Source organism: Triticum aestivum, chromosome 5A (genome assembly GCF_018294505.1).
Source record: "Triticum aestivum cultivar Chinese Spring chromosome 5A, IWGSC CS RefSeq v2.1, whole genome shotgun sequence".
NCBI classification, from domain to species: domain Eukaryota; kingdom Viridiplantae; phylum Streptophyta; class Magnoliopsida; order Poales; family Poaceae; genus Triticum; species Triticum aestivum.
Window position 1 is genome coordinate 632,022,383 of NC_057806.1, and position 144,179 is coordinate 632,166,561.

Below are 144,179 nucleotides of genomic sequence, written 5' to 3' on the forward strand. Positions count from 1 at the left end.
CTCCCATTCGTCAACAAACATGCATTGTTCCCTTTCGGAACCACGAGCCTTCTAGTGAGTTGCTCCAGTTTGTGAGGGGTGTGTGTCCAAACTTTCGTCAAACATGCCAATTGTTTTACCACATCATCTTGGTGGCATGACATTACATCAAGCAAGGTTTCATATTTTTCTGATCATTTTTAAATTTTTGGGAATTAAAATGCCATTGCACTCCATGCATGTGCCCATGCAGTGAGACCAATATGTTTGAAAATTCCTTCTATTTTACTGCACATGGAATTAACACACACACAAGTACACAAATATGATTTTTCAAACTGTTATTGTTAGCCGTTGCATGTAGATGTAGTTCAAATTTTAATTACGGTCACTAAATGGCTAGAAAATCACTTAAATGTCTTCAAAAGGTCAAATGACCGCTAGAATTTTCCAGTTTTTCACAGTACAGTTGTAGTAGTGCACGTTAAACCTAGAAAAAATTTGAAGGCTGTAAGAGGAAGCTGTCTCCTGTTCGTCATCAAACATGCATTGTTCCCTCTCGGAACGACGAGCCTTCTAGTGAGTTGCTCCGGTTCGTGAGGGGTGTGTGTCCAAACTTTCGTCAAACATGCCAATTTTTTACCACATCATCGTGGTGGCATGACATTACATCAACCAAGGTTTCATGTGTTTCTGACATTTTTTTAATTTTTTTGAATTAAAATGCCATGGCACTCCATGCATACATATGCATGTGTCTATGTCGTGAGACAAATATGTTTGAAAATTCCTTTTAATTTACTACACATGGAATTAACTCGCACACAAGTACACAAATATGATTTTTCAAACCGTTATGGTTAGATGTTGCATGTAGCTAGATGTAGCTCAAATTTGAATTACGGTCATTAAATAGCTAGAAAATCACTTAAATGTCTTTAAAAGGTCAAATGACCCCTAAATTTCCCAAATTTTCAGATTACAGTTTTAGTAGTGCACGTTAAACATAAGAAATATTGAAGGCCGTAAGAGGAAGCTAACTCCCGTTCGTCATCAACCATGCATTATTCCCTCTCGGAACCACGAGCCTTATAGTGAGTTGCTCCGGTTTGTGAGGGGTGTGTGTCCAAACTTTCGTCACACAATGCCAAATTTTTTACCACATCATCTTGGTGGCATGACATTACATCAACCAAGATTTCATGTGTTTCTGATATTTTTTATTTTTTGGAATTTAAATGCCATGGCACTCCATGCTTAATTGTGTCATAGCCATTAGACCAATATATTTGAAAATTCCTTCCAATTTACTGCACATGGAATTAAATCGCACACAAGTACGCAAAATATGACTTTGCAAACCATTAGGGTTAGCTGTTACATGTACATGTAGTTCAAATTTCAATTATGGTCATTAAATGGCTAGAAAATCACTTAAATGTCTTGAAAGGTCATGTGACCCCTGATTTTTTTTAAAATTTGACATAACAGTTGTATTAGTACTACAAAATTTCTCGAACATTTAAAACACCATCCGTTGCCACTTTACTCCGAATTTGTCTTTCACAGCTAATAAAAAATATCTACAACATCACACACAGTTATTTTCTAGGAACCGTTTGCGATGAAAATATCTGGGTCTATTTAAGTCTCCCTCCTTAAGCTTCGCCGGCTCGTCTACTCCAGTGTCGGCAACCCCTGAATCCACGAATTCCGATCCCCATACCTGCACCCCCTTCTTGCAAAGATGACACCGTGGAAACGCTTGGTGAAGGCCCATATGATGGCCGCGTCCCCCCGAGCACCGCCACCTGCACTGAGAGTGCGGCCACCTACACCGAGAGTGTCGCCGCATCCGCATTGAGCGCGGCCGCTTCCGCCGATAGGGCATCTGCGACGGCCGATAGGGCAGCTGCAGCAGCCGAGACGGCTGCAGCAGCTGCTGCGACGGCGGTTGCAAATGCTGAGAGTGCTCAAGCTGCCGTCCCTGCCGCTGATGTCTCCCTAGCCCGGGTCGAGGCCATCCACGCCAAGATCCAGGATGCACACGCCAAGATATTCCAGGCCACCTCGGACTCTAGCATGCAACCCACGTCTGAAAAGGTGGCGGTGGCCATGGAGCACCTGCTTCCTCATGAGATCACCGAGTGGGAGCTGGAGATGCAGGAGGCGGCAGAGATCGAGGAGCGCCGGGAGGAGGAGTTGCCTATTTCGTAGGTCGAGGTAGAGAAGAGTCTTTCCATCAAGGAATCGGTGGTGGAGTACCAACGTGAGCTTTGGCGCAGCCACTACTACGAGTACTACAACCTCAAGGGCGGCGTCGAGGACGAGGATGCGGTCGACTTCAGTAGGGGGATGCGGAGTCCAGCAAAGGCAGCATGTGGCCAGGACAAGTCATCGACGTCTCATCTCACATCGGTGATGCATAGGCCGGTGCGGTGGCGGCTTTGTTAAAATTATTCATACTTAGGCTTTGTTTTTCATGTTGGTCTTTTGTTAGAGCAATGTTTAGGTGAACTGGCTCTGTTTAATTACAAAAATTGCTTGATTCAGTAAGTGTGGTCTATCTGCTGTATGCTATTTTGTGTGCCCAAATTAGCAAGCAATGTGAAATTATGCAATGACTTACCCGGGGAAATTTCCACCAAATTTTGAATTATAAAACTCATCCCATGCGCGTAAAGCAGAAGAACCATTTGCGATGCACACAATCGTTCAAAATGAATGGTTCGGCGGCACCGCACACAAAGTTTCCCTCCACATTTCCAAAATTTTGGCCGACCACCAAAATATCTACCGCCGCCCCTCCCCTTCCCCACCCCCTCTTCTCCCAGACCACAAGTCATAGTTCCCCTGTTTCTTTCTTCCTTCCTTCCTAAGCTATAGCCGCTTCCTCGCTCTAGCCGTCTCGCATCCTACCGCCGGGGTCGCCATGGTCTGCTTCAAAGACCTCTTCAGCGGTTCCTCGTCCGGCGATGACTCCTTCACTACCCAGGTATGCCTCTCTTCTCTCTCTCGGGCTATGACTTGGAACGAAAGATTTTTACCTTGTAGTCGATTTGAGTTATTTCTTCCTCTTGTAGCTCCCTAGGGCCATCAGTGGCAACAAATGGAGCGGGGTGGTTGATAACCCACAAGTATAGGGGATCGCAACAGTTTTTGAGGATAGAGTATTCAACACAAATTTATTGATTTGACACAAGGGGAGCCAAAGAATATTCTCAAGTATTAGCAGTTAAGTTGCCAATTCAACCACACCTGGATAACTTAGTATCTGCAGCAAAATATTTAGTAGCAAAGTAGTATGGAAGTAACGGTAACGATAGCAAAAGTAATATTTTTGGGTTTTGTAGTGATTGTAACAGTAGCAACGGAAAAGTAAACAAGCGAAGAACAATATGTGAAAAGCTCGTAGGCATTGGATCGGTGATGGAAAATTATGCCGGATGCGGTTCATCATGCAACAGTCATAACATAGGGTGACATAGAACTAGCTCCAGTTCATCAATGTAATGTAGGCATGTATTCCGAATATAGTAATATGTTCTTATGGAAAAGAACTTGCATGCCATCTTTTGTCCTACCCTCCCCTGGCAGCGGGGTCCTAGCAAAAACTAAGGGATATCAAGGCCTCCTTTTATTAGAGTACCGGACCAAAGCATTAACACATAGTGAATACATGAACTCCTCAAACTACGGTCATCACCGGGAGTGGTCCCGATTATTGTCACTTCGGGGTTGCCAGATCATAACACATAGTAGGTGACTATACACTTGCAGGATAGGATCAAGAACTCACATATATTCATGAAAACATGATAGGTTCAGATCTGAAATCATGGCACTCGGGCCCTAGTAACAAGCATTAAGCATAGCAAAGTCATAGCAACATCAATCTCAGAACATAGTGGATACTAGCTAGGGATCAAACCCTAACAAATCTAACTCGACTACATGAAAATCTCATCCAACCCATCACCGTCCAGCAAGCCTACGATGGAATTACTCACGCATGGCGGTGAGCATCATGAAATTGGTGATGGAGGATGGTTGATGATGACGATGGCGACGGATTCCCCTCTCCGGAGCCCCAAACGGACTCCAGATCAGCCCTCCTGAGAGAGATTAGGGGTTGGCGGCGGCCCCGTATCGTAAGACACGATGAATCCTTCTCTCATATTTTTTTCTCACCGAACATGAATATATAGAGTTGGAGTTGAGGTTGGTGGAGCACCAGGGGGCCTACGAGGCAGGGGGCGCGCCCTGGGGGGGCAGGCGCGCCTCCCACCCTCGTGGATAGGGTGTGGGCCACCTGGCCTTCATTCTTTCGCCAATATTTTTTATTATTTCCAAAAATAATCTCCGTGAAGTTTCAGGTCATTCCGAGAACTTTTGTTTCTGCACAAAGATAACACCATGGCAATTCTGCTGAAAACAACGTCAGTCCGGGTTAGCTCCATTCAAATCATTCAAGTTAGAGTCCAAAACAAGAGCAAAAGTGGTTGGAAAAGTAGGTACGTTGGAGACGTATCAACTCCCCCAAGGTTAAACCTTTGCTTGTCCTCAAGCAATTCAGTTGATAAACTAAAAGTGATAAAGAAAAACTTTTACAAACTTTGTTTGCTCTTGTTGTTGTAAATATGTAGAGCCAGCATTCAAGTTTTCAGCAAAGATTATGAACTAACCATATTCACAATAACACTTAGGTCTCATGTTTACTCATGTCAATGGCATAATCAACTAGTGAGCAATAATAATAAATCTCGGATGACAACACTTTCTCAAAACAATCATGATATGATATAACAAGATGGTATCTCGCTAGCCCTTTCTGAGACCACAAAACAAAAATGCAGAGCACCTTTAAAGATCAAGGATCGACTAAGCATTGTAATTCATGGTAAAAGAGATCTAGTCATAGTCATACCCAATATAAATTAATAGTAATGGATGCAAATGACAGCAGTGCTCTCCAGCTGGTGCTTTTTAATAAGAGGGTGATGACTCAATATAAAAGTAAATAGATAGGGCCTTTGTAGAGGGAAGCAAGGATTTGTAGAGGTTTCAGAGCTCGGTTTTTGAAATAGAGATGAATAATATTTTGAGTGGCATACTTTCATTGTCAACATAATAACCGAGAGATCTCGATATCTTCCATGCTACTCACATTATAGGAGGTTCCCAAACAGAATGGTTATGTTTATACTCCCCCTCCACCAACAAGCATAAATCCATGGCTTGCTCGAAACAACGAGTGCCTCCAACTAACAAGAGTCCCGAGGGAGTTTTGTTTGCAATTCTTTTGATTTGATTTGCATAAAGCATGGTGAGGGAGTCCTGGATTAGGGGGTCCTCGGACAGCCGGACTATATACTTTGGTCGGACTGTTGGGCTATGAAGATACAAGATTGAAGACTTCATCCCGTGTCCGGGTAGGACTCTCCTTTGCGTGGAAGGCAAGCTTGGCAATTCGGATATGTAGATCTCCTTCTCTGTAACTGACTCTGTGTAATCCTAGCGCCCTCCGGTGTCTATATAAACTGGTGGGTTTAGTCAGTAGGACAACAACAATCCTAATCATAGGCTAGCTTCTAGGGTTTAGCCTCTGCGATCTCGTAATACTCATATCATCAAGATCAATCAAGGAGGAAGTAGGGTATTAACTCCATCGAGAGGGCCCAAACCTGGGTAAACATCGTGTCACCCGCCTCCCGTTACCATTAGCCTTAGACCCATAGTTCGGGACCCCGTACCCGAGATCCGCCGGTTTTGACACCGACATTGGTGCTTTCATTGAGAGTTCCACTGTGTCGTCACTATAAGGCTTGATGGCTCCTTCAATCATCTTCAACGACGCGGTTCAGGGTGAGGTTTTACTCCCCGGACAGATCTTTGTATTCGGCGGCTTCGTATTGCGGGCCGACTCGTTTGGCCATCTGGAGCAGATCGATAGCTACGCCTCTGGCCATCAGGTCAGGTTTGGAAGCTTGAACTATACTACCGACATCCGCAGAAACTTGATCTTCGACGGATTCGAGCCCACATCAGGTGCGCCGAACTGTCACGACGAGCATGACTTAGATCTGCCATCGGACAGTGTTCGGGCGATCACACCTGCGGCTGCCCCGGCCCTCAATCCAGAGCAGATCGCGCCATCCGCGGTCGGGTGGATGGACCCCGCCACTGAGGCCGCACACTCAGCGGCGATAGAGCCAAACACAGACTCCCCCTCCTATGAGGCTGGTGTCATCGGACCCTCGGACTCGTCTCCGGCCATAGGCTCCGAACCACGTACGTCCGTGCCCATCGAATTAGATTGGGCACCGATCATGGAGTTTACCTCTATGGATATCTTTCAACACTCCCCCTTGGGCGACATGCTAAATTCATTGAGGTCTCTCTCTTTGTCAGGAGACTCCTGGCCGAACTATGTCCGGTTGGAGTGGGAAGCGGACGGCAAAGAAATTCGTTCCCCACCCACCACCCACTTAATAGCCACTGTCGATGACTTAACCGACGTGCTCGACTTCAACTCCGAAGACATCGACAGTATAGACGATGATGCAAGAGAAGAACAGGAACCACCGCCCACAGGGCGCTGGACAGCCACCTCATCATATATATATATATATATATATATATATATATATATATATATATATATATATATATATATATATATATGGTAGACACTCCCAAAGAAAGCGATGGCGATGAGGCAACGGAGGATAATCCCCTCGAGAAGCAATCTAAGCACCAACGTCATCGGCGCCGCTCTAAGCCCCGCCAGAGAAAAAATAGCAATCCGGATGGTGCCGAAGACGAAAACAATCCCGCCCAGCCAGGCTTCGAGCAGGCCGAACGGGAGGATGGGCAAGCTATCCCTAAGGAACAGGCAACGAATGGAGAATCAGAGGATGACAATTACATGCCCCTCTCCGGAGACGAGGTGAGCCTCGGCGACGAAGAATTCACCGTGCCTGAGGATCCCGTCGAGCAGGAGCGCTTCAAGCGCCGGCTTATAGCCACTGCAAAAAGCCTGAAGAAAAAGCAGCAACAGCTTGAAGCTGATCAAGATCTGCTAACTGATAGATGGACTGAGGTCCTGGAAGCCTAGGAACACAGACTCAAGTGCCCTACCAAAAGTTACCCAAAGCGCAGGTTGCTACCTCAACTCGAGGAGGAGGCATTAGAGCGCACACTACCAGCGCATGATGCGGCTGACCGACCACCTCGTGGCCGAGACAAATCGGCGTATCAGCTCGAACCCCAGCCCGCACCCCGTTGCCAAGCAAACAAAAACACGAAGTCCCGGGGCTACACGCATGACCTGCAGGATGTATTGGAAAACAAAGTAGGACAGTCAAGATCGATCTATGGATCACGGGGCCACGCCCCAATGCGCGATGATGACCGTCACGCCGGTTATACTAAAAACAAACCCGACCGGGCTGAATAAAGCAGACCAGACTCATTTGAACTGCGTCGTGATGTAGCCCGGCATAGAGGCGCCGCACACCCTCTATGCTTCACTGATGAAGTAATGGATCATCAATTCCCAGAAGGGTTTAAACCCGTGAACATTGAATTATGTGATGGTACTGCAGACCCCACGGTATGGATTGAAGATTTCCTTCTCCACATTCACATGGCATGCGGTGATGATGTACATGCCATCAAGTACCACCCACTTAATCTCGAAGGACCGGCTCGACATTGGCTGAACAGCTTGCTGGCAAACTCCATTGGCAGTTGGGCGAACCTAGAAGATGCATTCCTGGACAACTTCCAGGGCACTTATGTGCGACCACCGGACGCTGATGACTTAAGTCACATAACCCAACAGCCCGGAGAGTGAGCCAGGAAATTCTGGACTCGGTTCCTAACTAAAAAGAACCAAATTGTCGACTGTCCGGATGTAGAAGCCCTAGCGGCCTTTAAGCATAACATCCGCGACGAGTGGCTCGCCCGACACCTCGGCCAAGAAAAGCCGAAGTCCATGACATTCCTCACGACACTCATGACCCGCTTTTGTGCGGGCGAGGACAGCTGGCTGGCTCGTAGCAATAACACATCAAGAAATCCTGGCACTTCAGATGCCAGAGATAGCAACGGCAAGCCACGACGAAACAGGCACAAGCATCGCAATAATGGCGACAACATCAAAGACACGGCAGTGAACGCCAAATTCAGTGGCTCTAAATCCGGTCAGCGGAAAAAGCCATTCAAAAGAAACAATCTGGGCCCGTCCAGTCTAGACCGCATACTCGATCGCTTGTGTCAAATTCACGGCACCCCCGATAAACCAGCCAACCACACCAACAAAGAATGCTGGGTGTTAACAGGCCAGCACGTTGAATGCTGAAAACAATGAAAAGGGGCTGCATAGCGATGACGACGAGGAGCCCCGGCCGCCGAATACAGGAGGACAGAAGAAATTTACTCCCCAGGTGAAAACGGTGAATATGATATACACAACCCATATTCCCAAACAGGAACGGGAGCGTGCACTAAGGGACGTCTATGCGATGGAGCCAGTCGCCCCAAAGTTCAACCCATGGTCTTCTTGTCCGATCACTTTTGATTGCAGGGACCATCCTACCAGTATACGTCATGGCAGTTCGGCCGCATTGGTCCTCGACCCCATCATTGACGGATTCCATCTCACACGAGTCCTTATGGACGGTGGTAGCAGCCTGAACCTACTCTATCAGGATAGAATGCGCAAAATGGGCATCGACCCCTCAAGAATCAAACCCACAAAAACCACCTTTAAAGGTGTCATACCAGGTGTAGAGGCCTATTGCATGGGCTCAATCACACTGGAAGTGGTCTTCGGATCTCTGGACAACTTCTGAAGCGAGGAGTGAATTTTCGATATCGTCCCCTTCCGAAGTGGCTATCACGCACTACTCGGACGAACCGCATTTGCCAGATTCAATGTGGTACTGCATTATGCATACCTCAAGCTCAAAATGCCAGGACCTCGCGGGGTTATAGCCGTTAATGGAAACACAGAGAGCTCGCTCCGTACGGAGGAGCACACTGTGGCCCTTGCAGCAGAAGTACAAAGCAGCCTTCTTAGGAAGACCGCCAATTCGGCGATAAAGAACCCGGACACCGTCAAGCGAGTCCGAAGTACCCTGCAACAGGATCGTCCGGCACGTCCAGAGCTCGCCTAGAAATTCGGCCTCCGTCCTAGTCCCAGTCAAGCGGTGAAATTTGTGCCGCGCGTACATAATTACACACTCACAGTACCATGGGCATGGGCGGAGGCACGGCTACGACACTGTTCAAAATGCGGCTCAACCGCCCCAGGATCCGTATATCTTCACACCTTTTCTTTTCAGGTCCCTATTCTCGGGAGGCCCTCCCGATAGTACGACTATCGGACATATAACGGGATGGAAACACCAAGGAGACAAGAAGCTTTGGCGTACAAGGGAATCCCCAGGTGGTCTCTGATAATGATCGTTATACCTGTTCTACATACCCACATGCAGGTTACCCTTGGCCAGGACATGTCAAATAGTCCTATTTTGCTTATCGCACTACTTGTATACATACGCTTTTACATATTATTTAAATAACAATGGAAAATAATGTATAGCGTCAGCTTACTATTACATTTCTTTATCCTTTTCCTTTACTGCTTATTTATTACAAATTGCACCCGTACATTTTGGTACGTCCGGCTCGCCAGGGGCTTTAGTGTACCCCATAACACGGCAAGAAAAGTCCGAACACTTTCGACAGTGCGGCACCCCGAACTTATAGCATTATATGCACCAGCTCTAAATTATGTCTTGGGTCAATAGTTGGGTTTGCCCGGCTCCCATGTTTGGGTACCTTACATTCCGCTATATCGGCTAAGGTAGCACATGGAGAACTACCGGGATTGTGTCCCAGTTCTTCCTAACGAGCACCTCGGTAAAGAAAGCCGAAAACTGACTGTCATGATGAGGCGAGAGCTGGTCGCTGTTCGAGAGGTCTCAAATCCTTAAAGATTTTTCCGCTTCGGGCGAGGAATCGGCCTTGTCTGATTTAGGCGTGCATAGCGCCCCAAGTTCGGTCTTCCAAATACTAGGGGCTTCGCCAAAATTTAAAATTGTAGATTTCTATGGCTAAGTGAGAGTGATAAAGCTGTAGTCCGATTGCCTTGTTCGCTGCGCTAAACACCTCCTTAAAGGACCAAAAATTTTGAATAAAGAGTGTTTAGATTTATCCAGAACACCCCAGTACTAGTTACATGGGGGCAGAAGCCGACGACTGGCCAACTCTCAGACTTTATAAACGGCCGCACAGAAGGTAATATTTTAAATCAACAAGCGTTATATAGCACACATGAACTCGTTTTCATATTACAGGATGACATGAGTATATTCATTCAAATATTACATCCTTAGCACATTCCTCCGCCACAAGGTGGGCACCCTTCAGGGCATTGTCATAATACCGTTCGGGGTGGCGATGCTCCTTTCCCTTCGGTGGTCCCTTCGTCACCAGCTTATCGGCATCCATCTTTGCCCAGTGCATTTTTGCACGGGCCAAGGCCCTGTGCGCACCTTCAATACAGATTGACCGCTTTATGACTTCAAGCCACAGGCAGGCATTCACAATCCGCTTTACTAGGCCAAAGTAGCTGCTGGCCAGGGGCTCGCCAGGCCACATCCGGACTATGAGATCCTTCATGGCCAGTTCGGCCGCCTTGTAAAGTTTGACCAGTTGCTTCAACTGGTCGCTCAAGGGCATCGGGTGTTCGGCCCCAATATACTGGGACCAGAACAACTTCTCCATCGAGCTTCCTTCCTTAGCTCGGTAGAACTCTACAGCATCAGAGATGCTGCGCGGCAGATCTGCGAATGCTCCGGGAGAGCTCCAAATTCGGGTAAGTAAAAAGAAATTCTCCTTGACCTGCCTGCTTTGCATATTAAATGTCTTACCCGCCGCAATCTTCTTGGCCGCTTGAACCTCTTGGAGGGCCTTTTGGGCTTCAGCGTTGGCATCTTCTGCAGTCTCGAGGGCCTTCGCAAGCTCGGACTCTTGTGTCCTAGAGTCACGCTCCCAAGGACTCGTATTTTTTGACGAAGTCCTGGATCTCTTGCTGAACCTCGCCAACACAAGCTTCTTGTTCCTCGCGCTTGGTGCGCTCCTTGGCCTCTTTTCCTCGGTCTAGGACAGTGCCTACCTAAGGGCCGCCACTTCAGTCGTGGCCCCTATTGACATTCATGACGCTTTTATTAGCACCAACAACTTTTCCTTTATATGGCATACAGACAGGGCATTGTGTACCTTTGTTTTCTTCGAGCTGCCTCTTCACGAGGCCGAGCTCGTCCTCGCTCCGCTCCAGGTCCCGCTTCAGTCCGGATACTTTCGCAGTGCGAGCGGCAGCGGCCAGCAGCGACGCCTGCTTATTCACATAGACATATTCTGATTAGACTCCCGTGGATGTTATTTGATCCTCTGTTCGGCCTTTCTTTGTGAACACCAAACAGAGCATCAGGGGCTACTGTCTATGTTGTGATATTCTCTCAAAATTTGATTGCTTACCTCAAAGCCTGTTAGGAGGTTGGCGCAGGCTTCGGTCAATCCGTTTTGGTGGACCGAATCTTCTCAATCACCATACTCATAAGAGTATGGTGTTTGAGGGAGTCCTGGATTAGGGGGTGTCCGGGTAGCCGGACTATATCTTCAGCCGGACTCCTGGACTATGAAGATACAAGATTGAAGACTTCGTTCCGTGTCCGGAAGGGACTTTCCTTGGCGTGGAAGGCAAGCTTGGCGATGCGGATATTTAGATCTCCTACCATCGTAACTGACTTTGTGTAACCCTAACCCTCTCCGGTGTCTATATAAACCGGGGGGTTTTAGTCCGTAGAACAACATACAACAATCATACCATAGGCTAGCTTCTAGGGTTTAGCCTCCTTGATCTCGTGGTAGATCTACTCTTGTAATACCCATATCATCAATATTAATCAAGAAGGACGTAGGGTTTACCTCCATCAAGAGGGCCCGAACCTGGGTAGAACATTGTGTCCCTTGTCTCCTGTTACCATCTGCCTAGACGCACAGTTTGGGACCCCCTACACGAGATCCGCCGGTTTGGACACCGACATTGGTGCTTTCATTGAGAGTTCCTCTGTGCTGTCGCAATCAGGAAGGATGCCTCTTCCCGTCTTTAAAGACGGCACCGTTGCTAAGGGAGCTTTGGCTGTCGGCCAAACTCTCCGGCTAGGTGGTTTTCTTATGACTGCATGTTCGGCTGTTGCGCCGACGATGACCTCTCGGGTCATCAAAAGCAATCTTCACGTCAGCTAGGAACTCGTCGAGCAGCTAGATCCAATGGAGCTCTCTTCCGTAAACGAGCTCTTGGATCGCATCGCCGCCCTGGGGTCGCTACGGATTACGACCAGGTTGGGCTTAAACCCGATCTAAGAGAGATTAACTCTCCCCAAGTCACCCATCACGTTGCCCTTCATATATCTTAAGGACTAGCTACGTCCGGATTCCCAATCCCTCCAAGCTGGATACCCGTGGAGGGGAGGATGCAACTCAAGACCTAAACTTAGAATCAGGCAACAGGCTAGATTCATTGGACAACATCCAAGAATCCAAACTTCAGAGTTCGGAAAGTCCTTGGCCTCTGAGTCTCAGATTGGGTGAGGTTTCGGATTTAATTCCACCCACCCACCCGAACATAAGTGATCTATCCCAAATCAGGCAAAAGCCCGAAGAAACAGTACATCATTACTGGGCCATATTCCTCCTGGTTATGAACAGGATAAAGGACTGTCGCGAGGAAGACGCAATCTCAATCTTCTGCAATAATTGCACAGACAAGGGAATCCTTAACGCCATAAGTCGTCGTGATATTACACGCTTCGCTGACTTGGCGTCCATAGTACAAAAGTACTGTGCGATGGAAAGCACCTGGAAAACCGAAATAAAATTTTGGGACAATCCGGCCCTGAATAGAAACCTCGTCCGAAATAAAAGAGTGCATCATCGTCAGAAACCCAGGTAAAACACCAAAAAACCAAAACCCTCTACAGGGCATGGAACCATACTGGAAGGATGGCTTAATGGACCCTGTAAAATTCATAGTACAGAAGACGCCACACCAACTCACAACCTTAGAGCATGTTGGATACTCCGGCAGGTGGCCAAAATTGGCGAAGACCTCCTAATTCCGGAGGCCGCAGAAAGCCACCCCAGGGACACCAGTACAGTCTTCACAGTCTTCGAGACTTTCGCATCAAATAATACACGAAAAAGAACACTTCGCAGCCTTGCTGAAGTTTATCAAGTAGCAACAATAAACCCATGGAGTGACACGGCTATTACTTTTAATGCCAGGGATGAACCTAAATTCCGAACAGCCCGAGCACCAGCCGCATTGGTCCTCAGTCCAATAGTGGACGGCTTTCGCCCCACCAAGGTACTCATGGATGGATGCAACGGATTGAACCTCATTTATGAGGAAACCCTTCAAAAAATGGAAATAGACTGGAACCGCATCGAGTGAAGCAGCACAACCTTTAGAGGAATAATCCCCAGTCAGGAAGCGCGCTGTATAGGAAAAATCACACTAGATGTGGTGTTCGGCACGCCGGATAATTACAGGTCCGAAGAGGTCACGTTCTAGGTGGCCCCGTTCAGTAGCGGATACCACGCTCTGCTAGGACGGGAAGCGTTTACAATCTTCCAAGCAATACCCCATTACGGGTACATGAAGCTCAAGATGCCCGGGCCGAACGGAATTATCACTCTCGCTAGTGATCCGGACATAGCGCTGCGCGCCGAAAACAAGATAGCCGCATTGGCCCTTGAGGCACTATCCGAAGCCCTAGCGGCTGAGGAACTGACTGCACTGCGCTCCAGGTAAACAGGGACGATGTGATACTCGACAAAAGATCCAAGTCCACATCCTTTAAACCAGTGGACGAAATAGTCAAATTCCAGGTCCATCCAATGGACCCCAATAAAACAGATTCCACCAGGGCATAATTAAACCCTGATGTAGATGCCGCACTGCGAGAATTCCTACGTGAAAATTGGGACATCTTTGCCTGGCACCCTTCAGACATGCCAGGAATCCCACACAGGCTGGCCGAACACAGCTTAAATATCCTAAAAGGATTCAAACCTGCCAAACAAGCTCTTTGGCGTTTCTCCGAACCCAAGAGACAGGCCATGGGAGAAGAGCTAGCCAAGCTATTGGAGGCCGGATTCATCAGGATATAAAACATCCGTACTGGCTAGCAAACTTGGTGATGGTACCAAAGAAGGACAAATCCTGGCGCCTGTGCGTTGATTTTAAAGACCTTAACAAGGCTTGCCCAAAGGATCCCTTCCCCCTCCCCCGCATCGATCAAATTATCGACGCCACCGCAGGACACGATTCGTTGTGTTTCCTCGACGCATACTCCGGCTACCATCAAATCAAGATGGCAGAGTCAGACCAAGCCGCAACGGCATTCATCACACCATACGGCCCTTTCTGCTTCAACACAATGCCCTTCGGGCTGAAAAACACCGGCGCAACATATCAGCGCATGATCCAGACATGTCTGGCAAACCAGATCGGCAAAACAGTGGAGGCATACGTAGATGATGTGGTCGTAAAAACAAGACATGTCGAAACTCTAGTAGACGAATTGAGGCTTACATTTGGTAACCTCTGAACATATGACATCAATCTCAACCCGGAAAAATGCGTTTTCGGCATTCCAGCCGGAAAGCTCTTGGGCTTCATTGTATCCGGTAGAGGAATCGAAGCAAATCCAGCCAAGATCCGAGCTTTGTCACAATTGGATATCCCAAAGGACCTCAAACAAATACAAAAATTAACCGGATGCGTGGCGGCTCTAAGCCGCTTCGTCTCCTGCTTGGGAGAAAAGGCACTACCCCTCTATCGCCTCCTTCGGCACACCGAACACTTTGAGTGGACGGATGCCGCCACGGCCGGACTCGACGAAATAAAAGCCATATTGGCAACAAACCCAGTCCTGGCCGCGCCAAACATCGGCGAACCAATGCTATTGTACATTGCAGCAACCCATCAGGTTGTCAGCGCAGTGCTCGTCGTCGAGCGGGAAACGGACGGACACAAATTCCCCCTTCAAAAGCCGGTCTACTACGTGTCCACTGTCCTCACTCCATGCAAATCACGATACCCTCATTATCAAAAGATTGCATACGCGGTATTCATGGCATCCCGGAAGATACAACACTACTTTCAAGAGTGTTCGATAATAGTAGCCTCGGAAGTACCACTCAACGATATTATAAACAACCGTGACGCAACGGGCCGGATTGCAAAATGGGCCATTGAGCTCCTCCCGTTCGACATAACTTATAAGCCACGGCGAGCTATTAAGTTGCAAGTTTTGGCCGACTTCGTCGCAGAATGGACGGAGGCCGAACTCCCCAAATAGTACGGCACATATTCAAACTGGATCATGCATTTCGACGGCTCCAAAATGTTAGCCGGCCTAGGGGCTGGCATCGTCTTGACGTCCCCCATAGGAGACACAGTTCAATATGTACTCCAGATTGTGTACACAGACTCCAACAATGCAGCCGAATACGAGGCCCTTTTACATGGTCTCCGGATGGCAGTATCCATGGGCATTCAACGCCTAGAGGTGCGCGGGGATTCAAATCTTGCAATATCCCAAATAAATGGAGATTTCGACGCCAAGGATCCAAAAATGGCAGCTTACCGCAACACCGTCTTAAAAATGTCAGCTCGGTTCGAAGGGCTTGAGTTTCACCATATAGCCCGAGAAAACAATCAGGTGGCAGATGTCCTGGCACGCATCGGCGCAAAACGCGATGCAGTCCCCCCCAACATCTTCTTGGAAAGGCTGTTCAAGCCATCCGTAGTATGGGAAGGGGAACCTGGTAATAACAGCCCGGACCCAACCGCACTGTCGGACACCGAACAATCTTACATAATCGGAGGCTCTGCCAATGAAATTACAACTTCAGCCCACGTAATAATGGTCGTCATCGCCCCGTGGACAGAACCATTCCTAGCCTACCTTTCTAGGCAGGAACTCCCAGAGGACCAAAACGAGGCACGCTGCATAGTGCGGCGATCTAAAGCCTATAAAGTCCATGAGGGAGAGCTTTATAAGAAAAGCACTACCGGAGTCCTTCAAAGGTGCATCTCCAAAGAGGAAGGGCAGAACTTACTGGCTGAAATTCATGCCGGACTCGATGGTCATCACGCTGCAGCTCGGTCCCTTGTAAGCAAGGCTTTCCGTACATGCTTTTATTGGCCGACGGCCCGGGCAGACGCTCATGACTTGGTCCAACGATGCGTCGGTTGCCAGCTTTTTGCAAACCAAAGCCATATGCCACCCACCGCCCTCCAAACTATCCCCATCACTTGGCCTTTCGCGGTCTGGGGGCTTGACATGGTTGGACCCCTTAAAGGCGGAACCCACAAGAAAAATTACTTACTGGTCATGGTGGATAAGTTCACCAAATGGATAGAAGCCAAGCCTGTTAAGACGGCCGAATCCGGACCAGTGATAGACTTTATATCCGGGGTCGTACACCGTTACGGCATCCCCCACAACATCATCACTGATAACGGCACGAACTTTACGGCCGACGAGGTAAAACTCTGGTGCAAAAACATGGGCATCAAGCTCGATTATGCTTCCGTCTATCACCCACAAACTAACGGCCAGGTCGAACGTGCAAATGGTATTATCATGAGCGGCGTCAAACCCAGATTAGTGCGGTCCCTCAAGGAATCTAACACGCACTAGGTAGAGGAGCTCGACTCCGTACTCTGGGGGCTGCGGACCATGCTGAATCGCACCACCGGATACACACCATTCTTTATGGTGTACGGGGCAGAGGCAGTTTTGCCTTGCGACATAATTCATGACTCACCTCGAGTGCGCATGTACGAAGAAAGAGAATCCGAGCTCGATCGGCAGGACAGTTTGGACGCTTTGGAGGAAGAGCGTGACATGGCAAAAGGCCGTTCCACATTCTATCAACAGCAGGCTCGAAGATATCAAGGAAGAGAAGTACGAGCCAAAAATTACAATGTTGGCGAACTAGTTCTACGCCCGCCGGACAAGAAAAAGGACAAACTCAAGCCCAAGTGGGAAGGTCCCTTCCTAATTGACCAAGTCTGACTAGTGGAGCATACCGCGTGCGAGATGCATCGGATAACCGACTCGAGCCAAACCCATGGAACGCAGCCCGTCTCCGAAGATTCTATGCCTAGCGCCGGACTCTGTGTTCGTCTCCTTCCTCTGTCCATTTTTTACATTTTATGTCTTACATTTCTCTCCTTCCCCCCTTTTCTCTCTTATAGCCCTTAAAGGCTCATCAAGTTACGCGCTACCCGTGCTCACTAAACCTGGGGGCTTCTTTAAACAGAAGCTTATTTATACGGGCTTCATGCCCAACACATGTGTCAAACTTCCGCATGTGCCTTTTATTCACCATTATATGCATCGATATGACTTAAGTTTTGGCCAAGCTGAGTTGCCTGGCTCCTGTGCTTACCCCTACGTTCCTGATTGTTTGGCTAGGTGGTAAAGGGAGCACCTCTGCGATTGTTACTGCCGGGTCAGCCGGATGTGTACCTCAGACTAGGTGAAGCCAAAAACTAGCATTCTTCAGGGAATATTCGGTCGGTGAACTAAAGATGATCTTTTTACTTATTTATTTATATGCCCCCAGATGTTTTTCCTGCGTCCCTTTTTGCAGTCCGGACATGCACTTTAGGGCATGCCTCCCAGGGAAAGGAACCCCTAATGGAACTATTCTCCCCGGAAGATGTTTCTTACTAACCATGTAATATAACATAACTAGTTGGGCACTTGTCTGTTCAAGCACTAATGACCCCCATGCCTGGTCTCCATGCATACCCCGGTTCTTATATAACCGTAAGGGTATTCGGACACACTCCGGACCGTCAGGTCCCGAGGTCGAAGCGAAAAGGTCGGCCATGACAAACGATCTACAATCCGGCTAGAAGGCATTACACATGTCAATTCAAATTACATAGTCATTACAACTGATTGTATTCCTCTTCAATACCATCTAACAGGCTGTCTAGCTTACAGTCCTGCTGGGAATACTTTGCGGCCAATTCTACTTGGCCGTATACTAAGCTTACAGGGATCTCCTTCCCGTCAGGCCCCACCGGTCCGACCTCGGCCATGTGGTTTGGGTCAGCCCTCGTGTACTGCGTCTTCACCATGGCCCAGGCCTCCCTGGCGCCTTGACGGCAGGCTAATATCTTCCACAATCGGAAGCGCCGCCGCGCTCCCTTCAGCTGCTCTGCAAGCTCTCCGAGTCCTTCGGGCATGGAAATGGATGGCCACTAGGCCTGGGCGACGCCCCGCATCACCTGCCGAACTCGCTCGTGCAGTTGTGAGAGCTCGGGAAGGAGGTCACCCGTAGAACTGGGCATCTCCTCTGTAGGACGACCTGTTAGCATACCTACAGACATTACTCTATTATTAGACTTCCTTGTCGAACTCTTTTTTTTCAAAAGGTTCGTTCAAGCACTTACTAAATATGCCGCGTCGAAGCCGCTGATTCTCCTTAACAGAGTCCGACAGCTGGGCACGAACATCTTTCCGCTCAACGCCCAGCTTGGTGTTGGCATCTTGGAGGTCATTTTTCTCCCGCCTCACCTTTGTTAGCACGCTCTCACCAGCCTCTAGCTGGCGTAGAAGTTGCTTTTCCGGATTTAGTCCGGCGCCATCTGCAATTTCATTTGTTAGATTCGCACATACGCCGCATAATACTTATATTTTTTGAAGCATATATTACCAGAGGGGGTCTCCCTGGGCTCCCCTATCGCGGATAGTGCGGCCTCAAGTTGGGCTTTACACTCTTTTAGCTCCTGGGACAGTTGGGTATTCTTCTCTGAAAGAACCTACGTTTCACATGATCCTTAAATTAGTTATGCTAACTGTTTCAAGTCTCGGGGGCTACTGATATATATAACCATCAAATTTTCTTACCCGTATGTCTTTTACATATTGCTCCATGGCTCTGGCTAGACCATTTTGAGCGGCACGGAGATACGCATCTCCCGAATTGAAGGCATCCAACGCCTCTTGGGAGAAACAAGCATCGCGAAGAACTGTCCAGCGGCGCCGGTGGTTCATGGCACTCTCCACCTCGGAATGGGTGGCAGACAGCCTGTCCGCATCCTCTGTCGGAGGAGCGTCCGGTGCGCGCCTCGTGTTCGCCTCTGCCTCCGGACCGGGCTGTGGAGCCTGGCTGGTGGAGGCGCGATTGGCAGCCTCCCCGGATATAGTCCGGGGAGGTCTCTTTGTCCTCAATAGAGCACCAGTGTTAATATGCCTTGAAGGAATAACACTTGGGAATAAAAAGGCGCGCTATACCTTTGTGCCGGCGCCTCAGTCCGGACTACACTTATTTTTACCCCACGGGGCCCCGCAGCCCCTCATTGGCTAGTCACGGCAGGATCGGCCTCCCGCCTCAGGAACCTCCCCTACAAAACACGGTTGTTGTCAGGAAACTGAAAACACACAAGGGCGGATCCCCTTTCAAGGTGCTGGGACTCCGGTCTCAGTTACCTGGGAGGCCGGGAGTAGCCCTGGGTAATCGGCCGTAATGGCCACCAAGGTATTGTCCTTGCCCAGCTGATAAAACACCCCGTCAGTCAGCTCCACAGATAAGTCCGGATCCTCTTCGGAGGCCGGATCAAGGGACCGTTCTGGATCCTCGGGCTGCGGAGGAGGGCTGTTTATTTCCTTTACCTCCTGGCGCAATTCCTGCGTTGAAGTCGTTAGACTATATAAGTAATAATGAACGGATGGACAAGTAAAATTGCCCATTTACCCAACTCGGAGGATTGTACATAGCAAATCCACCCCTAGGGTTGACGCAGAGGAATTCCTCCTCTTCTCCCTTGTACAAAGCGGACAAGATCTTTATTAGAGCGGCAGCCGAGTCCGGCCCCTTACGGCCATGACGGGTGGTGTCATCCTCCCCGTTGAAGTCCCACATGGGGTGGTCTCTATACTGAAGCGGCTGCACGCCCCGCATGATGCATACGGCCATGACTCCGATCATGGTTAGTATGGAATGAGCCAATAGTCCTATCCGGCCCATCAGGTAAAGAACGTCCCTGTCACTTTCTCTCTGAGAGCTCCGTGGACGCCAGCTTAGGCGTTTCTTCAGGGGAGCACTGTTGAACTAAGGGAGGCCGATCCGAACAGGATCCGGCAGCAGGAAATCCTCTATATAGAACCATTCCGAAGGCTAGTCCTTGGACGCCTTCTTTGGGGTTCCGGATAGATCTCCGGTCCCGACGATGCACCACACTTCAGCTCCACCCACTTGATATATTGACCCCTCCTGAGAACGGGGCACCAGGCAGAATAGCCTCTTCCATAGCGCGAAATGAGCCTCAACACCCAAGAACAGCTCGCAAAGGGCAACAAAGCCCGCGATATGCAATATAGAGGCGGGCGTGAGGTTGTGCAGCTGGAGGCCATAGAGCTCCAGAAGCCCTGGAGAAACGGATGAATTGGAAATCCAAGTCCTCTTATTAGATAAGGGATGAGGCATACCCGCTCTCCTTTGGAGGGATTGGGGGTGCTCTCCGCTTGCTTTCCACCATTATAGGTGGCGAGTTTGGCTCGGACCGGGACCATATAGGCCGGAGGGAGGAATCCCTTGGTCTGAAGCGATACTAGCTCACTATGCGGGATGGAGCACCTCTCCCAGTTTCCAGGCTTAGGACTGGAAGGGCGAGAGGAGGAGTTGCGACGGCTGGCCATGGTGGAATGGACCTTTGCTGGATGCGCTCTGATGACTACTCATGGAGGGGAGAAGGTGTGGTTTGGATCTAAATCCCCATCTCTTTAAATAGGCGGCTCATTTACGCGGCTAGGGGTGTGAATGTAAAAACACCCAGACTTTTTGTATTCGTTTGACAAGTGGAAGGCGGCCTTTATTGGGCGTAGAAGCCAAGGAGCGCTGCATTCACAAAAAAACAGGACATTATTCAACAGGTACACGGAATCTGGAAGGGAACCCGCCTTGCAATGCCGAAGACAATCTGCGCGCCGGACTCGTCGTCATTGAAGCCTGGTTCGGGGGCTACTGAGGGAGTCCTGGATTAGGGGGTGTCCGGGTAGCCGGACTCCTGGAGTATGAAGATACAAGATTGAAGACTTCGTCCCGTGTCCGGAAGGGACTTTCCTTGGCGTGGAAGGCAAGCTTGGCGATGCGGATATTTAGATCTCCTACCATTGTAACCGACTTTGTGTAACCCTAACCCTCTCCGGTGTCTATATAAACCGGGGGGTTTTAGTCCGTAGAACAACATACAACAATCATACCATAGGCTAGCTTCTAGGGTTTAGCCTCCTTGATCTCGTGGTAGATCTACTCTTGTACTACCCATATCATCAATATTAATCAAGCAGGACGTAGGGTTTTACCTCCATCAAGAGGGCCCGAACCTGGGTAAAACATTGTGTCCCTTGTCTCCTGTTACCATCCTCCTAGACGCACAGTTCGGGACCCCCTACCCGAGATACGCCGGTTTGGACACCGACAGTGTTCTTTGTCAATGGAAGCATCCTGAAGCGCTTCCAGCAAGTTATCCAATGCCTCTGGATGGACAAAGGTCATCGGCACAGGCGGTTCGCCTCCCTTAGCGAGGGGCTGCCTGCCTGAATCCGGAGCCATTGGAGGTTCTGGCGCAGTGTCCGGCTGGGGGCCGAACTTGCTGTGGCCCCCAGAATCCATGGGGGTCTTCCCCCCATTTGCCCGTCATCGGGGATTTCGCCTTAGGGCGCCCTCGGAACTGTCTCCCCCTGGTCCGGTATCCTCTGAGACAACAACTTGGTGTCATCTGCGGGCCAGGGGGTGGTGGCCGTCGGGAGCGAATCGTTGTTCATCGCCGACGCGCTCAAAGACCCATCCGAGGAGGATAAGTCGATGTGGGCTTTGCACGGACTGCATGATCATATTTAACATGATAAGAAGCAATAAAGCAAAACATGCCGGAAAGAATTATAGTGTCCGGATAATTATGACTTCGCCAGGGGCTTGTCCGTGGGCAGCCACTCCTTGTCGCTGTAGGCGGCTGTTATGGAGTGGTCTGGAGGGAGGGTCTTCCCCTTATTGGACCCTTCGGCCTCCCCAGACAGGGCGCCCTTCCTTTTCTTTTCCCCCCGGTTGGGGGGGGGGGAGGACTTTCCTCTTCCTCCTCCTAGTTTTCATTGGAGGAGCGCACCTCGGTGTCTTCGGACAATGAGTCCGATACAACGTTGCGCTGGAGACCATTCCTGGTCCCCGTGGCATTCTTCTTGTCCTTCTTTTTCGGCACCTCATAGGGCGCCGGAAACAGCATCTCCGTTAAGAGAGTCATTGCTGGATCTTCAGGAAGTGGAGCAGGACAATCGATCCGCTCCGCTGTCGCTACCCAGTCCTGTTAAATTGGCGTGGTGGCTTAGATTCCTCCCACAAAAATATTGGGGAAAGGAACATCTTGTGATATATAGAGAACTTACCAGACTGGCGGGGTGCTTTGCGCTGAGTCCGTGATCCTCGATAAGGGGAGGAGGTACCTTGGCGCCCTTAAACAGCACCTTCCAGACGTCTTTGTGCGTCATGTCGAAGAGCTCTTGGAGCGTCTGGTGTTCGGCCGGGTCGAACTCCCACATATTGAATGCCCGTCTTTGACACGGGAGGATCCGGCGGAAGAGCTTGACCTGGACCACGTTGACAAGCTCGATTTTCTTGCTTATCATAGTTTTGACACAGTTCTGGAGTCCGGTCAGCTCCGCCAGTGCACCCCAGGCTAATCCCTTCTCTTTCCAGAAGGTGAGCCGCATAGGGATGCCAGATCGAAACTCGGGGGCCGCCGCCCAGTTGGGGTCACGCGGCCCGGTGATGTAGAACCACCCCGATTGCCACCCCTTCACAGTCTCCACATAGGAGCCATCGAGCCAAATGATGTTGGGCATCTTGCCCACCATGGTGCCTCCGCACTCCGCTTGCTGGCCGACCACTATCTTCGGCTTCAGGTTGAAGGTCTTCAGCCATAGGCCAAAGTTGGGCTTGATGCGGAGGAAGGCCTCGCACACGACGATAAACGCCGAAATGTTGAGGATAAAATTGGGGGCCAGATCGTGGAAATCCAGCCTGTAGTAGAACATGAGCCCGTAGACAAACGGGTGGAGGGGGCATCCCAGTCCGCGGACGAAGTGGGCAAGGAATACGATCCTCTCATGGGGTTCTGGAGTAGGGACGATCTGCCCTGCGTCTGGTAGTGAGGGGCTGCCTGCCTGAATTCGGAACTATTGGAGGTTCTGGCGCAGTGTCCGGCTGGGGGCCAAACTTGCTGTGGCCCCTAGAATCCATGCGGGTCTTCCCCCCATGTGCCCGGCATCGGAGATTTCGCCTTGGGGCTCCCTCGGAACTATCTCCCCCTGGTCCGGTATCCTCTGGGACAACACCTCGGTGTCATCTCCGGGCCGGGGGGTGGTGGCCGTCGGGAGCGAATTGCTGTTCATCGCCGACGTGCTCAAAGACCCATCCGAGGATGATAAGTCAATGTGGGCTTTGGACGGACTGCATGATCATATTTAACATGATAAGAAGCAATAAAGCAAAACATGCCGGAAAGAATTATAGTATCCGGATAATTACGACTTCGCCAGGGGCTTGTCCATGGGCAGCCACTCCTTGTCGCTGTAGGCAGCTGTTATGGAGTGGTATGGAGGGAGGGTCTTCCCCTTCTTGGACCCTTCAGCCTCCCCGGATGGGGCGCCCTTCCTTTTCTTCTCCCCCCGGTTGGGGGGGGAGGAGTTTTCTCTTCCTCCTCCTCGTTTTCATTGGAGGAGCGCACCTCGGTGTCTTCGGACGATGAGTCCGATACAACCTTGCGCTGGAGACCATTCCTGGTCCCCGTGGCCTTATTCTTGTCCTTCTTCTCCGGCACCTCATAGGGCGCCGGAAACAGCATCTCTGTTAAGAGAGCCGTTGCTGGATCTTCAGGCAGTGGAGCAGGACAATCGATCCGCTCCGCTGTCGCTACCCAGTCCTGTTAAATTAGCTTGGTGGCTTAGATTCCTCCCACAAATATACTGGGGAAAGGAACATCTTGTGATATATAGAGAACTTACCGGACTGGCGGGGCGCTTTGCGCTGAGTCCGTGATCCTCGATAAGGGGAGGAGGTACCTTGGCGCCCTTAAACAACACCTTCCAGACGTCTTTGTGCGTCATGTCGAAGAGCTCTTGGAGCGTCTGGTGTTCGGCCGGGTTGAACTCCCACATATTGAATGCCCGTCTTTGACACGGGAGGATCCGGCGGAAGAGCATGACCTGGACCACGTTGACAAGCTTGATTTTCTTGCTTATCGTAGTTTTGACACAGTTCTGGAGTCCGGTCAGCTCCGCCAGTGCACCCCAGGCTAATCCCTTCTCTTTCCAGGAGGTGAGCCGCATAGGGATGCGAGATTGAAACTCGGGGGCCGCCGCCCAGTTGGGGTCACGCGGCCCAGTGATGTAGAACCACCCCGATTGCCACCCCTTCATGGTCTCCACATAGGATCCTTCGAGCGAAATGACATTGGGCATCTTGCCCACCATGGCGCCTCCACACTCCGCTTGCTGGCCGACCACTATCTTCGGCTTCACATTGAAGGTCTTCAACCATAGGCCAAAGTGGGGCTTGATGCGGAGGAAGGCCTCGCACACGACGATAAACGCCGAAATGTTGAGGATAAAATTAGGGGCCAGATCGTGGAAATCCAGCCCGTAGTAGAACATGAGTCCGCAGACAAACGGGTGGAGGGGGAATCCCAGTCCACGGACAAAGTGGGCAAGGAATACGATCCTCTCATGGCGTTCTGGAGTAGGGACGATCTGCCCTGCGTCTGGTAGCAAGGGGCTGCCTGCCTGAATGCGGAACCATTGGAGGTTCCGGCTAGTGTCCGGCTGGGGGCCGAACTTGCTGTGGCCCCCAGAATCCATGGGGGTCTTCCCCCCATGTGCCCAGCATCGGTGATTTCGCCTTGGGGTGCAACTGTCTCCCCTGGTCCGGTATCCTCTAAGACAACACCTCGATGTCATCTGCGGGCCGGGGGTTGGTGTCCGTCGGGAGCGAATCGCTGTTCATCGCCGACGTGCTCAAAGACCCATCCGAGGAGGATAAGTCGATGTGGGCTTTGGACGGACTGCATGATCATATTTAACATGATAAGAAGCAATAAAGAAAAACATGCCGGAAAGAATTATAGTATCTGGATACTTACGACTTCGCCGGGGGCTTGACCCTGGGTAGCCACTCCTTGTCGCTGTAGGCGGCTGTTATGGAGTGGTCTGGAGGGAGGGTCTTCCCCTTCTTGGAACCTTCGGCCTCCCCAGATGGGGCGCCCTTCCTTTTCTTGTCCCCCCGGTTGGGGGGGGGGGAAGGACTTTCCTCTTCCTCCTCCTCGTTTTCATTGGAGGAGCGCACCTCGGTGTCTTCGGACGATGATTCCGATACAACGTTGCGCTAGAGACCATTCCTGGTCCCTGTGGCCTTCTTCTTGTCCTTCTTCTCCGGCACCTCACAGGGTGTCGGAAACAGCATCTCCGTTAAGAGAGTCGTTGCTGGATCTTCAGGAAGTGGAGCAGGACAATCGATCCACTCCGCTGTCGCTACCCAGTCCTGTTAAATTGGCGTGGTGGCTTAGATTCCTCCCACAAATATACTGGGGAAAGGAACATCTTGTGATATATAGAGAACTTACCAGACTGGCGGGGCGCTTTGCGCTAAGTCCGTGATCCTCGATAAGGGGAGGAGGTACCTTGGCGCCCTTAAACAGCACCTTCCAAACGTCTTTGTGCGTCATGTCGAAGAGCTCTTGGAGCGTCTGGTGTTCGGCTGGGTCGAACTCCCACATATTGAATGCCCGTCTTTGACACGGGAGGATCCGGCGGAAGAGATGGACCTGGACCACGTTGACAAGCTTGATTTTCTTGCTTATCATAGTTTTGGCAAAGTTCTGGAGTCCGGTCAGCTCCGCCAGCAAACCCCAGGCTAATCCCTTCTCTTTCCAGGAGGTGAGCCGCATAGGGATGCCAGATCGAAACTCGGGGGCCGCCGCCCAGTTGGGGTCACGCGGCCCGGTGATGTAGAACCACCCCGATTGCCACCCCTTCACAGTCTCCACATAGGAGCCTTTGAGACAAATGACGTTGGGCATCTTGCCCACCATTGCGCCTCTACACTCCACTTGCTTGCCGACCACTATCTCCGGCTTCAGGTTGAAGGTCTTCAGCCATAGGCCAAAGTGGGTGTCGGTGTCAAAACCGGCGGATCTTGGGTAGGGGGTCCCGAACTATGCGTCAAGGCCGAATGGTAACAAGAGACAAGGGACACGATGTTTTTACCCAGGTTCGGGCCCTCTCGATGGAGGTAATACCCTACTCCTTCTTGATTAATATTGATGATATGGGTAGTACAAGAGTAGATCTACCACGAGATCAAGGAGGCTAAACCCTAGAAGCTAGCCTATGGTATGATTGTGTATGAAGATGGATGTTCTACGGACTACAACCCTCTGGTTTATATAGACACCGGATAGGGTTAGGGTTACACAGAGTCGGTTACAATGGTAGGAGATCTTGAGCATCCGCATCGCCTAGCTTGCCTTCCACGCCAAGGAAAGTCCCATTCGGACACGAGACGAAGTCTTCAATCTTGTATCTTCATAGTCCAGGAGTCCGGCGAAGGTATAGTCTGGCTACCCAAACACCCCCTAATCCAGGACTCCCTCAGTAGCCCCTGAACCAGGCTTCAATGACGACGAGTCCGGCGCGCAGATTGTCTTCGACATTGCAAGGCGGGTTCCTCCTCCAAGTCCTTCATAGAAGATTGTAGACACCAAGAATAGTTTCCGGCTCTGCAAAATAAGTTTCCACATATTGCCATAGAGAGAATAATACCAATACAAATCAAATCCGCTGACGTATTCAGTAGTGTGTCATCACACTACGGCCAAGTCCTTTTACGAATCATCTTTACTTTTCCGCCTCAGCATGTTTAGAGAGGTGGTTTCCTTGGCACGTCTTGTTAAAGCAGAAATCGTGTCCCCTTTTTACGGGATTCCGATCAATATGGACGTGGGTAACCCAATCATGCCCATTAGCACGTTTCCTCAATTAAAGGCGAGTCCAAAACGGTTACGGGGAGGGCTCTTGGTGTTCGACCTCTTCTAAAGAGACCAAGGTCTCGCTCCCTTTCTCAATCTTAAACGAGTTCGCCTGTCGCCTCGAGTTCCAACACCCCAGGCTCTAGATTCTAGGCGCTTCAGACCCTCGACAATGTCCGGTTCTGACCTTCAAGGTCGATGGACGCCTTCCTCCGTCACGGAGGAGGACGTACTAAGGTTGAGGGAGGCTAAGTTCCTGACCGGCGAGATTTCGCATAGGTTGCCTGCTCAAGGACAGGTTATCCCCAGTCCCCAGCCCGGTGAGAGCGTGGTGTTCATGTCTCACTTCCTTCGGTGGTTAGGCTTCCCAATGGACACCTTTGTGAGGGGACTGCTATTTTATTACGCGCTGGAATTCCATGATTTAGCTCCGGAGTCTATCCTCCATATCTCCTCGTTTATTGTCGTGTGTGAAGCGTTCATCCGCATTACCCCTCACTTCGGCTTATGGCTCAAGACCTTCAAAGTGGAGCCGAAGATGATCAAGGGTCGGCACGCGGAGTGCAGAGGCGCTATCATAAGCAAAAATGCCCATGCTCCATGGCCCGAAGGCTCTTTCCAAGAGGAGCTAGATTTGTGGCAACGAGAGTGGTTTTATATCACTGCTCCCCGGGGCACCAAGTGGGTGGCGCCTCCTGCCTTTCGCCCGGGTCCCCCACCACGGCTAGCGTCATGGGTCAACAAAGGGTTAGATTGGGGTCCGCCCAAAGACGTGCCTTTGCTGCAGGGCCGCATTAAGGATCTCTTGAAAGGAGACCTCAGCCTGGTCAAGGTGACGCAGGTCATGCTGATTTGCCGAATACTTCCCGGCAAATGCCGCTCCCTTCTCCTGTGGGAATTTAATCCAGAGGGACCACGAGCTCTCCGGGATTTTATGGGCGCAATGCCCGCGGAGATGTATAAACTGTTCTTCGGATCACAAGAGATGTGTCCGGATTTGACCGAGGACGCAGGCCTAAGCTGCAATCGCCCGGATAATGAGGTAAGTAACCCTGTGCCCGGACCTCCTATCCGTATAATTGTCATAAACTTGTTGCTAAAAGAGTCGTCCTTTTAAACAAGAGTGGATAGCGAAGGCAAAGCTGATCAGGTGTCCGGCTCCCCTTCCTGAAACCAGGCCGGATCCCGTGCTGGTCAGGATGTTGGCGATAGTGCCTTTGGCGGGAAGCAAAGGGGAGGACAAGGAAACTATGGCCTCCTCGAAGGAGGCTACTCCGAAGGGAAGAACCGACAATTCCTCTCCTAAGGGGAAGAAGAGTGCCGCGTCTGACGACTCGGAGACCACGGCCTCGAAGCGGGGGAAGAGATCTTCGTTAGAGGGTCCGGCGCCGGGGAGTTCCTCGGCCGAACTGCGACCTCAAAGGGATAAGCCCTCCAGCGAGCCGTACGTAGAGAAAAGATTTTCTTTTGAGGGATGAGAGAAATCCTTGATTTTATATCTAAGAATATTAACCAAGTTTTTACCTTGTAGCTCGGACCTCAGCCCTTCTTAGCAGAGCTCGTCTTTGGGGGATCTTCTTCTAGAGATGATGGAGAGTGGGACGCCTCCCCCTGCCGTGCCGCCTAGCGAGGCGGGCGACCCTGAGGTGTCTTCGCGGAGGGCTTCTCCGAATCCGGTAGGGGCAGAAGATAGCTACATGGCCCCCCGAGGTTCTCCGCGTTCGGCCTTCGAAGGAGGTCATGGGACGAATCCGGCACCATCTGGCGCTCGGTCGGAGGAGCTAAAGATTCTGCTGGGGCGAGCTTCTATTTCGGGGGAGCACCGTGCATTGATGGGCACGGTGATTGAAAGGATCTCATCCGCAGAGAGCGGATTGCATGAGCCCGTCAAGAGTTTACTGACGGGTTTTGAGGTACATTAGATAATGTACACTTTTGTCAGTTACGCATAAATAAGATGCACCCTGTGTAGATAGTAGCCCCTGAGACTCTGCGTCTCGTCAAGAAATGACGGCACGCGGAGGATCATAGTCCCAGGTCTAAGATGTCGCCTTTGAATGTAGGCTGCAGGGTGTCCGGAATCAAGCCGGACTCATGATTTTGCCGAACTAAAGCGGCAACTGGACGTGGCAGATGCCGACATCGTGCTTGTCAACAAGCGGCCGGATGAGGCTCAAGGTATGTAATTCCTCGAGTAGCGTTATGTAAGAAGAGTTTTATGCCAATGTCTTACAATGTGTATGCTTGATACAGATGGTGCGGCCGCCCTGGAGACTCTTAGGGCAGAACTTACCTGAGCTAAAGAGCAAGCTAGAAAAAGCGATGCGGCCGCCAAGAATGCCCTTGAAGAGCTGAGAGCCGAATAGGTGGCTCATTGCCGAAGCAAAGAAGAGATGGCCAGGGTGGCCGAAGAGTTAAAGAGCACTGCAGACCGTTGCAAACTTCTAGAGAAAGAAGACCAGGCGAGACAGACGGACCTAAAGAAGCCCGTTGCTAATGCCAAGGACGCGCGCTCTGCGATGAGAGCTGCGAAGGAGGAGCTACGTCAGGCCGAACAAATTACGGCTGGAAAGCCCTTTATGCTGCGAAGAAAATTTTGTGATCCGAAACTTGCTCCGTTGGACCAGATGTGGAGTGTGGAGGATACCTATCTGGATTTGGCGGCGAGTGCTGCCGATGCATTCGAACACTTTCGGGATCAGAAAGATCGCAAAGTGGAAAAGCTTTTCTGGTCGCAGTTTCACAATCCAGAGCATCCACTTGCTGTGGACGATCGTTTGGCTCAATGGGCTGAACTGAATAGGTTGTCCGGGCTCGCCATGAAGTACATCATGGGTTATCTGTGGCCGGGGATATCGGAGTCGAAGAGTTATTTCGGCTTGGTGCAGCAATTCCTTGACGCGGTGCCGCGTATTGATGCAATGAAGAGGTCAGCATGCATAGAGGGCGCAAGGATGGCTCTTGCCCGTGTCAAGACATACTGGGCAGAGATGGAGGCCACCGTTGTTGCGTCCCAAGACTCGGATAAAAGCCGAGTACCCTCGGAGCACTACTTTCAGGAAGTCCTTGAAGGCGCTCGTATAATAGAGACACAGTGCTCGAAAGATGCTATGTTATGATAGCATACGTAATTATAAAGTAATATTTTGATAAATTATAGTGGCCTTTTTATACTTGTGCCATTAAGTATTAAGAATACCTCCTGGGCGGCCGTTTTAAGATATATATATACAAAATCTGAAAGATGGCAGTCGTTAGCTTCAGCCCCCACGCACATAGTGCGGGGGTGCTCGCAGAAGATGCATGTTCACACTTAACCCAACGTCTTGGTCCCACAAAGGAGGTGATAGCACAGCGGGCCAGGCAACCGGACTATAATGCTTGAACACTTTCACTTAGCCATAGGAGCTTGATAGTGGGACTATTTAGGTAGCCTCTTTGTGGCGACTGCGCTCGCCCAAGTTCAGGGCGCGTATGTGCCTGACCGGGAAGCGGCCCTTCGTTAAAGTGGAGGAATCCGATAGATTCCAATAGGTCATCGAGTGGCTGACCAGTCTCACGCTACATCATGACAGTCAGTTTTCGGCTTTCTCTACTGAGGTGCTCGCCCGGCCGAACCGGGGCACAATCGCAGTAGTTCTCCTGGTGCTACCTTAGCCGATATAGCGGAACGTAAGGTAGCCGAACTCAGGAGCTGGGCAACCCAACATTTGACCAAAGACATGATTCGGAGCTGATGCATATAGTGCCAAAACTCGCGACGCCGAACACTCCCTGAGGTGTTCGGTCTTTATAAGTGCGGGCAAAACAACACTTTTCATAAAAAAGAAAGCCCCTAGTGTCCAGGTACGTGCAAATAGTCTGACGTGGCCACATGCCAAGACGCCAGCCTCCTCCTTGGTTATATCAGAAAAAACCAGGGGATGTGTATCAACAAGAGACAGTAAAAAAGGTTTACGCAGGGTCTTGATCTAAAGAGAATCCTTTATGACGGGTCCCTACTGCACGTCTGCGCCTGTGTCTCCGTTGTGCCATATCCTGGACGGGTGCTACACGACGTTCATCTGTAAAAGAGAGGAACTGAGTTGAAAACAGGTCATGCCTAACCAAAGTTTAAAATGGACAAAATATAAAGTAAATTATATAAAATTGAGCTTTATTGTCTCTGCATGTAGCCCCTAGTACGGGGGTATATGGCCTCTAAGCCTGCATTAATGATGAACTTGGACCGAACTCGTCTATTCCGTTAATGGTCTTTAATGACCTATGTCGAAAGTTTTTTGCCCGGTGAGGCCATTTTATTGTGCGGCTGTCAAAGCGGCCGCATAGTCCTCCGCTTGGGGGAGGCGCACTTTAGTGCTTCCCTTTCAAAGAGATGATGCCTCGTGGACCGCGCATCTTAAGTGTGAGGGATGCATAGTGTGGAATTGCGTTGAAGCGAGCGAAAGCTTCGTGTCCCAGTAGTGCTTGATAGCGACTTGAGAACGGGACGATATGGAAGGTCAGCTTTTCGCTGCGAAAGTTATTGGCAGAGCCGAATATAACTTCGAGCCAGAGAAAGCCCATACAATGGGTGTCCGGACCCGTTGTTACCCCTTGAAAGGAGGTTTTGCTGCGGCAGATTCGTGCTGGGTTTATTCCCATGTGATGGATTGTATCCTGATATATCAGGTTTACACTACAGGAATCAGCTACTTTGCCGTCTGCCACGGCGGACGGCAAAGGCCCGAATGGCGGACGGCAAAGGCCTTTGTCGTCAGCCATGGATGGCAAAAGGCTCCGGCAAAGTAGGCTTCGGTAAACAGCTACTTTGCTGTCTGCTACTGACAGCAAAGTCTTTGCCGTCTGCGACGGACGGCAAAGAGAGCGCGGCGGACGGCAAAGAAAGCGGACGGCAATAATTGCGCTGTCAGTCTGTTAAGTGGCTAACGGAAGGCCTTTGCCGTCCGCTGCTGACGGCAAAATTTCTAGGGTCTTTGCCGTCCCCCGTATGATGTCATCTATACGTCACTACATGGCAGGTTCTTTGCCGTCCGCCACTGACGGCAAAGTCTTTGCCGTCTGCCACTGTAGGCAAACTGACCAAATGGGTCAGCTCCCAGGAAGCACAGCTGGATGCCACGTGGCTTCTTTGCCGTCAGCGGCAGACGGCAAAGAGCCCGTTGCCGTCAGTGGCAGACGGCAAAGAGCCTGCATTGCCTCTGTTTTTTCATATACCCAACCATTTTCACAGCAAATAGATGATACATATATATTTTTCACATGGCAAGTTCACAGCAAACATATGAGATATCCAACACATATAATTTCATCATACATGCATAGTTCCATCAACCATACATAGCAAGTTCGACATACATGCATCCAACCATACATATTACAATAGTGTCATCCTACCATACATGCATAGTTCATAGATACAAAGGAAACATAGTTCATCCAAACAAGCACTCCATCTATGCAAGCTTCCGTGAAGTGAATGAATTCTGCAAAATGGGAAATAAGAAAGTTAGAAGAAGAAGATTAGAAGAAGAAGAAGATTAGAAGAAGAAGAAGAAGAAGAAGAAAATGAAGAAGAAGAAGAATATATGACATTTATGAGCTAATTTAGGTGAAATTGATCATTTGTGAGCTAACTTAGGTGAAATGGATCGTTTATGAGCTAACCTAGGTGCAATGGATCGCTTATGAGCAAACTTAGGTAAAATGCATCATTTTAGAGGTAACCTAGGTAAGATGGATCATTTTGGAGCTAACCTAGGTAAAATGGGTCATTTTAGAGCTAACTTGGGTAGAATGGATCATTTATGAGCTAAGTAAGGTTAAATGGGTCATTTTAGAGCTAACGTAGGTAAAATGGATCGTTTATGAGCTAAGTAAGGTAAAATGGATCATTTTAGAACTAACTTAGGTAAAATGGATCGTTTATGAGCTAACTAAGCTAATTATGCCATTTTTGACATAAGTAAGCTAAGTACATGTCATTATTGAGCAAACCTAGTTAACTAAGCATATTAGAGCTAACTTTGGTCATTTTGGAGGAAACAAAGCTAAGTACAGATCGTTTTAGAGCTAACTTAGGTAAAATGGATGGTTTTGGAGGTCAGTAAGCTTATTAAGTCATTTTGGAGGTGAAGAAGCTAAGTCTAGGTCATTATGGTAAGCATTGGAGGAAATAAAGCTAAGTCTAGGTCTTTATGCATGTGTTAAGCAAAACACTAGATAAACTTACCAAGATGTAGGAGGTGTAGGAGCGGGGTGGCTCGTGTCGGTAGCTGGAGAAGGATCGTGCGATGCTTGTCTGGAGTTACGCTGCACCAAAGATCATTTCCAATGTCTTGTTAGCATGATGACACTCAAATGTTAAGACTAGCAAGTAATGTCCATTCAATAAAACTCACCGTGGTCCCAGGAGCAATCACTGGCATCGGCGGAGCGGTCTGACCTGTCTTCTCGCACACAGACTGCACATTTGGTTTTGACGACTCAGTCATACTAGTTAGTAATGAGACAAACACTACATGAATGTTTTGGCTAATCTGCAGAAGAAACTTACCACAAGGAGCTCGTACATGGCCCTTGCCTGCATGTCATTCCGTGCCCTCTCCTCCTCCATCATCTTTGTCGTCCTCTCCTCCAACTCCCGCTGCCTCTCCGCCGCCTCCGCCAGAAGTTTCTCCGTTCTATCTCTCTCACTCTGTATAGCAGCCTGCAACACCACTCACATGACCATTTGTAATCATTGATGGAAGCGCACAGAATGTAATGGAGAAAGATAACTGAGTACGTATCACTAACCTTGATGGCGAGTTGCACTGGCCGTTCACGAGGCCTTATCTCAGGAGCGGAGCTCGACTGGCGCGCCTTGATCTCTGGGAGAGTGCTAGGACAACGGATAAGTCCATCTCCAATGGCTATGGAGCCATGGGACCTCCCGCCACCAGATATCATCAACAGCTCTGGATCAATGGGACCCTGGCTCGGGTTAAAGTCCTCCCCTTTCCTCGCCTTCCCCTCATCTCTATATCTCACGAGCTTGTTGTGGGAGGAGATGTTGGTGAAGTTGTTTGCATCATCGAGGTCAGACTGAGAGAAAGCCTTGACTTTCTTGAAAGAGGCAGTGTGGGCCATGGCATACAGGTCGTACACCTCTGGCACCTTATCCGCCTTATTGTAGCGTGCCTGAAAGAAAGAAACAATGAAAATTAGTAATTAAAGGGCTCAAGCTAGCATGATGAATGAATTGCATGAATCATGAAGCAAACCACATACCCAGTTGCGCCCGAACTGATATAAGTTGGAGCTGCCTTGATGGTGTGGCACACCTTCCATTTGGGCACGTTTGTCCTTGGCCTCGTTGTGGAGGGCTAGCCATTGTGGAGAGCACCACTCATCGACCAACACCTCCCAACAATCCATCCGATCCGCACACCATCTCGGAGGCGCCTAAGTTAGCAAATAGAAACTTGAGCGCTATGGCTAAGAATTACTAAATGAAGGAACTTAAGTAGAGAAGGCCTTAAGAATTACCTTCATGTACTGCTCCTTACTCAGGAACTTACCGCGGCACGCCGGCTTGGTCTTCTTGATACCACGCAAGGCGTAGTAGTCTCGAACAGCCTGCACCCGAGCCTCGTGCCGTAAGTTCTGGAGTAGGCGCTTGCAGACGTTCTCGATAACATGTGCCGCGTCCTCCTCGTATCCCTCCTCACACCTGTAGAATGTCTGCAATCAAATGAGACAATATTGATTAGTACAATTAATAACTAGCTAGTTGAAGATTTTTAAATGTGTAAAGGAGAAATTACCCAAAACTTTCTGATCACCATGTCTGCCCTCGTGTCGCACACGACACCGTCGATAATCTCATCCGGCGGGGCCGGGGCAGCCACGTAGTGCTCCCAGCTCAATCCAAGCTCTGGAAGCCGACCCTCACCAGGCAACGTGACAAACCCCGGGAAGTTTTGCCGGCAAAGAACTCCAAGGACGGAGTTGGGCCGGCGGACACTATGATGGTGGTCCCAACCCCTGCAGCATGACAAGGCCAACGCATTAGTTATTTGAAAAAACGTGAATGCACAAGGTACAAAAATATTAAATGCACTTACGTACCTCTCCCCATCAGGGAAAATCAACCACCTCTGCTCGCGGGTCACCGGCACGGACGGGAGCCGTGTAGCACCACGCTGGTAGACGGTGCCCCCCTCCTCCTCAAGATCAGTCGGCTCCCCACCATCATCAGCATGGCCACTCGGCTCCTCGGGCTGATCCGGCCAGGTACCCCATCCGGACGTGTGCTCCTCCGGGGTCACGTGGGCCGAACTCTCGTGGGCCGAAGGCCAGTCGACCCGAGGCTCGTGGGCCCAAGACCCGTGGACCGGAGGCTCGTGGACCGGAGTCCGTGTAGCCTCCTCCTCGGACGAGTCCACCCTAGCAGTCACGTGCTCGGGTGAAACAGCCGGGGGTGGCGGCGAGGAAGGCGCCGTAGCCCTACCTCCTCTCCCACGACCACGTGCCCCACCTCCTCTCTTCCTACCTCGAGCTCGTCCCCTGCTGGGCACCGCGGTCGACGAAGAAGGGCCCGGCGGTGTGGCCATACTGTCCAGCAACGCTCGGCGGAGAGGTGCGTCTGGAATGGAAGACCTCAGACCACGCTCCCGACCAGCGCCCACCATCTTTCAACACCTGCCATGACAAACAGTAAACGAAATTAGTACAACATAAAAAAAGACCGACATGAATAATAATATGTGTATCACTTAAGTGTATCATCATCAAGTACAACATAAAAAAATGTAATACCTGACACTACTAATAATCTCGATCAGTATCATCAATAAATGCATAATCATCATCATCACTATAATCAATGACGGGCTCATAGGGTTCATTGGCATCAACATGTGCAAGGCCACCTTGACGTAATCGGTCAAGCATTGACAGGTCATCCGCAGCAGTAACCTCTTCTTGTTCCGGCTCTTCTTGTTCCTCCTCTGGGGTGATGTCGGATTCATTGTCGCTGTCTACTTCAATGTTTTGGGGTGAAGTATAGCGGTTCTTGAAACGCTTTTTGGAAAGACGTGTCTCTTGGAAGAATTCTCCTTCATATGTGTCTGGGTTAATGTGAGGTTCATAATCCTCTTCCTTTGGGGGAGAAAGTCTAGCACGTGGCGGCACTTCATAAACGACATCCCAACCTTTCAGATTTGGATTAGTTTGGCAGGCCCACGGTAGATAGAATACTTGGGTCGCCTGTTGAGCCATAATATAGACATCAGGAACATCTAAATGAGTGCTTTGGTTGATTTCAACTAGCCCTACATGTTCATGAGTCCTTCTAGTCTCCTTCGGCTGAAACCAATAACATTTGAAGACTACGACATTCGGTGGATTTTCACCATAGAACAGAAGTTCATAAATTGCTTCAACTCTCCCATAATACTCGGTACCTCCTTCGCCGATAGCAGATACACAACAATTTGTTGACTTTCGGTCGGCCATAGATAGCTCTTTGCCATAGGTACGAAAGCGATACCCGTTGATGTCGTACTTGTCAAATGAACGGACCTTATAGTCAAAACCATTAGCGACTTGTCTCAATTCGGCGTCCATAGACTCTGAATTAGCCTACAAGTTTAATATGAAAGGATTGTTGCATTATGCACAAATTAGCGAATGATATGAAATTGTCTAATAGAAATTACCGTTTGTTTGAACCAAGAGATGAAACCGGGATAGCCACCTCCTTGCTTTGCGAGAAGCTCATACTCTTCGACGGAATCCTTTTGGATCTCCGCTCCATACGAGAATATGGTGACGTATCGACTGTATGACATATCCAGGAATAAGAGTAGTTCAAAGGAAATAGAAGTTGCGAAACAATGTACCGAGAACTTACTCGATGTACGGCCGCACTTCTATCAGGTTGTTGAAGATATACAACGAAATTGTCCGCCATTCTTCGTTATCCAAAGATACTGGATGTGAAACACTAGCTGGTGCGAGATTCCCTTTGAATAGGCTGAGGTTGGATCCACCCTTTTTAGGCTCGTCAGCATTGTACCGAGGCTTCGGATTATGCAAATGACGATTTTTGGCTTCGTAGTGCGCTGTTACGAAGTTTGCCGCCTCCTCTGTGATGAATGCCTCAGCCATCGATGCTTCAATTCTACGTTTATTTTTACATTTTTCTCGAAGCGTCTTCTGCATCCTCTCAGTTGGGTAGCACCAACGATTTTGCACGGGCCCCCCCAATCTTGCCTCGGTCGGGAGATGCAAAATCAAATGCTGCATTGGATTAAAGAAGCCCGGTGGAAAGATCTTCTCTAACTTGCAGATCAACTCCGGCGCCAACTCTTCCATTTCTTCTAGCACGCCAGGCGATAGTTCTTTCGCACAAAGAACACGGAAGAAATAGCTGAGTTCTGCCAGTACTAGCCATTCATCCTCAGGGATGAAGCCACGCAACATCACCGGCATTACCCGCTCAATCCATATGTGCCAATCATGACTCTTGAGACCAAATATCTTCAGTTTATCAAGATTCGCTCCCCTCTTTAGATTCGCTGCATACCCATCGGGGAACATCAACTGCTGTTGCACCCACAAGAGAATTTCCCTCATAGCTGGCCTTCCAAGATTGAACCATGCCTTTGGCTTCGTCCAGTTCTGCTTTCCTTTCGGTTCTTTCATGTTTTGTAACGGCCTATCACATAGCGCCTCCAGATCGACTCTAGCCTTAGTATTATCCTTTGACTTCCCATCTATGCCGAACAATGTACCAAAAAGTGCCTCGGCGATATTCTTCTCAGTGTGCATCACGTCGATGTTGTGTGGGCAAAGGAGGTCTTTGAAGTAAGGCAGATCCCATAAGCATGTTTTGTGAGTCCACGCATGCTTAGTATTATACCCCTTGAAGTACCCTGGACGTTGTGGATCTGGCTCGAGAGCGTTTAACTGATCCAGGGTCTGTTGGCCTGTCAATGCAGGTGGTGCAGAGTTTTTGACAACTCTACCCCTGATGAAGTTCTTTTTGTCTTTCCTGAACTTATGGCGAGGATCCAGGAACTGTCTATGCATGTCGAAGCAAGAAAACTTGCGACCGGCCTGAAGCCAACAAAACTCAAGAGCTCCCTTGCATGTGGGGCACGGGAACCTTCCATGCACACACCAGCCAACGAATAGCGCATACGCCGGCAAGTCATGCGTCGAGTACATGTACCAGACACGCATTATGAAGTTCCGTTTGCTAAAGGCGTCGTATGTCTTGAACCCATTATCCCAGGCTTCTTGCAATTCGTCCTTAAGCGGCTGCATGTACACATTCATATTTTTGCCCGGATAGTTGGGTCCTGGAATTATCAACGTCAGGAAAATGTTCTTTCTTTGCATAATCTGTCCGGGGGGGAGATTGAGTGGAAAGACAAATACGGGCCAACAACTGTATTGGGCTGCCGTCATACCAAACACACTGAACCCATCCGTGCTGATGCCGACTCGAGGATGCCTCGGATCTGCCGCTTTGTCAGCATGTAATTCATCAAACTTTTTCCACGCAACACCATCCGATGTGTGTACCATCATCAGATTCCCATCTGCATCTAGTTCGGTTCTTTTGCCTGTTTTGTGCCATGTCATCTGTCTGGCCGTCTCTTCGACCATGAAAAGACGTTGAAGTCTTGGTACGATTGGCATATACCGAAGAACAGTAACGGGGATTTTGGTCTGTGTCTTCTCACCCATACCGTTGTCTACCACAATATACCTGGAAGACTTGCAAATGGGACAATAGTTCAAGTCCGCATAGTCAAGCCTAAATAAGGCACATCCTTTCTCACAGGCATGTATCTTCTCATAGGGCATCTTCAGTGCACGGAGGATTTTGTCCGACTGGTACAGGTTTGCAGGCATTACATGGCCTTTGGGTAGAAAGCGTCCAAATACTGTCATAATTGCGTCATAGCATTCTCTGCCCAAGTTGAACTGAGCCTTCAGAGCCATTACTTGTGAGATGGCATCCAACTGACAAAGCTCAGTGTGCTCGTGGAGCGGACGTTTCGAAGACTCCAACATTTCATTGAAGGCCTTTGCAGATTCCTCCATCTCCTCGTCCGAATCCCGAGCATCATCATAGCCTTGCACCATGTTTTCCATCCCGGTACCATGCTCGTCGGTGCGACGACGATCCACCTCAGCTCGGTCACGTTGGGCAGACTCACCATGAAATGTCCACACCGTATAATCGGGCGTAAAACCACTCTTCTGCAGGTGTTTGCCCATTTCAGCCTCTGTCTTCTTTTCCCAATTGCCGCACCGGAAACAGGGGCACCAGGTTTTCTTTTGGCCATTTGCAAATGCGGCTTGCACAAACCCCTTAGTTTTTGTGAACCATTCAGCGCTCCATTTGTTCTGACCAGTGTGACCGGTATACATCCAAGCACGGTCACTCATCTTGACTTTCAGAGCTACTGGACACACAACAATTATATATGTAATTCACCATGTATATATTCATCAGTTGATCTACTTTGTCAATTTTATTACGTCCATGCAACCTACACTCTAATAGGTAATGATAGGTCCTAATCCCACCCGTGTATGTGTAGATTGGGTTTATTTTCCCATGCTATGCTCCGGATCCGACGCAAAATTTCGGCAGCACCTCCCCGCTGTTCTCCTGATACACGTCTCTGCAATAAACAGAGAGGATGTGTACCCGGAGAACAACAGGGGAGGCACTGACGAAATATATGCGTCGGATCCGGAGCAAAGCATATGGGAAAACGAACCCAATCTACACATACTCGGGCTGTCCATGGATAGCGTTGGACAATTCGAAAGAATCAAGGTTATATATATGCAAATGCATGCATATTTATAACTATGATGCTTTCGAACGGGAGACACATATTGGTTACGCATACTGATGATTCAAGACACATACATAGCTAGCTATCAAGTTTCATCGGAATAGATCAAATAATTAATGGGGGAGGAGGACTTGTCATTTGTGCTCACCCACGAACGAAGGGGCAGAGCTCGTCAAACGCACGGCGAGGTCGTCGAACACCAAACCTCGCAGCGATGAAACAACTGCACATTTAAAACTACACGATCAACACAATTATATATGATGTTTTTCATAACAAAATCGAAAAATATATGACCTAACTAATAATTCACAAATATATGACCCCGTCGGCCTCTGGAAGGCCAAAGAACACCTTTTCGGGAGGTGTCGGGGGTCGGGGTGTCCTGTCGGTGTCGGGGTGCCGTGTCGGGGTCGGGGTGCTGTTTTGGGGTCGGGGTGTGCTGTCGGGGTCAGGGGGTCAGGGGGTCGGTTGTCGGGGTGTGGTGTCGGGGTCGGGGTGTGGTGTCGGGGTTGGGGGGTCAGGGGGTCGGGTGTCGGGGGGTCGGGTGTCGGGGTATCGGGGTGTCGTGTCGGGGTCGGGGTGTGATGTCAGGGTGTCGGGGGTCGGGGGTCGGGGTCGGGGTGTCGGGCCGGGGTGTCGTGGTGGCGTGTCGGGGTCGGGGTGTCGGAGGTCGGGGTCGGGGTGTCGGGGGTCGGGGGTCGGGGTGTCGAGCCGGGGTGTCGGGGTGGCGTGTCGGGATCGGGGTCGGGCTGTCGGGGGTCGGGGTCGGGGTCGGGGTCGGGTTGTCGGGCCGGGGTGTCGGGGGTCGGGGTCGGGGTGTCGGGGGTCGGGGTCGGGGTGTCGGGGGTCGGGGGTTGGGGTCGGGGTGTCGGGGTGGCGCGTCGGGGTCTTCTTCTTCTTATTCTTTCTTCTTCTTTCTTCTTCTTCTTTTCTTTCTTCTTCTCCCTCCTCCTCTTCCTCCTCCTCCTCCTCTTCTTTCTTCTTCTTCTTCTTCTTTCTTCTTCTCCTTTTTCCTCTTCTATATTGTTCTGTTTTTCAACTTTCTTCTTATTCTTCTTCCTTTTTTTCCTTTTTCCTCTTCTTCTACCTCTTCTTCTTTTTTTCAACTTTCTTCTTGTAATAATAATCTAAACCTAAATCTAGCACTAACCTAAACCACTAACCTAAATCTAGCACTAACCTAAACCTATCAATAACCTAATTAAACCTAAACAGCAAAGAAAAACAGTAGAAAAAAAAAGCTCACCTTGGCTCCTCTCGATGGAGGATGGAGGGGGCGGCACGGCCGCAGGGGCGGCGGCGAGCCTGGCTCCGGGGCGGCGGCGAGCCTGGCTCCTGGGGGCGGCGAGCTCCGGGGCGCGAGGCAGACAGGACGACGAGCTCCGGGGCGCAGGGGCGGCGAGCTCCGGGGCGCAGGGGCGGCGAGCTCCGGGGCGCAGGGACGGCGAGCTCCGAGGCGCAGGGGCGGCGAGCTCCGGGGCGCGAGCCTGGCTCCGGCGCGGGCGATGGGACGCCGGGGCGGTGGCGGGTGATGAGGGCGACGGGGCGACGGGGCGAGGGGAGGTGGGGCAAGGGGGCGGCGGGGCGAGGGGAGGTGGGGCAAGGGTGCGGCGGTGGGTGGCGGGGGAGGCGGCGCAAGGGGGCAGCGCGGTGGGTGGCGGGGGAGGCGGCGGGTGGCGGTGGTCGTCGGGGAGGAGAGGGAACAGAGAGAGATGGGCGGGGTGGGGCGCCGTTAGTAACCTAAACGTTTGCCGTCCGCCCCCCTTTGCCGTCCGTTTACTTGCTCTTTGCCGTCTGCTGGCAGACGGCAAAGAGGGGGGCATTATGTTTTTTTTAACCAGCTCGTCAGTGGGTCCCCCCCCTCCCTCTTTGCCGTCCGCTAGCCGATGACAAAGAATCTTTGCCGTCCGCTAGCGGACGGCAAAGAACTGGCTGATGGCAAAGAAGGTCTTTGCCATAAGCCAGTTCTTTGCCGTCAGCTTTTGGGTAGCTGATGGCAAAGAGCTTCTTTGCCGTCCGCTAGCAGACGGCAAAGAGCTGGCAGATGGCAAAGTAGCTAATTCCAGTAGTGTTAGTCCACTTCCGCCGTCCATAAGGACATTTGAAAACTGGAGTCCGCCAATTATTGGATATAGTATCAAGGCAGTCCAGCCTACATTCTTGACGTTTCTAGAATAATCTAGCTGATCGAAGATGATTGGTTTTAACAACCAGTGGCGGGGCCCTTTGGGGATAGGTCGTGTGGTGTGTGCCTTTATGGGCGCCACACGTTTTGTTATGTGAAGTAAGTTCACTATTTTTACTTCTTGTGGGAAGTTCTTTTGTTTCCTGGTGCTCTGCTTCTCGGGTTCGTCCTCATCTTCACTTGGTGTGTCGAGCCCCTTGTGTTCGGCGTTGAGTCTGCCGGATTGTTTGAAAACCCAACAATCTCTGTGGGTATGGTTAGCAGGCTTCCCAGGAGTGCTGTGTATCTGACATATCCTGTCCAGGATTTTATTTAAGTAGGACGGATCATCCCCGTTGTCCTGGAGGGGTGGTTTTGTCTGATTTTGTCGTGAGCCTTCGAATCCGGCATTAACTTCCATGCTCTTCGGACTTTTTTCTTTAGTCCGGCGACGATCCTTATTGCGTCGTGGTTTTCCGTTCCCATCCCTAGTTTCGGATGTACTTGGGTCGCTGGGGCTGCACCTTGCCAACCAGCTGTCCTCTCTTGCGCAAAAGCGGGTCATGAGGCTTGTTAGAGCGGCCATTGTTCTTGGCTTTTCCTGGCCGAGGTGTCTGGCGAGCCATTCATCTCGGACATTATGCCTGAAAGCTGCTAAGGCTTCGGCGTCCGGACAGTCGACTATCTGATTCTTTTTAGTGAGGAATCTATTCCAGAACTGCCGAGCTGATTCTCCGGGCTGTTGGGTTATGTGACTAAGATCGTCTGCATCCGGAGGGCGGACATAGGTCCCTTGAAAATTTGCTCGGAAAGCATCCTCGAGCTCTTCCCAACTTCCAATTGTGTTTTCGGGAAGGCTCTTAAGCCAATGCCGGGCTGGCCCTTTGAGCTTGAGGGGTAAATATTTAATGGCGTGGAGATCGTCTCCTCTGGCCATATGTATGTGGAGGATATAGTCCTCGATCCAGACTCCGGGGTCTGTTGTTCCATCATATGCCTCTATGTTGACGGGTTTGAATCCCTCCGGGAATTCATAGTCCAGAACCTCATCGGTGAAACATAGGGGATGTGCGGCGCCCCGATATTTGGGTGTGCTGGATTCTAATGATGGATTTTTTGCATTGTTGACGAGAGCTTGCTTTCTTGGCCCATAAATGGACCTATCTGGGGCATGATGCAAATCCTTAGGTGGGTCGCATGCCTGTTTAAGTGCGGCGCCACTTGCCGTTTTGTGGGGTCGTCTATCCGACCGTGTGGCTTTCTTATTTTTTGAATGCGGGGGCTCTAGGGCCTCTTCGTCGAATTCTGGCAGTAGTTATCTTTTCGGACAGCTTTTGGTGCGGCGACCGTCGCCGTACTTATCGGCGGTATTGATTACTTTGCTCCATCTAATCCAGAGTGCATCCTCCGCTGTTTTTAGCTTCCGCTTATGCTTTTTCAGGCTCCGGGCAGTCGCAGCGAGCCTCTTGTTGAGGCTGTTCTGCTTTATGGGTTTATCCGGCGTAAGGTCGTTCGGAATGCTGTTTTTGCCGATGGAGGGATGTTAGGTTGCTATATCCGTATTACCCTGTTCGGACGGCTGCTCTGAGGCCTGCTCATCGTCTGCCAGCTCGTCCTGCACTATGGCTGGGTTTTCATCGAGGCGGGGCTTGGGTCGGCGTTTATGTCGAAGCTTTGATTGCTTTCCGGGGGGTCGATCTCCCGTTCCGTCCCCTTTTTCCTCGTTCTCACTTCCTTTAGGGGTATCCACCATGTACACATTATGAGATGAGGTGGCTGTCCAATGCCCTATGGGTGTGGGCTCATCGGTATCTCCTGCATCGTCATCCATGCTGTCGATGTCTGTGGAGTCGAAGTTGAGCACATCATTTAAATTGTCGATAGTAGCTACAAAGTGGGTGGTGGGTGGGCTTTGAATTTCTTCGTCGTCCGTATCCCATCCTCGCTGACCGTAATCTGGCCAGGGCTCTCCTGATAAAGAGAGAGACTTGAGAGAGTTCAGGATGTCGCCGAAAGGCAAGTGCTGAAAGATGTCCGCGGCGGTGAACTCCATTATATCGACGCCCAATCAGATTCGATAGGCGGGGGCGTGGGGGCTTCGGAGTCCGTGGAGGAGTCCGGACCCTCCGGGTCACGGGTCACGCGGAGTGCGGGGCTGGCGTTCGGCTCGATCGCCTTTGAGATCACAGCCCCGGAGGCGACGTCCAACCGTTCATCCTCGCTTGGCGCAATAGGCTCCAAGTTAAGGGTCGGAACCGGTGCGTGTGCGGCCTCCAGGACACTGTTCGGAGGCAGAGCTAGATCATGCCCCTCGAGACAATGCGTCACGCTTGGCTGTGGCTCGAACCCGTCGAAGATCAAGTCTCCGCGGATATCATCCGTGTAGTTTAGGCTTCCAAACCTGACTTGATGGCCAGGGGCGTAGCTTTCGATCGGCTCCAGGTGACCAAGCGAATCGGCCCGCAGAGTGAAGCCGCCGAAGACGAAGATCTGTCCGGGGGGAAAAGTCTCACCCTGGACCTCATCATTGTTGATGATCAGGGGAGCCATCGGGCCTAAAGGCGACGACACAGAGGAACTCTCAATGAAAGCACCAATGTTGGTGTCAAAACCGGCGGATCTCGGGTAGGGGGTCCCGAACTGTGCGTCAAGGCTGGATGGTAACAGGAGACAAGGGACACGATGTTTTTACCCAGGTTCGGGCCCTCTCGATGGAGGTAATACCCTACTCCTTCTTGATTAATATTGATGATATGGGTAGTACAAGAGTAGATCTACCAAGAGATCAAGGAGGCTAAACCCTAGAAGCTAGCCTATGGTATGATTGTGTATGAAGATGGATGTTCTACGGACTACAACCCTCTGGTTTATATAGACACCGGATAGGGTTAGGGTTACACAGAGTCGGTTACAATGGTAGGAGATCTTGAGCATCCGCATCGCTTAGCTTGCCTTCCACGCCAAGGAAAGTCCCATCCAGACACGAGACGAAGTCTTCAATCTTGTATCTTCATAGTCCAGGAGTCAGGTGAAGGTATAGTCCGGTTACCCGAACACCCCCTAATCCAGGACTCCCTCGGTGGGGCTTGATGTGGAGGAAGGCCTCGCACACGACGATAAACTCCAAAATGTTAAGGATAAAATTGGGGGCCAGATCGTGGAAATCCAGCCCGTAGTAGACGATGAGCCCGCAGACAAACGGATGGAGGGGGAATCCCAGTCCGCGGACGAAGTGGGAAAGGAATAGGATCCTCTCATGGGGTTCTGGAGTAGGGACGATCTGCCTTGCGTCTGGTAGCGAGGGGCTTCCTGCCTGAATGCGGAACCATTGGAGCTTCCGGCGCAGTGTCCGGCTGAGGGCCGAACTTGCTGTGGCCCCTAGAATCCATGTGGGTCTTCCCCCCATGTGCCCGACATCGGGGATTTCATCTTGGGGCGCCCTCAGAACTGTCTTCCCCCTGGTCCGGTATCCTCTAAGACAACACCTCGGTATCATCTGCGGGCCGGGGGGTGGTGGCCGTCGGGAGCGAATCGCTGTTCATCGCCGACGTGCTCAAAGACCCATCCGAGGATGATAAGTCAATGTGGGCTTTTGACGGACTGCATGATCATATTTAACATGATAAGAAGCAATAAAGCAAAACATGCCGGAAATAATTATAGTATCCGGATACTTACAACTTCGCCAGGGGCTTGTCCCTGGGCAGCCACTCCTTGTCGCTGTAGGCGGCTGTTATGGAGTGGTCTGGAGGGAGGGTGTTCCCCTTCTTGGACCCTTCGGCCTCCCCAGATGGGGCGCCCTTCCTTTTCTTGTCCCCCGGTTGGGGGGGGGGGAGGGCTTTCCTCTTCCTCCTCCTCGTTTTTATTGGAGGAGCGCACCTCGGTGTCTTCAGATGATGAGTCCGATACAACCTTGTGATGGAGACCATTCCTGGTCCCCGTGGCCTTCTTCTTGTCCTTCTTCTCCGGCACCTCATAGGGCGCCGAAAACAGCATCTCCGTTAAGAGAGCCATTGCTGGATCTTCAGGCAGTGGAGCAGGACAATCAATCCGCTCCGCTGTCGCTACCCAGTCTTGTTAAATTAGCGTGGTGGCTTAGATTCCTCCCACAAATATACTGGGGAAAGGAACATCTTGTGATATATAGAGAACTTACCGGACTGGTGGGGCGCTTTGCGCTGAGTTCGTGATCCTCGATAAGGGGAGGAGGTACCTTGGCGCCCTTAAACAACACCTTCCAGACGTCTTTGTGCGTCATGTCGAAGAGCGCTTGGAGCGTCTGGTGTTCGGTCGGGTCGAACTCCCACATATTGAATGTCCGTCTTTGACATGGGAGGATCCGGCGGAAGAGCATGACCTGGACCACGTTGACAAGCTTGATTTTCTTGCTTATCGTAGTTTTGACACAGTTCTGGAGCCCGGTCAGCTCCGCCAGCGCACCCCAGGCTAATCCCTTCTCTTTCCAGGAGGTGAGCCGCATAGGGATGCCAGATCGAAACTCGGGGGCCGCCGCCCAGTTGGGGTCACGCGGCCCGGTGATGTAGAACCACCCCGATTGCCACCCCTTCATGGTCTCCACATAGGAGCCTTCAAGCAAAATGACGTTGGGCATCTTGCCTACCATGGCGCCTCCGCACTCCGCTTGTTGGCCGACCACTATCTTCGGCTTCACGTTGAAGGTCTTCAGCCATAGGCAAAAGTGGGGCTTGATACGGAGGAAGGCCTCGCACATGACGATAAACGCCGAAATGTTGAGGATAAAATTGGGGGCCAGATCGTGGAAATCCAGCCCGTAGTAGAACATGAGCCCGCAGACAAACGGGTGGAGGGGGAATCCTAGTCCGTGGACGAAGTGGGCAAGGAATACGATCCTCTCATGGGGTTCTGGAGTAGGGATGATCTGCCCTGCGTCTGGGAGCCGGTGCGCAATGTTTGTGCCCACGTATCCGGTCTCCCGGAGCTTCGTAATGTTCGCCTCCGTAACAGAGGAGGCCATCCACTTGCCTCCCGCTCCAGACATGTTTGGAATGGCTTTGAGGAGAAGGTGAGAACTTGGGCGCTAGAGCTCTAGCGTGCGAGAATGGATGGGCAGGGGAAGAAGAAGGTGTGGGTAAAAAAGAGTAATCCTTATCCATTTATAAAGGCTGTAGAAACTGTGTGCCTCCCCACTTGCCCCGTAAAATTGCTTATTCCCCAAGCGTCGCGATTGATGGCGTAGTTGGGTTACCCACACCCATATTAATGAGGATCCCGTGATAAGGGGACACGATCTCTGCTTCGACAAGACGTTCCAAGGAAACCGCCTCGCAATATGTGCAGTAGCTGGTTGAGAAAAACAGTTCGAATAATGACGGGGCCGTAGAATGACGTCATGCTATGAAGAGTTGTCAACATATTAGATTTGTGGAATATTGTGCTCTCTACAGTTGTATGTGGAATTTTTTTTGCAGAGCCGGACACAATACTTGTGTTCAAAGTCTTCTATGGAGTATTTGGAGAAGGAACCCGCCTTGCAATGCCAAAGACAATCTGCACGCCGGACTCATCGTCATTGAAGCCTGGTTCATGGGCTACTGAGGGAGTCCTGGATTAGGGGGTCCTCGAACAACCGGACTATAACCTTTGGCCGGACTGTTGGACTATGAAGATACAAGATTGAAGACTTCGTCCTGTGTCCGGGTGGGACTCTCCTTTGCGTGGAAGTTAAGCTTGGCAATTCGGATATGTAGATCTCCTTCTCTGTAACCGACTCTGTGTAACCCTAGCCCCCTCCAGTGTCTATATAAATCATAGGGTTTAGTCCATAGGACAACAACAATCATAATCATAGGCTAGCTTCTAGGGTTTAGCCTCTACGGTCTCGTGGTAGATCAACTCTTGTAATACTCATATCATCAAGATCAATCAAGCAGGAAGTAGGGCATTACCTCCTTCGAGAGGGCCCGAACCTGGGTAAACATCGTGTCCCCCGCCTCCTGTTACCATTAGCCTTATACGAACAGTTCGGGACCCCCTACCCGAGATCCGCCGATTTTGACACTGACACATGGGACTGGGCATCTCGATGACCAACGTTTTTCTCGTGAGTGAGGAGCGGAGTCCACTCCTCTTGAGAATAACCTGCCTAGCATGGAAGATACAGACAGCCCGAGTTGATACATGAGCTATTCGAGCATACAAAACAGAATTTCATTTGAAGGTTTAGAGTTTGGCACATACAAATTTACTTGGAATGGCAGGTAGATACCGCATATAGGACGGTAGAGTGGACTCATATGGAATAACTTTGGGGTTTAAGGGATTGGATGCTGTCGGAGTAATGGGCCATGGGTAGCCTCACCGAGGTCCCAGGATTTATCAAGACTTTGGGCCAGCTCCGCCTAGCTGGGCCCCGAGCCGAAGCTCCGCCCTCTGGGGGCCGGCTGGCTCAACGGCCGGCTACCAGAGGGCGGCCAACCCCAGCCTACAGCACTGCGAGTGGTCGGCTCCGGCCCGCCGGCCTCTAGAGAGGGCAGCGTCAAGTAGGAGGCCAACGCACGGCCTTAGGACAACCGAGCCCCCATCGAGAGTACAAGTCAGAGTGTGGCTACAGTGAAGCACATCATCCCCAACACCCGGGCAGGCGTGGCTACAGTGCTCCGTACAGGAAGAGATCTCTGCAGGACCGGCACTATGACATGTCCCCCCTGGCATCGCTCCGAGCAGGCAGAGTCCTGTTCCCCATGATGGCCTGTCGGTACGGCCTCCCGGTGGCGGGCCCTATCGGGCAGTGACCCCGTAGAAGAGAGGGGCCGGCCTCCAGCAGGCGGCCGTCCCTTGCGCCGAGGCAAGCATGCCATTAAGCTGAAAGACCAGGTGTGGCTACAATGACCTCCCACCAGGTGGCGGGACTGTAGCCACACTGAGATGACCAAGCCCCCATCATCAACGACATGGCTACAGTAAGAAGCCACCAACCAGTCGGTGGGGCCCACCAGGCGGCGGGCCCCAAAGGTCAGCGGAGAAGCCGGAGGCTGAAGACACTGACAGCCGGGCCCAGCACCCGGACGGATTACCATTGTACCCCTGTGGGGTATGCCTATATAAACCCCCCAGGCCACCCATGCAAAGGGTTCAAACTCCGATAGAACTAGCCAGTTACCTCTAGACACAGCTCAAGGAGCAACATGTATCACTAGTGCCTTAGTGATCATGCGGAGACCCCGCAGAGCAGGAGTAGGGGTATTATCACCACGGAGAGCCCCCAACCTAGGTAAAGTTCACCGGCGTACGTGTCTACGCCTTATCCCGCTTCCAGGCACCGGGGACGTTCTACTCGCTCCCACCATGATAAGCCATCCGTTGGCATATGTCGCACCCAACCCCCGACATTTGGCGCCAATCGTGGGGCGAGGTGCACCGTCTTCCAGAGATCTGCTCTGGACGGGAACCCTGTTCCTTCCTAGCGAGCAAAGCCAGCCAAGCACGCCTGACGGCGTCAGCCCCGAAGCGCTGCACGACGCAGAGATCGCCTGCGCGGCGAGCTGCCTCGCCGACCTCATCGGCGAGATCGACCTCTCCAACGAGCCGGCCTCCGACGCGGGCACTAGCTGCCCCGAGAGCCGCCTCCTCGGCCTCCTCGACCAGCTCCATGTCACCAGCGAGCCCAGTGTGGACCTGGAGTCTGTTGGCTCCATCGATCCAATGATCTTCGCCTCCGACACGGTGTCGTTCGACGCGTTCCCCACCAACGTGGTGGCCTGTGACAAGCTGCCTCCTCGCGAGCACAGCGGTGGAAGTACCGTCACAGAGGTACTCATCATCAACAGCGGAGAGCACTCGGACGAGCATGCTCGAGACCCTCTCGACGCGGCTGTGCGCGACCTAACGACGCCCATCCCTGAGGGCACGGACGTTGAGACGCTAGAGGCACGCCGCCTCCAGCTTCTCGAAAACGCTGGCCGCCTGGCCAGCGTGCGCCGGCTCTCGGACGCCTACCGGTGGGAGATGGACCGAGCCGTAGGCGGCACGCCGTCTCCTGAGGGGCCTAGCCGTCTCGGCATGGTTCGGCAGCATGGCGCGACCATCGCCAGCATGTTCGGGGCGGAGCGCCCCGTCCACGCCACACCTGCGGAGAACATTAGGGCCGCCCAGGCGGTGAAGGATGAGCTAGACAAGTACGACAGCGACGAGCGCCGCCACATGACGGAGTGAGTCCAGCAGCTCCTAGACGTGGCCGCCGCGCAGCACGAAGCCGCCTGCCACGCTGAAGCTCCAGCCCGACAAAACAACGAGCCGCCCCCTCACCAAGATCATGGGGCGACATCCCAGACACCGACTGGTGGCGCCCACGAAGGGAAAGGCCATGAGCCGGCTGCCAGCCGCAGCCGGACGCGCCGCACCATTGAGCGAGACGAAGACGGCCGCCCACATGCAGTGGAGCGGCAAGGCGACCTACCGCCTCCTCCGCCTCATGGAGCAAGGCACCCCACTCCACCTCCTGTCACGCATTCGACACTCGGCGACCGCCTTGGCCGCCGAGAGGGAGTCGGAGAGAACGATGCCCGCCATCGAATCGATCGCCTCCATCGATCCCTGGCGCTAGAAGAAGAAGACGCGCTGGGCCCGCCCTGCTTTGGCCCCCGAATCCGAGACGAGCCCTTCCCCAAAGGGTTCACTCTCCCGCAAGATACGCCCAAATACACCGGCTTCGTGAAGCCGGAGGACTGGCTGGTCGACTACTCCACGGCCGTAAACAAAGCAAACGGCAACAAGCGTGTTGCCATGAAGTATGTCCATCTAGTTCTCCAGGGGCGGCCCGGACGTGGCTCAACAGCTTGAACCCCTGCAACATCAACAGCTGGGTGGATTTCACCGAGGCCTTCATCCGTAACTTCACCAGCACGTACAAGCGGCCTCCCAAGCCCCGACAGCTCTCCTTGTGCATCCAAGGGCCCAGCGAATCGACTCGCGACTACCTCACGCGTTGGGCCGAGCTGTGCAACTCCTGCGAGGGCGTGGACGAGGTGCAGGCCATCGAGTACTTCACAGACGGGTGCCGAGAGGGCACCCTCCTCAAGCACCGGCTTCTCTATGATGAGCCTGCGACTCTTGATGAACTGCTAATCATCGCCGACAAACACGCCATAGCCGACTCCTCCATGAAGGCGGAGATCTTAGTTGATGCATCCGGCAAGGTAGCACCTCAGTGTACTCGGACTCCGGCTGGCGAGACCAGTCGGAGACATCCCCCAAGTGACAACAAGCGGAAGGCCACCTAGCCGGCTTCCCACAGCCGGCAGGTGGCGACAGTCGAGGATCAGCAGCCGGAGGGGCATCCGGCACCCAAGCGTCAGAAGGGCGGCAAGCCCAACTGGCTGCCCGCCTTCTTGTACGAGCAGACCCTTGATGCTACTTGCAAGTTTCACAGTGGCGCGAAGCCGTCCAACCACACCACTCGGAAGTCTCACTAACTCACTAGGATTACTAAGGGGGGATGGCCTCCTACCCCCTCCGCCTGCCGGCCCGCCGCCTCCTCCACCCCACCAGCTGGCGGCCCGGCCAGTCGGCACCATCCAAGATGTATATCCTGCAGAGCATGGAGCCTATGTCGTGTTCACTAGTTTGACCGATGATAGGCGCAACAGACGGCAACAACAGCAAGAGGTGCATGCAGTAGCCTCTAGCACCCCAGAGTTCATGCACTGGTCCGAGAAGCCCATCAGCTGGAGCAGGGCCGACCATCCGGAAGTGATGCCTTCCCCCATGTTCCTACGCCTTAGTCCTGGATGCGACCCTTGCAACAGAAAGGCGGGCAGCTCGTTTCTCCAGGGTCTTGATAGATGGCGGCAGCAACATAAATATCCTGTACCGTGACACAATGGAGAAGTTGGGAATCAAGCAGAAGCAGCTCCTCACCAGTCGGACTATATTCCACGGCATAGTCCCTGGCCTTTCCTGCTCACCAATCGGCAAGATCCAGATTGATGTCCTCTTTGGAGACAAGAATCATTTCCGCCGAGAGCCAGTTTGGTTTGAGGTGGTGGACTTAGAGAGCCCTTACCATGCATTGCTTGGCCGACCTGCCCTGGCCAAGTTCATGGCAGTCCCCCACTACGCCTACCTCAACATGAAGATGCCAAGTACTAAGGGAATCCTAACTGTAGTCGGAGACTACAAGAAGTCGGCCGCCTGTCCCGCGGACAGTAGCCGGCTGGACGAGTCCCTTGTGATTGCAGCCGAGAAGCGGCTCCTAGAACGGGTGGTGGCAATGGCTGGTAAGAAGCCGGAAATGTCACCCGCCCCCAGAGAGTTGGACGTAGAGGGCTCGTTCAAGCCGGCAATGGAAACCAAGAAGATACCCTTGGACCCGGAGCACCCGGAGAGGCATGCTGTCGTAGGTGCAAACCTAGACAGCAAATAGGAAGGCGAGCTCATCGATTTCCTCCGTGAGAATCGGGAAATCTTTGCATGGTCCCCCAAAGACATGCCGGGTGTTCCGACGGATTTCGCCGAGCACAAACTACATGTCCGACCTGACGTCAAGCCGGTCAGGCAGCCCTTGCGCCGCCTGTCGGAAGAGAAGAGAAGAGTTGTTGGAGAAGAGATAGCCCGGCTTCTGGCAGCCGGATTCATCATGGAAGTATTCTTTCCATAATGGCTTGCCAACCCAGTCCTAGTGTTGAAGAAGAACAAGCAGTGGCGTATGTGTATTGACTATACCAGCCTTAACAAGGTCTACCCCAAAGATCCGTTTGCCCTACCAAGGATTGATCAAGTGATAAACTCCACAGCCGGATGCGAGCTGTTGAGCTTCTTGGATGCATATTCAGGCTACCACCAGATAAAACTGAACCCAGCCGACAGGCTGAAGACCGCCTTCATCACGCCATTTGGAGCCTTCTGCTACCTGACCATGACGTTCGACTTGCGAAATGCCGGCGCCACCTTCCACTGTTGCATGCAGAAGTGCCTCCTTAAGCATCTCGGCAGGAATGCTCATGTTTATGTGGATGATGTGGTGGTGAAGACGGAGAAGCGCAACACACTCCTAGAAGATCTCAAGGAAACTTTTGAGAACCCGCGCCGATTCCAGATCAAGCTGAACCCGGAGAAATGCAGCTTTGGAGTACCAGCCGGCCAGCTGCTCGGCTTCCTGGTCTCAGAGCGCGGCATAGAGTGCAACCCTGTGAAGACCAAGGCAATTGAGATGATGAAAGTGCCCACCCGACTATTGGACGTGCAGAAATTCAACGGCTGCTTGGCATCAGTAAGCCGTTTCATCAGCCGGCTGGGCGAGAAGGCTCTTCCCCTGTACCAACTCATGAAGAAGACCACTTTTTTTGAGTGGAACGAGAAGGCGGACGAAGCATTTCTCCAACTCAAGAAGATGTTGGCAACCCCACCTATCCTGGCGGCTCCGAGTGAGAAGGAGCCCATGCTCCTCTACATTGCAGCCACCAGTCGGGTTGTCAGCGTAGTCATGGTGCTAGAGCGCAAGGAGGAGGACAGAGCATTGCTGGTCCAGAGACCGGTGTATTACTTGAGCGAAGTACTATCCGCCTCCAAGCAAAACTACCCACACTACCAGAAGATGTGTTACGGCGTGCATTTCGCCGCCAAGAAGCTGAAGCCTTACTTTCAAGAGTACCCAATAACCGTCATCTGCATGGCTCCGCTTGCTGAGATTATTGGGAGCCGAGACGCCTTTGGCCGAGTGGCCAAGTGGGCATTTGATCTGGCCCCTTACACCATATACTACCAACCTCGCAGCGCCATCAAGTCACAAGTGTTGGCTGACTTCCTCGTCGACTGGGCTAAGACCCAGTATGTGCCGCCTGCACCAGACTCCACCCATTGGCGGATGCATTTTGATGGTTCAAAAATGTGCACCGGTCTGGGAGCCGGTGTCGTCCTCACCTCTCCCAAGGGCGACAAGGTCAAATACGTGCTGAAAGTCCACTTTGCCACCTCCAACAACGTAGCTGAATACGAGGCACTCATACACGGGCTCCGGCTTGCCAAGGAACTCGGCATCCGCCTGATCCTGTGCTATGGTGACTCCGACTTGGTGGCCCAGCAGTTGTCAGGCGACTGGGACGCCAAGGATGCAAACATGGCAAGCTACCGCTTCCTCGTGCAGCAACTCAGCGGATACTTTGACGGGTGCGAGTTCCTTCATGTGCCAAGAAACGACAATGATCAAGCAGATGCCTTGGCACGGATTGTCTCCACCCGACAAGCAATACCAGCCGGCGTCGCCCTATGCCACCTTCTGAAGCCGTCTCCTGATTTAGAGTCCATCTTTGTGCCGGCCCCTCCCGAAGCAGTTGGATCCGACTTGATGGTCCCAGAGGCCGGCACAGTGATTTTGACAGGCGGCCCGAGGACTGCTGCAGCCGCACCCGGCTCGGGGACTTCAGAGGCCGGCCCGGGGACTTCAGCAGTCGGCCCGGGGACTCAAGCAGTCGGCCCGGGGACTGCTTCAATAAAGCAGGCAGAAGCAGCTGCCAACCCGCCACCTCCCGGCCCAACCGCCCTCATACATGTTGCAGTGGTGGCAGTCGAAGAAATTGCAGCGCCATCATGGGCTCAGCCAATCCTCAAGTTCCTGGTGAATAAAGAGTTGTCGACTGATGAGATCTCCGCCCGACAAGTGCAAAGGCAAGCAGCAACCTACACCATAGTCAACAGAGAGCTAGTACGACGAAGCATCACCGGGGTTTATCAGCGCTGCGTGGAGCCGGACCAAGGCCAAGCAATACTCAGGGATATCCACCAAGTCGAGTGCGGCCACCACGCGGCTTCAAGATCACTTGTGGCCAAGGCTTTTTGCCATGGGTTCTTCTGGCTGACTGCCCTAGAATATGCCAAAGAACTAGTTCAGAAATGTCAAGGGTGTCAGATATTCCGCTCCAAGCCACACCTGCTAGCTTCTGCACTAAAGACCATTCCCACAGCCTGGCCCTTTGCTGTTTGGGGACTGGATATGGTAGGACCATTCAAGACGGCCCGCGGTGGCATAACTCATTTGCTTATCGCTGTGGACAAGTTCACCAAGTGGATAGAGGCAAAACCGATCAAGAAGCTGAATGGGCCGACTACCGTGACCTTCATCTCCGACATCACCACGCGATACGGCATACCACACAGCATCATCACCGACAATGGCACCAACTTCGCCAAAGGAGCCTTGGCTCATTTTTGTGCAACACAGGGGATCCGCCTGGACTTAGAATCCGTCGCCCACCCGCAGTCAAATGGTCAAGTGGAGCGTGCAAACGGCCTCATTCTATCCGGCCTCAAGCCCTGACTGGTCGAGCCTCTGGAGAGTTCGGCCAGCTGCTGGCTCGACGAGCTGCCGGCCATCCTCTGGAGCCTGCGCACAACTCCGAACAAGTCAACCGGCTTCACACCTTTCTTCCTCGTCTACGGTGCCAAAGCCGTCATCCCGACAGACATCGAGTTCGACTACCCAAGAGTCACCATGTACACCGAGGCGGACGCCAAGGAGGCGCGAGAAGATGGTGTCAACTTGCTGGAGGAAGGCCGGCTGTTGGCACTCAGCCGGTCGGCCATCTACCAGCAGAGTCTGCGCCGATACTACAACCGCAAGGTGAAGCCAAGATCCTTCCTGGAGGGAGACCTTGTGCTCCGGCTGATCCAGTGAACAGCCGGACAACACAAGCTCTCGGCACCTTGGGAAGGCCCTTTCATCATCAGTAAGGTGCTGGGCAACGATGCCTACTATCTGATTGATGCCCAGAAGCCCAGAGCGCGCAAGAGAGATGATTCAGGCAAGGAGACGGAGAGGCCATGGAATGCAAATCTCCTTCGAAGGTTTTATAGTTGAAAGCAGTATGTATCACACTACCTTTTGTACTATGTATAAAGACTCCGGGTCCCCCGAGAAGAGCTCGGGGACTACCCTTCTTTATCTATATGATAAGTGTTGTGCCTATAAGTATGAATAGTTTTATTTCCGCCTGGCACCGGGTTCGACCAGTCGGCCCAGAGGCTCGCCGCTTTCTGCTATATGCCGCCTCATGCAGCCAGACAGGTAGTGTGTCTGCACCCAAAACTTCCTTTGTCTGAAGCCATAGCTCACAGAGCGACTGCATGGCGGGCAAGGGTTGCAAAACAGTGCCCCACACGAAAAACGACTAAGGAAGAAATGCATACAGTAGAGGCCAGCATCGCACCTAGTCGTCCGACTGCCGAGCAGTCGGGCGGGCGGCCTCTGCTTTTATTTACCAAACGCTCTGAATGGCTAAGTACTAGCCCTCCCACAAATGGCTAAAACTACTTAACCCGGCCGCAGTCCGCAGAGCGGCTGTTTGGCTGGCAAGAGGATAGCCAAGGGAGGGCGGCAAAGGAAAAAACCAAGGACCAAAAGGAAAGAAAAGCTAGAGGTCGGCGCAGCAATCATAAGCAATGATAGAATATTTACAAGGATAAAGGCCTACCGGCCGACATTCAAACAAAGTTCGACATACACCCCGCGGGTGGAACTGAAATTTAACCAAGTTGTCCAAGACTCTAGTAAAACAGGGGAAGAGAGAAAATCTTAAGGAGCAGCAAAAGGCTCTGGCTGGGCGACGCCGGTGGGTGCAGCAGAAGGCTCAGGCTGAGCGGTCCGGTTGGTGCGGCAGAAGGCCCTGGCCGAACGCTGGAGTCTGCTATGCCGCCTGACGCGGCAGGCGGCTCCGTCTGGGCAGAGGAGTCGGCATCGGCAGTCGGGGTGGCGGCGGCTGGAGGACGGAGTCGGTGGCATCCGTCGGAGGAACGGGTGGCTGGTCGATTCCCGCCTGGCCGTCTCCAGCAGCAATCGGCGCCCCGGTGCGCGGATCATTGCTTGAGGCCCGGTCAGGCTGGGGCTAGCCGTCCACCCCGACCTCCGGCAGGTAGACGTCGCTCTCCTCCTCCTCCTCCTCCTCCTCCTCCTCCTCTTCCTCCCCTTCTTCCCCTTCATCGCTGGAGTCGATGACTTCAGCAGAATCTTCGCTGTCCTCCGGGTTCAGCCAGAGCCACTCCTGCGGCGCTTCGGCGCCCTCCTCGACCACATTCGGGACAAAGACAATGGTGTCGGTGAAGTCGGCAATCGCCGCCGCCCTGTTGATGAGCTCAGCTTCTACCGCCGCCAGCTCCTCCTGCGCCTCCAGCCGGAACATGGTTAACTGGGCTAGATCTAGCCCAGGGTACCACGCCTTGACGAATTCCAAGGCCCGGCGCGCTCCTGCCCGGGCTGCTGAGCCTTTCCAGGCTTCTAGGCGGCCGGTCACCACCTCCAGCCAGTCGGTAGTCCGACTTGGGGTGCATGGGGCCGGCAGGCCTGGCCAGAGGGCAGAGACCGCCTGGGCCCTGATGTGCTGAAGGCGGCGCAGCATTTGATGGGCAGGCCGAAGGCGGGCCTGGATGCTGAGGATCTGCTCAATAAGAGTCCGGGGGGCGTCAGCAGCGATTTGCACGCCCTCCGCCCTCCGCCCTCGCGCTGGGCCTCGATCATCTAGATGGCGGCAACAGAGTGGATCGGGAAGAAGTCTGCTTGGGCAGAAGAAAAGAAAAAGGCCAAAGTATAAGCAAGGCATCGACCCAGATATGGGCTGACAACTTGAAACAAGAAACAAGAGAACAAAAGCTTACCATCGACCAAGTCTTCAATGCTGCTGAAGCAGGCCGTCCTATGGGCTTCCCTGTCGGCCCAGGCGGAGCTCTCGACCTCAAACTCGGCGAGGAGGTCGGCCTCCTTCGTCTTCACCTCCAGCTTGGCCGCCTTAAGGGCCTCCGCCTGTTCAGCAAGCTGAGCGACCAGCCGGTCCCGCTCTTCGGCCAGCTTGCTGCACTCCGCCTCCTTGACACACAAGGCGGTGTTGGCTTCGCCCAGCTGCTTCTCCAAGGCGGCATTGGCCTCTGAAGAAAGAAAGAAAAGGAAGAGCATCAGTCAAATAATAAAGCAGGTGCAGTTAACCGGGGAGATTCGGCCCGACTGCTCAGCAGTCGGCCCGAACCTCGGGGACTACACCCCGCGGGTGCGCTGGTGCGCCCCCGTAGAATAGTAAAATAAAGTAGTTTTATTAAATCAACTAGTTCAACTACTAAGCACTTACTAAATAAATAAAGTAGTACTTACTAAAAATAAACTACTTCTATAGTAAAATAAAGTAGTTTTATTAAATCAACTAGTTCAACTATATATTAAGCACTTACTATAAATAAAATAAAGTAGTACTTACTAAAAATAAACTAGTTTAACTAGTTCTATTATTTTTCCAATTAATTATATTAAACACTTTCTCTTCTTAGTTTCCTTTTTCCTCTCCTGCTTTTTGTTCTAAATATGAACATATACATAAATGACTTTGATCCTACACAATTTTCCTATACATACACAATATGAACATATACATAAATTGACAAAGAAAATTCTATGAACAAAAAAATCATAAAAAATCATAAATATTCGACCTTTGCATATATATGAACATACAAACATGCATATTCAACAATAATATCACAAAAAAATCTATGAACAGAAAAAAATCTAACACAATATGAACAAATTACAACAACTCAATTAACTACACATCTAAACTACATATCTAAATTAACTACACATCTAATTAAATTAGCAAAATTCATATTATATGAGCTCATGGGGATGGAGATGGGCGACGATGAAGCAGGGGACGGCGACGATGACGGTGAGGGGCGGCGCGGCTACGGGCGACGAGTAGGCAGGGCCGGCGGCATCGCGGGGCACGGGGCGTGGGGCGGCGACGGCGTCTGGGCGGCGCGGGACGGTGTCGGGGCGGCGCAGGACGGCATCGGAGGCAGGGGTGACGACGGCGACGGTGAGGCGCAGAGGGGCAGCCTGGCGGCGTCATCGGGGCGGGGAAGACGAACTGAATGGAAATTTTCACAAGTGCTAGTTATATATACGAAGCATTGGTCCCGGTTCGTGACACAAACCGGGACGAATGCCACCTTTAGTCCCGGTTGGTGCCACCAACCGGGACCAAAGGCCTCTTTTCAGCAGCCCAAAGGCCGGGAAGCAGAGGGCTTTGGTCCCGGTTGGTGGCACCAACCGATACTAAAGGGGGGGCATTGGTTCCGGTTGGTGCCACCAACCGGGACCAAAGGGTAGCATTTGTTCCGGTTGGTGCCACCAACCGGGATTAAAGGCCTTGTGCTGGCGCGGTGCGGTGGGAAGTTTAGTCCCACCTCGCTAGCTGAGAGAGCTCAACACCTGTTTATAAGCTGCGTTGCAGATCAGGTGCTAAGCTCCTCTCTAATATGCAGGCATTACTTGCCTACCCTTGTCACTACCATGTTGGGCCTATTGGGCTTGCGGGCCTGCATCCTGGCCCATGTACAAATAGGTTTCTAGTCGTATGCAGGCCGTGTGGCCCATTAGGCGGCATTTTTTTATTTTTTCCAGTATTTTTTTTGAATTATTAATTTTCTTTTGATTTTTGCTTTATTTTTTATTCTTTTTTCCTTTAGCTCAGAATAATTATAAACTTTCTGTTACTCCATTAGTTTCCAAATTTGAATAATTTAAATTTTAATTCATTGAAATTTGTGTGAATCACTAGTTTGTGAATAACTTCACTATAAAAATATATTTTGAGTGATTCTTTTTCCTGCTATTTAATATTACTACATTTTATCATTATATTCAAAAACAGATTCTGTTATTTTAGTTTCTATCAAAAAAATTCTTTTTGCTACTAAAGTTTCTAACAAATTTTTTTTATGATAATTCTTTCTGCTTTTCATGTTTTGAACAGAAAATACTTTGATAATTTTAGTTGCATAAATTTTATATAATTTTAGTTTAAAAAATGTTAGAGGTTTATAAAAGCTTTTTAACTGATTCCTTTTGCTATTAGAGTTTTATAAAAGCATTTACTGGTTTTTTGGAGCTATAAGACCTTGAAATTGAAAAGCATTTCAAATGAACTCTGAAAAGGTTGGAAGTTGGCATGGTATCATCATTTCGTCCTCATAGCATGTGCAAGAAAGTTGAGAGGGTTACGGCAAAACTGGATACACTTCATGTACAAAACGGACAATCTCTTTTGAAGTATCAGGATTTCATACGGAAACTTGTCTGTTACAACAGGCATTTCAAATGAAATAAGAAAAGGTTGAAACTTGGCATGGTATCATCATAATAGTTGTGGAGAAAGTCTTCACTTTTTCTTCGCTTGTGTCCTTTCCTTATTGCGCCGTAACCATGGATAATCTTCATCATTTATCGAGATGCTTGGGTCAGCCTTGACTTTGAAGGGAGGAATTTCATGAAACTTTTCATAATCTTCGGACATGCCTGTCTTGCCCTTCACTCCCATGATGTCCCTTTTTCCTGAAAGAACTATGTGGCGCTTTGGCTCATCATCTGATGTATTCGCTTCCTTATTTTTTTCTTTTTCTCAGTTTGGTAGACACGTCCTTCACATAGATAACTTGTGCCACATCATTGGCTAGGACGAACGGTTCGTCAGTGTACCCAAGATTGTTCAGATCCACTGTTGTCATTCCGTAATGTGGGTCTACCTATACCCCGCCTCCTGACAGATTGACCCATTTGCATTTAAACAAAGTGACCTTAAAATCTACTCCACAGTCAAGTTCCCATATGTCCACTATGTAACCATAATATGTGTCCTTTCGCCTCTCGGTTGCTGCATCAAAGCGGACACCGCTATTTTGGTTGGTGCTCTTTTGATCTTGGGCGATTGTGTAAAATGTATTCCCATTTATCTCGTATCCTTTCCAACTCATTACATTCGAAGATGGTCCCCTGGACAACGAGTACAGCTCATCACAAACAGTGTTTTCACCTCTGAGACATGTTTCCAACGAACTGCTGAAAGTCCTGATGTGTTCACATGTAATCCAGTCGTCGCACTGCTCCGGGTGTTTGGAGCGCAGAGTGTTCTTGTGTTCATCGACATACGGGGTCACCAAGGTAGAGTTATGTAGAACTGTGTAGTGTGCTTGAGACCAAGAATATCCGTCCCTGCATATTATTGAGTCCCCTCCAAGCGTGCCTTTTTAAAGTCAGTCTCCCCTCATACCGCGATTTAGGGAGACCTATCTTCTTAAGGCAAGGAATGAAGTCAACACAAAACCCAATGACATCCTCACTTTGATGGCCCATGGAGATGCTTCCTTCTGGCCTAGCGCGGTTACGGACATATTTCTTTAGGACTCGCATGGTCCTCTCAAAGGGGTAAATATTGTGTAGAAATACGGGGCCCAGAATGACAATCTCGTCAACTAGATGAACTAGGACGTGCGTCATGATATTGAAGAAGGATGGTGGGAACACCAGCTTGAAACTGACAAGACATTGCACCACATCACTCCTTAGCCTTGGTATGATTTCTAGATCGATCACCTTCTGAGAGATTGCATTGAGGAATGCACATAGCTTCACAATGGCTAATCGGACATTTTCTGGTAGAAGCCCCCTCAATGCAACCGGAAGCAGTTGCGTCATAATCACATGGCAGTCATGAGACATTAGGTTCTGAAACTTTTTCTCTGGCATATTTATTATTCCCTTTATATTCAACGAGAAGATAGTCGGGACCTTCAGACTAAGCAGGCATTCAAAGAAGATTTCCTTCTCTTCTTTGGTAAGAGCGTAGCTGGCAGGACCTTCATACTGCTTTGGAGGAATGCCGTCTTTTTCGTGCAAACTTTGCAGGTCCTCCCGTGCCTCAGCTGTATCTTTTGTCTTCCCATACACGACCAAGAAGCCTAGCAGGTTCACGCAAAGGTTCTTCGTCATGTGCATCACGTCGATCAAAGAGCGGACCTCTAGGTCTTTCCAGTAGGGTAGGTCCCAAAATATAGATTTCTTCTTCCACATGGGTGCGTGTCCCTTAGCGTCACTCGGAACAGCTAGTCCACCGGGACCCTTTCCAAAAATTACATGTAAATCATTGACCATAGCAAGTACGTGATCACCGGTACGCATGGCGGGCTTCTTCCGTTGATCTGCCTCGCCTTTTAAATGCTTGCCTTTCTTTCGACGTTGATGGTTGGTCAGAAGAAATCGACGATGGCCCAGGTACACATTCTTCGTGCAGCTTCCCAGGTATATACTTTCAGTGTCAGCTAAACAGTGCATGCATGCATTGTATCCCTTGTTTGTCTGTCCTGAAAGATTACTGAGAGCGGGCAAATCATTGATGGTTACAAACAGCAACGCGTGCAGGTTAAATTCCTCTTGTCTGTGCTCATCCCACGCACGTACACCGTTTCCATTCCACAATTGTAAAAGTTCTTCAACTAATGGCCTTAGGTACACATCAATGTCATTGCCGGGTTGCTTAGGGCCTTGGATGAGAACTGGCATCATAATGAACTTCCGCTTCATGCACATCCAAGGAGGAAGGTCATACATAAATAGAGTCACGGGCCAGGTGTTGTGATTGCTGCTCTGCTCCCTGAAAGGATTAATGCCATCCGCGCTCAAACCAAACCATACATTCCATGGGTCACGTGCAAACTCAGCCCAGTACTCTCTCTTGATTTTTCTCCACTGCGACCCATCAGTGGGTGCTCTCAACTTCCCATCTTTCTTACGGTCCTCACTGTGCCATCACATCAACTTGGCATGCTCTTTGTTTCTGAAAAGTCGTTTCAACCGTGGTATTATAGGAGCATACCACATCACCTTCGCAGGAACTCTCTTCCTACGGGGCTCGCCGTCAACATCACCAGGGTCATCTCGTCTGATCTTATACCGCAATGCACCGCATACCGGGCATGCATTCAAATCCTCGTACGCACCGCGGTAGAGGATGCAGTATTAGGGCATGCATGTATTTTCTGCACCTCCAATCCTAGAGGGCATAGGACCTTCTTTGCTGTGTACGTACTGTTGGGCAATTCGTTATCCTTCTGAAGCTTCTTCTTCAATATTTTCAGTAGCTTCTCAAATCCTTTGTCAGGCACAGCATTCTCTGCCTTCCACTGCAGCAATTCCAGTACGGTACCCAGCTTTGTGTTGCCATCTTCGCAATTGGGGTACAACCCTTTTTTGTGATCCTCTAACATGCGATCGAACTTCAGCTTCTCCTTTTGACTTTCGCATTGCGTCCTTGCATCGACAATGACCCGGCGGAGATCATCATCATCGGGCACATCGTCTGGTTCCTCTTGATCTCCAGCAGCTTCCCCCGTTGCAACATCATCGGGCACATCGTCTGGTTCCTCTTGATCTTCAGCAGCTCCCCCCGTTGCAGCATCACCGTATTCAGGGGGCACATAGTTGTCATCGTCCTCTTCTTCTTCGCCATCTTCCATCATAACCCCTATTTCTCCGTGCCTCGTCCAAACATTATAGTTTGGCATGAAACCCTTGTAAAGTAGATGGGTGTGAAGGATTTTCCGGTCAGAGTAAGACTTCGTATTCCCACATTTAGTGCACACTAGTAAAAAACTAGCCTATTGTCCCAGTTCATATGGGCTTTTTGTCCCGGTTCCTGAACCGGGACTAAAGGGTCGTTACTAATGCCCTGACCCTTTAGTCCCGGTTCTAACCAGAACCGGGACAGATGGGCCTCCACGTGGCCTGCGCGCTGAGCCCAGGCAGGAGGGCCTTTGGTCCCGGTTTGTGGCACTAACCGGGACCAATAGGCCTCCGCGCGTCAGCATTTCTGTGGCTGGGGTTTTTGTTTTTTTGAAAGCGGGGCATTGGGGGTTTTGGGGGGTTAATTTAGGTATTTCATTTATTGTGTTAGATAGCTAATTAATAGAGAGAAGTGTCCTCTCTTATGTCCGTGCTTGGTCGACGCTACGTATACTATACATACGTATAGAGAGGACTAGACACGCTAGCTAGCTAGTAAGCAAACGAAGGAAACAGAAGATCGTCATGAACATATATGCATACAGAGAGAAGTGATATCGACCACCTCTCCTTCTCCGAGAGATTGGTCGAACAACAAGTTCTCGTATATCTATCGTCCGACACTACCAGCTACATATATACAATAATTATCTCTTACAAATATAATCTCCTACATTATGGACGCATGGTCCACATAGTATTCTCCGTCTTCAGCTATCACGTGGTCAAGAAAGAATGCCGCCAATTCCTCTTGAATTGCTCACATGCAATCTGGTGCTAGGAGTTCATTCGGCATCCGAAACAACTAATTTGAAGAAGGGGGTCAATACATATATATATATATATATATATATATATATATATATATATATATAAATGAATGAAACTCAACATAAGTGATGGTAATAAAATAAAATTGTGAATATTGTTATTTACGCACTTCATATTGTTGGTCAGTGTACCCACCCCGCTCACAGGTCGTGTGGAGGATGGACTCGCAGACGTAGTATCCAGAGAAGTCATTCCTTGTTCCTGCCACAACCACTTTACAAGAAATAGAGGTCAATCAAACTGATAAGCAAGAATGCTAAATGGTATTGATGAAACTAGCGCTTGAATCACTAGGAGATGCGCGGAACATGCTACTATAGTACTTACTTTCGGGTGTCTAATTTGCAGCTCCTTCGACAGTCCCGGAGCTTTTTTGGTGAATTTTCTCCAAACCCTGTCGGACAAAGAAAACAATTAGTTGATATCAGGAAATGAAGAAAGTTGCTGATATGGTGGATAATGATCGATTTAACTTACTTCTTGAGGATTTCAGTCATGTCCGCATACTCCTGGGGATCTTTTCGTATAGAGTCCAAGATAGTTACTACTCCCTTCTCAAGAATAATCTCTAGGAGAATATAGTGGTAACTGCGCACGCATGCATAACTCATCAATTACATTACTATAACCTGGACTAATATATAAGGGAAACCGAATATGCACAAGACAGTAACACTCACTTGAAGTTGTAAGGAAAGAGTATTATATCTTTGTGTTCATTTATTTTGAATGATCGTAGCAAGTTGGCCTCGGTTTCTTCGGGCCTTTTGTCAACCTCAGTTGCATCTATGAGATATGTGTTAACGAACCCAATATCACCGATTTGTCTTTTCTTCAATTCGGCGATCTTCAATCTGCATAATATAGTGAGGATAATTATAAATACATGCAATGAAAGAGCTGAGCTATATAGAGAGACTTAATGACAGAAGTAGTAGTACTTACAGACAGTAGCAGGTGACCGTTGTTTTATCGAGGGCCAATTGATTGAAAAACTGATAGAACTCCTCAAATGGAATAGGCAACAGTTCAATTCCAACGAGGTCATGCTCCGGTTTAACTCTCGCATACAAAGTACTCCTCCCCCAGACTCTCTGCAGATTTTCAAGTACCAATCATGCAATCTTCGCATCATCATTGATAGAGATTTTTCATCTTTGACGAGAGGCTTCCCGTACTCGTATCTGTGTATCTGCACATCCATGGGATCATAATGTACTTCGTCGGGCAGGTAATCGTCAAGATTGCTATAACCGGGCACCATCCTCGGATCGACGATGTCGCTAGGCACCTTGAGCAGGGGGCACGATTCCTTCGCTTGTTCGCCGAGCTGGGAAATTTGTTTCCCAGCTGCTCGTCGTTCTTTCATCCTTTGATCACTGACTGTACTTCCCGACCGCTCTGCTTCGGCCCATGTCTTTGCAATAATGCGCTCATAGTTGCCTTTCGGCGGAGACTTGGGTGGTTTTGCCAGGGCAGCCAGAGTGCGCTTCACTTTCACCGGATCTACCTTCTCCTCCGGAGGTGGATGTCTCTTTGCTTTCAACCCTTGAAACCAGTCATCCACCTCGGTTCGCGCGATCCTCGCGTTCTCCTCCGGGGTCCTCTCGTATGGTAACTTCTCTGGAGTCTTCAGAGAAGGACCGAATCTGTATGTCCTCCCGCCTCTGGCTGTACTGCTAGACGCCGGCCGAACAGACGGAGCGGCCGTCTTCTTTACTTGCTTACGAGGCGGAGGAGAAGGACTACGACGCGCCGGAGCAGCTGCCGGAGCGGCGGCGGGTCTCTTCCGCCCTTGCTGATGAGGCGGAGAAGGAGGAGGCTGGCTGCTCGGGCGCGCCGGCGCAGGCGGAGAAGGAGGCGGAGTGCCGCCACGCGCCGGAGAAGGAGCCGGCCGAGGGCCCTGATCGTCACTCGCCGGAGGAGGAGGCGGTGGAGGAGGCGGAGTGCCCTGACTCGCCGGAGGAGGAGGAGGAGGCGGAGGCGTCCAGTTCGGAAGGTTGATGAGCTCCTTCCGCCATAGGCATGGAGTCTTCAGAGAAGAACCCAGCCGAGTCTCCCCTTCTCCGATAGGGTGGTCAAGCTGGAGGTCCTCAAATCCCTTCGTTATTTCATCCACCATCACCTTAGCATATATATCCTTCTGGGATCGGCCGGTAGTGAAAAGTTGCACCGGGTTCATTAGGAAAAACAGAGCCAACAGCCGCCTTGACCTTCATATTAATCCATTGCGTCATAAGGTGGCAATTTTGAGCCTCCGTGATAGCATCCACGGGATAGCTGGCAGGAGCCGTCAAGACAAGCTGCGGCTGAAGCAGCTCGGTGGAAGCCACGCTGCTTCTCCGCTGAGATGGCGGGGTAGCTTCAGGGGAAGCTTCGGCAAGTCGATTGCTGCGATTTGCTTCTCGTTCCTCTATCGCTTGTACCCTTGCGTGCAGCGCCTGGAGTTCGGTCTGCTGCACTTTTTTCCTCCTCTCGTGGCTTTTGTAACCGCCTGCGTCCGGAAACCCAGCCTTCCACGGAATGGAGCCTGGCGTGCCTCGTGTCCGTCCAGGGTTCTCAGGATTTTCGAGGGCCTTTGTGAGCTCGTCGTTCTCTCTGTCTGGAAGGAACGTCCCTTTCTGCGCTACAGCGATATAGTACCGAAGCTTCTTCAAGGTTATGTCAAGTTGCTCATCCGTCCAAATGCACTTCCATATTACAGGGTCCAAGGTTCCGCCAGCCCCGAAGAACCAAGTCCGACAACGGTCTGGCCAGCTCATTGTCTCTGGTTCGATCCCTTTTGCAACCAGATCATTCTCAGCCTTGGCCCACTTAGGCTGGGCTACGAGGTAGCCACCTGACCCCGTGCGATGGTGAAGCTTCTTCTTTGCAACATTTTTCTTGTTTGTCGCCGACATCTTCTTACTCTTTTCCGATGTCTTGTGGGCCACAAATGCAGGCCAGTCATCTCTGATCTTCTCATATATGCCCTTGAATTCTGGTGTCTCTTTTTTCTCGACAAACCTATTCAGGTCTTTCTTCCACCTCCTGAATAGGTCTGCCATCCTCTTAAGAGAAAAATACTTGATTAATTGCTCTTTAACTGGCTTCTCCGGATCATCCTCTGGCGGTAGGGTGAAATTTGTCTTCAGCTCAGTCCAAAGATCATTTTTCTACATATCATTGACGTAAGACACCTCAGGGTCTTCTGTAGCCGGCTTGAACCATTGCTGGATGCTGATCGGGATCTTGTCCCTAACCAGAACCCCGCACTGAGCAACAAATGCCTTCTTTGTTCGGATGGGTTCAATAGGTTGGCCGTCGGGCGCGATTGCTATGATCTCAAACCTTTCATCCGAGCTCAACTTTTTCTTCGGGCCTCGTCTCTTTACCTCAGTTGTGCTCGATCCGGAGGGCTAGAAAAAAGAGCAAAGACTTAATTAATATGTGTACATACCAAAACAATGAATGCATCAATTAGCTAGTCAGCACCGGCTTAACTAATATATATACCTGGCCGGACTCGGTTCGGTCACCGGAGCCATCATCATGGTCTCCTTCTTGCACCGGCATTGGGTCACCGGAGCCGTCCTCATGTTCTTCTTCTTGTACCGGCATTAGGTCACCAGAGCCAGCTTCTTCACCCTCTCCTTCCAGACCATCGGTGTCGTTGAGAAACAACGAGACATCATCACTTCCTTGTGCGATTATGTCCCTCAACATCGCTTCGTTTGCTTCGTCTCGGGCGGTGTCCATAGTTTCTACAAATATTTACAACATGGCAATTATTATTCAAACATGACAAATGGATATATTAGTGGCAAACATAGAACTAGCTAGCTAAACATAGTAAGGAATCATATATATATTAATTAGTGGCCTCGACGCTGCTTCTCTAGGGTTTGGGGTGGCCTCGACAACGCTTCAAGGAGGGGGTAATATCGACCCCCCCCCCCCACGTGTTGAAGCTATCGGGAGGGGGTATATCGACAACGATGACACTACATCTATGTCCCTCGACGACCCTCGTTCCCGATAAAAAAAAGAGGAAGAAGAAGAAAAAAAGAGGAGAATAAAGAATAGAGGAGAAGAACTCCTCTATTCTTTCTTCTCCTCTTTTTTTTCTTCTTCCTCTTCTTTTTTATACTCTTCATCCTCTCATGTTCGAGAGGATCGCCGAGGGGTTGGGAGGTTGCCTAGTGCCGAGCGATCCTCGACCCCTCGAACCCTCGACCCTAGTTCCCGACCCTCGACCCCTCGGCGATCCTCGACACCCTCGTTCCCGATAAAAATTAAGAAGAAGAATAAGAAGAAGAAAAAAGAAGAAAAACAAAGAGAGGAGAAGATCGAAGAAAAAAAAGAAGAAAAAAAGAGGAGAAGAAGAAAGGAATAGTGGAGAGGAAGAGAAAATAGAATATTCTATTTTCTCTTCCTCTCCACTATTCCTTTCTTCTTCTCCTCTTCTTTTTCTTCTTTTTTCTTCTTCTTATTTATTTCTCCTCTTCTTTTCCTCTCCTCTTCTTCTTTCTTTCCTCTTCTTATTTTCTTCTTTCCTATCCTTCTTTTTCTAAAATTGTAACCTTTGCATATATAAAACTTTTCTAAAATTGTAACTTTCTATATATGAACAAAAAACTTTCTATGAACAAAAAAACATTTTTAACATATATATTTAGCAAATTCTAGCCACATACATCACATACACATATACATTATAGCCACATACACATATACATCACATATGAACACAAAAATAAACTAGTAAAAAACATATTGCAACATATGAACAGAAACATATAGCCACATACATACACATACATTATATATATATGAAAAAAAATTAAACTAATAAAAATTGTTGGCGCCGGTGGGGTAGAGGGGCATGGCGGCAGCGGTGGCGCCGGCGGCGCAGGGCAGGGGCGGCGCACGGCAGCCGCGTAGGGCAGGGGCGGCGGCGCGGCGGCCGCGTAGGAGAGGGGCGCAGGGGCGCAGGACGGAGGGGCTGTGCTCACAGGGGGCGGCGGCGTCGGCGAAGGCGATTAGCCTGACGGTGTCGGTGGCGGCAGCGACGGCGAAGGCGAGCAGCCTGACGGCGTCGATGGCGATGGCGACAAGGAGAAGCAGGGGCGTCGGGCGGTGACGGCGACGAGGAGGAGCAGGGGGCGTCGGGGGAGAAGTGCGTGATTTGGTCGAAAACTGCTAAGTGTTTGCTTATATAGAAAAGGCTTTGGTCCCGGTTCATGGCACCAACCGGGACCAATGCCCCCCTTTAGTCCCGGTTGGTGCCACCAAACGGGACCAAAGGTCCCTTTTCAGCAGCCCAAAGGGCGGGAAGCGGCGGCCTTTGGTCTCGGTTGGTGGCACCAACCGGGACTAAAGGGAGGAATTTCGTGAAACCTTTCATAATCTTCAGACATGTCTGTCTTGCCCTCCACTCCCAGGATGTCCCTTTTTCCTGAAAGAACTATGTGGCGCTTTGGCTCATCGTATGATGTATTCATTTCCTTATCTTTTCTTTTTCTCGGTCTGGTAGACATGTCCTCCACATAGATAACCTGTGCCACATCATTGGCTAGGACGAACGGTTCGTCAGTGTACCCAAGATTTTTCAGATCGACTGTTGTCATTCCGTACTGTGGGTCTACATGTACCCCGCCTCCTCACGGATTGACCCATTTGCACTTAAACAAAGGGACCTTAAAATCTTGTCCATAGTCAAGTTCCCATATGTCCACTATGTAACCATAATATGTGTCCTTTCCCTTCTCGGTTGTTGCATCAAAGCGGACACCGCTGTTTTGGTTGGTGCTCTTTTGATCTTGGTCAATCGTGTAGAATGTATTCACATTTATCTCGTATCCTTTGTAAATCAATACAGTCAAAGATGGTCCCCTCGACAACAAGTACAACTCATCACAAACAGTGTTGTCACCTCTGAGACGTGCTTCCTACCAACTGCTGAAAGTCCTAATGTGTTCACATGTAATCCAGTGGTCGCATTGCTCCGGGTGTTTGGAGCGCATACTGTTCTTGTGTTCATCGACATACGGGGTCACCAAGTAGAGTTCTGTAGAACTGTGTAGTGTGCTTGAGACCAAGAATGCCCGTCCCTGCATATTGTTGAGTCCGCTCCTAGTGTGCCTTTTCCAGTCAGTCTCCCCTCATACCGCGATTTAGAGAGACCTATCTTCTTAAGGCAAGGAATGAAGTCAACACAAAACCCGATGACATCCTCTGTTTGATGGCCCATGGAGATGCTTCCTTCTGGCCTAGCGCGGTTACGAACATATTTCTTTAGAACTCCCATGAACCTTTCAACTAATGGCCTTAGGTACACATCAATGTCGTTACCGGGTTGCTTAGGGCCTTGGATGAGAACTGGCATCATAATGAACTTCCGCTTCATGCACATCCAAGGAGGAAGGTTATACATACATAGAGTGACCGGCCAGGTGCTGTGATTGCTGCTCTGCTCCCTGAAAGGATTAATTCCATCCGCGCTTAAAGCAAACCATACGTTCCTTGGGTCCTTTGCAAACTCATCCCAGTACTTTCTCACGATTTTTCTCCACTGTGATCAACTATATGATCCGTCAGCGGGTGCTCTCAACTTCCCGTCTTTCTTACGGTCCTCACTGTGCCATCGCATCGACTTGGCATGCTCTCCGTTTCTGAATAGATGTTTCAACCGTGGTATTATAGGAGCATACCACATCACCTTCACAGGAACCCTCTTCCTGTGGGGCTCGCCATGAACATCACCAGGGTCATCTCATCTGATCTTATACCGCAATGCACCGCATACCGGGCATGCGTTCAGATCCTTGTATGCACCGCGGTATAGGATGCAGTCATTAGGGCATGCATGTATCTTCTCCACCTCCAATCCTAGAGGGCATACGACCTTCTTTGCTGCGTATGTACTGTCAGGCAATTCGTTATCCTTTGGAAGCTTCTTCTTCAATATTTTTAGTAGCTTCTCAAATCCTTTGTCAGGCACAGCATTCTCTGCCTTCCACTGCAGCAATTCCAGTATGGTACCGAGCTTTGTGTTGCCATCTTCGCAATTGGGGTACAACCCTTTTTTGTGATCCTCTAACATGCGATCGAACTTTAGCTTCTCCTTTTGACTTTCGCATTGCGTCCTTGCATCGACAATGACCCGGCGGAGATCACCATCATCGGGCACATCGTCTGGTTCCTCTTGATCTTCAGCAGCTTCACCCATTGCAGCATCATTGGGCACATCGTCTGGTTCCTCTTGATCTTCACCAGCTCCCCCCGTTGCAGCATCACGGTATTCAGGGGGCACATAGTTGTCATCATACTCTTCTTCTTCGTCGTCTTCCATCATAACCCCTATTTCACCGTGCCTCGTCCAAACATTATAGTGTGGCATGAAACCCTTGTAAAGCAGGTGGGTGTGAAGGATTTTTCGGTCAGAGTAAGACTTCGTATTCCCACAATCAGGGCATGGACAAAACATAAAACTATTCTGCTTGTTTGCCTCAGCCGCATCGAGGAACTCATGCACGCCCTTAATGTACTCGGAGGTGTGTCTGTCACCGTACATCCATTGCTAGTTCATCTGCGTGCATTATATATAATTAAGTGTCCAAATTAATAGAAGATCATCATCACATTAAAACCAAAGTACATACATAGTTCTCATCTAACAACATATAGCTCTCCAGAGCATCTAATTAATTAAACCATACATTGAAACTATGTAAAACATTTTAATGCGAAAACAAAGGCGATCATAATCGCAACCCAGGTAACAATTGATCCAACGGCATAATGATACCAAGCCTCGGTATGAATGGCATATTTTCCAATCTTTCTAATCTTCAAGCGCATTGCATCCATCTTGATCTTGTGAGCATCAACGACATCCGCAACATGCAACTCCAATATCATCTTCTCCTCCTCAATTTTTTTTATTTTTTCCTTCAAGAAATTGTTTTCTTCTTCAACTAAATTTAACCTCTCGACAATAGGGTCGGTTGGAATTTCCGGATCACATACATCTTAGATAAATAAAATCTATGTCACGTTGGTCCGCATAATTTTCATAAACAATAAATGAACCAATAGTTATAAAGATTAATATATATACCACATCCGAATCATAGACAGGACGAGGGCCGACGGGGGCGGATACCAAAACCATCGCACTATATAAGATGCAATAATAAAAGTAAGAAAATGATATAAGTATCTATCTAAACATACAAGTAAGAATATTTTTCCTATCAGAAAGAAGATAAGAACAAGAGGCTCACCATGGTGGTGTCGGTGATGAGATCGGCGCGGGTGATCGAGCTTTGAGGTCGAGCTTCGAGAGGAGAAAGCTTAACTAGTGTGGCTCGGGCATTTCATCGAACACCTCATGTGCATAGGAGGTGAGCTACAGCACCACAAACCCCTCCCCTCGCCGGCCCAAAAAAACAGAGCACTGGAGTGCTCTGCTCGCAGGCGAGGGTATATATAGGCACTTCATTGGTCCCGGTTCGTGGCATGAACCGGGACTAGAGGCCCCCCTTAGGTCCCGGTTCAGGCCACCAACCGAGACCAATGGTGGTGGGCCAGGAGCCAGGCCCATTGGTCCCGGTTCGTCCCACCAACCGGGACCAAAAGGTCCAGACGAACCGGGACCAATGGCCCACGTGGCCTCGCCCCCCCTGGGCTCACGAACCGGGTCCAATGCCCCCATTGGTCCCGGTTCTAGTCTGAACCGGGACTAATGGGCTGACCCGGCCTGGACCATTGCCCCCTTTTCTACTAGTGGCATGGACAACACATAAAACCATTCTGCTTGTTTGCCTCAGCCACTTCGAGAAAATTATGCACGCCCTTAATGTACTCAGAGGTGTGTTTGTCATCATACCTCCATTATCAGTTCATCTGCGTGCATTATATATAATTATGTGTGTCAAAAGTAAGAAAATCAGACAAATATCTATCTAAAGTAAGAAAATCAGACAAGTATCAGAAAGAAGATAAGAACAAGAGGCTCACCACGGTGGTGCCGGCGACGAGATCGGCACGGGCGATCAACGGTGGTGAAAACCGGGACGGGGCATGACAAACCGCTAAATATAGACAAATCTCGGGAAAAATGGAGCTTCGAGAGGAGAAAGCTTAACTAGTGTGGCTCGGGCACTTCATCGAACACCTCATGTGCATAGGAGGTGAACTAGAGCACCCAAATGCCCTCCCCTCGCCGGCTTGAAAAAACAGAGCACTGTGGAGTGCTCTGCCGCGGCGATGGGTATATATAGGCAATTTATTTGTCCCGGTTCGTGGCACGAACCAGAACTAAAGCCCCCCCCCCTTCTACACCGGTTCAAGGCATGAACCGGTACTAATGGATGTGGGCCAGGAGTGAGGACCGTTGGTCCCAGTTCGTGCCTAGAACCAAGACAAATGGGTCCAGACGAACTGGGACCAATGCCCACGAGGCCCCGGCCGGCCCCCTGGGCTCATGAACCGGGTCTTATCCCCCCCCCCCCCATGGGTCCAAGTTCGTGAAGAACCGGGACTAATAGGCTGGCCAGGCCTGAACGATAGCCCTGTTTTCTACTAGTTTTTGGCAATTAGATATTAGGAATCGCAAGATATGTTATATATTGTATATATGCATGAACGTGTACTATATGTAGTAGCGTCGAATAGATATACGAAAACTTTGTTCGACCAAGCACGGAGAAAAAGAGGTCACTTCTCTATATTCATGACGATGTTGTGTAATGGTTCCTTCATTGCTATATGTAGTAGCTAGTGTCGAGTTGAATGGAAAATATAAAATAAGAATGAAAACCCTAAATGAAAAATTATTGAATGATAAACAAAAAAGAAATGGGAAACACAATATGAAACCACTAACCCTCCAAAACCCTAAACCCCTCCTTTCAAAAAAAACCCATAAACCCCAGCGCTGCCTTTTAGCCCAGTTGGTGTTAACAACTGTGACTAAATATCCTCCTGCCTGGCCTTTCCATGGTGGGCACGTGGGGCCCCTTTAGTCCCGGTTCGTAACACAACTGAGATTAAAAGTTGGGGCATTTAGTCCCGATTTCTTAGTCCCGATTGCACAACCGAGACTAAAGGCCCTTACGAACCGAGATGAATGCCTTGTTTTCTACGACGGAGCGATCGAGGCACCGATGCAAGGGGAGAAAAAAGGAATGGAGCGTTGACCCATCCAACAATTGGAGAGGATGGGATTGGACGGCTACCAAAATCAGTCAGACAATTTGTAGCAGTCCCTTTAACAAAATCTAGAGAAAAGAATGGGAGCGAGAATTAGAATATGTGAGATTCTAGACTTGTCTAATGGTACCTGTCCTCATCCTTGATTGGCACAAGGATGTCAATGCTTTCAGCAGTGCTCATGAGGCAATTCAAAATCTAATGTAAGTATAATTCACATAGAGATTTTGACTATCAGGAGTAACTGTAATCAATGAAATAAATACGTTAACATGTTTCAAGTAATATTTCACCAAAGTACATTTATCAGCAATGGCTCCTTGCTCCCCTGCAAAACAAAGAAGCAAGGGCTCCTTGCTGTTCATAGAATAGGCAGGCGGTGTACTACCAGTACACAAACTGACCAAGTAAAAAAAAGGTTGTACTTGGCAATTCAAATGTACTAGCAGCTTAGTGCATGCAGGCATACTTCAGACGACTGTATGCCCCAGAGTGAAGAAATCAAGAGGCAACACAACAGGGTGGTTGATCCATGGAATGGTGAGAGATCTGGACGACAGAAGACGCATCTTACTTGTGCTGCACCCCACGTGAATGCCAACAAGGTGGGCATGCCTGTCGTTGAGCCTAGGCAGCAGCATGTAAAGTACGCTACCGCCGTGCTGTTGCCTCCAGACGGGAAACCTGGGTTCAGTCCTCGGCAGCCCCTTCTTCCGGAAGGCATACATCCGCCAGATGCTTTGCATTTTGAACTCCCCAAGTTTTTTCCACTTCTTAGTCTTCTTCTTGGACATGAGCTGTGTGAGGTCCATAGTCCAAACCTTCACATTGGTGTGTCTGGCTCTGTTGTCTGATGGTTCGATGGCAACGAACCAGATGATGGAGTCCCCGACCAAGCCCATTGAGAGCATCATTGATGCTACAGTAGAAGATGCCTTGCTTGAGATCGACCCAGAAAGCATAGTCCTTGGACGAGAAGACCATGTGCGCATTGAAGCGGTCGGAAACGGAAGGCCGACGGCTCTTCGCCACCCACGGATCCATGTCGTTCTGCTGACGCGGCAGTGCCGGAGGCTTCATATTGTGAGGCAGAGGCGGCAGTGACCACAGGCAGAGAACATCTGACTCGTCATCACCCACCCAGTTGGATCTATAGGCCAAGAAGGCCAGAGAATAGCGTTCGTCGTCTTGGCGGTGCACCGGGAGAGGGCACCGTGTAGCGATGGTTCGGCAATCCGGAGGCAGGTATGGGATCATGAAGAGGGTCGCAGTGGCGGAGTCGTAGACGAGGTAGTACGCCCGGAAAGGTCTGGCATCGTGGCTGGCGACGAACACCAGGCTGATGACCATGACATCCCCTTGCATGGAGAAGACGCGGCAGCCCATGAGGAGATTCCTTCCCCAGAAGTGCGCCATCCTGCCGTCGACCTCCGCGCTGAGGAGGTCGAACGCCTCGTCGGACACGCGGATACACATCCGGGGGTAGCGCAGCGGGTCGTCATCGTCGCCGCCGCGGACCAAGTAGAGCGAGATGCCCTCCAAGACGCGCACGCCAGTCGTCCCGCAGCCAACGGCACTCCTCTTGCACTCCACGACCTCTAAGCCAAGCGACCCAGGGTCTCGAAGGAGGTTGTAGTTGCTCACAATGTCGGCAATCATAAGGAACGGCCGGGAACACGCCGCCTTCGCCATGGCGTGCGGGGCTGATCCTCCAGGAGGGGGGTGGGGGGGGGGGGGGGGCTGGGAACGCGCCGCCTTGGTCGCCATGGCTTGCGGGGAAGATCCTCCAGCAGGGGGGTGGCGGGGCTGGGAACGCGCCGCCTTGGTCGCCATGGCTTGCGGCGGCTAGGTTTCAATCGAGTATACAAGGGCAGATCTCGATCAGGTTTTGTCTAGTTTTATTGATTTATGGCGCCCTCTAGTTTTTCTTATTTTCGTCTCAGATAGTCTGGGCACAAAGCATCTTATACATGGGTGTATATAGGAGCTAACCGACCTAGCAAGCAAACCCGAGTTTGGAACTCCTAAACCTACACGGACACGCACACGGCATATACACAGGCAATGCCCACACACGTACGTACGTCGGTGAGTCAAGGGAGGGAAAGAGAAAGTGTTATTGTGAGCCCGAGCTCACAGGCACCCTTTGCTACAGTAAAAAATATTTAAAATTTTTTAAAAACTTGAATTTTTTGGCAACAAACATAGATGTTTTTTCTACATGCGTGCAAAATTTCATGACAAAATGACATTCATGAAGGTCTCGGCAAAAAAGAAAAATCGATGCTCCAAAATGCTTCCAAAAACAATTTTTTTGAGCATGATTTTGTTTTCTTTCCAAGGCCTCCACAAATGTCATCTCATCATGAAAATTAGAACGCATGTAGAAAAACATCAAAATTTCTTGAAAAAAGAAATTCAGATTTTTTGAATTTTTTAATTATTTTTCGGATTTTTCCGGGATCACTGGTCCTTGTGATTACATGCTCCATGTCTGAGGGAAAGGGAGGATCGAATGTGATTTGGAAAAGAAAACGATTCTATACATCCGCATGTAAACATCTGCACGTGTCGGCCGTCTCCACCATGAGTCTTGGCCGGGCCCACAAGTGCGTTTGCGCGACCCAAGCGGACCGGCTCCCGCGCGCGGGCCATGATGAAGCCATGTACCTAGGGAGGGGCACGGACCTGTCCAAAAGGCCCTACCCTAGGACATCTCTAGAAGAAGTCACCTTTCAATTGACTTGAAGGTATCCCACTCGACGGGTTCAAGACACTCGACCAAGAAGCTATCACTCGACCATGAAGCCAACCACTCGACTGCCAGGAGACCTAAGTCACTCCGCAGGAAAACGGTCGGCTATTAAGTAGTCTTTATGGTCATTATAGCACTTTATTAGGGGCGTTACCAGTAACGCCCAACCTTAAATGTACCTTAAACCCTGCATTACTGAGGGCAGGAGGGGGCCGGCGAACTCTATATAAGCCACCCCCTCCTCAGTATGAAGGGTTCGCACCCCTGTAATCCATATACGCATAATCCAATCGACCGCCTCCGGGCTCCGAGACGCAGGGCTATTACTTCCTCCGAGAAGGGCCTGAACTCGTGAACCTCGCGTGCTTACAACTTCTTCATAGCGGAGATCTAGCCTCTCCATACTCACCCCCCTACATCACTGTCAGAGTTAGAACCACGACAGTTGGCGCCCATCGTGGGGCTGGAATCTTAGCGCTTAGTTGGAGAAGTTGCGATCTTTTTCGATCCCTTTGATCATGGTTTCTTGCGGAGTTTTGGTGGAGGGCCGCGAGATCCGTCTCGGCGCGCTCACGTTCATCGCCGACGACTACGCCTGGCTTCAGGAGGCACCACTCGACATCGACGCGCTCCCCGTTCGCGGTGCGACGCACTTCCCCGCATGCATTCGTGGCGTCCTCCTGCGGCAACGTCGACCCAGTATCAGTCGGCCCCCGTGTCGTCTCCCCGCCCTGTCTCTCACCAGCGCAAACGCTTCGGTCGGTCGAGACTTCAGCGGTGGGTGAGGCATGCCGTGGCCCGCCAGTCGGAAGCCCCACAAGTCGCGGCAATCGAGCCCGACGAATCCCTCTGCGGCCTGTTTGACCTGTCGACTGGCTCTGCGGAGACCACATCCTAGTGCGACAGCAGTGACCCAGCGGCTGAGGTTCTGGCGGTCGATGGAACGCACAGTCCTCCCGGTTTCCCTCACGCTGATGGAGGCGCGGGTGGGGGCGACCCGTCGCATCCCCACGATTTGTATCTCCCCGAACCTCTCACGTCATTGCAGCGAGAGGAGCTTCGCCACCGAAACATGGATGCACTCCACACTCCTATCGTCGGAGAAACCCCCGAGGCCCGGGGCTTGGAGGACACACGCTTGGCTAACCTGGCCGAGCGCACTCGACTGGAGAATCTCCAGCGAATACTCGATGAGCAAGCGCGTCAGCGAGCTCCCGAGTCCAGTCGACGTCAGCAAGCTCCCGAGTCCAGTCGGCATCAGCTCTTCCCGCCACCGCAGGTATATCGAACCCTAGTTCAGAATTTGGCCCCTGCGGCCCGTATAGCAGAATCAATTCAGCCCTCTCAGTCGGAGGCTGGCAGGGGCTTGTTGCAGATCAGAGCGTTCCTCCGGGTGGCGGGAAACCAGAATTCTGCCGTTTCTCAGTCGCGGGAAAGGATCCACAGTCGATCCGTTGCAACAGATACAGTCCAGTTGGCTCACAGCCCGAGATCGCCCCCGAGGCGTGAGGGACGTGGTGACCGACATGATTAGTACAGAAGAAATGAGCAGTACGACCACCGATCCGATCGTGATGATCGACGTCGAGTGCCAACCCCTCCCACGAGGAGTGGGTCATATGCTCCTCGACAGCGAGATGACAGGCGCCCTCATAGTGTTGGGCAGAGGATTCCAGTCGACCCCAAGGACCTAGGCTTTGATGCGAGATCAATCCTCGTTCAAAGTTTGGTTGACAGGAACAGAGCTCATCGAGAAGGCCACAACAGAGATGCGCCTGCCAGCAGCAGAGTGCACGTTTCGGGGCCAGAGTGTTTCAGTCGAGCCATCAGAGCCGCAGTGATTCCTCCCAACTTCAGGTTGGCGACTGGAGTTAGCAAGTTCACCGGTGAGTCTAAGCCTGATACTTGGCTCGAAAATTACCGAGTGGCTGTACGGATCGGCGGCAGCAATGATGAGGTGGCTATGAAGCATTTGCCTCTCATGTTAGAAGGCTCAGCCAGAGCGTGGCTAAATAAGTTGGCACCCAGCAGCATCTACACTTGGGAGGTCCTCTCCCGAGTGTTTGTCACAACCTTTGAGGGAACATGCAAGTGACCTGCATGCCTTACAGAATTGTGGTCTTGCGTGCAGAAACCGAATGAAACTCTTAGGGATTACATCCAGAGGTGGATCACATTGCATCACACGGTTGAGAATGTGCCAGATCATCAAGCAGTTTGTGCTTTTAAACAAAGCGTTAAGTACAGAGAACTGAATCTGAAGTTCGGTCGAACTGTAGAGATGTCTCTGAATCAGATGATGGAGATTGCCACCAAATACGCTAATGGTGAAGACGAAATCGACTCCGGAGTGGCAAGCATAAGGCAGTCGCCCAAGAAACCGGAGGAAATTCCAGTCGGAAACAAAAGCGGAAAGCCGAGCTTGCCTCCCCTGGAGAGGACCTGGCCGTAGCCCGGGGAAAATTCCAGGGAAAGCCCAAGGGGCCCTGGAAACCCAAGAAAGTCAAGGATAAAGATGGAAATGATGTTTTGGATCTGCCATGTCACATACACACCAAGAAAGATGAAGAGGGTAATTTTATTTACCCAAAGCATACCACTCGACAGTGCCGGCTCCTGATCGAGCAGTTTCAAGGCAAGCAGTCCAAAGATAAGGAAAATGAGTCGGACAGAGTCGAGGACAAGGAAGATAGTGATGATGGATACCCCCAAGTCAATTCCACCCTGATGATTTTTGCTGATGTCGAAAGCAAAAGTCGACTGAAAGTCATTAACCATGAGGTGAATATGGTTGCTCCGGCAACGCCCAGTTATCTGAAGTGGTCTCAGACTGCCATCACATTCGACCAGTCTGATCACCCTACGCACATTGCCACCCCTGGGAGGCAAGCTTTGGTGGTCGACCCAATTGTCGGAGGCACTCGACTGACCAAGGTCCTGATGGACGGTGGCAGTGGCCTGAACATACTGTACGCTGAAACATTAAAAGGGATGGGCATTCCGATGTCTAGGCTCAGTACCAGCAACATGAGCTTCCACTGAGTCATTCCCGGGAAGAAAGCCGAATCACTCGACCAGATTGCTCTTGATGTGGTTTTCGGTGATTCAAAGAATTACCGCAAGGAAAAGTTGACATTCGAGGTTGTGGACTTACAAAGTGCTTATCATGCCATTTTGGGCAGGCCAGCTTACGCACGCTTCATGGCCTGACCATGTTACGTGTATCTCAAACTGAAGATGCCTGGCCCCAAAGGTGTGATCACTATTATGGGCAATCGGAAGAAGGCAGAAGAGTATTTTTCAGAAAGGCTCAAAGATTGCAGATGATCAGATGGCAGTGGTCGAGCTGCAAGAGTACCAAAAGACTGCCGATCCGAGTGAATTGCTACGGGCCAAGAAGCCTGCTTCAGAATCAGCTTTTCAGTCGTCCAGTGAAACAAAGACAGTCCACATTCACCCGACCGACCCCAACGCTGCCCCGACTCACATCTCCACGACGCTTGACTCCAAATAGGAAGAAGCGCTCGTCCAGCTCCTTCATGAGAACTGGGACATCTTCGCATGGAAACCCTCTGACATGCCTGCAGTTCCCAGAGAGCTGGCTGAGCACCGTCTATGAGTCGACCCAAAATTCAAGCCTGTGAAGGAACATCTTCGAAGGTCCGTTGTCCAGAAGAAGCAAGCCATTGGCGAGGAGGTGGCTCAGCTCTTAGCAGCAGAGTTCATCCGAGAGATTTACCACTCCGAGTGGCTCGCCAATGTCGTCATGGTCCCCAAGAAGGACAAGTCACTTCGCATGTGCATTGATTTCAAACATATCAATCGGGCCTGCCCGAAAGATCATTTTCCTCTCCCTCGCATCGACCAAATAGTCGACTCGACTATGGGGTGCGAGAGATTGTCTTTTCTAGATGCCTATTCCGGGTACCATCAGATCCGTCTATATGGACCCGACGATAGCAAAACAACTTTCGTCACTCCATTCGGATGCTTCTGTTATGTCACCATGCCGTTCGGCCTCGAGAACGCCGGAGCCACGTTCATGAGAATGATTCAGAAGTGTTTACTGACTCAAATCAGTCGGAATGTGGAGGCATACATGGATGATATAGTGGTCAAGTCACGGAAAGGTTCCGACCTGCAGACTGACCTTGCTGAAACCTTTGCCAACCTCAGGAGGTATGATATCAAGCTCAATCCATCAAAGTGCACATTTGGAGTTTTAGGTGGAAAGTTACTCGGTTTTCTCGTTTCCGAACGGGGGATCGATGCCAATCCTGGAAAAGTTGGCACCATACTCCAGATGAAGCGTCCCGTACGCGTGCATGATGTCCAAAAGCTTACAGGCTGCTTGGCCGCCCTAAGTCGATTCATTTCTTGTCTCGGTGAAAAGGCGTTGCCTCTTTACCGACTAATGAAGAAGTCTGACAAGTTCGAGTGGACTCCAGAAGCTGATGCAGCATTTGCAGAGCTCAAAGCTCTGCTCTCCACCCAGCCGGTGCTTGTTGCCCCAATCAGCAAAGAGCCTCTGCTGCTTTACATTGCAGCCATAGGACAAGTTGTCAGTACAGTACTTACGGTCGAGCGGGAAGAAGAAGGAAAGGCCTTCAGAGTTCAGCGCCCAGTTTATTATGTGTCTGAAGTTTTGACCCCTTCAAAACAAAGATACCCTCACTACCAGAAGCTTGTATATGGGATTTATATGACCACGAAGAAGGTTGCACATTACTTCTCTGACCACTCCATTACAGTCGTCAGCGACGCCCCACTGTCAGAGATTCTGCACAACAGAGATGCAACTGGTCGAGTGGCCAAGTGGGCGATTGAACTCCTTCCCTTAGATATCAAGTTCGAAGCAAAGAAGGCTATCTAGTCCCAAGCAATCGCAGATTTCATCGCTGAGTGGATTGAACAGCAACTTCCGACTCAAGTTCACTCGGAGCACTGGACCATGTTCTTCGATGGATCTAAGATGCTGAATGGTTCCGGTGCTGGGGTAGTATTAGTCTCCCCCCGAGGAGATAATCTCAGATACGTTCTCCAGATTCACTTCGATTCCTCCAATAATGAAGCAGAATATGAAGCACTTTTATATGGGTTGCGCATGGCCATTTCACTCGGCGTCCGTCGCCTCATGGTCTATGGCGACTCAGATTTGGTGGTTAATCAGGTGATGAAGGAGTGGGACGTCAGAAGTCCGGCTATGACTGGTTATTGCAATGCAGTGAGAAAGCTAGAAAGGAAATTCGAGGGGTTAGAGCTTCATCACATCCCCGACTGAAAAATCAGGCAGCTGACGATTTGGCAAAGATAGGCTCCAAGAGAGAAGCCATTCCCAGCAACGTGTTCCTGGAACACATTCACTCACCGTCAGTCCAAGAAGATCCTTTTATAGAGGAAGCCCCGCAGCCGAAAAGTGCCACAGATCCGACTGAAGTCGAAGTTCCTGTTGTGGTCGACCTAATCATGGAAGTGTTGGCAATCACTCCTGACTGGACGATACCGTACATCGCGTATATCCTAAGGAAAGAACTCCCAGAGGACGAGGAAGAGGCTCGACAGATCGTCCGACGATCCAAGGCCTTCACAGTCATAAAGGGACAGTTGTATAGAGAAAGCGCGACTGGAATCGGGCAGAAGTGCATAACACCAGAAGAGGGTCAGATAATCCTTGATGATATCCACTCGGGGACCTGTGGTCACCATGCGTCCTCTCGGACCATTGTGGCTAAAGCATACCGAGCGGGATTTTACTGGCCAAGAGCAAATGAGATGGCAAAAGAGATAGTCAGCAAGTGTGGAGGGTGCCAGTTCTACTCCAACATGTCACACAAGCCTGCATCAGCCCTGAAGACCATTCCACTCGTCTGGACCTTTGCTGTCTGGGGACTAGACATGGTTGGTCCACTGAGAACAGGCAGGAGCGGTTTCACTCATGTGCTTATGGCAGTCGACAAGTTTACCAAATGGATTGAAGCTAAACCCATCAAGAATCTTGATGCTTGCACTGCTATCAGTTTCGTCAGAGGGCTAACATTCAGATATGGAGTCCCGCATAGCATCATCTCTGAAAATGGGTCAAACTTCGATTCGGACAAGTTCAGAGCTTTTTGCGCCTCTCAAGGCACACGAGTCGACTACGCGTCGGTCACCCATCCCCAGTCGAATGGACAAGCTGGGAGAGAAAATGGTCTGATTCTCAAAGGACTAAAGCCTCGACTGATGCGTGACCTCAAGCACGCGGCTGGTGCCTGGGTCGACGAGCTTCCGTCAGTTCTGTGGGGATTGAGGACCACCCCCCACCGGTCGACTGGAAGAACTCCATTCTTTCTGGTTTATGGAGCCGAAGCAGTTCTGCCGAGTGATCTTCTTCACAACGCACCCCGATTCGAACTCTATACCGAAGATGAAGTAGAACAAGCCCGGCAAGACGCAGTCGACCTCCTGGAAGAAGAGAGAGATATGGCCATGATCAGATCGACCATTTATCAGCAAGACTTGCGTCGATTCCACGCCAGGAATGTCAAGAGTCGAGCCTTCCAAGAAGGAGATTTGGTCCTCCGAGTGGATCAACAGAAACCACACAAGCTTGCTCCTACTTGGGAAGGCCCCTTCATCGTCACCAGAGTCCTCCACAATGGAGTGTATCACCTCTACAATGTTGATCGCCAGATCAACGAGCCGCGAGCTTGGAATGCGGCACTGCTCCGCCCCTTTTACACTTGAGCTCTCCCTTGGACGAGATGTAATAAGAAAAAATTTCTGCAGTTCATTTTTATCAAAGACAAGAGTGTTCCAATAATTGCTGTCACTTTTGTTTGCATACGAAACCCCCCAGTGGGTGACTTAGCCGTGAATCCGTTTCTCCTAAGTTTGAAAAATCCTACCGAGTGGAGAGCCAGACTCCCACTCGGGGGCTTAGCTGCAGCCCAGTGCTCGCCTAAGTTTGAAAAAATCCTACCGAGTGGAGAGCAATCCTCCCACTCGGGGGCTTAGCTGCAGTCCAGTACTCCCCTAAAGTCTCCCACATAGAGACTTAGCTGCAGTCAGGTACTCGCCTAAGTTTGAAAAATAAATTCCTACCGAGTGGAGAGCAATCCTCCCACTCGGTGGCTTAGCTGCAGTCCAGTACTCGCCTAAGTTCTCCCACTTAGAGACTTAGCTGCAGTCAGGCACTCGCCTAAGTTTGAAAAAACATCCTACCGAGTGGAGAGCAATCGTCCCACTCGGGGGCTTAGTTGTAGTCCAGTACTCACCTAAGTTCTCCCACTTAGAGACTTAGCTGCAGTCAGGCACTCGCCTAAGTTTGAAAAAATCCTACCGAGTGGAGAGCAATCCTCCCACTCAGGGGCTTAGCTGCAGTATAGTACTCGCCTAAGTTCTCCCACTAAGAGACTTAGCTGCAGTCAGCACTCGCCTAAGTTTGAAAAAATCCTACCGAGTGGAGAGCAATCCTCCCACTCGGGGGCTTAGCTGCAGTCCAATACTCGCCTAAGTTCTCCCACTAAGAGACTTAGCTGCAGTCAGACACTCGCCTAATTTTGAAAAAATCCTACCGAGTGGAGAGCAAACCTCCCACTCGGGGGCTTAGCTGCAGCCCAGCGCTCGCCTAAGTGTTTAAAAATCCTACCGAGTGGAGAGCAAACCTCCCACTCGGGGGCTTAGCTGCAGCCCAGCGCTCGCCTAAGTGTTTAAAAATCCTACCGAGTGGAGAGCAAACCTCCCACTCGGGGGCTTAGCTGCAGCCCAGCGCTCGCCTAAGTGTTTAAAAATCCTACCGAGTGGAGGGCAAACCTCCCACTCGGGGGCTTAGCTGCAGCCCAGTGCTCGCCTAAGTGATTAAAAATCCTACCAAGTGAGAGCAAACCTCCCACTAGGGGGCTTAGCTGCAGCCCAGTGCTCGCCTAAGTATTTAAAAATCCTACCGAGTGAGAGCAAACCTCCCACTCGGGGGCTTAGCTGCAGCCCAGCGCTTGCCTAAGTATAGGACACAACCCAATCCGCAAGGACGATGAGGCGCAAGTCGACTCCTACCTTCTCCTTCGGAGCTGCACCACAAATACAAAAGTTATTTCGAGTAAAGATCGAGTTCCACTCAACGGATCATCCATGAAGATATTCAACAATAAATCAAGTTCAGATAAGACCTAAAGGTCCCAGACCTCAGACAAAGTACTCGACGGAGTTTAACTGTTACAAAATCCACTCGGCATTCCGAGGCAAATTTAAAGTGAAGCATAAAAAGTTTTTCATTTCTCAGGTGGAGGACTGGAAGGGGCGACGAACTCGTCCAAGTCGATCCCATCTGCAATACGAGTGGCAGCAGCAATAAAAGTCTACATGAAGTCTTGAAAGTTGTGCTTCCTGGTATTGGCAACTTGGATGGCGGCCAGCTTCTCTTCTTGCGCCTCCTTGCAATGGACGCGGACCAGAGACAGAGCCACATCAACGCCACACCAAGGAGAAGACTTCTTCCACTCCTGCACTCGGTCAGGGATTTCGTTAAGTCGAGTCATCAGAGACTCGAGATCGTTTTGGAGCGTAGACTCTGGCCAAAGTGCCGGGTCGATCCGCGACATGGAAACCTTCAGTCGAGCAAAGTAATCCACGACGCCGTCAATGCGAGATTCCAGTCGGAGCAGGTTAATGGCGGTCTCATCTTTCACAGGAGAGTTGATTGGATCCAAACCTGGTTCGATCTGCCCAGTCTCCTCTTCAAACTTCTGACATAACTCTGCATTCACGACCCAAGGATAAGTCAATTTTCATAGACTGAGTCGACACGAAAAAAAATCAGTCAGAACTGAATATGCACCTTCAAGCTTGATGTACAACTTCTTGGCGAGGCTTCTCAAGTAGCTCTCCAGATCGTCCCTCCTGCGAGCGAAGCCTTCCATCTTTTCGTTCAGGTTGAGGCTATCCTTCTTCCAGTGAGAACACTCCCTGTTGGCTTCATTTAGAGCGGTCTTCAGCTTGGTATTCTCTTCTTCTAGTTGGCCGACCGAAGCCAGCTTCTGTACGGCCAGAGCGGTCTTGTTGTCAGCCTCCTTACGGGCAGCAGCCAAGTCCTGATCCTTCTTCGCCAGAGCTTCTCTCAGTTTATCTGCGAAGAAATGATGATTGATTCGGAAATAGCAGAAGGGTACTCAAGCCTAAAAACTAACAAGTCGACAAAATCGTCTTACCTGCGGCGCCGTTTCTGACCTTTTGCAGCTCTGTTCTAGCCAGCTCCAGATCAAGGTTCAGTTGAATCTGCTGATTCTCCAAGTCAGCCAAGCGGGCTCCAAGATCGCAAGATTTCTGAAATCAAAGGGGAGAAGTTATCATTACAGTGGGTGCACATAGTGTGCCCCCACCGGTTCCTATCCCACCCGACCGGCCCTCGAAGTCGAGTCCAAGATAAGTCGCTTCCGAGTAACTAAGAGACAATGATGGCGTTTCTAAGACTACAGCCGAAGCAAAAACATTCGACAGTAGTCTCGGGGACTACACCCAGTGGGTGCACTCAGCGTGCCCCCACTGTAAAAAAAAGTCGACTGCCCGCAGTCGACGGGATACCGTCCCATTCGACACGGCCTGACCAGACCGAGTGAAGAAACACAGCTACAACAACTCAATATAAAGACTACAGTCGACTGCCAGCAGTCCACCTTAGTCTCGGGGATTACACCCAGTGGGTGCACTTAGCGTGCCCCCACTCGTCCAAGAATTGGCAGACACACCCAGTGGGTGTACAGATATAAAGATCTTCGGAAAAGAGATTCTTCAAACAGCATATCGTAACAGACCAAGTGTTGAAATCGACTGACCTGGACGTTACTCTGAAGAGCCGAGCTCGCGTCATAAGCTGCCTGGCAGGCCTCCCGAGTGACTTTCACTTGTTCCATCATGATCCCCGCCTGGCGTATAGCCTCTTTTGCAGCAGCCGCTTGGTCCTCAGGGACGGGGTACGGGGCAAAAAGCAAAGACGGATCCGCAGTCGACATCGAGGGCCGCACACTCGTCAGAGGAATGGCGAAAGTCACAGAAGCTCGAGTGGGTTCGCCATCGTCCCGAGCTATGGCCTCAGACGCCGGAGCAGATTGGGGGGCCTTGTCAGCCGACGCCCTCTTGTTCCTCCTCACTCTCAGCGGTTCGTTGTTGTCGTCATCTGGGAGGTCGATAACATGAGGAGGAGCTACAAGAAAAAATTCAATCGACCAGAGTTGCAATAAATGTTCAGTCGACTCAAAGCGGAATGTCAGTAATCGTACCAGGGTTGGAGGTAACAGCATCCTCCATCTCTTGGTCGTTGTCCTTCGCGGAGACCTCAGAAGTAGCAGCGCTGCAAATCTCGAAAGTCAGTCAGTTGGCTCAATGAATCAACCAAGGATCTGTCCACGGTCGACAAAGGAAAGCAAGTTTTATTATTACCCGGAAATGGTAGGAACAACAATCTTCATCTTAGGCAGAGCCTTGGGCGGCTTGGACGGCGTCGCGCGTGGGTGCTTGGGAGCCTTCCCAGTCGGCGTAGGAGAAGAGGTCTGAGGGCGTTTCGATGACTGCCCACCAGGAGCAGTCGCCTTGCCACGTTCCCGCGCTGGATCGTGTGTGACCTTGGATCGCCCCTCCGGGCGGGGGGGGGGGGGGGGGGTTCAACCTCCTCCTCCTCCTCTTTGCTGGAGACGATGTCGTCGCCTCCCTCTCCTTCACCGTCTGACTCCCACTCGCCTTGATCGTCCCCACTCTCGCCTCCGCTCGCCTCCCCTTCCTCAGTCGGCTCCTGTGCCCCGTTGGGTGTCGAGTACATCTCGGTAGTTGCCTGGAAAACAACAGACAAGACAAAAGTCAATCGACCAACTCAAAGAAGACCAATGAAGGAAACAAGACCTCAGTCGGGAGCATAAAGACATACCTGGTCCACTTCATACGAATTGTCGAGTGGAACTACCCTCGTGGCTCCTCGGGGGTTGTCTTTGTTCCCCGTGATGCTCGACAGCCACCCCTCCAATATCTCATCAGTGACCTCCTCCGGGTGGACCCAAGTGGTGTCATCGAGGCCCGAGTACAGCCACATCGGGTGGTCACGCGCCTGGAGCGGTTGGATGCGCCTCTGGAGGAAGACCTCCAGCAAGTCCATAACAGTCACGCCCTCACGGACAAGCTCGACCACTCGACCATCCAGCACTTTGACTTGGGCCTTTTCCTCCGGCGTCACTTTCAGAGAAGCAGGTTTTTCAGCTCGGTCGAGAGAGAAAGGAGGAAGTCCAGTCGACTGCCCTGGGGTCGCCTGGTCTTGACAGTAAAACCAGGTCGCCTGCCAACCGCGGACCGACTCCGGGAAAGTGATAGATGGAAACAACTATTTCCCCTCAACTGGATCACCAGGCCCCCGCACAGCTGGATCACCTACGTCCTCTCGTCACTCGACTTGGCCTTCTTGACCGATTGAGAACGGCAGGTAAAGATGTGCTTGAAGAGTCCCCAATGGGGGCGGCAACCCAAGAAAGCCTCACACATGGAAATGAAAGCAGCAAGGTATACGATGGAGTTGGGAGTGAAGTGGTGGAGCTGCGCTCCGAAGAAGTTCAGGAAACTCCGGAAAAAAAGGATGGGGCGGCAGAGAAAACCCGCGGTCGATGTGGGTGGCTAGGAGCACGCACTCACCGTCGCGGGGTTGAGGTTCGATCTCTCTCCCCGGGAGACGCACAGCTTCGTGGGGAATGACTCCCCCCTCGACCATGTCATCGAGATCCTCTTGCCGGAGCACCGACGGCATCCAATCGCCCTGGATCCAGCCCCGGGGCAGAGCAGACCTTGAGGAGGATCCGCCCCGAGCGGACCTCTTCCCTTTCACCTGCGCCGCCGCCTTCTTCGCGCGCTCCAGAGCAGATGTCTTGTCCTTTGCCATCGTCGCCGGCAAATCTCGCACAGGCCTGTGGCGCTAGGGTAAGAGCAGAGGTGGCGGAAGAACTTGCGAAGGGAGAGAGGAAGAAGAAAGGAGAATAAAGCACACTGTTTGGAAACCCCGAGCCGACAACTTATAAGGGGCCGCTTCCGAGTGGCTGACTGGTAGGCCCAGGCTATCCAGTCAAATCCCGCAGCAGACGCGCGCGCAGTATGTGGCGAAAAAGGCGACGCAAGGATCGAGGAGCTTCTGCTTTATCGCTTCCGACTACTGCGACCGCTCCCATCCCGCGCGCTTCCCGAAATCCGAATCCCGCGACATCCGCAGGCCGCAGAACAACTTGTCAAAACGGAAGACCCCGCTCGCACCAACACTCGGTATGTCACAAGTAAAGAAATTCACTCGACGAAAGGCCTGGAATGGATCAAGGCGACTGAAAGAGGTTGATGACATCATCCGTGACGGTTGGCCCAAAACGAGGCACTCACGTAGCCCAAAGAACCAGTCGGAAAGATCTCCAACTCTTTCCCCACTCTAACCTCGATCCATTCGGGGGCTAATGATGAAGCCATGTACCTAGGGTAGGGGCACGGACCTGTCCAAAAGGCCCTACCCTACGACATCCCTAGAAGAAGTCACCTTTCAATCGACTTGAAGGTATCCCACTCGACGGGTTCAAGACACTCGACCAAGAAGCTATCACTCGACCATGAAGCCAACCACTCGACTGCCAGGAGACCTAAAGTCACTCCGCAGGCAAACGGTCGGCTATTAAGTAGTCTTTATGGTCATTATAGCACTTTATTAGGGGCGTTACCAGTAACGCCCAACCTTAAATGTACCTTAAACCCTGCATTACTGAGGGCAGGAGGGGGCCGGCGAACTCTATATAAGCCACCCCCTCCTCAGTATGAAGGGTTCGCACCCCTGTAATCCATACACGCATAATCCAATTGACCGCCTCCGGGCTCCGAGACGTAGGGCTATTACTTCCTCCGAGAAGGGCCTGAACTCGTAAACCTCGCGTGCTTACAGCTTCTTCATAGCTGAGATCTAGCCTCTCCATACTCACCCCCCTACATCACTGTCAGAGTTAGAACCACGACAGGCCACTTGCTTCTTTTTTTCCTGGAAGACACGCACTCGTCGTTCCTAAGAGAATCTTCAACAGACGTGCTAGTTTTTGGCGTGCACGGAAAAAGATGCCGCTTTTGCGCGCGCGATCCCGGTTAACACGCTCCAGCAGGCTCGCGAAAGTCCGGCGCTAAAAGAAATTGCGCGCACGTGAAAAAGCGGCAGCGCGCCGGCGGCCAACGCGCTCTATAAAACCAGCGCGGGGGCACCCGCCAACCGCCGTATCCATTGCCTCCTTCTTCCTCGTCGCCCCCTTCTTCCTCGGCTCCAGTGCCTCGCCACTGCCTCCGTGCCTACTCCCTGCGCCGCGGGCCATGCCTTCGCGCCCCCGGAGCAGCTCCGGCTTTCGTGGCGTCCACCTCCGCCCCCCGGCTTGTACTATGCGGAGAGTGTTGGGGAACGTAGCAAAAATTCAAAATTTTCCTACGTGTCACCAAGATCTATCTATGGAGAGACTAGCAACGAGGGGCAGGAGAGTGCATCTACATACCCTTGTAGATCGCTAAGCGGAAGCGTTCAAGTGAACGGGGTTGATGGAGTCGTACTCGTCGTGATCCAAATCACCGATGATCCTAGTGCCGAACGGACGGCACCTCCGCGTTCAACACACGTACAGCCCGGTGACGTCTCCCACGCATTGAGGGAGAGGTTGAGGAAGACTCCATCCAGCAGCAGCACAACGGCGTGGTGGTGGTGGAGGAGTGTGGCAATCCTGCAGGGCTTCGCCAAGCACCACGGGATATGAGGAGAAAGAGAGGGAGGGCTGCACCAACGAGAGAGATCAAATCGCATGTTACGAGCAGCCCAAACCTCAACTATATATAGGGGAAGGGGAGGGGCTGCGCCCCCTTTAGGGTTTCCACCCCTAGGGGTGGCAGCCAGCCTAGATCCCATCTCAGGGGGGCGGCCAAGGGGGAGGGGAAGAGGGAGGCGCACCAGGATGGGCCTTAGGGCCCATCTGCCCTAAGGTTTGCCCCCTTCTCCTCTCCCTTGCTCCTTGGGCCCTTGTGGGGGGGCGCACCAGCCCACCTGGGGCTGGTCCCCTTCCACACTTGGCCCATGAAGCCCTCCGGGGCTGGTGGCCCCACTTGGTGGACCCCCGGGACCCTCCCGGTGGTCCCGGTACGTTACCGATAAACCCCGAAACTTTTCCGGTGACCAAAACAAGACTTCCCATATATAAATCTTTACCTCCGAACCATTCCGGAACTCCTCGTGACATCCGGGATCTCATCCGGGACTCCGAACAACATTCAGTAACCACATACAAACTTCCTTTATAACCCTAGTGTCATCGAACCTTAAGTGTGTAGACCCTACGGGTTCGGGAGACATGCAGACATGACCGAGACGTTCTCCAGTCAATAACCAACAGCGGGATCTGGATACCCATGTTTGCTCCCACATGTTCCACAATGATCACATCGGATGAACCACGATGTCAAGGACTTAATCAATCCCGTATACAATTCCCTTTGTCAATCGGTATGATACTTGCCCGAGATTCGATCGTCGGTATCCCGATACCTTGTTCAATCTCGTTACCGGCAAGTCTCTTTACTTGTTCCGTAACACATCATCCCGTGATCAACTCCTTGATCACATTGTGCACATTATGATGATGTCCTACCGAGTGGGCCTAGAGATACCTTTCCGTCACACGGAGTGACAAATCCCAGTCTCGATTCGTGCCGACCCAACAGACACTTTCGGAGATAACCGTAGTGTACCTTTATAGCCACCCAGTTACGTTGTGACGTTTGGCACACCGAAAGCACTCCTAGGGTATCTGGGAGTTGCACAATCTCATGGTCTAAGGAAATGATACTTGACATTAGAAAAGCTTTAGCATACGAACTACACGATCTAGTGCTATGCTTAGGATTGGGTCTTCCCCATCACATCATTCTCCTAATGATGTGATCCCGTTATCAACGACATCCAATGTCCATGGTCAGGAAACCGTAACCATCTATTAATCAACGAGCTAGTCAACTAGATGCTTACTATGGACATGGTGTTGTCTATGTATCCACACATGTATCTGAGTTTCCTATCAATACAGTTCTAGAATGGAAAATAAACGATTATCATGAACAAGGAAATATAATAATAATCAATTTATTATTGCCTCTAGGGCATATTTCGAACAGTCTCCCACTTGCACTAGAGTCAATAATCTAGTTCACATCGATATGTGATTAACACTCAAGGTCACATCCCCATGTGACTAACACCCAAAGAGTTTACCAGAGTCAATGATCTAGTTCACATTTACCATGTGATTAACACTCGATGAGTTCTAGGTTTGATCATGTTATGCTTGTGAGAGAGGTTATAGTCAAAGGGTCTGAATCTTTCAGATCTGTGTGTGCTTTACAAATCTCTATGTCATCTCCTAGATGTAGCTACCACGTTCTATTTGAAGCTATTCCAAATAACTGTTCTACTATACGAATCCAGTCTACTACTCAGAATAATCTAGATTAGTGTCAAAGTTTGCATCGGCGTAACCCTTTACGACGAACTCTTTTACCACCTCCATAATCAAGAAAATTCCTTAGTCCACTAGTTACTAAGGATAACTTTGACCACTGTCCTTTGATCCATTCTTGGATCACTCTTGTACCCCTTGACTGAAACATGGCAAGGCACACTTCAGGTGCGATACACATCATAGCATATTGTAGAGCCTATGTCTTAAGCATAGGGGACAACCTTCGTCCTTTCTCTCTATTCTACCGTGGTCGAGCTTTAAGTCTTAACTTCATACCTTACAACTCAGGCAAGAACTCCTTCTTTGACTGATCCATCTTGAACACCTTCAAGATCATGTCAAGGAATGTGCTCATTTGAAAGTACTATTAAGCATTTTGATCTATCCTTATAGATCTTGATGCTCAATGTTCAAGTAGCTTAATCCAGGCTTTCCATTGAAAAACACTTTCCAAATAACCCTATATGCTTTCCAGAAATTCGACGTCATTTCTGATCAACAATATCTCAACAACATATACTCATCAGAAATTCTATAGTGCTCCCACTCACTTCTTTGGAAATACAAGTTTCTCATAAACTTTGTATACACCCAAAATCTTTGATCATCTCATCAAAGCATACATTCCAACTCCGAGATGCTTACTCCAGTCCTTTGCTTACTTATTAGCATCTTTCAGGATTGACAAAACCTTCTGGTTGTATCACATACAACCTTTCCTCAAGAAAATCGTGAGGAAACAATGGTTTTTGACATCCTATCTGCAAGATTTCATAAATAATGCAGTGACTGCTAATATAATTCCAACAGACTCTTAGCATCGCTACGAGTGAGAAAGTCTCACCGTAGTCAACTCCTTGAACTTGTCGGGAAACTTCTTAACGACAAGTCGAGCTTTCTTAATGGTGACATTTACCATCATTTTCCGTCTTCCTTTTAAAATCCATATGTACCTAACAGCCTTACGACCATCAAGTAGTTCTTCCAAAGTCTACACTTTGTTTTCATATATGGATCCACTCTCAGATTATATGGCCTCGAGCCATTTATCGGAATCTGGGCCCACCATCACTTCTCCATAGCTCGTAGGTTCATTGTTGTCTAGCAACATGACTTTCAAGACAGGATTACGTACCACTCTGAAGTAGTACGCATCCTTGTCATCCTACGAGGTTTGGTAGTGACTTGATCTGAAGTTTCATGATCACTATCATAAGCTTCCACTTCAATTGGTGTAGGTGCCACAGGAACAACTCTTTGTGCCCTGTCACACACTAGTTGAAGAGACGGTTCAATAACCTCATCAAGCCTCCACCATCCTCCCACTCAATTCTTTCGAGAGAAACTTTTCCTCGAGAAAGGACCCGATTCTAGAAACAATCCCTTATTGCTTTCGGATCTGAGACAGGAGGTATACCCAACTGTTTTGGGTTTCCTATGAAGATGCATTTATCCGCTTTGGGTTCGAGCTTATCAGCCTGAAACCTTTTCACATAAGCGTAGCAGCCCCAAACTTCTAAGAAATGACAGCTTAGGTTTCTCTAAACCATAGTTCAGACGGTGTCATCTCATCGGAATTACGTGGTGCCCTATTTAAAGTGAATGTGGTTGTCTCTAATGCCTAACCCATAAACTATTGTGGTAATTCGATAAGAAACATCATGGTATGAATCGTATCCAATAGGGTGAAGTTATGATGTTCGGACACACCATCACACTATGGTGTTCCAGGCTGTATTAGTTGTGAAACAATTTCCACAATGTCTTAATTCTGTGCCAAACTCGTAATTCACATATTCATCTCTATGATCATATCATAGATCTTTTATCCTCTTGTCACGACGATCTTTCAACTTCACACTGAAATTACTTGAACCTTTCAATAATTCAGACTCATGATTCATCAAGTAAATATACTCAACATCTACTCAAATCATCTGTGAAGTAAGAACATAACGATATCCACTACATGCCTCAGCACTCATTGGACTGCACACATCAAAATGTATTACTTCCAACAAGTTGCTTTTTAGTTCCATTTTACTGAAACCGAGGCTTTCAGTCATCTTGCCCATGTGGTATGATTTGCATGTCTCAAGTTATTCAAAATCTAGTGAGTACAAAACGGTCCATTTGCATGGAGTTTCTTCATGCATATATACCAATATACATGGTTCGCATGTCTCAAACTTTTCAAAAACGAGTGAGCCCAAAGATCCATCAACATGGAGCTTCTTCATGCATTTTATACCAATATGACTTACGTGGCAGTGCCACAAGTAGGTGGTACTATCATTACTATCTTATATCTATTGGCATGAACATGTGTATCACTACGATCGAGATTCAATAAACCATTCATTTTAGGTGCAAGACCATTGAAGGTATCATTCAAATAAATAGAGTAACCATTATTCTCCTTAAATGAATAACCGTATTGCGATAGACATAATCCAATCATGTCTATGCTCAACGCAAACACCAATGTCGATGGTAGAGGGAGCGTACGATATTTGATCAACTTTGGAAATACTTCCAACATATATCGTCATCTCACCTTTTAGCTAGTCTCCATTTATTCCGTAGCTTTTATTTCGAGTTACTAACACTTAGCAACCGAACCGGTATCTAATACCCTGGTGCTACTAGAAGTACTAGTAAAGTACACATCAACACAATGTATATCCAATATACTTCTATCGACCTTGCCAGCCTTCTAATCTACCAAGTATCTAGGGTAATTCTGCTCCAGTGGCTGTTCCCTTTATTACAGAAGCACTTAGTCTCGGGTTTGGGTTCAAACTTTGGGTTTCTTCACTAGAGCAGCAGCTGAATTGCTGTTTCATGAAGTATCCCTTCTTGCCCTTGCCCATCTTGAAACTAGTGGTTTCACCAACCATCAACAATTGATGCTCCTTCTTGATTTCTACTTTTATGGTGTCAAACATCGCGAATATCTCAAGGATCATCATATATGTCCCTGATATATTATAGTTCATCACGAAGCTCTAGCAGCTTGGTGGTAATGACTTCGGAGAAACATCACTATCTCATCTGGAAGATCAACTCCCTCTCGATTCAAATGATTGTTGTACTCAGACAATCTGAGCACAAGCTCAACAATTGAGCTTTTCTCCCTTAGTATGTAGGCTAAGAAAATCGTCGGAGGTCTTATACCTCTTGACGTGGGCACGAGGCTGAAATTCCAATTTCAGCCCTCGAAACATCTTATATGTTTCATGACGTTTCAAAACCGTCTTCGGTGCCTCAACTCTAAACCATTTAACTGAACTATCATGTAGTTATCAAAACTTGTATGTCAGATGTTCGCAACATCCACAGACAACGTTCGAGGTTCAGCACACTGAGCGGTGCATTAAGGACATAAGCCTTCTAAGAAGCAATGAGGACAATCCTCAGTTTACGGACCTAGTCCGCGTAATTGCTACTATCAACTTTCAACTAATTTTTTTCTCTAGGAACATATCTAAACAGTAGAACTAAAGCGCGAGCTACGACATAATTTGCAAAATCCTTTTTGACTATGTTCAGGATAAACAAGTTCATCTTATGAACTCCCACTCAGATAGACATCCCTCTAGTCATCTAAGTGATTACATGATCCGAGTCAACTAGGCCGTGTCCGATCATCACGTGAGACGGACTAGTCAACATCGGTGAACATCTTCATGTTGATCGTATCTACCATACGACTCATGCTCGACCTTTCGGTCTCTTGTGTTTCGAGGCGATGTCTGTACATGCTAGGCTCGTCAAGTCAACCTAAGTGTTTCGCGTGTGTAAATCTGGCTTACACCTGTTGTATGTGAACGTAAGAATCTAACACCCGATCATCACGTGGTGCTTCGAAACAACGAACTGTCACAACGGTGCACAGTTAGGGGGAACACTTTCTTGAAATTATTATGAGGGATCATCTTATTTACTACCGTCATTCTAAGCAAATAAGATGTATAAACATGATAAACATCACATGCAATCAAATAGTGACATGATATGGCCAATATCATATTGCTCCTTTTGATCTCCATCTTCGGGGCTCCATGATCTTCATCGTCACCGACATGACACCATGATCTCCATCATCGTGTCTTCATGAAGTTGTCTCGCCATCTATTACTTCTACTACTACAGCTAACGGTTAGCAATAAAGTAAAGTAATTACATGACGTTTATGTTGGCACGCAGGTCATAAATAAATTAAGACAACTCCTATGGCTCCTGCCGGTTGTCATACTCATCGACATGCAAGTCGTGATTCCTATTACAAGAACATGATCATCTCATACATCACATATATCATTCATCACATCCTTTGGCCATATCACATCACATAGCATACCCTGCAAAAACAAGTTAGACGTCCTCTAATTGTTGTTTGCATGTTTTACGTGGCTGCTTTGGGTTTCTAGCAAGAACGTTTCTTACCTACGCAAAGACCACAACGTGATATGCCAATTACTATTTACCCTTCATAAGGACCCTTTTCATCGAATCCGATCCGACTAAAGTGGGAGAGATAGACACCCGCTAGCCACCTTATGCAACTAGTGCATGTCAGTCGGTGGAACCGGTCTCACGTAAGCGTACGTGTAAGGTTGGTCTGGGCCGCTTCATCCCACAATGCCGCCGAATCAAGATTGGACTAGTAACGGTAAGCATATTGAACAAAATCAACGCCCATAACTACTTTGTGTTCTACTCGTGCATAGAATCTACGCAATAGACCTAGCTCATGATGCCACTGTTGGGGAACGTAGCAGAAATTCAAAATTTTCCTATGTGTCACCAAGATCTATCTATGGAGAGACTAGCAACGAGGGGAAGGAGAGTGCATCTACATACCCTTGTAGATCGCTAAGCGGAAGCGTTCAAGTGAACGGGGTTGATGGAGTCGTACTCGTCGTGATCCAAATCACCGATGATCCTAGTGCCGAACGGACGGCACCTCCGCATTCAACACACGTACAGCCCGGTGACGTCTCCCACGCCTTGATCCAGCAAGGAGAGAGGGAGAGGTTGAGGAAGACTCCATCCAGCAGCAGCACAATGGCGTGGTGGTGGTGGAGGAGTGTGGAAATCCTGTAGGGCTTCGCCAAGCACCACGGGATATGAGGAGAAAGAGAGGGAGGGCCGCACCAACGAGAGAGATCAAATCGCGTGTAATGAGCAGCCCAAACCTCAACTATATATAGGGGAAGGGGAGGGGATGTGCCCCCATTAGGGTTTCCACCCCTAGGGGTGGCAGCCAGCCTAGATCCCATCTAAGGGGGGCGGCCAAGGGGGAGGGGAAGAGGGAGAAGCACCAGGATGGGCCTTAGGGCCCATCTGCCCTAGGGTTTGCCCCCTTCTCCTCTCCCTTGCGCCTTGGGCCCTTGTGGGGGGGCGCACCAGCCCACCTGGGGCTGGTCCCCTTCCACACTTGGCCCATGAAGCCCTTCGGGGCTGGTGGGCCCACTTGGTGGACCCCCGGGACCCTCCCGGTTGTCCCGGTACGTTACCGATAAACCCCGAAACTTTTCCGGTGACCAAAACAGGACTTCCCATATATAAATCTTTACCTCCGGACCATTCCGGAACTCCTCGTGACGTCCGAGATCTCATCCGGGACTCCGAACAATATTCAATAACCACATACAAACTTCCTTTATAATCCTAGCGTCATTGAACCTTAAGTGTGTAGACCCTACGGGTTCGGGAGACATGCAGACATGACCGAGACGTTCTCCGGTCAATAACCAACAGCTGGATCTGGATACCCATGTTGGCTCCCACATGTTCCACGATGATCTCATCGGATGAACCACGATGTCAAGGACTTAATCAATCCCGTATACAATTCCCTTTGTCTATCGGTACGATACTTGCCCGAGATTCGATCGTCGGTATCCCGATACCTTGTTCAATCTCATTACCGGCAAGTCTCTTTACTCGTTCCGTAACACATCATCCCGTGATCAACTCCTTGATCACATTGTGCACATTATGATGATGTCTTACCGAGTGGGCCCAGAGATACCTCTCCGTCACACGGAGTGACAAATCCCAGTCTCGATTCGTGCCAACCCAACAGACACTTTAGGAGATACTCATAGTGTACCTTTATAGCCACCCAGTTACGTTGTGACGTTTGGCACACCCAAAGCACTCCTACGGTATCCGGGAGTTTCACAATCTCATGGTCTAAGGAAATGATACTTGACATTAGAAAAGCTTTAGCATACGAACTACACGATCTAGTGCTATGCTTAGGATTGGGTCTTCTCCATCACATCATTCTCCTAATGATGTGATCCCGTTATCAACGACATCCAATGTCCATGGTCAGGAAACCATAACCATCTATTGATCAACGAGCTAGTCCACACATGTATCTGAGTTTCCTATCAATACAATTCTAGCATGGATAATAAACGATTATCATGAACAAGGAAATATAATAATAATCAATTTATTATTGCCTCTAGGGCATATTTCCAACAGAGAGCCGCTCCGGTACTACACGGCTTGTGCTCGGGACGTTCGAGACCGCTCATGGGGGCGTCCGCGCGTATGACGTGGCGGCGTGGCACTTTCGGAGGCCATAGGCGCAGGTGAACTTCGACGACATGTAGACGCGCGAGCAGGCGCAAGACCTTGCGCTTGCCCCGCAACCAATCATCGCGGAGGACCGCCGCATCCAGCAGAGGAGGGACCACCGCCTCCTCATCGCCGAGGCAGATGAGCACGCCATGGAGGTGTGGCGTGAGGGCTTTCCGGAGGATGTCACCGCCGAGAATGAGTTCTGGGCGCAGAGGAGGGCGGAGCGAGCCGCGGATCAGGCGGACAGGCATGAGCGGAAGGCACTGGCGGATGCCCAGTGTGATCTGGGCCCTACGTTGACCTAGGAAGACAATGATCCTCGACGGGAGGACGTGTTTCTGTCGTCGGATTACACCATCGACGAGGATGACAACGAGGAGTAGTTTTATCTAGTTTATCATCTATGTGTTTTATCTACTATATTTGCATTGTACTATCATTTTTATCTAGGTTTATTTGTATCGTATGGACTAGCTTGTGGTGTTGGCCCTGAACTACGCTATAAATAAAAATCTATGTGTTGTTTCATATTTTTTGTATGTGTTGTGTCATGCGCATGCGCTGGATTTTGGAACGCCTGCTGGAACTATAGGGCCGCGCCTTATCTTGCAGAGCCTGCTGGAGCAAGCGCCCTCCTGCGCGGTAAAAAAGGCTATTTCGGTGTTGCAAAATAATTTAGCGCATCGCGCGGTTGCGCGCGTGTTGGAGATGCTCTAATGCATTGCTCTCATGCACAGATATACTAAAAAGTTAGGCCCGTGAGGGTTCGATTTTTCTGGTTTTTTGGAAAAAAAATTACCTATGCTGTTTGAGCGACACATTATGTGCCCTTGTCTATCTCCGCGTGTGCAGTGCATCCTACGGGAGAGTTCCTTTGCTCCTTTTCTTTATATTTGTTTGACTGTGTGTTTTGCATGTGTTAGAAAGGATAGAGAGGGATTGGTGAAATTATTGATTGTATTGCTTGAGCCTCGAGGGTGAGTATATATTGAGTACAAGACTTGGAGGGCAAGACACCTCCTAGAGATAAGATGAAAATAACTCTATCTAATCCCGGGCAATCTCTCATACAAAATATATCTCTGACATCGCCCCGCAGTCATATCGGTAGCTGATGCGTCTCCGTCGTATCTACTTTTCCAAACACGTTTGCCCTTGTTTTGGACTCTAACTTGCATGATTTGAATGGAACTAACCCGGACTGACGCTATTTTCAGCAGAATTTTCATAGTGTTATTTTTGTGCAGAAACAAAAGTTCTTGGAATGACTTGAAAATTAACGGAGAATTATTTTTAAATTAATCAAAAATAATGGCAAAAGAATCAAGGCAGGGGGCCCACACCCTGTCCACGAGAGTGGGGGCGCGCCTACCCCCTCGGCGCGCCCCCCTGCCTCGTGGGCCCCCTGGAGCTCCAACAACCTCAACTCCAACTCTATATATCCACGTTCGGGGAGAAAAAAATCAGAGAGAAGGATTCATCGTGTTTTACGATACGGAGCCGCCGCCAAGCCCTAAATTCTCTCAAGAGGGCTGATCTGGAGTCCGCTCGGGGCTCCGGAGAGGGGAATCCATCGCCATCGTCATCATCAACCATCCTCCATCACCAATTTTATAATGCTCACCGTCATGCATGAGTAATTCCATTGTAGGCTTGTTGGACGGTGATGGGTTGGATGAGATTTATCATGTAATTGAGTTAGTGTTGTTAGGGTTTGAACCCTAGTGTCCACTATGTTCTGAGATTGATGTTGCTATGACTTTGCTATGCTTAATGCTTGTCACTAGGGCCCGAGTGCCATGATTTCAGATCTGAACCTATTATGTTTTCATGAATATATGTGATTTCTTGATCCTATCTTGCAAGTCTATAGTCACCTACTATGTGTTATGATCCGGCAACCCCAAAGTGACAATAATCAGGACCACTCCCGATGATGACCGTAGTTTGAGGATCTCATGTATTCACTATGTGTTAATGCTTTTGTCTGGTACTCTATTAAAAGGAGGCCTTAATATCCCTTAGTTTCCATTAGGACCTCACTGCCACGGGAGGGTAGGACAAAAGATGTCATGCAAGTTCTTTTCCATAAGCACATATGACTATATTCAGAATACATTCCTGCATTACATTGATGAATTGGAGCTAGTTCTGTGTCACCCTATGTTATAACTGTTGCATGAATGATGGCGTCCATCATAATTCTCCATCATCGATCCAATGCCTATGAGCTTTTCACATATTCTTCTTCGCTTATGTACTTTTCCATCGCTACTGTTACAATCATTACAAAACTGCTACTATTACTTTTGCCACCGTTACCGTTACTTCCATACTACTTTTCTACTAAATACTTTGCTGTAGATACTAAGTTATCCAGGTGTGGTTGAATTGACAACTCAACTTCTAATACTTGAGAATATTCTTTGGCTCCCCTTGTGTCGAATCAATAAATTTGGGTTGAATACTCTACCCTTGAAAACTGTTGCGATCCCCTATACTTATGGGTTATCAAGACTATTTTCTGGCGCCGTTGCCGGGGAGCATAGCTCTATTCTTTGAGTCACTTGGGATTTATATCTGCTGGTCACTATGAAGAACTTGAAAGACGAGAAAACAAAAATTTATCCCTCAACTATGAGGGAGGTAAGGAACTGCCATCTAGCTCCGCACTTGATTCACCTTCTGTTTTGAGTAAACTTGCGACACCTAAACCTACTTCTGCTATTAATTCTAATATGTCGCATGTTATTGATGATGCCACTTCTGCTATGCATGATACTTATGATGAAACTACTTCTATGCTTGATACTGCTGTGCCACATGGTGAATTTCTTGATGAACAACTTGCTGGGGCTAGGGAGAAATGAAATTATTGAAACTGATAATATTGATGAAAGTGATGATGAAGATTCTCCCCCTCAATATGAATTACCTGTTGTGCCTGAGGGTTATGTTATGGATGAAGAAACTGCTAGAGACTTTCTTGCTTGCAATGATAGAAGTGATCTTAGGAAATTATTAGCTAGCTGAAAGAAAAATTTCTGAATGCTAGAATGAAATATGATCCTGCTTATGCCACTTCACCTATTTTTGTTACTGATAAGGATTATGAATTCTCTGTTGATCCTGATATAATTACTTTGGTTGAATCTGATCCTTTCTATGGCTATGAATCTGAAACTGCTGTGGCACATCTTACTAAATTAAATGATATAGCCAGCCCGTTCACTAATGATGAGAAAACTAGCTACTATTATATCCTTAAATTATTTCCATTCTCATTAAAGAGTGATGCTAAGATATGGTTTAATTCTCTTGATCCTGGTTGTGTGCGTAGTCCCCAGGATATGATTTATTACTTCTCTGCTAAATATTTCCCTGCTCATAAAAAACAAGCTGCTTTAAGGGATATATATAATTTTGTGCAAATTGAAGAAGAGAGTCTCCCACAAGCTTTGGGGAGGCTTCTACAATTACTTAATGCTTTGCCTGATCACCCTCTCAAGAAAAATGAAATACTTGATATCTTTTATAATGGACTAACTGATGCTTCCAGAGACCACCTGGATAGTTGTGCTGGTTGTGTTTTCAGGGAAAGAACTGTTGATCAAGCAGAAATTCTATTGAATAATATGTTAACCAATGAAAATAATTGGACACTTCCTGAGCCAACTCCTAAGCCAACTCCGAAGAAAAGGGGTATTCTATTTCTCAGTCCTGAAGATATGCAAGAGGCAAAGAAATCTATGAAGAAAAAATGTATAAAAGCTGAAGATGTTAAGAATTTACCTCCTATTGAAGAAATACATGGTCTTAATTCATCACCTATTGAAGAAACACACGGTCTTGATAACCCGGCATAGGTAGTAAAGGTAAACTCTCTCTATAGATATGATAAAGCTGAAATCCCTCCTACTAAGTTTGCTAGCCAATGTTTAGATGAGTTTGATAACTTTATGGTTAAGTAAGAAGATTTTAATGCTTATTTTGGTAGAGAATTAAAATGCAATGCATATATGATTGAACACTTGGGTGATTATAAGTCTAGAGTTAAAGGTGAACTTAAACTCATTAGTAAACATGCTTCTAGAGGGGGTAAAGTAGAACAAGTACTTAAAGCTCAGAATGATTTGCTCAATGAATTGAATAGTAAGAAAAATGAATTTGCTGTTAGAGTTGCAACTAGAGGGGGTAAAGTGACTCAGAAACCTTTATATCCTGAGGGTCACCCTAAGAGAATTGAGCAGGATTCTCAGAGAAATAATTTAGATGCACCTAGTTCTTCTAAAATGAAGAAAAAGAAAACCGATAAGGACTTTGCATGCTTCTAGTGAACCTGTTGTTGACACACCTGAGAATCCCAATGATATTTCTATTTCTGATGCTGAAACCCAATCTGGTAATGAACATGAACCTGGTGATAATGTTAATCATGATGTTCATGTTGATGCTCAACCTAGTAATGATAATGATGTAGAGATTGAACCTGTTGTTGATCTTGATAACCCACAATCAAAGAATCAACGTTATGATAAGAGAGATTTTGTTGCTAGGAAGCACGGTAAAGAAAGAGAACCATGGGTTCAGAAACCCATGCCTTTTCCTCCCAAACCATCCAAGAAAAAGGATGATGAGGATTTTGAGTGCTTTGCTGAAATGATTAGACCTATCTTCTTGCGTATGCGTTTTACTGATATGCTTAAAATGAATCCTTATGCCAAGTATATGAAGGATATCATTACAAGTAAGAGAAAGATACCGGAAGCTGAAATTTCCACCATGCTTCCTAATTATACTTTTAAGGGTGGAATACCAAAGAAACTTGGAGATCCAGGAGTACCCACTATACCATGCTCCATTAAAAGAAACTATGTTAGAACTGCTTTATGTGATCTTGGAGCCGGTGTTAGTGTTATGCCTCTCTCTTTATATCGTAGACTTGATTTGAATAAGTTGACACCTACTGAAATATCTCTGCAAATGGCTGATAAATAAACTGCTATGTCTGTCGGTATTTGTGAGGATGTGCCTGTTGTGGTTGCAAACGTTACTATTTTAATGGACTTTGATATTCTTGATATTCCCGAGGACGATAGTATGTCTATTATTCTTGGAAGACCCTTTTTGAATACTGTAGGGGCTGTTATTGATTTCAACAAAGGCAATATCACTTTTCATGTTAATGACAATGAGCATACGTTACACTTTCCGAGGAAACAACCTCAAGTTTATAGTATCAACTCTATTGGAAAAATTCCATCGATTATTATTGGAGGTTTTGAATTTCCTCTACCTACTGTCAAGAAGAAATATGATATTCTTATCATAGGGGATGTGCATATCCCCATTGAGGTAACATAGTGTTATTCGAAATTTCTCCGGTTCCATGTTATTCGGAATGACTTTGTTAACAAGACCTAATCAACCTTGTTAATGGATTCCTTTTGATGAGCATGAGACGGATGAAGTTAGAAAGCACAACCTTCTGTACCCTCCTTTTACTTTCTGTTATTTAGATTAAATAAAGCAAAAAAAGTATTTTCTGTCAGTTTCCTGAATTATCCGCGCAATAAAAAAATACCCCGAAAATAAAAGTTTTCCAAATGCCTCAAAATTTAAATATGATTTTTTTCTGGAATATTTGAGAATATCTGGCACTGAGAACACAGCAGGGGGAGCAAGCACCTGGCCACGAGGGTCCAGGGCGTGCCCACCCCCCTGGGCATGCCCCCCTGCCTCGTGGTCCCATGGTGGATCCCCTCCACTTATTCCAGCCACCACACACTCCTTCTTCCTCCCAAAAAATCCCCAAACATCTCAAGCACGAGTTCTAGCTCATCTTGCTGCCATTTTTTATCTCCTTGCTCAAAGATCCACCCACAAAACTGCTTTGGGGGATTGTTCCTTGGTATGTGACTCCTCCAATGTTCCAATTAGTTTTTGTTCTAGTGCTTTATTTATTGCAAATTTTTGCTGCCTAGGTGATCTTGTTCTTGAGCTTGCATGTCAAATTTTTATGGTCCCAAGTAGTTCTAATGCATGATATAGTCTCTAGGCACTTGTGGGAGTAGTTGCTATCAAATTTTATTGAGTTTGGTTCACTTTTATTTGAAGTTACTAAAATTTTCAGAAATTTTTCAGAGGAAGAAATATGTTTCGGAAAATGTATCAAGGTGGTCCTTCAAGGAAGCGAGGACCCAGGCCCGCAATACGTGATGCAGACGATGAACCACCGAGGGAAGCTCATGTGCGGGCTTGTGAATGGCCTTCAGAGGACTTTATGGATCGAGCAGGAATCAAGGAAGAATTTAACACATATGTGTGTAACGCTGATCTTGAGAGCTTCGAGGCAGATAAGTGCCGTCAGTACCACTTCCTCACTGATTCCTTTGTGAGAAAGTTTGAATTTTCATCATCACGAAATTCTCAAACTGTCCTATTTGATCTCTATGAAAATTCATATACCATGGACTTAGAGGACTTTAATACTGCTTGCAAACTTCCACAGTGGGGTAGCCCTAGTGAACCTCACAAATCTGAATTTAGAGATTTTCTTGCCAGTATAACTGTGGGGGAATCTATAGATATAACACAAGCTACAATAGGGAGCATTCATTTTCCTGCTATACATTATTTTGCTCTCTTTATAGGTAGGCGCATCAATGGTAAGGATGAAGCATGTCACATGTGTGTCCCTGACCTCAGTGTTCTCGGGAGTGCTGTATTAGGAGATAAACATTATAATTTGGGAGCCATTGTTGCATAATAATAGAATTAATGGCTATTTCTTTGGTGGAATTTATGCAACCCGTCTAGCTAATTTTCTTGGTATACCTATTCATGAGTATGATATTGAGTTGCCTCCTATTTATCTAGATTATAAGACTATGGTTCGTCATCAGTTTGTTGAGAGGAACGATCAGTTCCTCCAGTACCGACTAATCTTTGACAGACGACGCACTTATCATGTCACTCTCCCTGCCCTTACTTTCTTTGACTTTCAGGCAAAGGGGATATATGTCATAACCAGGGGGGAGGCGGACGAGTACGAGAGGAGGGCTGAGACAGCTCGCCTCCAAGCTGCAGCCCACGATGCGATAGCCGCTGCATCTCAGTACGACCCCAGTTACAACTTCAGATATCCGCCAGGCCAGCCATGGAAATGGACCAAGTTAGGCCAAAAGCCTAAGCTTGGGGGAGTACGTATTTCCCACCGACATTACATTCATATTCACACACTCATGCTAGTTGTCGGTGCTCATAATTTTTTCACTGTAATATCCATGCTAGTTTATTCCCCTTTTTATGCCTTCTTCTTGTGTGTTTGAAAAACCTTAAGAAAACTAAAAAAAATTAGTTGTAGCTTTTAGCTAGTTTACTTTCTTGCTGTAGTAGTAATAATTAAAAAGAAAACCCAAAAATATTTATTATTCTTCTTTTGCTTATTGGGAGCTTTCCAGTATACATAGTTTTATTTCTTTTCTTTTCTTTTCTTTAGGGTTCGATAGGAGAAGACCATAATGAAAATGTTGAAGTGGATCTTATATGCATTATTGTTGATTTACCCAAGAGCCCATATTATCTTGTCTTCTCCTTTGTATTGAATGCTCGCCGATTCCAGCTTAGTCCAATGCACGTGCACTATTATTATTACTAGTCGTCAACCCGTGCATTCGCACGGGCTAGTTAATTTATATTGTTGATTTCTTGTTTTATCAGACACAATTTTTCTACTCGAAGGAAGAATGTTGTAGTCACTGTAATGTGTTATATATTGATTTATTTTATGAGTTGTGGAAACATACGTATCTTAGAAAAGTTGATGACATATATATTTGAAAAAACTGAATGATATGAAGATGGTATACTAATTGGATAAGAATCTGCATCTTCTATTTTAGCTCGGAGGTAAATTATATTATATATTATTAGATAATTATATAAAGTAGGTGATCAAATAAATGCCCTCAAATCTTGTGTTTCTTCTAACAGGCTTTGCTAATGCTCGTCAAGAAGTGCAGCCTTGTTTTGTGTATAACGCCTTGTTCATTTGTCACCTTCATGTGTGGTTTATGTGCGTACAACTTACTCCTTATGTATACGACAATCATCACAATCTATTAAGAATCATGTAGATTGACTAATCATTTTTTTGCTTCTGCCTCAAACATGGTGCAAATCGTCATTGCACTAAGATCACGTATCTCCAGCTTAAGGTTCTACCTAATAATAAAATGAGACATGTGGTTAGTGCAGGATAAATTTCTACCTAAATAATGAGATATTATCAAATTTACCTTGGACGTGTCTTCTCAGGTTCTTCTTCACATTTTGGACAGTAGAATTGATTCCTTTTTTGTAGTACTTTCTTGTTATATTTGTCGCATTATATGTAGTACCACGTACCTCATATATTAATTTGCTTGATCGTTGATTCTGCAGTATAGAACTTTTCATGTCCATCACAGGATAAATTAGCACGTAAATATATGAAAAAAGAATGCATGCAAATATATATATCATGGACTATAAATCCAATGTTTGCTCTAACTTCAAATATATTGAATATTAGATGGAATTGGAGCATTCTTACTAATATTAGCCAGAAAATATACTAACCTAAACCATGGGAGTAATTGTGGTGCATAGGCACGGAGAAATATTTCTAATCCAACTCATGAGAGCAATCATGATTCACTACCATGAAATATTGTTGGACATCTGTATGTGCTACGACAGATACTGTTAAAATAAGTGGTAAAAGAAACCAATATTTTTTACGCCATAGATATATATACCTGGCATTTGTGTTTAACTCTTAATTTTATTAAATGGCAAGATGCCTATAAAAGTTTCATCCTACCAACTTTTTTTTCATAAAGATCTATTAACCTAACGCATTGGCTTAATGGCAAGATGTCCTTTATTGATGCATATGCGCCTAGTTCATTATATCCTTTAGCCAATTCAGCTTGACACGAGGCACACATCAATAAGTCACCCCTTAGGCAGTGCGCATGGTCTAAAAATACAATGAATCAGTTCTATGCCGTCGCCCATGGAATTTTCCAGGTATGTGCTTCTCACCTAGCTAATCTTTGTAATCTTTGTCGTGTTGGGTCAACTTCAATAAAGTGAACCAATACACATCATCGCTCTTTCATATACATGATCTAGTCCTTTTATTTTCTATATAGTCCAATCTAATATTTATCTCAAAAAGTATAATTAGTATATACAAAATATGAAGGCCACTATTTCTGGTGGTATTCGTTTGGTGCATGACTTCATTTACATGTTAATAGATCTTCCGATGATTACACTGAAAAAAAAGAAACATTGTCCGGACATAGAGTTGTGTACATCATGCCAGAGATGTGACAGGAATACATGCACCAAGGAGAGGAAACTTATTTTGTGTGAACACACCACATGTCTATCCCATACAAAGCAATAGATTTATGCGGAAATTCCCACTACGAAAAGCCTGCAAACAAAGGGAAATATAATATTTTCTGATTAAGCTTGTAAGTAAGCTTAGTTGAACATGAACCGGCATGACGAAATTACAGGTTGCATCTAAAGTTCTGAACAAGTAGGAAATATGGCTTCATCTGAATACAAAGGATGTAGCCTGGCATGCAGAGGAGCATCGGCCCGTACGTAGTCTCGCCTTCCGGTTTTCGCAAGTTTGCTCGACACTTCGAGTTCCGTCAGGTGATGACGCAACGACGTAGCTGGCTATATCCCAACGTCCAACATGCAGCAAACTTTGATCTGCTGATTTAAATTGAGCCGTTTTCTAGCCGAGGAGAGAAATGAAAAGAGAAAACACAGAGCAACGTCAGAACATAATCACTATCCTCATAATCCAGAAAATTGACGCCACGTGAACACTAGCCATGAACCAATTGTCTCTTGTGAGTTCATGCATCTAGAGTTTCACCGCGAACCCCATTAGTGTTGACAATGACTTTGGTGTCCTGGACTGTTCTCTACGGCATCGACAGATATAGCTAGACCATAACATGAGTTGTTGAGATAGCTGGCATGGCAGTAGTCACGATCGGCCGACTACGGTATTTTACAGTAGCTATTTTATTCAGGATTCTATCATTTTAAACCCCCACTACAACAAATACCTCAGATTGCATCGACTTGGTCTCCTACTAGGGGTTCAAGAACTTGATAATCCCCATGACCAGGAGTACCTTAGACTGCGGGGTTGCTGTCTCCTGCTAGGCGCTGCAGCCCAAGAAGTTTGAACGCAGCAAGCCGAGCCTCAGACCTAAGTAGCATCGAGCTTGCGAGGGAGGGCAAGGCTTCAGGGGGAGCTTGTACTTAGATTGAATTGCTGACAATTGCTGGGTGATCAAACAAACATATAATCGAAATTTTGGTGCCACAACACCACATGTGAAGAAAAACAAATTTAACTTCAGGTGCTCTTTCATACCAGGACCATAGCAAAGGCGGCGGCTGCGATCTCGAGCAATCAGGATGGGATGGCGAAACCGCGAGGCGATAAGGCTTTGATCATTAGCTATGGCAAGCAGGTCTAGATCGGTTCCAGGCCAAGAAAACCACCAAAATACTGCTGCAAATAATAACTGGAGATAGTTAGTCAAAGGATGTACAACAGCGCCGACAGGGAGGGGGAGCATACGCTTGAGACGCAGCTCAGACTGAAATACCTCATCGTTGAGGATAGAGCGGAGGAGATGAATAAGAAGAGGTAGGTGGGTCGATTTCTTGGTAGGACCGTAGGAGGAGAAGATTTTTCCATGTGGGGATGAAGAGAAACATGAGAAAGGAAGAGGGACATGAGAGATCGAGAGAGAGACGTGAGAAAGAGATACTACATTTTTCCTGGAAGGAATGAGACACTAGGATTGCTTTCATTAAGGTCTTATCAGGTGGCTGACTCATATACCTTTTTTTGCGAAGTATTTTGAAAGATCTACACCATTATAATTTGTACCCACCATATTAATGGCCATAAATTCCGATTAACGTGGTAATTACTTAGGAGTCTGTAATTAGTATAGGTATAGATTATACACATCATTCGGTCGTGCAAGTGAAAGGCAATAATGACGATTTATGATAGACTGATTGAGATGAGAGAAGCTGGTATGAACTCAACCTCTCTTGTTTTTGTAAATATGATTAGTTCATCATTCCTGATTCAGCTTATTATGAATAAACATGTTTGCAATGACAATTAGAGATTATAGTTACTTATGCCATGCTTAATTAGCTAGGAGTTTATAATGGTTTACCTTGCGTGCCAACATGCTATTAAAATGGTTGTGATGTGGTATAGTGAGGTGGTATCCTCCTTTGAATGATTCAAGTGACTTGACTTGGCACATGTTCACGCATGTAGTTGAAACAAAATCAACATAGCCTTCACGATATTTATGTTCATGGTGGATTATATCCTACTCATGCTTGCACTCAATGTTTATTAATTTCAATGCATGTTCATGACTGTTGTCTCTCTCTAGTTGGTCGCTTCCCAGTCTTTTGCTAACCTTCACTTGTACTTAGCGGGAATACTGCTTGTGCATCCAATCCCTTAAACCCCAAAGTTATTCCATATGAGTCCACTATACCTTCCTATATGTGGTATCTACTTGCCGTTCCAAGTAAATTTGTATGTGCCAAACTCTAAACCTTCAAATGAAATTGCATGCTCAAATAGCTCATGTATCAACTAGGGATGTCTGTATCTTCCATGCTAGGCGGGTTATTCTCAAGAGGAGTGGACTCCGCTCCTCACTCACGAGAAAATGGTTGGTCACCGGGATGCCCAGTCCCATGCTTTATGCAAACCAAATCAAAATAATTGCAAACAAAACTCCCCCGGGGACTCTTGTTAGTTGGAGGCACTCGTTGTTTCGAGCAAGCCATGGATTGATGCTTGTTGCTGGACGAGGAGTATAAACTTTACCATTCTGTTTGGGAACCGCCTATAATGTGTGTAGCATTGAAGATATCGCCATCTCTTGGTTGTTATGTTGACAATGAAAGTATGCCACTCAAAATATTATTTATCTCTATTTCAAAAATCGAGCTCTGGCACCTCTACAAATCCCTGCTTCCCTCTGCTAAGGGCCTATCTATTTACTTTTGTGTTGAGTCATCACCCTCTTATTAAAAGCACCGGCTGGAGAGCACCATTGTCATTTGCATCCATTACTATTAGTTTATATTGGGTATGACTATGACAGGATCTCTTTTATGATGAATTACAATGTTTAGTTAGTCCTTGATCTTTAAAGATCCTCTGCATTTATGTTTTGCGGTCACAAAAAGGGCTAGCGAGATACCATCCTGTTATATCATGTCATGATTGTTTTGAGAAAGTGTTGTCATCCAAGATTTATTATTATTGCTCGCTAGTTAATTATGTCATTGACATGAGTAAACATGAGACCTAAGTGTTATTGTGAATATGGTTAGTTCATAATCTTTGCCGAAAACTTGAATGCTGGCTTTACATATTTACAACAATAAGAACAAATAGAGTTTGTAAAATTTTTTCTTTATCACTTTCAGTTTATCAATTGAATTGCTTGAGGACAAGCAAAGGTTTAAGCTTGGGGGAGTTGATACGTCTCCGTCGTATCTACTTTTCCAAACACTTTTGCCCTTGTTTCGGACTCTAACTTGCATGATTTGAAAGGAACTAACCCGGACTGACGCTGTTTTCAGCAGAACTGCCATGGTGTTATTTTTGTGCAGAAACAAAAGTTTCTCGGAATGACTTGAAAATCAACGGATAATTATTTTGGAATTAATTAAAATATACTGGGAAAGAATCAAGGCCAGGGGGCTCACACCCTGTCCACGAGGGTGGGGGCGCGCCTACCCCCACTGGGCGCGCCCCCTGCTTCGTGGGCCCCCTGGAGCTCCACCGACCTAAACTCCAACTCTATATATTCACGTTCGGGGAGAAGAAAATCAGAGAGAAGGGTTCATCGCGTTTTACGATACGGAGCCGCCTCCAAGCCCTAAACTCTCTCGTGAGGGCTGATCTGGAGTCCGTTCGGGGCTCCGGAGAGGGGAATCCGTCGCCATCGTCATCATCAACCATCCTCCATCATCAATTTCATGATGCTCACCATCGTGCGTGAGTAATTCCATTGTAGGCTTGCTGGATGGTGATGGGTTGGATGAGATTTATCATGTAATCGAGTTAGTTTTGTTAGCGTTTGATCCCTAGTATCCACTATGTTCTGGATTGATGTTGCTATGACTTTGCTATCCTTAATGCTTGTCACTAGGGCCCGAGTGCCATGATTTCAGATCCGAACCTATTATGTTTTGATGAATATATGTGAGTTCTTGATCCTATCTTGCAAGTCTATAGTCACCTACTATGTGTTATGATCCGGCAACCCCGAAGTGACAATAATCAGGACCACTCCCGGTGATGATCGTAGTTTGAGGAGTTCATGTATTCACTATGTGTTAATGCTTTGGTCCGGTACTCTATTGAAAGGAGGCCTTAATATCCCTTAGTTTCTATTAGGACCCCGTTGCCACGGGAGGGTAGGACAAAAGATGTCATGCAAGTTCTTTTCCATAAGCTCGTATGACTATATTCGGAATACATGCCTACATTACATTGATGAATTGAAGTTAGTTCTATGTCACCCTATGTTATAACTGTTGCATTAATGATCGCATTCGGCATAATTCTCCAATGCCTACAAGCTTTTCACATATTGTTCTTTGCTTATTTACTTTTCCGTTGCTACTGTTACAATCATTAGAAAACTGCTACTGTTAATTTTGCCACCGTTACCATTACTTCCATACTACTTTACTACTAAATACTTTGCTGCAGATACTAAGTTATCTAGGTGTGGTTGAATTGACAACTCAACTACTAATACTTGAGAATATTCTTTGGCCCCCCTTGTGTCAAATCAATAAATTTGGGTTGAGTACTCTACCCTCGAAAACTGTTGCGATCCCCGTTGGTTATCAGTAGCGTTGCGAACAACAGGAGTGTTGCGGACGGTCAGACTGGAAAGAATAGGAGCCGACAATTTGACATCCCCCCATAGTCATAGCGGGAGCGTCGCAGACGGTGTCGCGTTGCGGATGTGTTGACTGTAGAGGAAGCCAATGAGTTGCTCAAGCGGATGATAACCCTTTGTGTCGATGTCGAGGTAGCCGAGAGCGTAGGGTTGTTTAGCCGGCGTCGAGGTAGCTGTGCGAAGAACGCCGTGGTCGATGTTGAGTCGGGGTAGCCGATGTCGAGGGAGTCGCCGTGGAGCTGCGGGCGCGAGGAGGCACCGAGTTAGTCATGGGCGCAATCGTGTTGAGGTAGTGGTACGCCAGAAGGAGGATGGTGTTGACGAGGCGTCGCACCGGGTGTGCCAAACCCGGGGACACATCATAGACGAAGGTGATAACCCACAAGTATAGGGGATTGCAACAGTTTTCGAGGGTAGAGTATTCAACCCAAATTTATTGATTCGATACAAGGGGAGCCAAAGAATATTCTCAAGTATTAGCAGCTGAGTTGTCAATTCAACCACACCTGAAAGACTTAATATCTGTAGCAAAGTATTTAGTAGCAAAGTAGTATGGAAGTAACGATAACGGTGGCAAAAGTAACATTAGCGGTTTTGTAGCAATCGTAATAGTGGCAATGGAAAAGTAGTGGAGCAAAGATCAATATGAAACAAGCTCATAGGTAATGGATCAATGATGGATAATTATGTCGGATGACATTCATCATGCAACAGTTATAACATAGGGTGACACAGAACTTGCTCCAGTTCATCAATATAATGTAGGCATGTATTCCGAATATGGTCATACGTGCTTATGGAAAAGAACTTGCATGACATATTTTTTCCTACCCTCCCGTGGCAGCAGGGTCCTATGGGAAACTAAGGGATATTAAGGCCTCCTTTTAATAGAGTATCGGACCAAAGCATTAGCACTTAGTGAATACATGAACTCCTCAAACTACGGTCATCATCGGGAGTGGTCCCGATTATTGTCACTCCGGGGTTGCTGGATCATAACACGTAGTAGGTGACTATTGACTTGCAAGATAGGATAAAGAACACAAATATATTCATGAAAACATAATAGGTTCATATCTCAATTCATGGCACTCGAGCCCTAGTGAAAAGCATTAAGCATAGCAAAGTCGTAGCAACATCAACCTAGAACATAGTGGATACTAGGGATCAAACCCTAAAAAAACTAACTAGATTACATGGTAAATCTCATCCAACCCATCACCGTCCAGCAAGCCTACGATGGAATTACTCACGCACGGCGGTGAGCATCATGAAATTGGTGATGGAGAATGGTTGATGATGACGATGATGACGGATTCCCCTCTCCAGAGCCCCGAACGGACTCCAGATCTGCCCTCCGAGGAAGAACATGGCTTCCTCTTTCTATAGAGATTCGATTCGGAACTCTTATATGTCCAAGGTCAATATGGAAATTCTTTCAGAGGTTTTCCCTTACTTTGTCTCATTATAAAACCGATAAACCAGAAAAAGATGGATTGTTTTGCAAAAGAATCTTTGGACACATAAAAAGCGGGATTTGCGCTTGTGGCAATTCTCTAAGATGAAATGCGGGAAATGCCTCGAGCCACGGTCCGAGTACCAACCGCTGCAGTGCTGAAGTATGAGCCCCGTGGACTAGCGATTACTTCTCCACGAGGCTAGAAAAAATCTCTCATTTTCGACACGAATAGATTTTTTTTATTTCAAAATAAAGGTTCTTGTCTTGTGGGACTCAGGGGAAATATGATTGGGCGGCGCTAATTCGAATCCCTCGGGCAAAATAAGAACAACACCTACATTCAACCCTCACTTTTTTCTATTAGCAAGAACTCATACCATAACATAAGAACAATAAGAACTGGAATTCTTATCGATACTGGAACTCAGAGCATAGGGGGGAAAGTCTATTTATGGATGGAATCAAATACACAGTGAAATTAGAAATCTTTTTATTTTCATCTATTAAAGAGTATTTAAGTTCTTGAAGTACTTGGAAGGTTTGTTTTAAATTGTCAACGAACAAATATTTTTTAACAGGATTTTATTATGCGTTAGTAAATAGTAAGATGAAGAAAAATGCGATATACTACTCTTTCACAAAGGAATGCGAAGAGAACTCAATGGATCTTATCCTATTCATTGAATAGATTTCTTTTTTATTAGAGTATCGGCAAGAAATCTTTGTTGGTGTTTTGATTTTTTTGGAAAGGGTGTGTGTGCGAGTTCAAAATTGGAATACTTAATCCAATGCAAAATTATGCTTCACGACTCTGTACTCATAATCCAATTTGTTAGGAGTAAATTCCTTGAACTGACTGATCCATGGCCTTAGGCGGAATCCCTTTTTGACTCCGAGTAGCATGGGGCACGTGGAATCCCGTGTGAATCAGCAAGGACCACCTTGCAAGGCTAAATACTCCTAGGTGACCGATAGCGAAGTAGTACCATGAGGGAAAGGTCAAAAGAACCCCCAAGGCACATTAGCATGGCGTACTCCTCCTATTTGAATCAGAGTTTGAAACCAAACAAGCATCTCCTCGGGAGGTTAGATGGGGCGATTCAGGGGAGATCCCATGTAGATCTAACTTTCTATTCACTCGTGGGATCCGGGCGGTCCGGGGGGCGTAGTCGATGGACAACAGGTCAATATTCCTGTACTACCCATTGTTGGTATGGGGGGACGGAGGAGGCTAGGTTAGCTGAAACTACCAAGCTAGAGTTCGGTAGGGGCAGAGGGAATTTCCGGTGGTGCCAGCTAATGTGGGATCCTCTCAAGGACCCATAGGTTTAGGTAAATATCTAATGCATTCCCCAACCGGGGAGGTTATCTTTGGAGGGGAAAGTGGCGTATCCCACACTATCTTACCCTTCCTTCGCACCCCACACAAAAAATAGGGCGCGATTCACTTTCAAGATGCCTTGATGGTGAAATGGTAGACACACGAGACTCAAAATCTCGTGCGGAAGAGCGTGGTGGTTTCAGCAATACCAGCTACAATACCTATCAGCCAAAGAGGAATTTTTCCAGTAGTATCGGCCATTTCCCCTACTTTCCTCCCCCACAAGCCTCTTATCCATTCTCGTTCGCTCGTGGCGGGGGAGTAATTCAAAATAGAAAAAAATCACATTGGGTTTAGGGATAATCAGGCTCGAACTGATGACTTCTGTTGGGGAACGTAGCAGAAATTCAAAATTTTCCTACGTGTCACCAAGATCTATCTATAGAGAGACCAACAGCGAGGGGAAGGAGAGTGCATCTACATACCCTTGTAGATTGCTAAGCGGAAGCGTTCAAGAGAACAGGGTTGATGGAGTCGTACTCGTCGTGATCCAAATCACCGATGATCCTTGCGCCGAACGGACGGCACCTCCGCGTTCAACACACGTACGGAGCAGCGACGTCTCTTCCTTCTTGATCCAGCAAGGGGGAAGGAGAGGTTGATGGAGATCCAGTATCACGACGGCGTGGTGGTGGAAGTAGCGGGATTCCAACAGGGCTTCGCCAAGCGCTGCGGGAGGAGGGACATGTGTCACGGGAGGGAGAGGGAGGCGCCAGCGCTTAGATCGGGGCTGCCCTCCCTTCCCCCCACTATATATAGGGCCAAGGGAGAGGGGGGGGGCGCAGCCTTGGCCCTTCCTCCAAGGAAGGGTGCGGCTAGGGAGGAGTCCCTCCTCCCCAAGGCACCTAGGAGGTGCCTTCCCCCTTTAGGACTCTTCCTTTCCTTATCTCTTGGCGCATGGGCCTCTTGGGGCTGGTGCCCTTGGCCCATATAGGCCAAGGCGCACACCCCTATAGCCCAAGTGGCCCCCGGGGCAGGTGGCCCCACCCGATGGACCCCCGGGACCCTTCGGGTGGTCCCGGTACAATACTGGTGACCTCGAAACTTGTCCCGTTGCCGAAATAGCACTTCCTATATATAATTCTTTACCTCCAGACCATTCCGGAACTCCTTGTGACGTCCGGGATCTCATCCGGGACTCCGAACAACATTCGGGTTACCGCATACTAATATCTCTATAACCCTAGCGTCACCGAACCTTAAGTGTGTAGACCCTACGGGTTCGGGAGACACGTAGACATGACCGAGACGTTCTCCGGTCAATAACCAACAGCGGGATCTGGATACCCATGTTGGTTCCCACATGTTCCACGATGATCTCATCGGATGAACCACGATGTCGAGGATTCGATCAATCATGTATACAATTCCCTTTGTCTAGCGGTACGATACTTGCCCGAGATTCGATCGTTGGTATCCCGATACCTTGTTCAATCTCGTTACAGGCAAGTCTCTTTACTCGTTCCGTAACACATCATCCCGTGCTCAACTCCTTGATCACATTGTGCACATTATGATGATGTCCTACCGAGTGGGCCCAGAGATACCTCTCCGTCACACGGAGTGACAAACCCCAGTCTCGATTCGTGCCAACCCAACAGACACTTTCGGAGATACCCGTAGTGCACCTTTATAGTCACCCAGTTACGTTGTGACGTTTGGCACACCCAAAGTATTCCTACGGTATCCGGGAGTTGCACAATCTCATGGTCTAAGGAAATGATACTTGACATTAGAAAAGCTTTAGCGAACGAACTACACGATCTTTGTGCTAGGCTTAGGATTGGGTCTCGTCCATCACATCATTCTCCTAATGATGTGATCCCGTTATCAACGACATCCAATGTGCATGGTCAGGAAACCGTAACCATCTATTGATTAATGAGCTAGTCAACTAGAGGCTTACTAGGGACATGGTGTTGTCTATGTATCCACACATGTATCTGAGTTTCCTATCAATACAATTCTAGCATGGATAATAAACGATTATCATGAACAAGGAAATATAATAATAATAAATTTATTATTGCCTCTAGGGCATATTTCCAACAGTCTCCCACTTGCACTAGAGTCAATAATCTAGTTCACATCGATATGTGATTAACACTCAAGGTCACATCCCCAGGTGACTAACACCCAAAGAGTTTACTAGAGTCAATAATCTAGTTCACATTTACCATGTGATTAACACTCGATGAGTTCTAGGTTTGATCATGTTATGCTTGTGAGAGAGGTTATAGTCAACGGGTCTGAACCTTTCAGATCCGTGTGTGCTTTACAAATCTCTATGTATCTTCTAGATGCAGCTACCACGCTCTATTTGGAGCTATTCCAAATAACTGTTCTACTATACGAATCCAGTTTACTACTCAGAATAATCTGGATTAGTGTCAAAGTTTGCATCGGCGTAACCCTTTACGACAAACTCTTTTACCACCTCCATAATCGAGAAAATTCCTTAGTCCACTAGTTACTAAGGATAACTTTTACCGCTGTCCTGTGATCCATTCTTGGATCACTCTTGTACTCCTTGACTGACTCATGGCAAGGCACACTTCAGGTGCGGTACACAGCATAGCATACTGTAGAGCCTACGTCTTAAGCATAGGGGACGACCTTCGTCCTTTCTCTCTATTTTTCCGTGGTCGAGCTTTAAGTCTTAACTTCATACCTTACAACTCAGGCAAGAACTCCTTCTCTGACTGATCCATCTTGAACACCTTCAAGATCATGTCAAGGTATGTGCTCATTTGAGTACTATTAAGCGTTTTGATCTATCCTTATAGATCTTGATGCTCAATGTTCAAGTAGCTTAATCCAGGCTTTCCATTGAAAAACACTTTCCAAATAACCCTATATGCTTTCCAGAAATTCTACGTCATTTCTGATCAACAATATGTCAACAACATATACTCATCAGAAATTCTATAGTGCTCCCACTCACTTCTTTGGAAATACAAGTTTCTCATAAACTTTGCGTACACCCAAAAACTTTGATCATCTCATCAAAGCATACATTCCAACTCCGAGATGCTTACTCCAGTCCTTAGAAGGATTGCTGGAGCTTTGCATACTTAGTAGCATCTTTCAGGATTGACAAAACCTTCCAGTTGTATTACATACAACCCTTCCTCAAGAAAAATCGTCGAGGAAACAATGTTTTGACATCCTATCTGCAAGATTTCATAAATAATGCAGTAATCGCTAACATAATTCCAACAGACTCTTAGCATCGCTACGGGTGAGAAAGTCTCATCGTAGTCAACTCCTTGAACTTGTCGGAAAACATCTTAATGACAAGTCGAGCTTTCTTAATGGTGATACTTACCATCATTGTCCGTCTTCCTTTTAAAATCCATCTGTACTCAACAGCCTTACGACCATCGAGCCATTCTGCCAAAGTCTACACTTTGTTTTCATACATGGATCCTCTCTCCTATTTTTATGGCCTCGAGCCATTTATCGGAATCCAGGCCCACCATCGCTTCTCCATAGCTCGTAGGTTCATTGTTGTCTAGCAACATGACTTCCAAGACAGGATTACGTACCACTCTGAAGTAGCACGCATCCTTGTCATCCCACAAGGTTTGGTAGTGACTTCATCTGAAGTTTCATGATCAAAAGCTTCCACTTCAATTGGTGTAGATGCCACAGGAAAAACTCCCTGTGCCCTGCCACACACTAGTTGAAGAGACGGTTCAATAACCTCATCAAGTCTCCACCATCCTCCCACTCAATTCTTTCGAGAGAAACTTTTCCTCGAGAAAGGACCCGATTCTAGAAACAATCCCTTATTGCTTTCAAATCTGAGACAGGAGGTATACCCAACTATTTTGGGTGTCCTATGAAGATGCATTTATCCGCTTTGGGTTCGAGCTTATTAGCCTGAAACTTTTTCACATAAGCGTCGCAGCCCCAAACTTTTTAAGAAATGACAGCTTAGGTTTCTCTAAACCATAGTTCATACGGTGTCATCTCATCGGAATTACGTGGTGCCTTATTTAAAGTGAATGTGGTTGTCTCTAATGCCTAACCCATAAACTATTGTGGTAATTCGATAAGAAACATCATGGTATGCATCATATCCAATAGGGTGAAGTTATGATGTTCGGACACACCATCACACTATGGTGTTCCAGGCTGTATTAGTTGTGAAACAATTTCCACAATGTCTTCATTCAATGCCAAACTCGTAATTCACATATTCATCTCTATGATCATATCATAGATCTTTTATCCTCTTGTCACGACGATCTTTCAGCTTCACACTGAAATTACTTGAACCTTTCAATAATTCAGACTCATGATTCATCAAGTAAATATACTCAACATCTACTCAAATCATCTGTGAAGTAAGAACATAACGATATCCACTACATGCCTCAGCACTCATTGGACTGCACACATCAAAATGTATTACTTCCAACAAGTTGCTTTCTAGTTCCACTTTACTGAAAACGAGGCTTTCAGTCATCTTGCCCATGTGGTATGATTTGCATGTCTCAAGTGATTCAAAATCAAGTTAGTTCAAACGGTCCATTTGCATGGAGTTTCTTCATGCATATACACCAATAGACATGGTTCGCATGTCTCAAACTTTTCAAAAATGAGTGAGCCCAAAGATCCATCAACATGGAGCTTCTTCATGCGTTTTATACCGATATGACTTAGGTGGCAGTGCCACAAGTAGGTGGTACTATCATTACTATCTTATATCTTTTGGCATGAACATGTGTATCACTACGATCGAGATTCAATAAACCATTCATTTTAGGTGCAAGACCATTGAAGGTATTATTCAAATGAACAGAGTAACTATTATTCTCTTTAAATGAATAACCGTATTGTGATAGTCATAATCTAATCATGTCTATGCTCAACGCAAACACCAATCTCGATGGTAGAGGGAGCGTACGATATTTGATCAACCTTGGAAATACTTCCAACACATATCGTCATCTCACCTTTAGCTAGTCTCCGTTTATTTCGTAGCTTTTATTTCGAGTTACTAACACTTAGCAACCGAACCGGTATCTAATGCCCTTGTGCTACTAGGAGTACTAGTAAAGTACACATCAACACAATGTATATCCAATATACTTCTATCGACCTTGCCAGCCTTCTAATCTACCAAGTATCTAGGGTAATTCTGCTCCGGTGGTTGTTCCCCTTATTACAGAAGCACTTAGTCTCAGGTTTGGGTTCAACCTTGGGTCTCTTCACTAGAGCAGCAGCTGAATTGCCATTTCATGAAGTATCCCTTCTTGCCCTTGCCCTTCTTGAAACTAGTGGTTTCACCAACCATCAACAATTGATGCTCCTTCTTGATTTCTACTTTGGTGTCAAACATCACGAATATCTCAAGGATCATCATATATGTCCCTGATATATTATAGTTCATCACGAAGCTCTAGCAGCTTGGTGGTAATGACTTCGGAGAAACATCACTATCTTATCTGGAAGATAAGATCAACTCCCACTCGATTCAATTGATTGTTGTACTCAGACAATCTTAGCACAATCTCAACAATTGAGCTTTTCTCCCTTAGTTTGCAGACTAAGAAAATCGTCGGAGGTCTTATACCTCTTGACATGGGCACGAGCCTGAAATTCCAATTTCAGCCCTCAAAACATCTCATATGTTTCGTGACATTTCAAAACCGTCTTCGGTGCCTCAACTCTAAACCATTTAACTGAACTATCATGTAGTTATCAAAACGTGTATGTCAGATGTTCGCAACATCCACAGACAACGTTCGAGGTTCAGCACACTGAGCAATGCATTAAGGACATAAGCCTTCTAAGAAGCAATGAGGACAATCCTCAGTTTACGGACCTAGTCCGCATAATTGCTACTATCAACTTTCAACTAATTTTTCTCTAGGAACATATCTAAACAGTAGAACTAAAGCGCGAGCTATGACATAATTTGCAAAATCCTTTTTGACTATGTTGAGGATAAACAAGTTCATCTTATGAACTCCCACTCAGATAGACATCCCTCTAGTCATCTAAGTGATTACATGATCCGAGTCAACTAGGCCGTGTCCGATAATCACGTGAGACGGACTAGTCAACATCAGTGAACATCTTCATGCTAATCGTATCTACCATACGACTCATGCTCGACCTTTTGGTCTTCTGTGTTCCGAGGCCATGTCTGTACACATGCTAGGCTCGTCAAGTCAACCTAAGTGTTTCGCGTGTGTAAATCTGTCTTACACCCGTTGTATGTGAATGTTAGAATCTATCACACCCGATCATCACGTGGTGCTTCGAAACAATGAACTGTCGCAACGGTGCACTGTTAGGGGGAGCACTTTCTTGAAATTTTAATGAGGGATCATCTTATTTACTACCGTCATTCTAAGCAAATAAGATGTATAAACATGATAAACACCACATGCAATCAAATAATAGTGACATGATATGGCCAATATCATATAGCTCCTTTGATCTCCATCTTGGGGCTCCATGATCATCTTGTCACCGGCATGACACCATGATCTCCATCATCATGATCTCCATCATCGTGTCTTCTTGAAGTTGTCTCGTCAACTATTACTTCTACTACTACAGCTAACGGTTAGCAATAAAGTAAAGTAATTACATGACGTTTATGTTGACACGCAGGTCATAAATAAATTAAGACAACTCCTATGGCTCCTGCCGGTTGTCATACTCATCGACATGCAAGTCGTGATTCCTATTACAAGAACATGATCATCTCATACATCACATATATCATCCATCACATCCTTTGGCCATATCACATCACATAGCATACCCTGCAAAAACAAGTTAGACGTCCTCTAATTGTTGTTTGCATGTTTTACGTGGCTGCTATGGGTTTCTAGCAAGAACGTTTCTTACCTACGCAAAGACCACAACGTGATATGCTAATTGCTATTTACCCTTCATAAGGACCCTTTTCATCGAATCCGATCCGACTAAAGTGGGAGAGACAGACACCCGCCAGCCACCTTATGCAACTAGTGCATGTCAGTCGGTGGAGCCGGTCTCACCTAAGCATACGTGTAAGGTTGGTCCGGGCCGCTTCATCCCACAATGCCGCCGAATCAAGATTGGACTAGTAACGGTAAGCATATTGAACAAAATCAACGCCCACAACTACTTTGTGTTCTACTCGTGCATAGAATCTATGCAATAGACCTAGCTCATGATGCCACTGTTGGGGAATGTAGCAGAAATTCAAAATTTTCCTGCGTGTCACCAAGATCTATCTATGGAGAGAACAGCAACAAGGGGAAGGAGAGTGCATCTACATACCCTTGTAGATCGCTAAGCGGAAGCGTTCAAGAGAACGGGGTTGATGGAGTCGTACTCGTCGTGATCCAAATCACCGATGATCCTAGCGCCAAACGGACGGCACCTCCGCGTTCAACACACGTACGGAGCAGCGACGTCTCCTCCTTCTTGATCCAGCAAGGGGGAAGGAGAGGTTGATGGAGATCCAGCAGCACGACGGCGTGGTGGTGGAAGTAGCGGGATTCCAACAGGGCTTCGCCAAGCGCTGCGGGAGGAGGGAGATGTGTCACGGAGGGAGAGGGAGGCGCCAGGGCTTAGATCGGCGCTGCCCTCCCTTCCCCCCACTATATATAGGGCCAAGGGAGAGGGGTGGGCGCAACCTTGGCCCTTCCTCCAAGGAAGGGTGCGGCTAGGGAGGAGTCCCTCCTCCCCAAGGCACCTAGGAGGTGCCTTCCCCCTTTAGGACTCTTCCTTTCCTTATCTATTGGCACATGGGCCTCTTGGGGCTGGTGCCCTTGGCCCATATAGGCCAAGGCGCACACCCCTACAGCCCATGTGGCCCCCGGGGCAGGTGGCCCCACCAGGTGGACCCCCGGGACCCTTCCGGTGGTCCCGGTACAATACCGGTGACCCCGAAACTTGTCCCGATGGCCGAAATATCACTTCCTATATATAATTCTTTACCTCCGGACCTTTCTGGAACTCCTCGTGATGTCCGAGATCTCATCCGGGACTCCGAACAACATTCGGGTTACCGCATACTAATATCTCTATAACCCTAGCATCACCGAACCTTAAGTGTGTAGACCCTACGGGTTCGGGAGACACGTAGACATGACCGAGATGTTCTCCGGTCAATAACCAACAGCAAGATCTGGATACCCATGCTGGTTCCCACATGTTCCACGATGATCTCATCGGATGAACCACGATGTCGAGGATTCTATCAATCCCGTATACAATTCCCTTGATCACATTGTGCACATTATGATGATGTCCTACCGAGTGGGCCCAAAGATACCTCTCCGTCACACGGAGTGACAAATCCGAGTCTCGATTCGTGCCAACCCAACAGACACTTTCAGAGATACCCGTAGTGCACTTTTATGGTCACCCAGTTACGTTGTGACGTTTGGCACACCCAAAGTATTCCTACTGTATCCGGGAGTTGCACAATCTCATGGTCTAAGGAAATGATACTTGACATTAGAAAAGCTTTAGCGAACGAACTACACGATCTTTGTGCTAGGCTTAGGATTGGGTCTCGTCCATCACATCATTCTCCTAATGATGTGAACCCGTTATCAACGACATCCAATGTCCATGGTCAGGAAACCGTAACCATCTATTGATTAATGAGCTAGTCAACAAGATTACTAGGGACATGGTGTTGTCTATGTATCCACACATGTATCTGAGTTTCCTATCAATACAATTCTAGCATGGATAATAAACGATTATCATGAACAAGGAAATATAATAATAATAAATTTATTATTGCCTCTAGGGCATATTTCCAACAACTTCCACCACGCCTGGAGTTCGCCACTAGCAGTATAGCCAAACTTACCCTATCACGTCAATCCCACCAGCCTCTTATCCATTCCCGTTCGCTCGTGGCGGGGCCCCAACATTTTGGACTTGAATAAGTTGAAAAAAAGAGATACAACCTTGGCAAGAATGATGCTCAGCATAATATATGACCCACGCTCCTTTAGGCTCTATAAATTCCATGGGTGGCGTAGCTACCGAGATCAATGCAGATAATTATGTCTCTCCTAGAAGTTGGTTATCAATTCTCATTTTGTTCTTGGATTCTTCTTTTTTGTGCAACTGTAAAAAAATATGCAAGACATTCTCAATTAGGGGAAATTTTTGAATTAGACCAGGCTACTTTGAAATCTGATGGTGTTTTTCGCAGCAGTCCAAGGGGTTGGTTCACTTTTTCCAAACAAACTTCTCCTCAGGAGGATAGATGGGGCAATTCAGGTGAGATCCCATGTAGATCTAACTTTATATTCACTCGTGGGATCCGGGCGGTCCGGGGGGGGGGGGGGCACCACGGCTCCTCTTTACTAGCGCAATTCGCAGAGTTACAAGCCTTTGCACAATTCGCCTTTGCTCTCGATAAAACAAGTCAGAATCCATTGGCCAGGGGTCGACGATTAAGGGAATTTCTTAAGTAATCCCGGGCAAATTGTTTTTTCCAAAGAGGGTTTTCCCGTCTGCTCATCATAGAATATTTCTAGGTCCCAATATACCCAATGCCAGATCGCTGCCAAGAAACACAAGCCAGAAAACACAATATGCGTACCTGCCACACCTTCATAACTCTTGGTCATATTTATTTTTATAGAGAAATAGAGGAAGCCATACAAGGATTTAGTCAGGCCTATTCATACAATACCGAAACAAGAAAGTTAGATTCGGCGTTGCCCCTGCCCTTTCGGGGGGCATTCTGCGAGTTAGTAGCAGTAGGTGCCAAAGTGGCTTTGTTACCTATTCCGTTAGGAACCGCAGATTTTTTTAGTCCATAGAGGCTCTTACCATGGAGCAGGAAGGTCCCAAAAACGCATAGTTTCCCCTCCAAAGATAACCTCCCCAGTTGGGGAATGCATTAGATATTTACCACCGGAGAGGGAACTCCGGGAAGATACAATAAATTAAGATTAAGTGGTAAGAATCAACGATCAAGCTGGATTACTTTCTTTATAGTATATATATAGCGGTCATTTAGGGGCCTTAGCTGGTGATCCGGGCTGTTTCTCTCTCGACGATGAAGCTTATCCCCCATCGTCTCACTGGCCTTTCTCTGTGGACCGAGGATAAAGGGGGCTCAGCAGGAAGAGGATTGTACCATGAGAGAAGCACAGAGGTCAAGCCGACCTTAATGGAGTAAGTTATTATTATCCCGCTACTGTAAAAAAAATACGAGGCGTTCTCAATTAGGGGAAATTTTTGAATTAGACCGGGCTACTTTGAAATCTGATGGTGTTTTTCACAGCAGTCCAAGGGGTTGGTTCACTTTTGGTCATGCAAACAGAAATCATGATCAACTAAGCCCTCTCGAGGGGCATGCTTAGGTTAATGAATATGTTTCATTCATATATAATGCGTACACCCAGTGTATGTTCTATCCTATAGGAATTCCACTATAGGAATTCGATAGGAATTGAGTTATTGTTATGGTAAGTTAACACATTATGAATCATATGATGAAGTACCACATGAGTGGATATATAGGAAAGGAATCCAAATCTGCCGAATCACTCATGTTATGATCTTCTACATCCTAGGTCTCTGCGGAAATATTTCTCGGTATCTATACCCTTGCCCCTCATTCTTTGAGAATCAGAACGATCATTTTCGAGTTTCCATTTCTTCATTTGGAATCGAGTCGATTCCATGATTGTAAGTTCATAACCCTAGTGCCCATTCCCATTTTGGGATCCAATGCCAATAAAAAGTAACCCACCCAATGGTATTTATCATCCAGAAAACTGCCAAATAAAATGTGTCCCAAGAAGAAATATCACAAGAACCACCGCACCCTGGGCCGTCACAAGGAACATGGTTAGAGATCTAATATGTCTTGAACTTATACTGAATTCAAATAATATAAATCTCGTAACTGATCTATTTGATAGTCTCCAATTAAAGCCTCTAACATGTCTGGACAAATAGAATACCCCCTTTATACAGAATAGAGCGGCTAGTGGGAATCGAACCCGCATCGTTAGCTTGGACCGCAGGATTGTAGTTCAATTGGTGAGAGCACCGCCCTGTCAAAGCGGAAGCTTCGGGTTCGAGCCCCGTCAGTCCTGAATTAGGGTTCAATGAATGCAAGATCCAGTTGGTAAGGATAAAATACCCTTTCGTATTTGTATGGATTTCTGGAATTGATAATCATAGAGGAGCCCTCTTTACCATTCTGTGCTTCATACACCTTAAATTTTATAGAACGAAAAGATGTTTTTTGGAGGCCCTTATCCTCATTACGCCTAACATTTAGTGGGCTGGATATTTTGTTGGGGAACGCAGTAATTTCAAAATTTTCCTACACACACGCAAGATCCATCGAGGTGATGCATAGCAACGAGAGGGGAGAGGGTTGTCCACGTACCCTCAAAGACCGAAAGCGGAAGCGTTATGACAACGCGGTTGATGTAGTTGTATGTCTTCACAATCCGATCGATCCTAGTATTGAAGATACGGCACCTCCGCGATCTGCACACGTTCATCTCGGATACGTCCACGAACTCTAGATCTAGCTGAGTGTCGAGGGAGATCTTCGTTAGCACGATGGCGTGATGACGATGATGATGTCTATGGGGTGCCCCCTCCCCCATATATAAAGGAGTGGAGGAGGGGGAGGGCTGGCCCTCTATGGTGCGCCTCAAGGGGGGAGTCCTACTCCCGGTGGGAGTAGGATTCCCCCTTCCCTTGTTGGAGTAGGAGAGAAAGGAAGGGAGAGAGAGAGGGAAGGAAGGGGGCCCGGCCCCCCACCCAATTCGGATTGGGATTGGGGGGGCGCGCCCTCCACCTTGGCCTCCTCCACCTCTCTCCCACTAAGGCCCAATAAGGCCCGTACACTCCCCAGGGGGTTCCAGTAACCCCCTCGGTACCCTGGTAAATGTCCAAACTCACCCAGAACCATTTCGATGTCCAAACATAGCCTTCCAATATATCGGTCTTTACGTCTCGATCATTTCGAGACTCCTCGTCATGTCCGTCATCATATCCGGGACTCTGAACTACCTTCAGTACAACAAAACACATAAACTCATAATACCGATCGTCACCGAACATTAAGTGTGCGGACCCTACGGGTTCAAGGACTATGTAGAAATGACCGAGACTCATCTCCGGTCAATAACCAATAGCGGAAACTGGATGCTCATATTGGTTCCTACATATTCTCGAAGTTCTTTATCGGTCAAACCACATAACAACATACGTTGTTCCCTTTCTCATAGGTATGTTACTTGCCCGAGATTTGATCGTCGGCATCTCAATACATAGTCCAATCTTGTTATTGGCAAGTCTCTTTACTCGTTCTGTAATGCATCATCCCACAACTAACTCATTAGTCACTTTGCTTGCAAGGCTTATAGTGATGTGCAGTACCGAGTGGGCCCAGAGATGCCCACTGGTACACGTCGGTCCTAAACAAACGGTTTTTTACCCCTTTCTGCGACGGAATTTTGAACCGTCGCCAAGTGAGTGTGGGTGATAGGGGGGTCCTTCCCACATGACCTAGAAACCGTTGGGGATATGCCCTCCTAGCACACATGCTCGGCAAAATGAGGTCGTGTGCGACCGGCGAGCACTCAAAAACAAAAATACGTACAGTAGTGCTAAAAAATACAATTATACAGGAAAAATCATTTCTGGTCGTAAGTACATCCCACACAGTCAGTCACCACTAAATGTTTCCGTTCGTATATACATCCCACACACTCACTACAAGGAAAACGTTTACGCAAGGTGGTGTAACACAAACAGCTTTGAAGAGAATGTCGTGTGTGATTGTTCATTGATCCAACATGGTTTATTCCTAGAAACTGTGTGCGTTGCCTTAGGTCATCGCCCATGTTGTTTTCGCATTAACCGTTTGCAATAGGAAAACCCAATTAGCAAGCTAATTGGCCAATTTGCGGGCTAATTGGCATATTATTAATAATCCATTTACTAATCTAATTGACATTCATATTAAGCACATAATATATTCCATTTCCATATTTAGGAAGCAGGATTTCATAATTGAAATACATCGGAGTACAACAAGATATAGCTTCAACACTCAGCTACCCCATTACACAACTATACCAGCAGCAAGTTTCACATGCAACATCTAGAACCTTTCGAAATTAGCATCATAGACGGTACATAGAGAGATGCATATCATTTGGAAAACTGCTGAAGCGGAAGGTGAATATTGAGCCTTCATTCATGTTGAAGGTCTTTGCAACTTTAGGCCAGTGCCTGTGGATGATTGACCGTCCATCCTTCGACCTCTTTAGGAACACTTCAATATTGAACCGTGGCTGTTGTATGAAAACGTTCCTCGCCTCTCTCTATGGAGGTCCAAACCGGTGGATCTCGGGTAGGGGGTCCCAAACTATGTGTCTAAGGTCGATGGTAATAGGAGACAGGGGACACAATGTTTACCCAAGTTCGGGCCCTCTCTATGGAGGTAATACCCTACTTCCTGCTTGATTGATCTTGATGAATATGAGTATTACAAGAGTCGATCTACCACGAGATCGTAATGGCTAAACCCTAGAAGTCTAGCCTGTGTGACTATGATAATGAATCTCTCCCCCTCCGGACTAAGTCCTCCGGTTTATATAGGCACCGGGAGGATCTAGGGTTACACAGGGTCGGTTACAAGGAAGGTAATACACATATTTGGTCGCCAAGCTTGACTTCCACGCCAAGGAGAGTCCCATCCAGACACGAGTGCAGTCTTTGGTCTTCGTATCTGCACAGCCCATCAGTCTGGCCCATGGCTAATAGGCCGGACGCCCGAGGACCCCTTAGTCCAAGACTCCCTCAGTAGCTCCTAAAGCTGGCTTCAATGACAAGGTATCCGGCATGTAGGTCTATCTTCGGCATTGCAAGGCGGGTTCCTCCTTCCGAACTCCAAGATAGTCGTCAGACATATTGAACGTGTCCGGACCTGTAACATAAGTTGTGTATACTTCCACAGAGGGCACAACAATTTATAAATCTAATCCACTGACAACTGTTTATAGCATGATGCAACGTCACCGTCGGGACATTACTTTAAACCCGTGTTATTGGCCTGCAGCCCTGAGTTTCGAGGCGCGGCTTTATTAACACGTCTTATCCATACCGAGATCGTGTCCCCTTTTATTAAGGGATTCTTATTAACACAGACGTGGGTAACCCAACCGTCTCTATGGTACAACTCCTTGGAAACACGCAAGTTTCAAGGCCCTGGAGTTGACGTTTAGGTACTCACGGCCTTTATAAAGGGGTACAGATCCGCCTCCCCCTCTTCCACATTTGTTTCTTCCTTAGCCCTTGCTATCTCGAGTTCTAAAACTCAAGCTTCGACCACCTCAAACCTTAGTCATGTCCGGCTCCAGCCTTCCCGGTCGGTGGGTGGCTTCTTCTATTACAGATGAGGATATTCCAAAGCTTAGGGCGGAGAGATATGTGACCGCTTAAATCCTCCATGCACTCCCTGCTGAAGGGCAGGTTATCCCTACCCCCAGATCCGGTGGGAGGGTCATGTTCATCTCCCACTTCCTCCAAGGGTTAGGCTTTTCCCTTAATCACTTTGTCTGAGGGCTTATGTTCTACTACGGGTTGGATTTTCACGATCTGGCCCTGAACTCTATTCTTCTTATCTCGGCGTTTATCGTCACATGCGAAGCCTTCCTTCGAATCCCTCCACACTTCGGCTTGTGGCTCAAGACCTTCAATGTGAAGGCGCAGATGATAGGGGGGAAGAAGGCAGAGTGTGGTGGCACCAACATGAGCAAGCTTAATAGCGCTCTTTGGCTGAAAGGATCCTTCACCGAGTCCTCTGACTTATGGAAGGGGGAATGGTTCTATATCACCGAGCCCTCTGTCTCCAAGTGGGTAGCTGCGCCTATGTTTTGATCCAACCCTCTGATTCATCTCGCATCATGGATCAATAAGGGGTTGGACTAGGGGTCAATTGATGAGGTACAGACTCTGCAGAGCCGCATCTAGAGTCTCCTCGAGAGGGACATTGATCTTATCAACGTTATTCAAGTGATGCTGGTTCGTCGGACCTTGTCGTGCCAAAAGAGGCCTCTCCGTATGTGGGAGTTTTATCCCGAAGGGTCGCGGACACTTCAGCACTTCTTCGGCACTACGCACAAAGGGATGTGGAAATTATTTTTCGGGAAACAAAAACAGTGTCTGGATACTAACAAAGAGATCGGCCTTGACTGTAACCTTCCGGACACCATGGTAAGTATCCGTCCGCCGAACACCTCCTAATCAGGTATCCTGTGGTAAGACACTAAGAAAACCATCTTTTTCCAGGGCTGGATAAAGAAAGCGGAACAGATTAGGTGTCGGACCCCTCTTCCCGAAGACTCAGGGGACCCCGTGTTAACAAGGATGCTGGCATAGGTACCATACCAGGCGCCGGTAGAGGAGGGAAGGTGGAGAGTGGGAAGACCCGGGATGACCTTCGTTCCGGAGGTAAATTAGATATCGAGTCTGCAGAAATCGACATTTCTTCGCCCGAAGACAAAGGCGAAGGAGAAGCAAGCATCCCTTCTCCATTAAGGAAGAAAAGGGCCACCTCCAAAGGTTGGGAGGGGCGGTCTCCCAAGAGGGGCAAGATGCCATCGTCGGGCCACTCGGGATTGGAAGGCGACGCTATTGAACAGATCCATCGTGAGGACAAGCCTTCAAGCAAATCGTAAGTGAATCCGGGGTGCTTTGCTCACATCCCGCTCCTTTCCTGTTACCGAAGAGACTTGTAACGTACAAGTGTATTTTTACAGTTTGGCGCAGAATTTTCCTGGACAATCTTCTTCTTCGAGAGATCTTCTCCCAGAGATGATGGAAAGCGAGACGCCTCCCCCTACCTCCTCGCCCAATAAGGCGGACGAATCCAAAGTATCATCTCAAACGGTTTTTCTTGATCAACAAGCGGTGCGGGGGATGAAGGAGGCAGTACCCGAAGGTGAGCCTCCGATCGTCTAGGATTCGGGGCCAACAATGAAGGCCCCGGAATATCCGGTTTTCAGCCAACAATGCTTCTGGAGATGGGTGAACAGGTTCCTTCAAAGGATGGTCGTGCTCCTACATCGGCTTCCGGAGACCCGATGACACCGGATATCTTGAGGGATATGCTATGAAAAGCATCTATCTCGGAGGAACAACGTACCTTGATGGGCACGGTGGTTAAGATTCTGTCCGTGAAGAGCGGTTTGAATGAAGCCTTGATGAGCCTGCTGCGAGGCTTTGAGGTTTGTGACGTGATTTTTTCAACTATATTGTATTTGCAAAAATGCACCTGTGTATCGGTAGTAGACGCTGAGACTCGAGTTGGCTTCCCATGGGAGGCGAACAGAGGATCAAGAAGAAACACTCAAGGACTAAACTGGTTAATTGGAACACAGGTTGTTTCCCCCCTAACGGCTTCCCGGACTACGGATATTGTCGAGCTGTAGCAGAAGCTTGATGTGGCAAGGGATGATATTGTGTTAATCAATATGCCTCTTGACCAGTCGCAAGGTATGTATTCGGAGAAGTCCTTACACATACGTGTTTGTAATATAAGCGTGACGCTGAAAGTTGCATACTGGGATATGCATGGCTGGAGATGGTGCCGCCGCCGTTCAGATTCTTCGGGCGGAGGTGGCCCGGGCCAAGGAGCAGGCCCGATATAGTAATGCGGCTACCGAAAAGGCATCGGTTGAGTTAAAGGCCGAACAAGCTGCTCGGCGCCAAGACGAGGAGAAGATATCCACGATGGCGCTCAAACTAAAAAATTCTACTAGCCGCTGTGAATTCCTTGAGAGGGAAAATGAAGCTAAAACGGCTGATCCTGATAAGGCCTTGCGAGAGGTGAGAGAAGCGCGGTTCGAATCTAGAGCAGCCCGTGAGGAGATCCGGCAAGCTGGGGAGATTGCGACCGGTAAGCCGTTTTTACTATAGACTAAGTTCGCTGATCCAAACTATGCCCAGCTTAACCAAGTGTGGAGTTCTCCAGATGAGTTTTTAGACTTGCCGAAGAGTTCTTCCGATGTAGCTAGTTTTACCAAGTGCGAGAGGGGTATTCAACGGAGAAGATTTTCTGGTCACAATTTGGTGCATCAGAGCGCCCTCTATTGCTGAATGAACAGATGTCCCAATGGGCCGAGCTTCATAGGATATCCGGCGCTGCCATGAAGAACGTCATAATCCGGCTGTGGCCGACTGAGCCTATTCCAAATAGCTACTTCAGCTTGGTGTAGCGGCTTGTTGATGCGGCGCCATGTATCGACGCTGTTAAGCGGTCAGCATGCATTGAGGGTGCATGGATGGCCTTTGCCCGTGTCAAGACATACTGGGGGAAGATGAAGGCCATCGATGTTGCGGCGAAGAGTCCATCCAAGGGCAAGTACCATCACGCACTGGAGTATTATTTTGAGGACGTCTTAGAGGCTGCCCGCTTGATAGAGGGTCAATGCTCAAAAGGCATAATATTCGAGTGAACTCTGTATGAATTGTAAAAGACAATTATTATAATCAGTCTATATTTTAGTTTTGCATGAAGGCTTTTGTTCCTCCTGTGCGGCCGTTCGTATATGATCTGAAAGTTTTCCAATCATCGGCTTCAGCCCCCTCGTAGGAAATACGGGGGTGTTCGGAAAAGCATCTGATCACTCTTGACCCAATGTCTTGGTCCGTGAAGGAGATGTCAATGCAGCGAACCAGGCAACCAGACTATAGGGCATTAACAATTTCACTTAGCCATAGGAGTTTTATGGTGGGTCCACGATATAGCCCTTGGTATGTACGTGGCTTATTCTCGTATGGTGCGTTTACATATTTGACCTGGAAGAGGTCCTGTGTGACATGGAAGGAACCGCGAAAGATTCCAATAAGTCATCGAGTGGTTGACTAGCTCTCGCTGCATCATGAAAGTCAGTTTTTGGCTTTCTCTACTGAGGTGCTTAACCAGGTTAACTGGAAGCACAATCGCAGTAGTTCTCCCTTTACTACCTAAGCTGATATAGCAGAACATAAGGTAGCAAGCACAGGAGCCGGGCAACCCAACTATTGACCCAAGACATGATTCGGAGCTGATGCATGTAAGGCCAAACTCGCGACGCTGAAGTATGCTATAGAGCTGTTCGGACTTGTCGGCAACTCGTTTTGTTCCCATACCGAGCCCCTGGCAAGTTATGCCGAGGTGTATCCTTGAAACCACTGTAGGGGCAAAAACTCGGTCTTTTAGAAAAGATTGGATTATTTTTACCGGGATCTGAGTGATGTGCCAATCGTTTATATAAATAACAAAGCCATACCCTGGCTATTTTACCTGCCGAAGGGTGGAAGGCTGAGGATAAAGGTACTTTACAGGCTCTAAATACTAAGCACGGTCTACAAAAATTTATTTTGGACCTCCTGTCGCACGTCTGCGTTGCCTGTCCTTGGTTAGGGTATTCCTTGACGGAAATGACTTTTGGATTAGTGTATGCATCCAAACTCTGATAGAGCCCATGAGTGACCCACATTTGAGCCATCTGTAGAGAGGATAGTAAAAAAAAGGAAAGATAGTTAGGAAAACAAGAGAGTTTATGGGAGTGCTTGTAGGCCTATTGTTATTATGCTTCCGACAATGCCCGGGGTATATTAAGTGCATAATTATGTATGCATGGAACTGACTTCGCAGGCGTATTAGGCGAGCGGCGGAAGCTGAGTTGCTAGTCCAGTATGGACATTGACCGGTCGCGTTGAACGGAGACCGGTGACGCCCTGGCCAATGAGGTATGCGGTGAGATGAGGTTGCTTTGTAGTTTGGCTGAGGTATCCATAGTATGATCTTCTGTATGGGGGGAGTTTTCCATGCGCTCGCCTCTAGTGGTGTATGCGACATATACTCTGTTTATTGCTTTTACTTCAGGAGGAAACTGCTTCTGCCCCCCGGTGTTCTGTTGGTGAGTCTCTTTGATGTCGCTATCACCGGGCAACCCATTCTCCTTGTGTCCAGCATTCAACTTGCCGACTTGTTTGAAAACCCAGCAGATACTATTTGTGTGAATAGCTGGTTTATTGGGGTGTCCATGAATCTGGCAGGGTCTGTCCAATATTCTGTCTAAATTGGATGGTCTGTACCTTTTTGCCGTGAACGGCTTTTTTCGTTGTCCGGGTCTGGGGCCACTGAATCCAGCGTTGACCGTTGTGTCATGTGCCCCCTCATTGTTATTGAGGTGCTTGTTTTTATTGCGTTGTGGCTTCCCATTGCCGTCCCGTACTTCGGAAGTGCGTGGGTCGTTGGCGCTATTGCTTTTACGAGCGAGCCAACTGTCTTCTCCCGTGCAAAAGCGGGTCATCATAGCCGTAAGGGCTGACATGGATTTTGGTCTTTCCTGACCAAGGTGTTGGGCGAGCCACTCATCCCGGACACTATGTTTGAAGGCCGCTAGGGCTTCTGCGTCCAGACAGTCTATGATTTGGTACTTTTTAACTAAGAACCTAGTCCAGAGCTTCCCACTACTAGGAAAACCCTTACCAGTAGCGCCGGTTATTTGGCTATTAGTAGCACGGGCAGGCGCGCTACTGCTATGGTGCTACAGCTATTTTTTAGCAGTAGCGCTTGTTTGAACCAGCGCTATTGCTATCTGTATCTAGCAGTAGCGTGCCTCTGCCCATCGCTACTGCTAATACTAGTAGCTTGGCCCTTCAAACAAACGCTACTACTACTCCAATACCCCACGCTACTGCTAGTATTTTTTTATGTTACTGTATTCATATTTTTACATGTTTTATACAGTTACAACATACACATACACTGGAACTATATGAAAAAGGAATGTCTCATCATCATCATCGAAGTGGTACAACATAGTTTCATCATATCAACATAGTCTCAACACAAATGATGTCGATCTCATCATCATCTTGAAATAGCGATACAAGTTATAATGATGACATGTCTCTTACATTGTCACCGTAGACACATGTTTCATCATCTACCTAAACTAAGACATACACGATAAGAGCGATCACGATGATCAAAAGCGGTATTATGTAGTAGTTTTTGTAGCGGCGCTGGTTCTGAATCCCCTGTTCTGCTATGAATCTCAAGTAACTAGCTTCGGCTTCCGCTCTGCTATCAAACCCTTTCTGGCTTCCGCGGAGAAGCCAGAGACTTGGGCCTGACACTGTGGCCACTCATCATACACACCCGGAACATGCCCTACATACACGGCATACCACTTCCTCGCCATCGTTGATCTATATACCTGTCAGAGATGCACATATATATACCATGAAGTGAATTCAACAAAACATTTATGAAATAGAAGCAACATATACAGTAAACATAGTTAACAAATTTTATCGTACCAAAAGTAATTAACTAGAGCGCGGCACCATACATCTAATAGTTTCGTCGTACTGAGAGATTCGAAGTTTCGTCGTACAGAAAGTACCAAGTAACTAAACAGACACATTGTCTTTAAGCAGTGCACTCTTCCCATCTATCCACATCCGGGAGGACAGACCCATTCTTAGTGAAAGGCGTCATGTCCTGACGCTGTAGAGCAATGCAGGTTCGGACGTCAACTCGCGATATTGGGCCGGTGTCGGTGTCAAAACTGGCGGATCTCGGGTAGGGGGTCCCGAACTGTGCGTCAAGGCCGGATGGTAACAGGAGACAAGGGACGCGATGTTTTTGCCTAGGTTCGGGCCCTCTCGATGGAGGTAATACCCTACTCCTGCTTTATTAATATTGATGATATGGGCAGTACAAGAGTAGATCTACCACGAGATCAAGGAGGCTAAACCCTAGAAGCTAGCCTATGGTATGATTGTGTATGAAGATGGTTGTCCTACGGACTAGAACCCTCCGGTTTATATAGACACGGATAGGGTTAGGGTTACACAGAGTCGGTTACAATGGTAGGAGATCTTGGGTATCCACATCGCCTAGCTTGCCTTCCACACCACGGAAAGTCCCATCCGGACACGGGACGAAGTCTTCAATCTTGTATCTTCATAGTCCAGGAGTCCGGCGAAGGTATAGTCCGGTTACCCGAACACCCCCTAATCCAGGACTCCCTCAGTAGCCCCTGAACCAGGCTTCAATGACAACGAGTCCGGTGCGCAGATTGTCTTCGACATTGCAAGGCGGGTTCCTCCTCCAAGTCTTTCATAGAAGATTGTAGACACCAAGAATAGTGTCCGGCTCTGCAAAATAAGTTTCCACATGTTGCCATAGAGAGAATAATATTAACACAAATCAAATCTGCTGACATATTCCGCAGTGCGTCATCACACTACGGCCAAGTCCTTTTACGAATCGTCTTTACTTTTTCCCCCTCAGCATGTTTTGCGAGGCGGTTTCCTCGGCACATCTTGTCAAAGCAAAGATCGTGTGTCCCTTTCTACGGGATTCTCATCAATACGGACGTGGGTAACCCAACCGCGCCATTTACCACAGCGCTTGGTAGGCAAGCGAGTTTTATTAGGTAGGTGGGGACGCATAACCGCATCGGCCCATATAAGGGGATAAGGATCCACCTTTTTACCTATGCCTTCTTCATCCTTTGCCAATCCATCTCTTGCGCACTCAAGATCCAGCACCCAAGCCTGCCCTTCCCACCTCAATCTTCTCCAGCAATGTCCAGAGCGGGAGGCAAGTGGATGGTCTCCTCCATCACGGAGGTTCAAGTAAAAAAGCTAAGGAAGGCCGGATACCTATCCAAGGACATCCCGCACCGGCTTCCCGAGAAGGGGCAACTTCTCCCCACCCCAAGGCCCCATGAGAGGGTAGTTTTCCTTCCCCACTTCCTCCGCGGACTGGGTTTTCCACTTCACCCATTCGTCCGGCGACTCATGTTCTACTACGGCCTAGATTTCCATGATCTGGCCCCGAACTTCATCCTCAACATCTCGGCATTTATCCTCGTGTGTGAGGCCTTCCTCCGCGTCCGCCCCCATTTTGGCCTTTGGCTCAAGACCTTCAACGTCAAGCCCAAGGTGGTGCGCGGCAGCCAAGCGGAGTGCGGAGGCGCCAAGGCTGGCAAGATAGCCAACGTCCTCTGGTTCGGGGGCTCCTTTGTGGAGACCCTAAAGGGGTGGCAAGCCGGGTGGTTTTACATCACTGAGCCACGCGATCCGGAATGGGTCGCGGCCCCAGAGTTTAGATCCAGACCCCCCACGTGGCTCGTGTCCTGGAAAGAGACAGACCTGTCGTGGGGCAACGAGGAAGAGGTGACCGGACTGAAGACATGTATCCAGTCCCTGGTAAACAAGCCAATCCGGCTTGTCAATATAGTCCAGGTCATGCTCGTTCGCCTGATCCTCCCGTGCCAACAACGGGACTTCAATTTGTGGGAGTTCGACCCGGCGTAGCACCGAACCCTCAACAGGCTCTTCGACACAACGTATGAAGACGTCAGGAAGGCGCTAATCAAAGGCGCCGAGGCCCCAACATCCGCTTCCGAGGATCGCGGATACAGCACGCAGCGTCATGCTAGTGCGGTGAGCTATCTTTACCTTTGACAGGATATCAAGCTCTTTTTATTTTTTCATAGTTTGACGCTATGCTGGATCTAAACTCCCATACCTTTAACAGGCTTGGTAGGCGATATCCGGACCAATTAACTGTCCGGCTCCCCTACCCGAAGACCCAGCCCCTGCGCTCCTAGTGAAGCTGCTGGTTCCGACACCTTATGTGGTGCCGGAGAAGAAGAAGAAGAAGACCACCAGGACTCGAAAGAGTGCCCGTAACATGGTGGTGTCGGACTCGTCGGCTGACGAGTCTCAGATGCCCTCCTCCCATGAAAACGAGGAGGAGGAAGAAGAAGACTCTCCCCCCCAGCGGAGGGAGAAGAGAAGAAGAAGGCCGCCCCAGCCGGGGGGGCCGAGGGTCTAGAAAAAGGAGGACCCCTCCGCCGGACTACTCCTGCACAACGCCGAAGAGGGCGAGGAGGAATGGCCGAACAGGGCCAAACATCCGGCGAAATCGTAAGTTCGGATGTCAGAGTAACTCATGATGCTCCTTTTAGTGCACAGCTCTCCCTAACGTCGATCATAATTATGCAGCCCGCCCCGGGCCGAATTCAACGAATCGTCAGGCGGCTCCCTTGACCCATCGGACGTGGACTCTGTCCCGCCCGCTGTCTCCCCCCGCACTGAGGGCGACACCGAAGTGGCGTCGCGACAAGCTCCGGGGCAGGAGGAGGTGGTCCTGGAGGAGCCGCAAGGCAACCTCCCGGACTCCAGGGTTGAAGGGGACAAGACCCCCCAGGGCTCCAAGTCAGGCCTTGAGCCGGACACCGCGCCGGAAACTTCAACAGTTCCGGACCGCGGCAGGCGAACTCCTCCCAAGAGGAGCAATCCTTCTGAGCCAGCGGCTTCCGTCCAACCGGAGACGCTGGACAATCTGCTGGAGGTGCTTGACGGTGCGTCCATCGACGAGGGGCACCGTCCTATCATGAGTACGGTGATCCAGAGGGTTCAGTCCGCCAAGAGCGGACTGACTGAAGCTTGCGCTAGCCTTCTGACAGGCTTCGAGGTAAGTAAAAATATGTCAAAATATTACCACATAGACAGTAGCCCCTGATGCTCTGTTTCGCGTTCGGAAAGAAAAGCTGAATAGAGGATCTAATAAATTTCGCAGGAATCTAACAAAAAAGAGTCAATATGCATATGTAGGCTTCGCTGCTATCCACCGCCGCACTGACTGCGGAGGTGGGTGTCCTAAAAAAGGACCTCGAGCGGACCGAGCAAGAGCTCGGCCTTGCCAAATGGCAGCTTGAGGAAAAGGAAGGTAAGAAATACCCTACAGAAAAAGGTGCCTATAGAAAGGCGTGATTGCAAAAAATAACAGGATTGTGCTGCTTATTATAGGGGCCACGACTGAGGTGGCAACCCTCAAGCAGGCGCTATATGAGGCTGAAAAGAAATTGGCTAAGGAGCGCACCGAGCAAGAGAGACTTGGGGCTCAGGTCGGCGAGGTGCAGCAATAGCTGCAGGTTCTCATGAAAAAAAAGAGGGCCTGGAGCTTGAGTCAAAGGCGCAAGCATCCGAGCTCGCGTCGGCCGTTGAGACTGCCAAGGGTGCCAAGGCCGAAGCCCAAAAGGCCCTCCAAGAGTTGGAGGAGAAGAAAAAGATAGCAATGGGTAAGGCATTCTTAATGCAAAGTAGAAATATAAAAGTAAACTAATTGTCATTTACCCAAAGCCGAAGTTCTCCAGGGGCGTTCGCAGATCTTCCCCGCCGCATTCTACCGAGGTGAAGAGGGCAGCTCGACGGAGAGTGTGTTCTGGTCTCAGTATTCTGAGGCCGGACACCCTGTGCCCTTGAGCGACCAGCTTAAATAGCTGGTCAATCTCCACAAGGCGGCCGAACAAGCCATGAAGGGCTTCCTAGTTCGGATGTGGCCCGGAGAGGCCCTGCCTAGGAGCTATTTCGGGCTGGTGCGGCGGCTGGTGGAGGCCTGTCCAAGGCTCGACGTCATCAAGCGCTCCGTCTACATCGAAGGTGCCCGGAGGGCCCTTGCCCGTGCAAAGGTGCACTGGGGTAAGCTGGACGGTGAGAAGCTTGTGAAGGACGGGCCGCCGCCGGGGAAGGAGCATCGCAAGCCCGAGAACTACTATAAGGATGTTCTTGCGGGTGCCTGCCTTGTGGCGGATGAATGTACCAAAGATGTAATTTTTCAATGAACTCGCTCGTGTTTTATCCTGTGCGCTGAAAACTTGTTCATATGCGCCAAGCAATGCTTATTGAATTTAAAATATTATTTTCTATGCGGCCGTTTATCAAAAATTGAGAGATGGCCAGTCGTCGGCTTCTGCCCCCATGCCACTAGTGCTGGGGTGTTCGAGATAAACCTGAGCGCTCTTTTTCGCATAGTTGGGTCCTTCGAGGGAGGCGCTCAGCACAACGAACCAGGCAATCGGACTATAATGCTTGAACACTCTCACTTAGCCATAGAACTTTATAATTTTAAATTTCGGCGAAGCCCCTAGTTCGGAAGACCGAGTTCGGGGCGCTATCCACGCCTTGGCCGGACAAAGCCAGCTCCTCGCTCGAAGCGGCATACGTCTTTATGGACTCGAAAAACCTCTCGAACAGCGACTGGTCTCTCGCCTTATCATGACAGTCAGTTTTAGCTTTCTCCACTGAGGTGCTTAACCCAGCTGAACCGGGGCACAATCGCAGTGGTTCTCCTAGTGCTACCTTAGCCGATATAGCAGAACGTAAGGCACCAAAACATAGTAGCCGGGCAAACCCAACTATTGACCCAAATCATGATTCGGAGCCGATGAATATAGTGCTATAAGTTCGGGGTGCCGCACATGGGAAAGTGTATGGACTTCTCACACCAGATTGAAGGGTACTGAAGCCCCTAGCGTGTTTGCCGTACCATGGTGTACGGGTGCGATCATGTTATTGAATAGACGTATATATGAAAAGAGGACAATGCAAAAAATAGACAAAAAGCTATGCATTGTTTATAAAGAGGCTATTGATTAAAGCCGAACGATACAAGTAGTGCGATGAGCAAAAATATATTGGACTATTTAACATGTCCTGACCAGCGGCAGGCCGTGGAATTGTATTCAAAACAGGTATACTGCTCGTAACAGAGACCACCTGGGAGTTCCATAATGCGGCATGGCTTGTCTACCTCCTTGGATCTTGCATCGTTTGTGCGGCAGTCGAATTGCCGAACAGGTCGTCCGAAGTATGGAGTCCTGAAAGTAAGAGAAAGAAAAAGGAATCCGGCAGCCCCTAGTATGTTTTAAGCCATATTTAGGGCGTGCTGTTATTGTGCCCCTTCCCCTGTGCCCATGGAATTTCAAGGGCGTAGTTATGTAGGCGAGGCACTGATTTCGCTATGTCGCGAGGGCTGGGGTTGGGGCCGCATTGCTATGCCTGATTAGAACATGCCAGGCGGTCATGTTGTAGGTTACTCCGGATGCGCTTTGCAGTGTCTGGCTTTTGAACGACGAGACTAGAGAATTGCCTAAGAAGGCTGCTTTGTACTTCCGCTGCGAGAGCCGCCGTGTGCTCCTCCGTACGGAGGGAGCGTTCTGTGTTTCCGTTGATTGTGATTACTCCTCGAGGGCCTGGCATCTTGAGCTTGAGATATGCGTAGTGCGGCACCGCATTGAACTTTGCGAATGCGGTTCGTCCGAGCAGGGCATGATAGCCACTGCGAAACGGGACTATATCGAAGATTAACTCTTCGCTTTGGAAGTTATCCGGAGATCCGAAGACCACATCAAGTGTTACGGAGCCTGTACAGTTGGCCCTCTACACCTGGTATAACGCCTTTGAAGGTCGTTTTTGTGGGCTTAATCCTTGAGGGATCTATGCCCATTTTCCATACTGTATCCTGGTAAAGCAGGTTCAGGCTACTGCCGCCGTCCATGAGGACTCTTGTGAGATGAAATCCGTCGATGATTGGATCGAGAACCAATGTGGCAAAGCCACCATGACGGATGCTGGTGGGGTGGTGCCTTCGATCGAAAGTGATCGGGCAAGAGGACCAAGGGTTGAACTTTGGGGCGACTGGCTCCATCGCGTATACATCCCGTAGTGGGGGGAACCCCTTCTATCCGCACTTGTGGGGGGAACCCCTTCTGTCCATTGTTGTTCGGCGGCCTGGCCTCCTCCTCATCGTCGCTATGCAGCCCCTTGTCTTTGTTTTCGGCTCTTAACTTGCCTGCCTGCCTGAACACCCAACAATCCCTGTTGGTGTGATTGGCTGGCCTTTTGGGGGTGTCATGGATCTGGCACAAGCGGTCGAGTATTCGGTCCAAACTGGACGGGCCTTGAGTATTCTTTTTAAATGGCTTTTTCCGCTGACCGGATTTATAGCCTCTAAATCCGGCGTTAACTGTCGTATCTTCATTGCTGTCGCTGCTAACGCGGCGCTTTTGCTTATTTCGAGTGTCCTGCCACTTTTGTCCTTGGTATCCGAATTACCAGGGTTCTTTGATAAGTTGTTGCTGCGAGCTAGCCAGCTATCTTCGCCCACGCAAAAGCGGGTCATGAGTGTCGTGAGGGCTGCCATAGATTTCGGCTTTTACTGTCCCAGGTGCCGGGCAAGCCACTCGTCGCGGATGTTATGCTTGAAGGCTGCTAGGGCCTCTGCGTCCGGACAGTCAACTATCTGGTTTTTCTTTGTTAGGAACCGTGTCCAGAATTGCCTGGCCGATTCCTCTGGCTGCTGAATTATGTGGCTTAGGTCGTCGGCATCCGGTGGTCGCACATAAGTGCCCTGGAAGTTGTCGAGCAATGCGGCTTCAGGGTCCTCCCAAGAACCGATTGAGTCCGCTGGCAGGCTGTTAAGCCAGTGCCGGGCCGGTCCTTTGAGTTTGAGCGGGAGGTATTTGATGGCGTGTAGATCATCGCCACGTGCCATGTGGATGTGAAGGAGATAATCCTCGATCCATACCGCCGGATCTGTTGTGCCATCGTATGATTCGATGTTTATGGGTTTGAAACCCTCTGGGATTTTATGATCCATTACTTCATCTGTGAAGCATAGTGGGTGTGCGGTGCCCCTGTATTGGGCTATATCACAACGCAGCTCAGAAGAGCTATGTCTGTTGTGTTCGGCCCTGCCGGATATGTTGTGTCCGGGGAGAAGATCATCGTCACGTGTCATAGGGCACCTGCGCGATCCGTAGATCGATCTTGTTTGTCTTGCCTTATCCTCCAGTACATCTCGCAGGTCTGGCGCATTTTCCCATGCCTTAGTTGAGCGGCGTCCGGGCATGGCTTGAGTGGAGGGCCGAGAGGCCTCTCTGTCGCGGCCACGAGGTGGCCGGTCTGGCATGTCGTGCGCTGGTGATGTAGGCGCTTCCTCCTCTAAT